Source organism: Diabrotica virgifera, chromosome 2, assembly GCF_917563875.1.
Source record: "Diabrotica virgifera virgifera chromosome 2, PGI_DIABVI_V3a".
Classification (NCBI taxonomy): domain Eukaryota; kingdom Metazoa; phylum Arthropoda; class Insecta; order Coleoptera; family Chrysomelidae; genus Diabrotica; species Diabrotica virgifera.
Window position 1 is genome coordinate 29,987,215 of NC_065444.1, and position 127,118 is coordinate 30,114,332.

General features: G+C 32.5%; 5 protein-coding genes and 2 long non-coding RNA genes across 8 annotated transcripts in view; 2 read left to right on the top strand and 5 right to left on the bottom strand.

The window, feature by feature from the left end:
* The window catches only part of LOC126880665 (zinc metalloproteinase nas-13-like), a 17,572-nt gene extending 8,080 nt beyond the window's left edge, over positions 1 to 9,492 (bottom strand). Inside the window, exons 1-2 of the mRNA XM_050644718.1 lie at positions 9,121 to 9,492; positions 3,118 to 3,359 (exon numbers count right to left, since the gene is read on the bottom strand). Of these exons, the coding sequence (XP_050500675.1) occupies positions 3,118 to 3,359; positions 9,121 to 9,413 (535 nt within the window). The 5' untranslated portion in view covers positions 9,414 to 9,492. The remainder of the gene's footprint in view (positions 1 to 3,117; positions 3,360 to 9,120) is intronic.
* An 11,270-nt stretch (positions 9,493 to 20,762) lies between these two features.
* LOC126880675 (uncharacterized) lies at positions 20,763 to 29,131 on the bottom strand. The gene is made up of 2 exons (XM_050644728.1): positions 28,853 to 29,131; positions 20,763 to 21,079 (listed from the first exon to the last, which is right to left on the bottom strand). Exons 1-2 carry the CDS (start codon positions 28,901 to 28,903, stop codon positions 20,783 to 20,785), a joined length of 348 nt encoding a protein of 115 aa, XP_050500685.1. The 5' UTR covers positions 28,904 to 29,131; the 3' UTR covers positions 20,763 to 20,782.
* A 5,692-nt stretch (positions 29,132 to 34,823) lies between these two features.
* Positions 34,824 to 59,988, bottom strand: LOC114335787 (ubiquitin-conjugating enzyme E2 L3). The gene is made up of 4 exons (XM_028286076.2): positions 59,742 to 59,988; positions 58,222 to 58,317; positions 47,266 to 47,452; positions 34,824 to 43,990 (listed from the first exon to the last, which is right to left on the bottom strand). The coding sequence occupies exons 1-4, from the start codon at positions 59,766 to 59,768 to the stop codon at positions 43,836 to 43,838; spliced, it is 465 nt and encodes a 154-aa protein (XP_028141877.1). The 5' UTR covers positions 59,769 to 59,988; the 3' UTR covers positions 34,824 to 43,835.
* Positions 59,989 to 67,823: 7,835 nt separating this feature from the next.
* LOC126880676 (uncharacterized) lies at positions 67,824 to 68,098 on the bottom strand. Its single transcript, XR_007696670.1, has 2 exons — positions 68,039 to 68,098; positions 67,824 to 67,962 (listed from the first exon to the last, which is right to left on the bottom strand). It is a non-coding gene; the product is annotated as an uncharacterized LOC126880676 (long non-coding RNA).
* Positions 68,099 to 68,323: 225 nt separating this feature from the next.
* Positions 68,324 to 68,816, top strand: LOC126880677 (uncharacterized). The gene is made up of 2 exons (XR_007696672.1): positions 68,324 to 68,601; positions 68,678 to 68,816. It is a non-coding gene; the product is annotated as an uncharacterized LOC126880677 (long non-coding RNA).
* A 1,105-nt stretch (positions 68,817 to 69,921) lies between these two features.
* Positions 69,922 to 108,814, top strand: LOC114335788 (centromere protein J). 2 transcript variants are annotated; one of them, XM_028286078.2, is made up of 10 exons: positions 69,922 to 70,687; positions 78,308 to 78,621; positions 88,855 to 89,072; positions 92,593 to 92,765; positions 92,840 to 93,124; positions 99,968 to 100,106; positions 103,020 to 103,176; positions 105,563 to 105,785; positions 106,221 to 106,413; positions 108,594 to 108,814. In XM_028286078.2, exons 1-10 carry the CDS (start codon positions 70,044 to 70,046, stop codon positions 108,732 to 108,734), a joined length of 2,487 nt encoding a protein of 828 aa, XP_028141879.2. In that variant the 5' UTR covers positions 69,922 to 70,043; the 3' UTR covers positions 108,735 to 108,814. The 2 variants fall into 2 exon arrangements, with proteins under 2 accessions (XP_028141879.2, XP_028141878.2); XM_028286077.2 differs by having other exon boundaries at positions 69,924 to 70,687; positions 99,968 to 100,112.
* A 1,969-nt stretch (positions 108,815 to 110,783) lies between these two features.
* Positions 110,784 to 117,457, bottom strand: LOC114335795 (39S ribosomal protein L44, mitochondrial). Its single transcript, XM_028286083.2, has 5 exons — positions 117,255 to 117,457; positions 116,913 to 117,149; positions 113,902 to 114,101; positions 112,248 to 112,551; positions 110,784 to 110,887 (listed from the first exon to the last, which is right to left on the bottom strand). The coding sequence occupies exons 1-5, from the start codon at positions 117,328 to 117,330 to the stop codon at positions 110,796 to 110,798; spliced, it is 909 nt and encodes a 302-aa protein (XP_028141884.1). The 5' UTR covers positions 117,331 to 117,457; the 3' UTR covers positions 110,784 to 110,795.
* Positions 117,458 to 127,118: the final 9,661 nt, after the last annotated feature.

The following is a 127,118-nucleotide window of genomic DNA, read 5'->3' on the forward strand; positions in this document are numbered from 1 at the left end:
AAATCAATCATTACCGCTTCACAAGTTACTTTACTTATGTTGTGTTTATAATATGATCTGTAAGTTTCATTGATTCAAAGTGTTTATTTTTAAAAAAATTTGGTTTTAAAGTAAAATTTTTAAAAATTTAAATTTTGAAAAAAATACTATTTTTTTCAAAACAACTTAAAAATTGTTAGAGATACCAAAAGTCTTAAACAATAAAAAAAGTCGGCTTTACTTTTCTGAATATTTTGTATTTTTTTGTTTTTCTGTAAGACAAAAATTGGTCAAGATTCGGTGTTTCTAAATTTGCATACACTCGTGATAAGTGACTCGTTCAAGCCCTTTTAACTACAGCTCTTTCAAAAATAAGGACTTTGAACCGATGAAACTTACAGATCGTATGATCAATGCGTACGCGAGTAAAAAACTTGTGAAGTGATAACAATTAAGTTCAAAAATGAATAACCATTTTCAATTTCGTTGCAAAACGAAAACACAGCCGAACCATATTCTAGTCCAATCAGAGAGCGCAGCAAACACCTCTACCGGTTTCGAAACTTATTAGTCTCTCATCAGGAGGCACAATATGCTGCTCTCCCCAATCCAACCAAAACAAACCCCAGCATGCAGTCCCGGATTGCAACGAACGAAATGGCATAGATGCCCTAGCGGCAACTGCTTGCAAAAAGACTAAGTTTTCACTCTAATGGCATATAAAACAACATTGTTTTCATTCTGGTGGGGAATAGCATTATGTTGTTTTATATGCCATTAGAGTGAAAACTTAGTCTTTTTACAATTAAGTTCATTTGAAATGCTAATTAGGGGGTGATTTTCCCGATTTCTTACCAAAAATAAGGGACCAACTTTATTTTGAGCGTAACTTGTTTACTTTTGATGCTAAAAGTTTTTTTTTAACAAAAATAAGCATTTTTTAAATACCTACTTAAAAAAAGTTAAAATGAGTTTTCCCCAAAAAAAGTGCTTCGTTTTTTGGTTATGGCACGTTAAAATATACGATTTGGAACTTGACGAATATGAACCTATTTTTCATTAGCTATAACTCTGCTTCTACTAGGTACAGTGACCTAATATATATAGTATTTTTACTACAAAAGCGATATTACGTAGGTCAAAATTTTTGACGTAAGAGAACTGTCAAAACATTAGAATGTGACTTTTCATGGCCTGTTGAGCCTTTATAATAAACATGGCAATAATGAAAAGTCACATTCTAATGTTTTGACAGTTCTCTTACGTCAAAAATTTTGACCTACGTAATATCGCTTTTGTAGTAAAAATACTATACACCAAGTTTTTCACTTTTTTACGTGCTATATTTTTGATAAGAATCTTTTTTCCACCAAATACATACTTACTTTTTGAGTTATTTGCGAAAAACCGTGGGAAAACGTGGTTATTTTGTAGAAAAATTAACATATTCACTCGCAAATAACTCGAAAAGTATTAATTTGGTGAAAAAACTTTATAGAACAAAAGTTGCTTAGAATTAGTCATTTTATCCATTTTCGGACTTATTTCGAACACATATTTTTCACCCCTAAAAGGTAGGGCAAAAGCACACATCGGCACAATAGGTATCACTTTTTTTCTTTGACTTTTTATCTATGTGTGTGCCAAATTTCATGTCAATCCAAGCAATTCTTTAAAATTTAGAGGTTTTGCAATATTTTACCGTTAAAGAACGTACTAACAGTTGCGATTTTAGAGTTCTTTTAACATATTCATAAAATATCTTGTAATAGGTAGGTTAAAACATGTATCATATGATAAGTCAAAGTATAAAGACAACAGAAAATTAACTAATGTAAAGACTGAAATAGTTTTGTACACACTTATGACTACAGATAAACAGGGAGAAGTGTACTTTTGAAGGGTGTAAAATAAATAATTCCTAGCTAAGCGCTTTCGGCTTATAAAGCCATCTTCAGAGCTATGGTCAAAAAGTTCAAAATACCACTATGGAGAGAGATGGATCCCATGTACATATACGATATAAAAATACTTCTATATTTCTTATGCAGTTTTTAATGATGGAAAAAAACCTTGTCTGTCTGTTGAAAAAAACTTGTTCAATGTTGCTGTTGGTTTTTGTAGCCGGAAAAGTTAAAAACATCAAATACGAGCACAAAGGACTTTCACACAAAAAATTACAAAATTACATTACAGACAACAAATATTTGATCATGGAAAGGTCATGAAACCCTACCATCAATAAAACATAAGTTTAGGTAATATCCAATTGATTCCATACTTTACGGACACATTGTATATTAAAAATACATATTTGTAGTTTGAATTACTTTTTCTCAAACAAAAATATCAGTCGAAACAGAAAAAAGAATTAAAAAAAGTATTATAGTATTCAACTATTTTCAATGGGAAATAAGCCACAATTTTACCAAAAAAATTATTTTATTAACGTTTCGACACCCAAGTCAGGTGTCGTCAAAATACAAAATAATACTGTATTACTATATTTTATTATTAGTATTATTTTGTATTTTGACAACGACACCCGACTTGGGCGTCGAAACGGTAATAAAATAATTTTTTTGGTAAAATCGTAGCTTATTTCCCATTGAAAATAGTTGATTATAAAAATGCCACAAGGAAATAGCTTCAGAACAATAGTAGAATATTAGCTAAAATATTGACAAGCTCGTTAAGGAAAGCTCGGCTCGCAAGAAACAAACCGGCTTGAGCTCGAAAGCTCGGCTTGTCAAACGAGCTGTGACCATCCCTACAAGAGATAAGAGCGCGCTTCGGAAAAGCTATAACCACCTTCAACCGGATGGGGGATTCTTAAAGAGCCACAACCTCTCTTTTAGAATTAAAGTAAGAAAGCAGCAATGCTACGTCTTCTCTCTCTTTTTTATGGTGTGAATCGTGGACCTTGAGAGAAGATATGTGCAGAAAATTAGAAGCATTTCAGTGTGGCTATATCGGAGAGTAGTAACCTCGTGGACTGACCGAGTCACAAATGAGGAGGTCATCAGAAGATTGAAGAAGGACCGAGAGGTAGTGACCATCATCAAATTTCGAAAGTTACAATACTTTATGCCAAATGAATCCAAATGTGCCCTGAATGTGGAATCATGTTGTATATACCTTTCTTAATATTATTCCAATTAATTGTCACAAAATCATCCCTTTCGTGCCGGTTTTGTTCATGCAAAAATCCAACAGCGTGCATAAGTTCGTGCAAAGACGTTCCAATTTTAGTAGTGCATTGAGGACTTTCCAGGTTAACTTCTTGGACACCTCCTTGTTTTCCGACACTAGACCAACAGCCTGACTGGTGATTCGTTATTGCAATGTAGTCTTTGTCAGCTTGAGTTTTGGGTCTAAAACTAAATAGAAAAATTAAATAACGATTACAAAACACAATGGATTGTAGTAATAAAAAATTAATTATGCTTATTATAATTTAGTTACAAGGAGGTCAGGTCTATCTCTCTCTCTTCAGTCCTGATCTCCCGCAGGGGGTGTAGTGGTCCTCGAGATGTCGTGTATTGTGTGTGTCCAAATGTTTGTGTCTGTGTCTACCTGTGACGATGGATTGATAGATTAGGTAGTATTAAATGGCCTCCTTGTTCACCCGATTTGAATCCTAAAGATATTTATTTGGGGATACTTGAAAAGTAGAATTTATGAATATGAAACTATATTAGCAAGTTTTGCAAAGATAAGGCAAAGAATTACCGATCAATCCATATTAATTTCTAAATAAAATGTAATACACATTCTACCATCGTTTAGAATACTGTCAAATTAACGACGGAGAACATTTTGAACACTTGATTAGGTAGGCATTAATTTAGTTACATGATTAAGGTACTTGATTAGGTAGATTAGGTAGACTTTTAATCATGTTTAAGTTTAGTTGTACATAGTTCGAATCAAAAAATTTATTGAGAAGATTAGGTGTTTCTAGGCGTTTATTTCAAAGACAAAGTGGATAGCAGTTGGAAATATTAGTATTTTTACTACAAAAACGTTATTACGTAGGTCAAAATTTTTGACGTAAGAGAACTGTCAAAACATTAGAATGTGACTTTTCATTATTACCATATATATAATAAACATGGCAATAATGAAAAGTCACATTCTAATGTTTTGACAGTTCTCTTACGTCAAAAATTTTGACCTACGTAATAACGTTTTTGTAGTAAAAATACTAGAATCATTCGAATTGTGGTGCTATCGACGAATCCTAAAGATATCGTCGGTTTCAATCGATTCCAATGATGATGTTCTCCAAATGATGAATTCAGAACGTCTGCTCATAAAGAAGAGAAAAACAGAGTACTTCGGCCATATAATTAGAGGACCTAAATACCATCTACTTCGCCTTACAATACAAGGAAAATTGGAGGGAAAGAGATGGATTGGTCGAAATAAACTTTCATGGTTGCGTAATATTAGACAGTGATGTGGTTCAACGGTAGAAGAATTATTTCGCGCAGCAGCCGATAGAGAAAGGTTTCAGCTTGTAAACATAATGACGGCCAACGTCTGAATACCTACGGACACGGCACCTAAAGAATGGGAAGGCGTTTATTTTATCTTTTTAAGATATTCCTGACTACACAAAATCGAAAGTACGGTTAAATACGGTTGAATTAGTATCGAAGTGAAAATTTCAATAAAGGTACAATATACAGGCAGAGCTGGGCTGGGCAATACCCGGGTACAAGTACCCGAATTGTGTACTCTAAGTACATTTTGGATACTCAGTACCCAGTACCCGAGTACATATTTTCAATAAAGTACTCGGTACTCGTACCCGTAGCGTATGGGTAAAATATCCTGTACCCGCGTTTATTATACGAGTACATTTTGCAAGTCTAAACTTGTCGCTGCATGTGGGACAGCAAATTAATAGCAACACGCAAAACGCCGTTTTCAGTATCAATCCATTCGCAAAGTCAAACAAACGCCTATTCTCTTATGCCATAATAATTAATAGCCCTTCAAGAAATGCCCTGAAGAACTGATGAAACTTTGAAAAATTAGTTATCTTAAAAGCCAATAAAATTAATCAGTGAGTGTGCGTGATTTATACTGATTACAGTGAAACCTGTGTTACCGGCCACCTGCTAAAATCGGCCACCTGTCCTTACGGCCGGTTTCAAAATTCCCAAAACTAATTATACATATGTATATTCCCTTATTTATGACCTGCTATTTACGGCCACCTTTATAATACGGACGCAGCCAAAAATTCACATATTTTTAAAGCCCATTTTATAGAAATTGAATGTGAATGTTGGCCAAAATAATTTTGTTAAAATAATTTTGTCTATTTGTTGATGGAAATTCCCAGTACTACTTAAGTATTAGGACCTATGTATCTACCTAAATAAACAGGAGATTAAATACCCCGCATCGGGCCGGTGGCCACAATAGGTTCTTAAAATCCTATAATAAAATGTCGTAAAAGTGTTGTAAAAGAGAAACGTTTGTCACTATTTATAAGTATGACTACAATTCACAAAAGTTGGCCGAAAAATATGGTGTAAAAACTCAAATTATCAAAGGATATAAAACAATAAAAGTGGATTGAAAAATTCTTTAAAAAAGCCTAACATCAATCTGTTTTTTCCGTAGTATAGTTTTGTTTTATATTAGGATATTAAAGTAGTTTTAGTAGTTTCCGTTTATGTAACTACCTATAGAATTATATTTGCTTTTATTAATAAAATAAACAAAGTTCCAATTATCTTTTATATATTTGTAAACTACAAAAACTGGAAATACCGGCCATCTTTCTATATCGGCCAATAGTTCCTTCATTTTTAGTGGCCGTTACTGACAGGTTTTACTGTATTAATCAATGATCAGTTTTTAAAATTCTTATTTTTTTTATTCAAGTTGGAGTTGTACGTTATTTTATGTTTTCATGACTCAAATAAATATGTTTATAGAGGCAGAGATAATTATTACCCTCTTACCTTTTTTCGGGTTCTATATTCAAATGTACTCGAAATAAGTACCCGAGAAATTCGGGTAATTGTACTTTGAGTATTGTACTCTGAGTACTTTTGTTGAGCAATGTACTCGGTACTCTGTACTCGTTCCTAAAATATGAAAAGTACCCGGTACTCTGTACCCGAGTACAATTTATCAGTACCCGGCCCAGCTCTGTATACAGGGCGTTGTATTTAAAAAACCAAAGTGACAAATGGTATCAGAAAAGTTGTAAAAATGTGGCAACGTTACTAAAATCAAATTTCAGGTCATCACATCCCAAAATATATTATGTATCCCTGTTTTTGTATAATTCGGAGTTTACCATCCATTTAAAAGATAATTAGGAGTTTACAGACTTTTGGTCTACTCTGTTTATATAGTTTGTGGATGCTAGTAGCGTATTCATGTGACGTACTTATTTTCCGAATGCCAAATTACTTTACAGGTGTCATAAAATAAAAAAAGAAAATGTGTGTGTACTTTGTACGCACGTAAGAAGTTATACTTCTATTATTATGATTTCAACGAAATTAATATACTTTAAACAGTTTATTTATATTTTATTTAAATATTAAACTAATTTTAATACTTACTACTGTGCAAAACTTTTTATTAAAACAATACCAAAAATTAAAAAAATAAAAGAATAAAACACACACGAACACATTGAAAAATGCTACAAAAATGATTTCTGAACAATAATTGTTGGAAAAATTTTAAATAAATACGTATTTTCTGAAAAAAAATTATATAATAATATACTTACAATCATAAAATGTATCAAAAAAATAAAAGTTTGTATTGGGGATTGAACCCGCGTACATTGGCGCGGTTAGTTTTGAAATTAAACATCTTTAGATTTTGGCTACGGAGACATATGCATCATGTTGGAAGATAGACCAACTGAACGTTTTAAACTTTTGACAGTTCTGAATTTAACCAAATTAAAGACTAAGTTTTTCAACCTAATAAAAATATTTATATTTGTAAAATAAAATATTTTTAAAAGATTTTTAATTGAAAAACTTATTAGTCCATTTCCCTGGTGACACCTCCAAGGCTTCTACAATATGCAAGCCAAGTGGATTCTGCAGTGAAGACAAAAGGGAAGGAATTCTACACTGCGCAATTCACAACCCCCGTCTGCAGCTTGGTAAAGTTCCAACGGAAAATGGACCTAGTTACTCTATAGGAGTAATACTAATATAAAAATAAAAATGTGTACCATTTTTATTCAGTTGCAATGCGAAGCCAAAACCGTCTTAATTTTTACTTAGATTAGAGAGTGCAGCCAGCACTCTTATCGACGATTTCACGTCTTGTTAGAGGCTCTTCAGAGAATGCATAGGCTGCTTTCTCTAATCCTTGTAAAAATTTTTCGACATATTAGTCTCCCATTGCAACTGATGTGAAGGTAGTAGGTGCGTAGCGGCATCTGCTAAATGAAAGACTATAAGTTTTTCAACCTAATAAAAATATTTATATTTGTAAAATAAAATATTTTTAAAAGATTTTTTTAATTGAAAAACTTATTAGTCCATTTCCCTGGTGACACCTCCAATTGTAGATTGACACCTCCAATGATTTCTCCATATTGTAGAAGCCTTGGAGGTGTCACCAGGGAAATGGACTAATAAGTTTTTCGTATATAATATCACAAGCGACAAAATTTTGCCGGCAATATTTTCGACTGGTATAAAAGTTTGTTACCTGGCAATTTTCGCGAATTAAATTTTGACTTAAATCACGAGACGTCAGTCGAGTGATTTTGTCAAAATTTCATAAGCGAAAATTACCAAAAGGCAACGAACTTGAATGAAACCAGGAGAAAATTTTGCCGGTAAATAATTTTCTCTCGAATGATATTCGACAAGACTATTTCACGAGACAATTAATGCACCATATCAACGAAATATATTCTTTATTTATTTGTTATTACCAGACACTTTCGTAACGGATCTGTCATAATTTTGTCGCTGAGAAATCACGTCGCTAAGGAGTTTTGTCAGTAGGAAACGATGAGTTGCTATGACGTTTTATCAGTTAAAAACAGTCTAGTGAAATAGTCAATTAAAAATCTTTTAAAAATATTTTATTTTACAAATATAAATATTTTTATTAGGTTGAAAAACTTAGTCTTTCATTTAGCAGATGCCGCTACGCACCTACTACCTTCACGTCAGTTGCAATGGGAAACTAATATGTCGAAAAAATTTTTACAAGGATTAGAGAAAGCAACCTATGCATTCTCTGAAGAGCCTCTAACAAGAGATGAAATCGTCGATAAGAGTGCTGGCTGCACTCTCTAATCTAAGTAAAAATTAAGACGGTTTTGTCTTCGCATTGCAACTGAATAAAAATGGTATACATTTTTATTTTTAACCAAATTAGTTTGATTTTTGTGGAATTGAAATATTAAAATGCAACAAAACATAGAGTAAGAAAACAATATTAGATGAATATTAGTAGAAATTTTGTTGGTAATCAAATTATGTAAATCAAAGCATTACATACTAGGTAGGTTTATTTTACATTTTCCAAATAGGTAGGTACTGTAGGTTGCTTTTAAAAACTTTTTAAAAAGTCACTACAATTATAATCTTGCTCTTTTCTCTGCCCTCACAACAATAAAAACTAATATACACAACATTTGTTTACCCATAACCGACATGCATGCATACTGAACAATTATTGACAGGTCATTGTAATTGATGATTAATTATTTATATGGGAAATAAGCCACAATTAAAATGAAAAAAATAATTTTATTAACGTTTCGACGCCCAAATCGGGTGCCGTTGTCAAAATACAAAATATTACTAAAATAAACTAAAGTGTTGTTGCTAAGGTATGTATATAAGTATAAATATTACTAAACTATATGCCCAAATCGGCACCCGATTTGGGCGTCGAAACGTTAATAAAATTATTTTTTTCATTTTAATTGTGGCTTATTTCCCATATAAATAATTAATCATAAAAATGCCACAAGGAAATAGCTTCAGAACAACATTGTAATTGATGAAGACTTTTGATCTCAGTCAACAAAGTCACAAAGACTTTTGATGAATTCGCGCACATATAAATATACTCCCAACGCGCGTAAAGAAGTATAACTTCAATAACAAAATTTCTTACCTTATACAAGTATATTTATGATAAATATCCATGGCTGTTTTTATGAGATTCAAATCCTTCGAATTATAGTATCCCGATATTTCAAAAGGAATGACTCCATCATTCCATCGTAAGGCTTCTCCAACTATTCCATTCCTTCCACCGTGTGGCATGAAGATATCACCTTCGTAGTACTCCCCGAACTCTTCAGGATTTTGTGAACTGGATTCATCCCACGAATCTAACGGAGCAGCATTTGATATGCTATATATGGTACACATCGTTATAACAAACGAGGCTTTATGTTGATACATTTTTACTTAAGTTTGTTAGGTACACTAAAGCAATATATCTAGTTGAGTGTAACTAAGTTGGGCTACTATTATTGTGCCATTGTTTTTGCGATTTTTAGCAATTTAAACACTATAGAAAGTAATTATGTATTCAGTACAGTTCTTGTATGATTGAATGGTTTGATATCAACTTGTTACGAATAAATCGCTTGCATATGTAAATTTAACTAGTTTAAATAATGTTATCGCTAAAAGTAGAAGACACTTTTAAGTTTTAGGTTAGCAAATATCTGAAAATTTGATAAACATAGATTAGGTTTTAATTTATGTTCTTCGTACGCGATCTAAGTACCTACGTGTTGTTTTATCTAATATTTGTATGTGAATATAATGTCGAACAAAAATAATAAATAAAGACGGCACAAATAAAAGTTCATACCTTCAAAATTTTGTTTTTGCCCAGTTTACAACATTAAAATGTGAAAACCTTGAATTATACATGTCTGTCTGTCCATAAACGCAACTCCTCCCTTATTAGAACAGATAAAATGACAAATGAGGTGTCCAATGAGAGCTATTATAACCCAAAGATGGTCTTAAAGTCGAGAAATTTGATCTCGGTCTTCCAGTTCCAGAGTTGCAACCGGAAGTACTGTTTTAAAGTCGCCGAAATAGTACAAACGATATATTATTCGACGCGCCTTAGCAAGACGAGAATAAATATACTTCCGGTTTTTATATCACTTCAGATTAAAAAGTTAAACGTAAAAAGTAAACGAGAATTTACTATATTATGTATTACTAGATTATAGTCGCACAAATAGTACATATGTGATACATCAATCGACGTCAATTTAGTTCCGGTTTTGCTGTCATTTCCGGTTAAAAATTTATGACCAGGAATCCAGGAATATGGCACAAAATTAGTGAAATCTATCAATCGACGCAAAGTTAGTTTTACAAAGAGTTCAAATATCGACCTCCGGTTCTACTTCTGGACAAAGTACAGTGGAACCCCGATAATTCGGCCCCCGATAACCCGGAAGTCCGGCTAATCCGGACCGATTTTCATCAGACAAAACAAACATTTTTTCACTTTGACTGAGTTTTTTTACCAAAGAATAAACAATACTCTATACAACTGTACGCTGTACGTAATTTAGATGTTCTGTGCATTGCATAGTTATGTATTTCCTGTTTTTGCAATTATAATGTGTATATTTGTTTATTATTTATAAATATGTATTTTATTAATTTTTACCATATTCTCCGGCTAACCCGGATCGGCCGCGGTCCCGATTAATCCGACTTATCGAGGTTCTACTGTAGATGAAACCTTAGGACTTACGAAATTCAATTGCTTATTTATTGTGATCTTCTGAGACGTATAATGAAAGAATTTTCGTTAATGATGACTTTTCGTCTTTTAAAGAAAGGTATAAAAATAAATTTAAGAAAGGGACAAACAGTTAAAAAGTGAAAGAATAGAAGTAAAACATGGTTACAAGAAACTGCCAAAGAAAGCCAAAAGAAAAAGCATTTACACAGTGCTGTATACAAAGTTACATGTGCTGACTGCCTAAAAACTTATATCGGTCAAACTGGTAGAGCCTTTAACAAACGTATAGCAGAACACAAAAGTGCTTTCAATAATACAAAAACAGGTCATATAAAAAATAAAGGTCTTAAGCTATCTTTATTAGCATCTACGGAAATTAATATTAATTATGCAAATTTATCAGTTAATGACTATAAAGTGTAGACGCATAGTAAGAATATGTCACTTAAGCAGTGGCGGCTGGTCAGAGGAGGCAAGGGAGGTTTAGCCTCCCCATAAATTTTTTACACATGCTACACTGTTTTACCAAATTTCATCACAAAATTCGCACTTTTAGTTTTTTCATTATTTGTAGTCAGGATCCTAAAACTGGGGCGGAGGCTGTTAAAATCTGTATTTATTTTGATATGCATATCTACTTTATAGACATAGAGTTGTTAACAAATAAACGACACAAACTTTGGTAATACACTTTTACAATTTGACTAACTACTTTTAAAATGGTATGATATTATGAAATTATGAATTATGATGATATTATAAAATGTAAATAAAAAATGGTCAAAAAAATGAGGCCTTAAATTAGATTTTTTACAAACCTAAATAGTTGTAGACAACAGAAACGAACCATAAAAGCTATGAGCATTAAAGCATAATAATTAAATGCAACGTTATTAAATAATGCATTATTGAATATATGATAACGAAACCTAATGATGCGTGAAATAAACAAATACAAAAGGAAATAAAACTGAATAGAAATAAAAGGAAATACCTACCTATACAGAAACAAAAAAATTGGCATAGTGGAGATATACGGAATGACATATAAGGAAGGAAGGAATAATCAGGAAAAATGTCCCGGATAATCTAACTAATGCAATTAAAAGTTTCTATGCCGAAAATGCGAAGGTACACGTAAGACAAGGAAATAAGATCTCGGAAGCTTTCAGGACAAGAGTTGGAGTACGTCAAGGAGGCATACTAAGCCCATTGTTGTTTATAGCTGTCATGGATGAAATAATGAAAGCATGCAAACAAATGACAAAAGCCTATCACATAGGATACAGACTCATGCAAACGGTATCAATACACGCAATGGCGTACGCGGATGACCTCGTTATTATGGCACCTACAGCAAAACAACTGCAAGAAAATTTGGCTATATGGAATAAAGCATTCAGAGACAGAGGACTAATAATAAATGCCAGGAAAACACAAGTAATGAGTAAGTATGTATACCGCATCAACAAGATTTCCAAATCACAATATAGACGATGAAAAATTGAACAAGTGTCATGGTTCAAATACTTAGGAGGGTTCATTAACGAAAATGGAAATATTGAAACAGAAGTAGACAGCAGAATAAGAAACACCGAAAGACTTTTTCATGCTTTAGGGAAGGCTCTGCTCAATAAGAAGAAAATCACGAGACAGACGAAGTTGAAGGTATTTAATTCCATCTACGTGCCGACACTAACTTATAGCAGCGAATCATGGATAATAAACCAACGTAATGCTTCGAGAATACAGGCTGTGGAGATGAAATACCTAAGGAGAGTACTTGGTGTCTCCAGGAGGGATCGTATCAAAAACGAGGATATCAGAAAGCGCTTGCAAACAAAAGCAGTTCTGGATAGAGTTGAAGAAAATCAGCTGCGATGGTTTGGCCACCTGAATCGAATGCCAAATGAGAGACTTCCCAAAATAGTCTGGGAGTGTAAGGCGCAAGGCAAAAGAAAAAGAGGCAGACCTCAGCTAACATGGAACAACGCCATTGATAAGGCTTTAACGAAAAGATATATAGACTTCAGGCAAGCAAAAACTTTGACAAACAACTAACAGAAGAGAATGGAGAAGAACTTATACTGCAGCTCCACGATAAAAGAGTCATAATTTATTTTTAGATTTTAATTAGGCTGTATGTAGTTATTATATAAGTTTATATTTATTTTTGAAATGTAAAATTTGATTTTCGACACTGGCGTCAGCCGGTAAAAGAAATAAAGATTATGTATGTATGAAATAAAAGGAAATACCTACCTATAAAGAAACAAAAAATTGACATAGTGGAGATATATAGCTAATGCCCTAATACAAGCAAGGAACCAACGAGACTTGCAGAATTTGACAATATACGACGCTAACATAGAAGTAATAAAACAGCTCACATACCTGGGTGTACAAATAACTGAGGATGGCAGCGTGGAGGAAATACGGAAACGGATAATGCTTGCTAACAAAGCATACTTCTCTCTGTCGCAGGTGTTTGGATCCAAAGACATCCATACGGAAGTAAAGTTTAATGTACATATATAAAACCATCATACGACCAATAGTAACAAATGGCGTAAGACATGGATCACGACTGAAAAGACATCATCATTCTCTTTGCCGTATCCCTATGCGGGGTCGGCTTCCATAATTGCATTTCTTCACACAATTCTATCTTGGATCATATCAATGTTAATCCCTTTTACCAACATGTCCTGCCTTATCGTCCCCCCCCCAGGTCTTATTTGGTCTTCCTCTCCTACTCCTTCCAGGAATCTGCACTTCAGCTATTCTTCGTATTGGGTGATTAACGTCTCGACGTTGAACATGACCAAACCATCTTAACCTATGCTCTCTCATTTTGGCATAAATTGGTGCACACCTAGACTTCCCCTAATTAGCCCGATCAAAGAACAATCTGACCCCAAAAAAATAAATGAAGGATGAAAATTTGGGAATAGGTAATTGAAATTGTCTATTATTATATAAGAAAAAGTTTACAATTCTACATCCCCTCTCGAAGGTGAAAAATATACATTCAAAATAAGTCCGGAATTGGATAAAATGACTAATTCTAAACAACTTTTCTTCTATAGAGTTTTTTCCCTAAGTCAATACTTTTCGAGTTATTTGCAAGTGAATATGTTAATTTTTAACAGAAAAAAATACGTGTTTTTGGACGGTTTTTCGGAGATAACTCAAAAAGTAAGTATTTAAGCGAAAAAAATATTCTTGGCAAAAATATAGCTTATAAAAAACTGAAAAAAATTATGTATGCCTGAGGTCTGTTGACCCAGTAGAAGCAGAGTTGTAGCTAATGCAAAGTAGGTTCTTCTTCATAAAATTCCAAATCGAATATTTTAATGTGAAATAACACAAAAACGGAGCACTTTTCGGGGAAAATTCATTTTAACTTTTTTAAAGTGTTTATTTTTAAAAAGGTTTATTTTTGTTTTTTATAGAAACTTGTAACATTAAAATTAAGTGAGTTACGCTCAAAATATTGTTGGTCCCTTTTATTTTTTGGTAAAAAAATCACGAAAATCACCCCCTAGTTAGCATATCACAAATAAATTTTATCATTACCACTTCACAAGTTACTTTGCTTATGTATTATTTATATGATCTGTAAGTTTCATCGGTTCAAAGTGCTTATTTTTGAAAAAGCTGTAGTGAAAAATGGCTTGAACGAGTAACTAATCACGAGTTTAGGCAAATTTTGAACAGCCATAGCATAACCAATTTTGTCTAACAAGAAAAAAAAAGCAAAAATATTCAGAAAAGCAAAACGTACATTTTATTACTCTTTAAGATTTTTGGTATTACTAATAATTTTTAAGTTTTAATGGCCTAGTTTGAACGTATATTTTTTCACTCCCGAGAAAATGTTTTTCACCCCGTATTTCCCAATTTTTGTAAAATGGAGGGGATGTAGAATTGTAAACTTTTTCTTATATAATAATAGACAATTTCAACTACCTATTCCCAAATTTTCATCCTTCCTTTATTTTTTTAGAGGTTTTCGTAAAATTTTGTGTTCCCTGATCGGGCTAAATATACTCATTTCTAATTGTATCCTTCTTTGTCACTCCACTCATCCATCTAAGTATTTTCATTTCCGCCACATGCATTCGTTGTTCCTTTCTTTTTCACTGCCCAACATTCAGTTCCGTACATCATAGCCGGTCTTATGGCTGTTTTATAGAATTTTCCCTTCAGCTTCATTGGAATTTTTCTGTCATACAACACACCACTCTCTTCTTTAAACTTTATCCATCCAGCCCTAATTCTACTGCATGCATCTCCATCTATTTCTCCATTACTCTGTAATACCGATCCTAGGTACTTAAAACTATTGCTTTTCACAATAATTTCACCATCCAAAGATACCTTTTTATTTGTAGTAACTCCATCTTTAAATGAACATTCCAAATACTCTGTTTTTGTTCTATACCCTATTCCACGAACATACGCACGCCTGTTTTGGATTAATTCGACAACGAATATTTTACTGTGCAACATAAGAAGAACGAAAGTAAATTTCAAATTACATTGTTGTTTATTGGAATAATTATTAGCCCCATTTACTTTTGTACTTCTTATTTTGCACAGTAAAATATTCGTTGTCGAATTAATCCAAAACAGGCGTGCGTATGTTCGTGGAATAGGGTATAGAACAAAAACAGAGTATTTGGAATGTTCATTTAAAGATGGAGTTACTACAAATAAAAAGGTATCTTTGGATGGTGAAATTATTGTGAAAAGCAATAGTTTTAAGTACCTAGGATCGGTATTACAGAGTAATGGAGAAATAGATGGAGATGCATGCAGTAGAATTAGGGCTGGATGGATAAAGTTTAAAGAAGAGAGTGGTGTGTTGTATGACAGAAAAATTCCAATGAAGCTGAAGGGAAAATTCTATAAAACAGCCATAAGACCGGCTATGATGTACAGAACTGAATGTTGGGCAGTGAAAAAGAAAGGAACAACGAATGCATGTGGCGGAAATGAAAATACTTAGATGGATGAGTGGAGTGACAAAGAAGGATACAATTAGAAATGAGTATATTTAGCCCGATCAGGGAACACAAAATTTTACGAAAACCTCTAAAAAAATAAAGGAAGGATGAAAATTTGGGAATAGGTAGTTGAAATTGTCTATTATTATATAAGAAAAAGTTTACAATTCTACATCCCTTCCATTTTACAAAAATTGGGAAATACGGGGTGAAAAACATTTTCTCGGGAGTGAAAAAATATACGTTCAAACTAGGCCATTAAAACTTAAAAATTATTAGTAATACCAAAAATCTTAAAGAGTAATAAAATGTACGTTTTGCTTTTCTGAATATTTTTGCTTTTTTTTTCTTGTTAGACAAAATTGGTTATGCTATGGCTGTTCAAAATTTGCCTAAACTCGTGATTAGTTACTCGTTCAAGCCATTTTTCACTACAGCTTTTTCAAAAATAAGCACTTTGAACCGATGAAACTTACAGATCATATAAATAATACATAAGCAAAGTAACTTGTGAAGTGGTAATGATAAAATTTATTTGTGATATGCTAACTAGGGGGTGATTTTCGTGATTTTTTTACCAAAAAATAAAAGGGACCAACAATATTTTGAGCGTAACTCACTTAATTTTAATGTTACAAGTTTCTATAAAAAACAAAAATAAACCTTTTTAAAAATAAACACTTTAAAAAAGTTAAAATGAATTTTCCCCGAAAAGTGCTCCGTTTTTGTGTTATTTCACATTAAAATATTCGATTTGGAATTTTATGAAGAAGAACCTACTTTGCATTAGCTACAACTCTGCTTCTACTGGGTCAACAGACCTCAGGCATACATAATTTTTTTCAGTTTTTTATAAGCTATATTTTTGCCAAGAATATTTTTTTCGCTTAAATACTTACTTTTTGAGTTATCTCCGAAAAACCGTCCAAAAACACGTATTTTTTTCTGTTAAAAATTAACATATTCACTTGCAAATAACTCGAAAAGTATTGACTTAGGGAAAAAACTCTATAGAAGAAAAGTTGTTTAGAATTAGTCATTTTATCCAATTCCGGACTTATTTTGAATGTATATTTTTCACCTTCGAGAGGGGATGTAGAATTGTAAACTTTTTCTTATATAATAATAGACAATTTCAATTACCTATTCCCAAATTTTCATCCTTCATTTATTTTTTTGGGGTCAGATTGTTCTTTGATCGGGCTAATTAGGGGAAGTCTAGGTGTGCACCAATTTATGCCAAAATGAGAGAGCATAGGTTAAGATGGTTTGGTCATGTTCAACGTCGAGACGTTAATCACCCAATACGAAGAATAGCTGAAGTGCAGATTCCTGGAAGGAGTAGGAGAGGAAGACCAAATAAGACCTGGGGGGGGGACGATAAGGCAGGACATGTTGGTAAAAGGGATTAACATTGATATGATCCAAGATAGAATTGTGTGAAGAAATGCAATTATGGAAGCCGACCCCGCATAGGGATACGGCAAAGAGAATGATGATGTCTTTTCAGTCGTGATCCATGTCTTACGCCATTTGTTACTATTGGTCGTATGATGGTTTTATATATGTACATTAAACTTTACTTCCGTATGGATGTCTTTGGATCCAAACACCTGCGACAGAGAGAAGTATGCTTTGTTAGCAAGCATTATCCGTTTCCGTATTTCCTCCACGCTGCCATCCTCAGTTATTTGTACACCCAGGTATGTGAGCTGTTTTATTACTTCTATGTTAGCGTCGTATATTGTCAAATTCTGCAAGTCTCGTTGGTTCCTTGCTTGTATTAGGGCATTAGCTATATATCTCCACTATGTCAATTTTTTGTTTCTTTATAGGTAGGTATTTCCTTTTATTTCATACATACATAATCTTTATTTCTTTTACCGGCTGACGCCAGTGTCGAAAATCAAATTTTACATTTCAAAAATAAATATAAACTTATATAATAACTACATACAGCCTAATTAAAATCTAAAAATAAATTATGACTCTTTTATCGTGGAGCTGCAGTATAAGTTCTTCTCCATTCTCTTCTGTTAGTTGTTTGTCAAAGTTTTTGCTTGCCTGAAGTCTATATATCTTTTCGTTAAAGCCTTATCAATGGCGTTGTTCCATGTTAGCTGAGGTCTGCCTCTTTTTCTTTTGCCTTGCGCCTTACACTCCCAGACTATTTTGGGAAGTCTCTCATTTGGCATTCGATTCAGGTGGCCAAACCATCGCAGCTGATTTTCTTCAACTCTATCCAGAACTGCTTTTGTTTGCAAGCGCTTTCTGATATCCTCGTTTTTGATACGATCCCTCCTGGAGACACCAAGTACTCTCCTTAGGTATTTCATCTCCACAGCCTGTATTCTCGAAGCATTACGTTGGTTTATTATCCATGATTCGCTGCTATAAGTTAGTGTCGGCACGTAGATGGAATTAAATACCTTCAACTTCGTCTGTCTCGTGATTTTCTTCTTATTGAGCAGAGCCTTCCCTAAAGCATGAAAAAGTCTTTCGGTGTTTCTTATTCTGCTGTCTACTTCTGTTTCAATATTTCCATTTTCGTTAATGAACCCTCCTAAGTATTTGAACCATGACACTTGTTCAATTTTTCATCGTCTATATTGTGATTTGGAAATCTTGTTGATGCGGTATACATACTTACTCATTACTTGTGTTTTCCTGGCATTTATTATTAGTCCTCTGTCTCTGAATGCTTTATTCCATATAGCCAAATTTTCTTGCAGTTGTTTTGCTGTAGGTGCCATAATAACGAGGTCATCCGCGTACGCCATTGCGTGTATTGATACCGTTTGCATGAGTCTGTATCCTATGTGATAGGCTTTTGTCATTTGTTTGCATGCTTTCATTATTTCATCCATGACAGCTATAAACAACAATGGGCTTAGTATGCCTCCTTGACGTACTCCAACTCTTGTCCTGAAAGCTTCCGAGATCTTATTTCCTTGTCTTACGTCATAAATTTTTAACCGGAAATGACAGCAAAACCGGAACTAAATTGACGTCGATTGATGTATCACATATGTACTATTTGTGCGACTATAATCTAGTAATACATAATATAGTAAATTCTCGTTTACTTTTTACGTTTAACTTTTTAATCTGAAGTGATATAAAAACCGGAAGTATATTTATTCTCGTCTTGCTAAGGCGCGTCGAATAATATATCGTTTGTACTATTTCGGCGACTTTAAAACAGTACTTCCGGTTGCAACTCTGGAACTGGAAGACCGAGATCAAATTTCTCGACTTTAAGACCATCTTTGGGTTATAATAGCTCTCATTGGACACCTCATTTGTCATTTTATCTGTTCTAATAAGGGAGGAGTTGCGTTTATGGACAGACAGACATGTATAATTCAAGGTTTTCACATTTTAATGTTGTAAACTGGGCAAAAACAAAATTTTGAAGGTATGAACTTTTATTTGTGCCGTCTTTATTTATTATTTTTGTTCGACATTATATTCACATACAAATATTAGATAAAACAACACGTAGGTACTTAGATCGCGTACGAAGAACATAAATTAAAACCTAATCTATGTTTATCAAATTTTCAGATATTTGCTAACCTAAAACTTAAAAGTGTCTTCTACTTTTAGCGATAACATTATTTAAACTAGTTAAATTTACATATGCAAGCGATTTATTCGTAACAAGTTGATATCAAACCATTCAATCATACAAGAACTGTACTGAATACATAATTACTTTCTATAGTGTTTAAATTGCTAAAAATCGCAAAAACAATGGCACAATAATAGTAGCCCAACTTAGTTACACTCAACTAGATATATTGCTTTAGTGTACCTAACAAACTTAAGTAAAAATGTATCAACATAAAGCCTCGTTTGTTATAACGATGTGTACCATATATAGCATATCAAATGCTGCTCCGTTAGATTCGTGGGATGAATCTAGTTCACAAAATCCTGAAGAGTGAAATTACATTGTTGTTTATTGGAATAATTATTAGCCCCATTTACTTTTGTACTTCTTATTTTGCACAGTAAAATATTCGTTGTCGAAGTAATCCAAAACAGGCGTATGTTCGTGGAATGGCCCATACTAACTTTTAAACCTTTTTCCTCCAGAGCTTGTCTCCACTGTTCCAGTTTTTGTTCTAAGTCTCTTTCACTATTTCCTATTAACACTACATCATCACCATACATTAGGCACCATGGAATGCTACCCTGTAGTATCGCTGTTATCTGGTCCAAAAGTAATGAGAATAAATAAGGACTAAGCACCGAGCCTTGGTGCAATCCTACTTTCACCTGAAATTTATCAGTCTCTCCCACACCTGTCCTAACACTAGTCGTTACTCCCTCATACATATCTCTCACAATCTTTACATATTCACCTTTCTTATTGAGTGCCCACCACAGAATCTCTCGAGGAACTCTATCATATGTTTTCTCAAGATCAATGAATACCATATGAGCGTTGGTCTCTTTGAGCTGAACGATTGAAAAGACAATAAACCTTATTAATACTTTTGAAAGAGAGATATTAAGGAAGATATTGGAACCCATTTGCGACAATGGTATATGGAGAATAAGATTCAACCACGAGTTATGCCAATATTACAAAGAACCCTCTATAGCAAATTATGCAAAAATACAAAGATTGCGCTGGGCAGGTCACCTCATAAGAATGGATAGCGACAGAACACCAAGTAGAACGCTTAGCGGAACTATGATGGGACGAAGGCCATTAGGAAGACCAAGGAAGAGGTGGATAGACGAAATGACAACCGATACTAAAGAGATATTGAGTATGGACAACTGAACAAGAGCAGCCAGTGACATAGATACTTGGAGGTGGATGGTGAGGGGGGCCAGGGTCCGACTTAATAGCGCCGGTAGCGCCATAATAGAGAGAAAGAGAAACGATATATTTATAACAAGCAACAACGTATGATGTGTAGGTTATGAGATTTAAGTTAAAAGATAGTCTTTGGGTTTATAAAAAAATTATTATCATATGCAAAAATAATTTATTAACTACACTCGTATTGAAAATATTTATTTTACATTTTTTCTGAATGACGTCTATTAAATTCGTTGCTAAACGTTCCATCATCAGCCTCTATGAGTATAGCGAGCTTTTTAATCATATCCTTTGTTCTGTCAGTCAAAAACAAATCGACTTGTCCTAATATGTTCAGCAGTTGAAGCATTTTTTCAAAACTTTTGTTAACTTCTTCGGCTTTTTTCAGTTCCTTTTCTTTTTGGAGGACTTCTTCCTTTAAACTTTCTATTAGCTGATGAGGACTTGAATTTCTTAATTCATTTGTAGATACATCACAGCTTACCGGCATACAGATCTGAAATGTTAAAATGAAAATTAGTTTTTAATTTAGTAAGGTAGCCAAAAAATGTTTACATAATAAATAGCACAATTACTTTAAAATAATAATAAAATAAAATGCTGTACAAAATCATGATAATTAAAATCAAAAAATATTTCTAAAGTTCTTAAACATATCAGAAGTAGGTATAAGAATATTTTAACTTTTTTAAAAAAATTTAGATTGCAAAATTATTATGCAAAATCTATTAACTCGATTTTAATGAAATTTGGTGGACGATTTAAGTATGTTGTAAGAATTTTCGAAGCGAATTACGAAGGTTCTAAGTGCAACCAGTGGTTGAAAAACATTGAATAAAAACAGGTTTTGCCCCCTTATTTTGTATTTATAAAGTCAATTATTATTATTGAAGCTGTCACCTTACTTTATTTGCAAAAATCCGAATGCCACCTCGCACATCCAAAAATAGACGTTTTTTTCACAGATCAGCCCTGGTCTAAGAAGCGTTTTCAATAATAGTCTGGGCTGATTATCGGAGAATAGGCCATTTTTGGGAAAAATTATTTACCAGCAATTTTATTGCTGGAATCGAATTATAAGATCCTATATATTAATAATATAGGTATGCAAAGTCCTCAGATAGTGTGCTACTTTTTTTATAAACAAAATGGCGCACGAAAATCGTGTTTTTTTCAATTATTGCTCTATAACTCCGAAGATTTTAACTTTACAACAAAAACACCCAAATAAAAATTCACCGTGATTAAATTCTGCATAGAGACGCGTTTTTTCCGATCTGCTTCGACGAAAATTTTCCTCGGAAAATGCGGGTTTTCCCAACAAAATCTTTAATTTTCAAATAAAGTTTTAGATAAGTAATTATCTACCAATAATTAAATAATTTGGTGACTTAAAAGCCTTTTTGGTTTAGATTATAGTTCCAGAAGCTGATGAAAATTAAACGAATATTTTAGCAACAATTCAATTGTAAATTAATAATTTACGGTCGCAATAATAACCAAAATAATTATGATACACTGATCAAGCTTTGAAATCTTATAAAGATGAGATGCCTATTTAATATTTTGTCGACAAAATATAAATTTTTTATTTTTTTGCATAATCTTTAAATGTTAAAAAAAAATAGTTATAAACAAAATAACCTTTCTCAAAAAGTTTTTATTATATTATAATTTAAAAAATAGCTAAAATGGGCATTTTAAATATCTTTAAAATGAATGCTTTAAAACTTTTTTGCAACCATTTGTAAAAAAGTTATGAAACAGCAAAGTAATCATACGATTACTACTGTGTTTATAATTTTTTTTAATTCTTTCAAAGCGTAGAAGTGAGTTTAAAGTACAAGCTAATTATTTACAAAAAAATATCGATTATCAGTTTAATAGTTATATTTTAATTAAAGATTAAAAATATATTTTTTTGTAATTTACACGCGCGAAAGTAGAGTAACACAGTACTGTAGCTAACATTTTCACTCGGAGCGACGACCGGCCGCGTGATGTACACTTTTAATAAATAATGCATGCTGCGTGTCAGTCGCTTCGAGTGAACATTTTAGCTCCGACTCTGTATCAGGCCTACGTTTGCGCTAAAAATTACAAAAAAAGTGTTTTTAATCTTTGATTGAAATATAACCATTGCAGTAATTTTTGACATTCTTTGTGAGTAATTAGGTTGTACCACAGACTCACTTTTAAGCTTTGAAACAATTAAAACTAATTATAAACAACGTATATTTACGTTGCTGTTTCATAACTTTTTTGCAAATGGTTGGAAATTTTTTTTAAAGCATTCATTTTCAAGACCTATGAAATACGCATTTTAAGTATTTTTTTAAATTAGAATATAATGAACAATTTCTGAGAAATGTTAATTTGTTTATAACAATTTTTTTTAACATTTAAAGATTATGGAAAAAAATGAAAAATTTATATTTTGTCGACAAAATATTAAATAGGCATCACACATTTATAATCTTTCTAAGTTTGATCAATGTCTCATGATTATTTTGGTTGTTATTGCGACTGTAAATTGTTAATTAACAATTGAATTGTTGCTAAAATATTCGTTTCACTTTCACCGGCTTCTGAATTTATAATCTATAACAAGAAAGCTTTTATTTCACCAAGCTATATAATTATTGATAAATAATTACTGGCCCGAAAAATTTATTTGAAAATTCGAGATTTTGTTGGGAAAACCCACATTTTCCGAGGAAAATTTTCGTCAGAGCAAATCGGGAAAAACATGTCTCTATGCAGAATTAAATTGGGGTGAATTTTTATTTGAGTGTTTTTGGTGTAAAGTTAAAATCTTCGGAGTTATAGAGCAATAATTGAAAAAAATAAGATTTGTCGGCGCCATTTTGTTTATAAAAAAAGTAGCACACTATATGCGGACTTTGCATACCTATATTAATAATATATAGGATCTTATAATTCGATTCCAGCAATAAAATTGCTGGTAAATAACCTTTCTTTGTACTTTACTAATTAGACCAGCATATTATAACTATTTTTTTTTTCAAAATTTAAAGATTATGCAAAAAAAAGAAAAATTTATATTTTGTCGATAAAATATTAAATAAGCATCTCATCTTTATAATCTTTATAAGTATGATCAATGTATCATGATTATTTTGTTTATTATTGCGATCGTAATTTGTTAATTAACAATTGAATTGTTGCTAAAATATTCGTTTAATTTTCACCGGCTTCTGGAATTACAATCTATACCAAAAAAGATTTGATGTCACTAAGTTATTTAATTATTGATTAATAATTACTTGCCTAAAACTTTATTTGAAAATTAGAGTTTTTGTTAGGAAAACCCGCATTTTCCGAGGAAAATTTTCGTCGGAGCAAATCGTGAAAAACATATCTCTATGCAGAATTTAATTGCGGTGAATTTTTATTAAGCTGTTTTGGTTGTAAAGTTAAAATCTTCGAAGTTATAGAGCAATAATTGAAAAAAATACGATTTGTCGGCGCCATTTTGTTTATAAAAAAAGTAGCACACTATCTGCGGACTTTGCATACCTATATTATTAATATATAGGATCTTATAATTCGATTCCAGCAATAAAATTGCTGGTAAATAACTTTTCCATGAATTTTGCTAATTAGCCCAGAGTATAAAATGACATCAGCATTATGCAATGGGAAATGGGAATAGAAATTAGAACTAGACTTTTTAGATGTTACGCATTCTCTGTCCTTTTATAGGGAGTTAAAGCCTGGACAATTACGGACGCAACTGAAAAAAGACTTGCAGTTTTGAGATGTGGTGTTATCGAAGAATGTGGAAAATATCATGGACACAACACACAACAATCAAGGAAACATTAAACAAGATGAAAAAGGTAAAATAAATACCTACTCAACACTATGAAGGAAAGAAAAATTAGTTACTTTGGTTATAAAAGGGAATGTGGAAGGAAAATAGGAACGGGAAGACGACGTACGTCCTGGTTGATAATTTTAAACCAATGGAATGGAAAAACCAGTGGCGGCTCGTGGCTTTAGGAACAGGGTCGGCAAGATTTTGTCTCCTCAGATAGGTATGTCATCTAATTAAAAAGCTTCAATTTCATAGAAGATTTTTGGTTTTTGTTTTTTTTTATTCTTTTTTTATTTTTCGTTTGTTTTTTTTTTCAATAAATTTAGAACCTAAACCTGTTTATAAATTAACTCTAATCTATGTTGTTTCGAAGTAGCAAAATGAGTTCTAACGTCATTTTAAAATTTATTATTGTTTTTGAGAGGTTTTAAAAGTTTTTTTCTATTGACATTCGAGACAAGTTTGACATTCTCTCTTGTTTCATGGTGTTTCGACAACACATTTTGACTCTTTTGAGACAAGAGAAATCCCGTTTATTTGAGGCAGAATTTACCCATATTTGAGCACAATAATTTATTAATTTCGGGAACAGTTTGTTATACCTAATGAATTGCAGTATATAAAATTAAACATATTTTGTAACTTATCCCACCTTCCGAAAATATTTAGATTAGCATATAAAACTGTTAATCCATTTTCTTATTTTATTTGATTAAAGAATGATGGATAATTTTTAATGAACTTGTCTAATAAATATTTTGAAAATTCTTTGGAAATAATAATTGAGTTATCCTTCCACTCAAAAAGGTCCGGAACATTGTTTAAATAATCAAAATGTCAAAAAATGAAGAAAAAATTCGATTTTTTTCTTGGTTTTTTGATTTTAACTTTTAAAGTATTCACTGCTGAGAAAAGTTACTCTGACATAAAAGTTGCATAATTAAATTTCCTACAATATAGGATTGGTTACAAATTTTAAAAAGTGTCATCCTTGTTGCAATACAGCAATAATTGCGAAAAAAACATAAAAACGAAGTATTCGCATTTTACGTTTTTCAACCATTTACATATGCTACACTTACGACCATCATATTTTAACCAGAAAACCTTTATGACATAATAAAACAATACTGTAAATTTCATTAAGATCGATTTAATAGATTTTGCAAAATAAATTTTGCAATCCAGCTTTTGCAAAAAAAAATTAATTTTTTCAAAATGTTGCAGTACTGACAATAAAGCAGATAACAAGTTGAATTTTTTTTACATATAGAAGAAAGGTACATTATTCTTCTATACGTAAAAATAAATTCAACTTGCTGTCTGCTTTATTTTCAGTTCTGCAACATTTTGAAAAAATGAATTTTTTGCGAAAGCTGGATTGCAAAATTTTTCTTGCAAAATTTATTAAACCAATCTTAATGAAATTCACAGTATTGTTTTATCGTATCATATAGTTTTTCTGGGTAAAATTATGAAGGTCCTAAGTGTAGCATAAATTGTTGAAAAACGTAAAATGCGAATACTTGTTTTTTTTATTATTTTTTCGCAATTATTGCTATTTTGCAACAAGGGTGACAATTTTTAAAATTTTTAGCTAATACTATATTGTAGGAAATTTAATTATGCAACTTCTTTGGCAGTACAACTTTTCTCGAAAATGAATATTTTTAAAGTTATAATCAAAAAATGAAGAAGAAAATCGAATTTTTCCTTCATTTTTTGATATTTTGATTATTTAAACAATGTTCCTGACCTTTTTGAGTGGTAGGATAACTCAAATATTATATTAGTTATTTTCAAGCTATTTCTGCAAACAAATATGAGTCACCTCTCAACGTCTAAATTAATGTACTAATATTTTTACAGATGCGCGCTGGTCTATAGGTACGTGTCTTATTGCCGTTTGAAGATCACCGCTCGGCAGATTGTTTATCTGCCGTACTTGCCATTCAAATAAATACGCGGAATGTATAATTGGTTGCCTATCGGCTAATATTCCATAGCTTCTTATTACAAGCAAATGGTCAATCTGGAGACGGCTTGCCGAAGCGGGCCTTATAAGAATTCATACAATCGCAATCGGGTGCATGGCTAGGATCATTAATTTGAAAAGTCTCTTACGCACAGCGCACAGGGATCACTTAACGTATCGGATCGATCGAATTCTTTTAAAAACAATGAATAAAATTCAGTCTGTATCATCTCACAGATATTTCACATTTATTTCACAGAAACGAGTATCATCAACTCTGATTAACTTAAATATTTAAAAAAATCTATAATGTGTCCATAAATGTGTGGGTCGGCACTGCCGACCCTGACCAGCCGCCACTGGGAAAAACAACAATAGAACTCTTCAGAACCGCTGCAGACAGAATAAAATGGCCCATCATGATCGCTAATACCCTTAAAGGATGAGCCATATGACACCAAATATAAAACAAATCAGTAAATAAAATCATAAAAATACATATGTTCAAAATATAAGGTACTAGTACACTTTAGAAGACCAAAAATAAGCATTTTTTCAAGATTTTTTTTCTCAGAACCTTTATTAAAAATTAAGATAAAAGTTTTTACATATTAATATCTAACTCTTATACAGGGTGTCCAGAAACTCTACCGACAAACGAAGACAGGAGATTCCTCGATAATTTTAAGACAACTTAACCCAATTCACCTAGTCCGAAAATGCTTCTTAAGGGAGCTAGAGCTCTTTGAAGATGGCGTCATGAAATTAGTTTTTCTTAAATACCTCCAGAACGCTTCTATTTAGAAAAACGAAAATTGGTATGTATATTTACTTTTCAGAGATGAATCGATTCCATTTATTGCAAATTTCTAGTACCGGTCATAGGGGTCCGTTTTGGGTAGAGCAACGGGTATTTTATCACATAACTTTTTTGTCCTTAACTTTTGTGCATTTTTGACACCGGATTATTAAATTGTGAGATATTCCAGTACTAAAAGGTACTCTTGTTTTAAATCGGTAGGGTACACCGTTTTCTAGAAAAATCGATTTGAAAGTTTTTCGTTTTTGGAATTTGAAAAAAAATTGAAAGAACTTTTCAACAAAAAAACGAAGTATTTTACCAACATAAAGTAAGAGTAACTTTTAGTACTCGAATACCTCATAATTTAATAATCTAGTGTCAAAAATGCTCAAAAATTCAAGACAAAAAAGTTATGCTATAAAATAACTGTTGACCTACCCAAAACGGACGGCTATGACCAGTACTAGAAATTCGCAATTAATGAAATCGATTTATCTCTGGAATAATAATAAATGTACCAGTTTTCGTCTTTCTAAACAGTTTTTTTTGAAATTTTTTTTTGATTCAACAAGCGAAAAATTTTCAAATCGATTTTTCTAGAAAACGGTGTGTCCTACCGATTTAAAACAAGAGTACCTTTTAGTACTAGAATACTTCACAACTTAATAATCCAGTGTCATAAATTCATAAACGTTAAAGATAAAAAAGTTATGCGATAAAATAACCGTTACCCTACCCAAAACGGACGCCTATGATCGGTACTAGAAATTTTCAATGGATGGATTAGATTTATATCTTGAATATAAATACGCGTACCAATTTTTGTTTTTCTAAATAGAAGCGTTCTGGCCGTATTTAAGAAAAACTAATTACAAGACGCCATCTTCAAAGAGCTCTAGCTCCCTTAGGAAGCATTTTTGGACTAAGTGAATTGGGTCAAATTATCTTAAAATTATCTGAAGAATCTCCTGTCTTCGTTTGTCGGTAGAGTTTCTGGACACCCTGTATAGAGAATACAAAAAATATATCTTTTTTTTATTTATAGACGTACACTATTATTGTAGAGGGTGCCAAAGTCGAGGCCTCGAAAAAAAGTAGTTCCGATGGCGGACAGTTAATCTCAGGATTGGGATATCTGAAACAAAAAAATCGTACGGCATTTGAAAAAGGAAGGTTTCTTACGTGACAATTTACCACATTTAGTGAAAAATTCCCCAAGAAAAAGATTTTACGAAAATTTGAAAAAATTTTGTGAAAAAATCGCCCGTTTTTATTCAGTTTTTCATGGTTAAAAAATATTTATTTTTTATTTTTTGGTCAAATTGTGGTAAATTGTCACGTAAGAAACCTTCCTCTCTCAAATGCAGTACGACTTTTTTATTTCAGATATCCCAATCCTGAGATTAACTGTCCGCCATCATTTTTCGAGGTCTCAACTTTTGTGCCCTCTACAACATTAGTGTATGTGCATAAATGAAAAAATATATTTTTTTGTATTCTTTAAGAGTTAGATATTAATATGCAAGAAGTTTTATGTTCATTTTTAATAAAGATTCTGAGAAAAAAATTCTTGAAAAAAAAATGATTATTTTTGATCTTCTAAAGTGTACTAGTTAGAAAGGGTAAAAATTATCGGTAGGTAAGTACTTACCATCACCAAGACAAAAATTTGCAGCAAAAATATTAAGTTTTTATTGAACATGCTGGCAACTTCACTACTTAATCTAAAAACTAATACAGGTAAAATTTAATGTCCCCGAAATTGTTTATAATCGTAACTAAATACTAAAATAACTCACCGTATTTATTTATTTGTATTGTCATTGTTTAGAATAACTTGATGTTTCAGCATTTTCATTGAATTATTTACTTAAACAGAGTATTCTTAGTAAACTGAATGATTGTTAAAAAAGAACGGTTCATTTTTCATATTAATTCAATATTCAATAATACACTCAACGGCACAAAATTCCGCATCCCGAAATTTTTGATTAAGTTGGACAATCTATAACTTTATAATTTGTACTCCGATTTTCAAGATTCTTGTTGTTTTTTCTCCTAACTCTAAAAAATTCTGTGGAAAAATTGGAGGGCTTATTTTGCTTCATACTCCGTACTCCATTTGTATAATTCTGGAGAGGTTTTGTTTTTCGAAGTATGCGAATATCTATTTTCTTGTAAGAGCTGTAAATAAAAACACTGCGTTGAAAGTTTATTTAATTACAAATATCAAACGCACTAAAATTAACAAAATACAACAAAATTAACAACAAAACAAAACAATTCAATAGCGGGTATGTCCACCTCTTGCAGCAACGACTGCTCGCAATCTGTTTAACATTTAACATCGAATAAATATGTGTTATCCTTGCCTGAGGAATAGCCCGATATTCTTCTACCATGGTCATAACTGTACCAAATTTTCTGGAGGCCTAGGATAACGGCGAATAGCTTTTTTTTAATTCATCCCAAAAATGCTTGAGATCTGGGCTACATGCGGGCCATTCTAATCTTATCAATACAACCTCTATTTTATGAGTCAATCAGTGTTTTTATTTACAAAAAATGGTACAGCTTTTACAATAAAGGAGATATTCGGATAATTCAAAAAACAAAATTTTAGTGATGTCTCCGGGATAATATGACAGGACTATGAAACAAAATCAGCTATTCCATTTTTCTACAGAATTTTTTAAAGTTAGGAGAAAATACAACGCTTCCATTCTTGAAAATCTTGAAAATCGGAGCACAAATAATAAAGTTATAAACTGTCAAAGTTGATCAAAAATTTTGGGTGGCGGAATTTTGTGCCGGTAAGTGTATTTTTACTGTTAATGACAAGGTCGAGAAAAGAGTAAAAAAATTACGCAAGCAAACCAAGTAATCAACTTCTTCTTCATCTTTCTCAATTATAGGCAAATCGCCTGGTTTATCTTTATCTGCTTTCCCATTGCTCAGATAATGGCTCCGTATCTTTCTATGCGACCCAATAAGGGAAAGTGGGGGAATGGTGTGCACTTAAGCAGAAATCGATTCTATTGTAAATTCTTTAAATCTATCAAAACGGCTAGTATGTTACAGTAAGCTCTACTTATTCTACTTTGAATATTTAAAATAGGTTTTAGAGAAATACAAAGTACTAAAGCAGAATATTAAAAAACGAAAAGAATTGCCTTTCCCCATCCATGAGGGTAATTATGCGCACGGATTGGTAAATGGTGCGCACTGAATAATGTTTTTATACAATTCTTTAAATATTGTTCTTTTCTGTTTTCCAGCAAATACATGTCCGTAAGTGCAGCTGGTTTTCTGGGGGTGGAATGAAACTTTATCGATAATATCTGACAAATCAATGTCTGTTACATCAGACTACTCAGGTGTTAGCTCCTTTTGCACTCTCTTCTTGTTTTGTTTACCTTCAAGTTTTTTTTCTGTCTGGTGAGATATCTAGCGATTTTTTAACAAATCATTTTTGAACAGTTGCCTTTCTTGCTGCTTTCTGTTCCTCCTTTCTCTTGATATTCATCACGCAATTTCATCTTCATTGGTGAGCTTGTAAGATTTTTCGATTGTTCGAGATTTTCTTTTAATTTCTGGTTTAACGCGTGATAGATCAACATGAGTGGAATATAATTTTCTCCAGCACTCATGCAATAAACGGCCATGATAGTTCTTCCACCATCAACAAACAGAGCCTACATTTGTAGCTCCTTTAGGTACATAAACCCGTTCGTTGTTTTCTTGAAGTCGATCTTGAATGTCGAAAGTTCTTATCGTTTCCCTTATTTTTTTGCCGACATTTCTGATTGCATACAGAGGATTTTTTAAATCTTCGTTAGTATATGTAAGAATCATAGATTTTCTAGTGTAGTTTTGAGGCCTCTGGAAAGGAAAATGGTAACTTTATTATTTACTACTTCATTGTTTGTGGGGAAATCATGCGCACTATTACCCCCTTTACGATTTAAATAGCAAACGTCGTCAAAAACAAAGCAAACTACTAAACCATATAAACCAACAGATGCATTAAAATGTACGGAAAACAACATGATTTAAATCAATAGTAAGCTCAAAGCAACTTAATAAAACCTACGAACTTAGCGTCTTAATTTTTGGAGCAGAAAAACTAAAAGAATTCTTGCGATTTTCAATAACAGGATATCACTTAGTCCACGTGCAACATTCGACTGAAGATAATGGCGACAACCGTTCACGAGATGATCCAAAAGGTATATGACTTGTTGAGTTCTTAAAATCATCCACAGAATTTGAAATACAATGCAGCGCACGATTACCCGCTGCGCACCATTCCCCCACTTCCCCTTATCCGATATTCTAATGGTGATTTATTTTAAACAATTCTCATTACCTACTCTACCTTCTTATATTCTGTTGTATTTCTTCCAGTCTTTTATTCTTATTAATTCTTCTTCTTATTGAGTCATCTTATTTCGAAGGTTGGTGATCTAAATGGCAATTATAGCTTTGGAAACTGCTGTACGAAATATTTCTGAAGATGAGCAGTCATACCGTCTCCTCAAGTCTTTCAGCTACGACACGAGTTCTGGCCTTTTACTGAGCTTTTGACCTTTCAATATGATTTGGAGTAGGTAATTTATATTTCACGCCTGTAATTTATATCTCAACGCCTGAATGTATTCTATCTTTGTTTCTATTGTGGATTTTTCAGTAGTCTTTTGATTTCATTTCTCTGGTGTAGTTTTTGAATTATACAGTCTGATTAATCTATCGTATAGACATACTGCCATTTTTGCTGCTTTTGCTTATTCTCGCATCGGCAAAACCTGATAGGTACACACCTAAATTCTTAAATTTGATAAATACTCCATTTAATTCAAGCTTCGGATAAAATAACAACGGAGATGACCAAATCTAGGGGGGTACAATGACAACCGATATTATGACAATAAACCAGAGATGGAAAGTTGAAAGAATACCAGAAGAATGGAAGATCGCGTTGATACTGCCCATATTTAAATCTGAAGATAAAAGGGAGTGCAGAAACTATAGAGGTATAACGCTCTTGTGCTTGGCGATGAAACTGTACGAACAATAAATATTACAAGAAAAGTTGACAAAAATAATTGATACAATATTAGCAGAATCTTAAAGTGGCCTTAGAAAAGGAAGAACTGGGCAAGACCATATCTTTACTATTAAACAGATCATTGATAAAACGAAACTCCAAAATAGGATAAACATATTTTGAGTTTATAGATTTAAAAAAGTATTTAATCTCATTCCTTGGCAAAATTATGGTCGCTCCTGAAACAAAGAGGAATAATAACAACCAAATTAGGGAAGAATATCGAATGTTTATATAAAAATACGACGAATTGTGTTATAACTAGAAACCTCAAGTCAGAAAATTTTATAACAAAAGATGGTCTGTCAGGAAGGGGGACTAAGTCCAACATTGTTTACGTTATTTATGGACGAAACAATTAAGAAATGTAGTCAGAGAACAAAACACCTATTTGTAGGACACTACAACCTGCTGAAATATCAGAATGTGCTCATCAATATTGTGCAGACCAGAGGATTTATTGTATTATATTCTTACCGCATTTCTTTCTTATAGGCTTGGTGGAGATATTTCTATTTCGACCGTTATACTCATTTTTTCCGTTGTTTCCATCATTTTCATCAGTGACATTCTGGACATACAGAAGTTCTTTAAAATACTCGGCCCATCTTTCTATTATTTTATTTTCGGCGGTGAGCATTTCTCCATTTTTATGTCACGAAATTGGGTATCCTTATATAGAACCCTCTCTTATGTTGTTTTACTTTGATTGTGTCTATGTTCTTCTACCTTTTCAATTTGTTTTTGTAGATATTATCTCTTTTTTGCCTTAGGGTTCTTCTAACTGCGGCTCTCTCTGTTGACTTATATACGTTTTTCATCTAATGGGTTCGACAGATAATACATTCTTCATTTGTTTGTTTCTTTTACGGCTCTTTCAGATTCTTCACCCAACCATTTTTTTCTTTTTTCTTCTGATACATTTCACTGTTGCTTTTGCAATAGTTCTTTCTATGGAGTGCCATTACTAGACTTGGCAAATATGCAAATAAAAAGGTATGAAATATGCGCATAAATATGCAGTATTTTACCCAAAAATATGCACGTTTATCTAGAAAATATACATGTAATTAAAAAAAAATATCTACAGTATTTTTTATTTACAATATCTCCACATGGCGTATTAATTAACATGTATATATTTTACTAAGCTAATTAATTAAATATTTAAGTATTTTATTAACAAATAAATAATTGATATTATTTCGAATTGTGGTAACAATAAATAATATTATCAAATGCTGTTCAAAATGTTCTAACAAATACTAATGGCTTCTATCTGATTACATAGAAAAACTTCTTTCAATATTAACTGATGTAATTGGGGCATTGTTCAAATTTACGATAATAGTTGGTTCTAAATTAAGTGCTTCAAAAAATGTCCCAGCTAGTACTTGAACCACTTGAGAAAGAATCTGGTAATAACCACTGTTTTTTTTCCATGGTTGCTTTAAATTTTTGAAAAATTTCCTATCCAATATGTATTACTTTTAACGTTTTGAAACAATGATTTAAATTCTTTTATTTAAAATGTACTATCTAACAATGATAATTATTATTTGGAGGATTCTAATTGAGTAATAGTTTTCTGAACAAAACTATAGCATAGTATAAAGAGGGACAGTAGAACCACTCTCCAAAAAATTGGAAGTAAAATCTGTAGTCGCGCATGGCGACCGCGCAATGTTCTTAGTCGCTTTTGCCCCACTCTCGCATTGTTAGTCGCATAAAAACGTACGGGTTTTAACAGGGAAAACCCGCATCCACCACTGGTGAATTATCAATTACTGCCGGTATTACTTGAGATCAAAGTGCCGACAGAGAAGTGGTTTTACTGTCCCTCTTTATACTGTGACTATAGTTTGACTTTATGAATGGCACCATGACACTGAACTGTCTATTTGCGGCATTTTCAAAGCACAATAATTATTCACAATTACGAAGACACGTGTTCACGGCTTATTTTACAACAAAAGCGAAATAGGCCGTCAAAATAAAAATTTTCACCTAGAGATATAAACTGGCTGTTTTTGGAACCTTTGTAACCAAAACGTGACAAAACTGTATACATATAAGCCGCTCTTTTATTAGTTATATCAGTTACTACATTCAGGTACCCAAAATTTGAATATGTACCAAGAGATTATAAAACAAAATTAAATATTGAGATTTCCAAGCAACTTGTTACAGTAATATAAAAATATATGTATAATTACAACCAAAATTTAAAATTATATGCACTTTATGCACACTTATATAAAAATATGCAAAATTGGAAATTTTTGCATTTTTTATGCATTATATGCAAAATATGCAATTTGCCTAAGTCTAGCCATTACTGATTTACATCTTCACTTTCATTTATTTCCAGTGAAATACTGTCTTCCAGGTACATCTTCTTCTTCCAGTTTCGCCACATTTCACCTTTCGATCTTCGTCTGTTTATCTATTGTTTGTGCTAAAATTCTTGATTTTATTGTGTTGATTTTATCAGGTATGTGTAATAAAACAAGTGTTTCGAATATTATATTAATATATTTAAATATTATGCAAAAGTTTTGTTTGATAGAAATAATTATCTCTAAACTTCTGTATGCTAAACCGCGCAAAACAAAATAATACAGAACATGAAAGATCAAATAAATAAACACCTAAATTTTGTAATCAACCGTTAAGTGTAAAAAAGAAAATGCGTAATCAAATCACTGAATGAGATTGTTCATTTAAATTTGTTTAAGTAAAAAGTCATGTGATAGATTTAAAAATCAACTCGAAAAACAAATTATCCATTTGAGCATATCGCACCCCGCTTCAGAAGTGACACAACTCTAAATTTTTTCATTTTTTGTATTTTTGCGTTACCGATTCCAAAAAAACGACTCTATATACAAGAGAAACCACACACGTTAACTTCACTTAGTTTTCCTTAGATGGCAGTAGTGTCACTTCTACAAAACTGGTGGCTACGCTAGATGCCAACACCTGAAGTGACACATCAAAAATTAAATCAGTTGATGCTCAACATTTAAGGCGATTGTATGCATGAAAGTGCATCATTTTGAATTGTGTCGTTTCTATTGATTAAGTCCGTTTTTTTAGTATTAAATACGTTGTATTTCTAAAAGAAGGTAAATTTTGGTTTATGTGCTTTAAAACATAAAATTTATTTTTATTATTAAATAAATTCAAACTAAACAGTTTTCCTAAGTTTCTTTTCATTAATTTGTTTAAAATTGTCCTTTGCGCTCTATGTAATTTTTTTGTGGATTATTTTATGTAGTTAGCGATGCTGAAACTATTTTGAGTTGTGACATTTCGAAAGCGTAAAAGGTTACCTACTACTTGTTTTATTAAGTTTTTACTACTAAAAATACTAAACTTTTAATACGACAATTTTTTAATACTAAAAATAAGTAAAAATTGAGTTTATATGAAATTCACTAAAAATAACTGAAGTTATATAAGTTTTAAAATTTGATCGCAGTAACCTAGGAATTCTTTATATAAAAACAAAGTATTCTGCAAGTGAATTTACTGAAATAAATTTGCTTTAAAGACCAATATAAAAATAAACTAAACATAAAGGAGAGCAAAAAGGAAGATCTTTATCGCTATTACGTAGATTTTTTGGAAAATTTAATTATCATTTTTCACAATTTTAAACTTTAAAATAATGTTAGTTGTTAGTCGCAATGTATACTTTTTAAGTTTAATTATAATAAAAAAATACTTTTTAAATATTATAGAGTTATAGAGTAGTATAGCGACACGCTTCATTTATTATTTTTTTAATTGCTAATTTTAAATATTAACTTTCTTTTTTAAACTAAAATAATATGGGTCATTTAAAATTCACAATTCTTTCTATACGAAACCTGATGGTAATGGCCTGTTCAGTCTCAGTTTAAAAATTCCCCATTAAATAGTAAACCTTATGTCCGTAAACCTTAAACTCAGACCTTATGTCAATGAATCACTTTTTGAATGCATTAGAGGACGCTTCTTGACAGAAATGTTTTCAGCTTTTAAAACATCAGATAAAGGGGCAGCCTCTTTATGTCGATAAATTAGTCTTCAACGTAAAACCACAGACATGTGTTTTTTTCAGTATAGTCACAGCAACCACCCGGCGCGGAGACACCCTCGCAAAACAATAACAACCCTCTTTCGAGAAATATTCACGCTATTTTACCGACACAAATAAATAAATATTACTGTTCGTTGTTTTTACACTTATTTTAATTTACGGAACAGTATTATCAGCTAATGTAACACCTATCTATATTAGCTGTTTTTATTTTTTCGTATAAAATATTAGACACTGATTAAAGTAAATTTATCACCAAATCGTTCAAATAAAGTTAACTGAAAAATGTCACAACTCTAAAGTATTAGGGGTGGGGGTCAAATAATTTGGAAAACCACTTTCATATTTTCTTAATGCCGCAACAAAGAGACAACAGAGTATACCATATATACATTATAAATTCAAAATACAACAGCATAATAAAAAAAGATTTTGAGCTCTTCTTACTTTGCAATAATAATATTCAGTTTTCAATTCTATTAAATTAGAATTTATTCAATATTGGTATATTTTGACTTAGGTCACTGCTACAGCGGGGGTGCGATATTTAATTTAATATATCAACAAATGGACCAGTAAATACACAAAAATATTCTCAGGTAATTCCACTTATTACACTATCTACAGCTTACATTTTAACAATGCGTTATTTTTTTGTACCATATAAACTCAAAAAGTTCAAATGAAGCATTTGTTCTTGGAGATGATAAATAAACCCGTAACAATAATCAATTATCGTGGACAGTAAGAGAAATCCAGTTTGGTCAATTGTTTGTGATGAATCAACATTTGTCCAAGAAGGAAAGACAATACTCTCTTAAAATTAAAAACAAAATTCAGTAAATAACTAAAATAAAGTGTAATTACCATGTTTATTAACAAACTGTGTCAACTGTATAAAAAGCTACTTTTGAAATGTTTTACCAACAAATGAGTAGGCGAGATACAAAGTGATGTAACGCACATTTTTCAATATTCATGAGAAATTTCTCAAAATTCAAAAATATGAAGAGTGTAGAATCAAAACTCGCTTTCTACATCCATGGTCGCAATTGAGTTGTTTATATTTTCTGAATTTGCAAAATGCATAAGGAAAAGAAAAAGTTTTTCCTGTAGCTGGCTGTATACCATCACAAAATTGGAAAAATCCTTTGTAAAAGGTATAAAAATTCTATTAAAATCCCTTCAAATGCTACATCACAACAAAACGTTTTCGATTTTTATAAAAAATCATCATCAGTGTTGATGATGGACTAAACTGGATGCTAGCTGAGGCACAAAAGAAAAATATTCGGGTAAAAACCCTTTAAATATAGCATAGATGCGTTAAAAGTGCATACTTTAATAAAATGCCTTATGGTGGTCACATGGCAATTGAGTTGTTTACATCCCAATGACTTAATGGCAACTGATTGTTGCCAGTTGCCATTAAGTCATTGGAATGTAAACAACTCAATTTGGATCCCACGTGTTGGGAAATTCTTTACATTACCTTAGGGCATTATCCTAGTTGCCATGTGACCATCATAAGGCATTTTATTGAAGAATGCACTTTTAACGCATCTATGCTATATTTAAAGGGTTTTTACCCGAATATTTTTCTTTTGTGGCTAAGCTAGCATCCAGTTTATCTAACTTTTTATAAAAATCGAAAACGTTTTGTTGTGATGTAGCCCTTTAAAGGGATTTTAATAAAAATTTTATACCTTTTACAAAGGATTTTTCCATTTTTTTTCTGAATTTACTTGTATTAAGTCTGTTTTAGACTATTACATAAAATGATATAAGAAAATGGTATACTAAATTTTGTCACAATGTAAGACAGAAAACAAAATCTGTTAACAAAAAATGTTATACAAATTAGAACATGTCCTATTTGATACCAATTATTAGTACACAGGCATGCGCAGTTTATTTTCGTTATATTGTCACATTGGTTTTTTAAGGTTACCTTTTCTTTTAAGAAATGTTGCAATGGAAGCAGCAGATAATAATAGAGTTTTCTTATCCATCATAAAATAATATCTTTGTAATATAAAATATCAAAGAAAAAACTAACTATACTAAATTAACAATGAAGATGCAGTAGAAATAAACAAACCAAAACACGTTAAACGCTACTACGAGCACTCCAGAATCATTATTTACAATGTACAGTGCCGGCAAAAAAAATCTTTACATTGCCAAATAAATCACCAAATGTGAAGACAATTTGCATGCGTTCTGTCTGCCCTTGGAGGGAAGGGTAGGGGAGATAGCGTACTTGCGACGGCAATTATCTGTAGTTTACGGACCACTTTGCTTATTTAGGGTATTCTGCGCGTTTGCATTGTAAACAGTTGACTTTGTTTGAGTAGTCAGTGTTAAACTTCGTCTCATTTACCTCATAAAGTTTGAGATCGTCAAATTCTAACTTGAATTGACAAATATGGGTCAAAAAAACTCGTCGAAAGAGGAGAAGGTTCATGCTTTAACATTACTGGAGAAAGGAGACTCTGTAATTACCGTAGCACGTGATATTGGTGCTTCAAAAGGGGCTATTTATCAACTGAAACGTTCGGCGGCAAGGTTTCAGTTGATAAATAGCCTCTCTTGAAGCACAATATCACGTGCTACGGTAATTACAGAGTCCCCTTTCTCCAGTAAAGTTAAAGCACGAACCTTCTCCTCTTTTATGAGTTTCTTTCGATCCATATGTCAGTTCAATTTAGGATTTGACGATCTCAAAGTTTACGCAGTAAATGAGACGAAGTTTAACGCTGACTACTCACACAAAGCCAACTGTTTACAGTGTAAATGCGCAAAATACCCTAAATAAGCCAAGGGGTCCGTAAACTACAGATAATTGCCGTCGGAAGTACGCTATCCCCCCTCCCCTACCCTCCCCTCCAAGCGCAGACAGAACGCATGCAAATTGTCTTCACATTCGGTGATTTATTTGGCAATGTAAAGATTTTTCTTGCCGGCACTATATACATTGTAAATCCCAAATCATGATTTCCAGAGTTTATACATTATAAATTATGATTCGGGAGTGCTCCTGGTATCATTTAACGTGTCTTGGTTTGTTTATTTCTACTGCATCTTGATTATAAATTTAGTATAGGTTAAATGTTGAGAAAAATGAGGTTAACGCATTATTAAAAGAAAAGGAAGAAGAAGAACATTAAGGTTAACAGTACATAAAAATATAAAAAAGTACTTTTTTAGCATGTAATACGCAAAATCACATTACATATTCTAATACGAAAATGTGACGATGTAATACACAAAACTTCTTGTATTGATATTGTATACAATCATTTCATATAAATTTTTGTTATACCATTTTCCGTTAACAAAAAAAGGTATAGTCTAAAACAGACTTTAGTTTGATTAAAAAATAGGTTTACCCAATATAAATTAAATGTTAAAACAAAAATTTTGAATAAAACCCGTCTTTCTCCAAAGATGAAACCTGTATTTCTCCAACCGACCAATAGGAGGCTTGTAAAGTGGGTGGAGAGGGCTCACTCAGATTTAATCACTCTATTCATCTGATGCAATGATAGTGTTTGTTTACTTTTATCAGCCATCAACTTCTAATAATAATTAGTTGCATAGCTCTTTTCTTTAAAAATGAGCAGTATTTTTTAGTTATTAATTTGTTTCTTTTAGAGATTTTTTTAAAGATGTAGGGACATACAACAACCGGTTTACATGTGTTTTATTGATTTCGAAAAGGCTTTTATTGATTTCGAAAAGACCTTTGACCGAGTTATCCATGACATATGTCTTGCAACAGGTGGGAATTGATGACCAAGACCTCCGTATTATCAAAAATTTGTATTGGCATCAATGTGCAAACATACTAATTGGTTAAAACACGATGAAAGCAGTGGAAATGCTACGCGGAGTGAGGCAAGGATGTATTTTATCGCCTCTACTTTTTAATATCTACTCCGAATTCATTTTCAAAGAAGCCTTAGATGAAGATGCAGGCATTAAAATCAACGGAATTAATGTCAACAATCTCAGATACGCAGATGACATGGTATTGATTGCTCCGATGAAGAAGACTTACAACGACTAATAAACAGGGTGACCGAAGCATGTGATGAATATGGGCTAAAACTTAATACTTCTAAGACAAAACTTATGGTTTTCAGCAAAACGAAGTTACAACCAATGAACACCAGAGCGTATATTAGCTATTTGGGCGCCAACGTTAACGATAACTGGGATATAAATAGAGAAATAAGAATACCCATTGAAAAAGCTGGAGCCGCCGTCTATAAACTAATACCGGATTTACACTCAGTCCTGTTGGACAGGGAAGTGGGCAGCGTGAGAGTGTAAATAAGTCACTCGCGCTGCCACTGCACGGCGCTCCCCCAAAAGTCGGTTTTTTGGGACGAAAGTCAAAGGAAAGGCAGCGCAAGCACGAGTATGTGTTCACATTCAGCCACTCTTTGAGTGGCTGAGCGGCGTTTGAGTGCGAAAGGACGTATTATTTCGTCGTTTCTAGGGTAACTACTTAGTGGTTTTTATATTATTTTGTAATAAAACGACCCTATTAAGCTTCGCCCATTTTTTTACTAATTAAGCAGATTGTATATAACTAATTGAACTTCGAAAATCATCCCAGAAACACGATATTATAGTCCAAGAGGCAGCGCTGAAAAATTTCTCTGAATTTGCTAAAGCTAGTTATTTCACAGTTGATTATTGTGTAGAAAAACATACTGCGGTCTGTCAAGCGAAACGTAGAACAGGTGGTACTGACAGCTTGTCAAAGTTGCTTACCTGCGGAGGTAATTAAATCCATTTACTAAGGCTGCAAACCGGTACACACATTCTAAATTGAATATAAATAAAAGTTATTATAGTCGGTCAGCTGTATGACGGGACAGGGCCGGTCGGTCGACCCCAATGAATGTACAGGGTTATTCACTATATTTTGACCCCCTCTAAACAGCTTTATTTACAGAATTAGAAAAAAATGTAAAATACAAAACTTATTCAATTTTTAAATTATGATTTTTTGACATATATATGGTACTGGGACGTCATGCATCTGGGCGTGATGACGTAATCGACTATTTTTTTTAATTAGAATAGGGGTCGTGTGTTAGCTCATTTGAAAGGTTATTTAATTCCCTATTCAGTAATATAAACATTAACATGATTGTTTATACAGGGTGTTTAAAAAAAATTTTAATTAAATTAATTGTTTAATTAATAATTAAATTTTTTTTGGACACCCTGTATAAATAATGATCTTAACGTTTATATTACTGCATATAGAATTAACCTTTCAAATGAGCTAGCACACGACCCCTATTCTCATTTAAAAAAAATAGTCGATTACGTCATCACGCCCAGATGGATGACGTCTCCAGTATGATATATATGTCAAAAAATCATAATTAAAAAATCGAATAACGTTTGTATTTTACATATTTTTCTAATTCTGTAAATAAAGCAGTTTACAAGGGGGTCAAAATATAGTGAATAACCCTGTATATTCATTGGGGCCGACCGACCGGCTCTGTCCCGTCATACAGCTGACCGACTATAATAACTTTTATTTATATTCAATTTAGAATGTGTGTAGTGATTTTCAGCCTTAGTAAATGGATTTAATTACCTCCTCAGGTAAGTAACTTTGACAAGCTGTCAGTACCACCTGTTCTACGTTTCGCTTGACTGACCGCAGTATGTTTCTCTACACAATCACGGTAATTAACTGTGGAAAAACTAGCTTTAGAAAATTCAGAAATGTTTCGGCGCTGCATATCCGTCTATTATTATCAATAATAATAAACGACAAATATTAATTTAGGGAACAAACAACAATAATTTCGTATTGTGTATTCCATTATTTAAATTCACTAAAATATAGAACAATTAATAAAAAAAGCGAAATAATAATAATTATTGCTCATACTCAATGAATACTTAGATCTAACAGCACAGTTTGTCACAATAAAAAAAATTGGTGAGCACTTAGATTTCCTCACCTGGAAAGCAGTAGCTGACCAAATTATCATCATCATGGCATTTTGGCCTTAAATCTTGTAAAAAAGTATACCCCGCAAAAATAAAACATCGGTGTTGCTACAAGGTGAAAACACCTACAGGGCTAAAAGTAAACTTGTGTAAAAAGTCCATTAATAAAAAGGCAAAAACTTTATAATTCTTTCAATTTCGAACTTATTATAATTCCTAAATCAAATTGAGTAAAGTACGAAAAACAAGACAATGTGGAAACACTACTAAAAACATTATGAAAATGTCTGGAGAGGTATTAGAGAACTGCAGTTTTATCTTCATATTATCGACAATGGAAATGAAGACAATGATAATAAGGAGGATAATGAAGTCTGTGATCCCTCAGAAGAAGTTGACCCATTTAGAGCTTAATATGCACTTTTTATAACTAAATTAAGGTTTTCGTGTTTGTAAAACGAAAATTGAAGAGAGCTAGTTTTGATTCTACACTCCTCATATACAGGGTGTCCCCGAAAATAGTGTGTTCCTTAAAGGTATAGGTAGAAGGCACCATGTAGAGCAAAAAAGTCTTATAACATTTTTTTCTAAATGCAACTGTTTGGCTAAAAAACCAAAATACATTTTGGTATGCAAATTGAAATCTAACAACTATGTATACAAAAATCTAAACATAGACAATCACAATTCAAAAATAGTTGCAGCATTTTAGCGATAAGTATTTACATTAAACCCTGTCTTCATCCTAAACAAACAAACAAATTCTTGTTTTGTTGGATTTTCAAACATGGGGTGGTACAATTATTTTGCAGGTGTACCTGTCTGACCTACATTTGTGGTGTCAATAAACTAAATCACAAACAGTTCTTATACAGTGACGCCAAATTAGTTAATTTTAATGAAAATAAAAGTTCGCTTACATGGTGAACAAATGTATTTTTTTTGGAAACGGTAAAACTTTAGAAAAAAATGTTATAGGACTTTTTTGTTCTACATTGTGTATTATATCCATACCTTATAGGAACGCACTATTTTCGGGGACACCCTGTATTAGGGAGACTTAATGCCAACTTATAATGATGATCTCTAGATTTTATCTAGTGATGATGTCTGTCCTTTTAACATCTAGATGGTCATGAAAAAATTGAATTTAGCTTATATAAATAATAAAAGCAACAAGCTTTATTTTCCAGAATGACAAGTGGCTTACATCCCTTTGGTATTGACTCTCTCAAATATATAGTAAAACTCATCAAAGCAGTGTATGCATTTTCTACCTCCTATGTAACGTGAAATTCCCGATAAACCTCACGTCAGAAAGTGACTAGATTTCTTTAAAAAAGCGATACCTGTACACGTTTAAATTTAACAAAACACCATTTGAATCCCTAAACTGTATACCACACGGCAATTTCATTCAGTGATATTCACTAATTATGTACAATTTTTTTAATCAGCGGGTCTTTTCTCACTGTGTTTTTTCGTATATTCTTCAGCGTTTTTCGTAAACTTTTTCTTATCCTTAATGTATTCTTCTGCTAAGTCTCCTCGGAGTGGATGTTCAGGTTCTGGTTCATTAACGAGGGCGACCAAAGCTTGAATAACTAAAAAAATATATTTTTTTTAAAGAAGAAATAAGTACTTTGTAAAATTATGTTTGATAGTATAATAATAATAGTCTCCCGTTTTATACCGCTATCGGGGCTTTTTGATTATAGCAAGGTAGTCTGCTATATCTAGGGCCTACGGCAGGGGTGGGCAATTACTTTTAAGCGCGGGCCAACAATTAATAGTGACTCACGCACTTTTTGGAAATATATAAACAGTCGCAGGAAAAATTATGATGTACCATGCCATTTATATTTAGGAAATGATCAAATTAGTTCTGGGGAGGAAGCTGTGAATTTATTCGCCAAATTTTTTTCTAAAGTGTTCACTGACCACAATACTATCCCCCCCCCCCCCACAATATCAATTTGAAAATGCTTTTAACATGAGTTCATGCTCTTTTAACATTAATACTATTTATGAGAGTATTCACAATTTGTCTTCTAACTAAATTTTGGACCTGATGGCATTCCTATCCTATATAACTATCTATTAAAACAATGTGTTTGTACTATGTACATCTAAGCCATTGTATATACTCTTCAATAAATCTTTACAAGAAGGGGTTTTCCCTGATTGCTGGAAACGTAGTTACGTAAAACCTATATTTAAATCTGGTTCAAAGTCAAATGTTCAAAACTACAGAGCAGTTTGTACTTTATCAGTAATTCCAAAATCATTAGATTATTTAGTTACTAAGCAGCTTACTTGTGAATTCAGTAGTATTCTGGTGAATGAACAACACGGTTTTGTACAGGGTAAATCTACAGTAACTAATTTACTTCTTTATCACAATGACATTGTTATTGCTTTGGAAAACAAGTTACAAGTAGATTCCATCTATACTGACTTTTCTAAAGCGTTCGATAATGTGAATCATAATATCTTACTTACGAAACTTACAGCATATGGTATTTCTGGAAGTCTCTTTGATTGGATGCAAAGTTACCTGACTAATCGAAGTCTAAGTGTAAAAATAGGATGTTTTCTTTCTAATGCTTTTACAGCTACATCTGGAGTACCGCAAGGCTCCCACTGTGGCCCCCTTCTATTTAATTTGTTGTTGAATGATGTTCACTCTATTTTTAAGGAAGTTAACTTTTTAATGTTTGCTGATGATGTTAAAATATATGACTGTCAATAACGAGGATAACATTTTTCAGCTTCAGTCACAAGTAAATGATTTTTATGAGTGGTGTGGTAGAAATGATATGGATCTTAATATTAATAAATGCTTTTTAATAACTTTTGCTAGATCCCATTCGCCTATTCACCATCAATATTTTATTAATAATACTCCTGTCACACGTGTGAACGAAATTCGGGATTTAGGTGTAATATTTGATTGTAAATTAACATTTTACTCTCACACTGACTATACTGTTTCGAAGGCATTTAAGATGTTGGGTTTTGTATTACGTTCATCAAAAGATTTATCAATTCACATAATACAAATCTTATATTGCAGTATTGTGAGATCAATTATTGAATATGGTTCTATTGTCTGGTCACCTAGTTATGCATATCAAATCCTAAATATTGAAAAGGTTCAAAACAAATTTTTACGTTTTGCAGCTTTTAAGATGAGTTTAACAGTTGGAAATTATACTTATGACAATATATTAATGAGATTAAATTTACAAACTCTTGAATGCAGAAGAGTCATGTTGGATATTTGTTATCTTTGCAAAATTATCTCTGGTGTTATTAACTCCGAAGAATTGTTAAGTCTTGTATACTTTAATATACCTGCTAGATTGACACGAAATCCACAAATATTCAAGAAACAACGGCATGCTACAAATTATGGTAAATATGCACCAATTAGTAGATTGACCCTGTATGGAAACAAGTTTAGTCATCTAATAGATCTGTTTGGTTCTTCAGTTTCCTCTATTAAACAAGAACTCGGGCGTCTTGAATTTTGAATTAAAAAAAATTAAATAGATTTAACTGTTATAATTGATTCAGTTGTTTTCATCATTTAAAAATATTTTATATTCTTTTTGAAGATATTCTTCTTTAGCGACGAATCGATTGAGGGTAAAATTGTACATCAACCACGCGCCTGCGCACACTGACAGTATGTAGTTCATTGCTAATCTTTCAAGATAGGTATGTATGTATCTGTAACCGTGCAAATAAGTCATTAAAAGAATATATTAGTGGTTTTAGGAAATGTATTATTTATTATAATTCTTGTGTTTTTGGATTTGTGTTTCCCTGTAGTAAAATAATAAAATATGTAGACATAACATTTTTACAGTTTGTCGCCGTGTTGTGTAATTATATCCGAAACTTACGCGTCAATTCAAGTGGCTCGATGGCGCAGTTGGCAGAGCGGTGGGACAGAGAACGGAAGCACACGGAAGGTCGCGGGCTCCAATCCCGGACGATTCACACTTTTTTCTATTTTTCGTTATTTTAATAAAAAAGTTTTGAAAGTGGTAGATAAGAAAGTTAGTTTAATTTTTAAATAAAATACAAATAACCTTTTAAGTATATTTACTTCGTTTAAATTACCTATATAATAGAAGAATATCTTCTTACGTGCGTACAAAGTACACACACATTCTTTTTTATTTTTTATGTTTGTGTTTTATACTTAGTTGTAGTTTTACGTGTATCTAAATTTTATATTTTCATTATTACGACAAAAGCTCTGCTTTATTGTATTTTGTATGTATTGGGTTTATCCCGTTAATAAATAAATAAAAAATAAAAAAATGACATTTTCAAAATGTCTCCCGGGCCGGAAGACTAAACTGTGAACATACACTGTGCACCCGCCAATCTTTTTGGTGGAGTTTTTTCCCTGCACTACCGAAGAAATTTTTTTTACACAAAAGCTATAAGTATCATTTTAAAGCATTTAAAGACAAAGAAATTTTATGAATAATTTTTCAACGGGCTGGCTTTTGCCCACCCCTGGCCTACGGTATACAAGAAAAGTAACAGGGTCAGTGCTACGCTTCAACCACCTATTATTACCCTTGGTTTTACCCAAGGTACTCATTTTATTCAGGCTGGGGCCTATAGACATTTAAAAATGTCTAGATGTTCTTCCTGGCGCTGGGTTTCGAACCTCTGCCTACCTGTGTGGAAGTCAGACATACTACAGCCTGAGCTATCCGGGCCCTCAATAGTATAATAAACAAATTCTAATTAATTATCTTTAAAATCAATTTCCCCGACATTTACATATAAAAGAATGGATATATGGATGGGGTGAATCTAGAGCACCATGTTAAGATATTCTTAAGTAACCTACCTTGATCTGTTTTAGTAGCAGGTTTCCAATGCTCAGCACTTATGATTGGTAAACATACTTGTCCTTTTTCATCTATGTTTGGATGGTAAATTTTTGTTTTAAAATTTATTTTAGGTGGCTTAAAAGGATATTCTGCAGGAAAATTTATTTCTATTTTAAAAGCTCCTTTATTGTAGGGTGGATTGTCCTAAAATAAATCAAAAACAGATGGTAATCAATTTGTCAAGAAAACTTATAGTTATAATACATGTGATCAAATGTTACAGTTTTTATAATCATAATCAAAACTATAATGTAAAAATTAGATTCATCTGTATAGAGAGCAACATTAATTTAATAAGTTCATTAACATTTGTAAATTCTCTAATTACAGTAGAACCCCGATTATCTATGTGCAGTTTATCCGGGCTGCGGATTATCCGTGCTATGATTATCTCTTCTACTGTACTTCTAAGTGATTAAGAAAATTAATTAAATATTCAATTGAATATATAAAATAAATTGCAAATGAAAAAATATTTTATACACATTTATTTATATCTAAATTCCAAATATTTATTTATTTATTTAAAATGACTGATGAAGTTGTCAAACAGTTGTAAAACGTAAAGGAAGTTAACTAGATTCAAGACTAACTAGACTAGGGTATGAATGAAAAAAGTGAATAATTAAATCTATATTTATATAAACAATTTATATATTTTCAACGAAAACTTTTCGTTTATAAATTCGCAAAAGTGTGTTATTGCGTTGCCGCTCCTGCAATACTCAGATCAGATTTATCGATGGATTCTTATGTAGTTTTTTCTTCTGAATCCAAATCTGAAAACGACATTTCGATATCTCTAACCGTCTTCATAATCGCCCTCAAAGTCTAAAATGTGTCGTCACAATCCATTTATTTTCTTCCAACACACTACACCTCAGCTCAAATCGTTGATAGTAAGTAGGCTAGTTTTTGAATCTCGATTTGTTAAGCAAAGCATAGGTTATTTACATTATTTGAGTTTGACACTTCGTGAATGTCAAACTAAATTTTAAATTAAGTATTAATAAAATATCAATGACATTTGATAGTGAATTTAATTAGGTATTATATAAAATAAATAAGATGTACAAAAATACAATTTGAGTATATTTTAAAAGCAATAATTTTATTAACCGCTTTAAAAAGGTTTATACGAGTATACGTATGGACTGTTCCATTCGTTATGAAATGAAAACTGTTATTATAGTCGGTTCGCTAAACTCGACACAACTGGCTAGTGATTTTAGTAGGTAATTTTTTGTTTTTTGCGAATTTTGCCAAGATTGGCAAAATTACTAATTATTTAGTACTTCTTAACTATTTAGTAATTATTTTTTTTGCCAAATTGGCAAAATTATTGACTAAAATCACTAGCCAGTTATGTCTGAGTTTAGCGAACCGACTACATGAAATAATATTGTTTGCAATAAAAAATTATGGTCTGATATGTGCAATTACGTCCTTCTAATGGAAAAAAATATTTGAAGATTTTTCTTAAATTATGGACACCAACAACATTTTCATTTATAACTCTTTTATTTTAAATTTGACGAAGAAAAGTTATTCTTCATAAAAAGCTCTTTGTGGTCTAAGATTTATGATGCAACCATCATATAACATTTTATTAATTTTATACGAGGTATATAAAAAATATGAATTTCGATCAAGAGTAAAGTGCCTTTATAGTTCATAAAATTTACAATAGAATGATATCGATACATCAGTATCAGAGTGCACCATCTCAAAAAACTTAGTTCTTCACAAATCAACTTTAACTTATTTTTTCTGAGGGCAAATATTTTTAATCTGTTGTAAATAGTCCATTTTTTTTTCAAATGGAACAATATTTTGGAAATAGATGTTTATTTTATGGTTCTTTTAGATGATAATTTTTAATTATTATTTTTTTAAAGAATTAAGATTTTTTTTGAGTTGGTGCGCTATGAAACTGTCAACACGTGATTTTTTTAATAGTTAGTGCGTTTGGTATAGGGTATTTGTATGGAAATCAAATAAAAAATTTTAAGTATTTATTTATAAAATAAAATTTATGGTACCAAAAATTATAATAAAATCAAAATTATTCCGAATTGTCACTTTCTTCAGCAGCGGCAGCTGTGGCAGAGGTTGGTAAGTTCTGGAAAAACTCGCAGTGAATTCTGGGTATTAGCAGAGCGACAATAAATCACGTTTTTTAAGTTCTGGCACACCAGGAGGTTTATTATAAATAGAGAGGACGAGAGATGGTTCTTCATAAGCCACTCTTGTTCTATTTTGTCGAATATTTATGACCTTATATTTTTTATCAAAATATGATTTCTTATACATTATTTTGTATGGCTGGTCTTTCTCAAATCTTAGAATTTGCATTTCGCTCCATTTTACATTTTACTACATTTTACTTTGTCTCCGGCTTCATTTACAAAATTTTTCCCCATTTTTTGTAAATTTTTTACTTCATACACTTCGGCTGTTTCTTCTGTAGTTTACGGCCGTCCAGTTTTCTTAGCCAAGCTAATTATCGGTACCAGTTGCGATGGAATATAGAGCGGGTTTCCCTTCAGGTATCTTTTTTTTCTTTTTTTATGAGGGCATGCATCGCATCAACCTCATTTTGAGTATGCCCAATTTGCCCAGCTACTAAGAATTTGTGGGTTATGCTTTTTATTGGTAGATTTTGACAGCAATACAAAAACAAGCTAGCAATGAACTTGTTTTTGTTTTGGCCCGGGCAATTATCAGAATAAAATATTCTGTGCTCATATTGAGCTGCGTGGTTCTTTAGATACTACCAAAGACACGTATCTATTTCATTCACACCTCTGTTTGCGATACCTTCGTGCCACAAAAAACTATAGCCATGTTTATGGGAAATATCAAAAATAGTGAAGTTGTAACATGATAGCCGCCACATATAAAAAAATCACTCCGATTTCCTGTTGGTAGTGACAATACAGCTTGGAGATCGAAGCAACAAACTACAGTATTTCCATCTTCCTTTGAATTATTGATATCTAACTCCTTCTTTAGCCGACTCTGATTTTCTTCTGTAATATGTGCATCATAATTAAGTTGTTCTAATACTTTTTCATCTGCTGTTAGATTTTGAAATGAGTTGCAGAAACAAAACTGGTCCTCTTTTGGCTGAAAAAAAGGAAATATTAAATTCCGTGTTAAAAATCATGGTGTAGTAATGGAGTTTTACGGGAATTTTCTGTTCTTCTCTACATTTTTCTTGATACATTCTGTACATAGTAGCTAAATTTAGAGATCAGTCTTAGGTACTGTTTGTTTGTCCTTGCTCTGCAATAATGAGAATCAATTAGTGGAAAAGATTTGATGTGGCACCTCACGAATTCTTTTTCATCATCTAGCACCCTTGGTCGCCCAGCATTTTCTTTTCCTCCGCGATTGTCATTCTGTACAAACCCTAACTCTGTTTTTTTTCATTGCGGTAATTATTATCCTATTTGAAATGTTTAAAGTGTTCATAAAGAAAACCTTACATACTTTTTAAAATTTTTCACCTCAAAGTAATAAGCTCTATTTTCACTTCTAAGACTCCCTTCTTTCTTAAATTGATATTTTGGCCTAACCGGCATTACACTTTTAACTATAAAATCTCGCTGCCTATTTACATCACCAAGTCCCCAGTAGTTTTTTAACAGTTCTTCTCTTTCTGTATCACTAATTTTTTCTGAACATTTTATTTTGCAACGGTCAGTGCAAGCAGCTTTCACGGACCGTGCAGCGTTTTCGTTGCCTTTTTTATTTTTATTAAAATCGCTCGAAAAAGTTGATCAACTAATATCACCTCGTGAGCACTGGTGTTATCTATCTATTGAAAACTTGTGTAACCACAAATATATATAGAAATAATTGCATGGTAGATACTTACAGCATCATCACTATGTCCACCACGTTCTTCCATACATCCATTTGCAACTTTTAACATATACATTGTTCTTTTGATCCCTATCTTTTTCCATGGCTGAATATTCATTATGACGTTACTATCTTAGTTTTCCACGCATATTATAAACTTAAATTTCAATTGTTTTTCACGTAAAGTATATTTATAATCATACACAATATAAAATAACTTCCAAAAGAGGCACCGAACACCTTAAATACAGAGAATACTCGCACGAATGACAATGAAGATTTGAAGATGCAGATTTTGTAGGTATTAACCGTTTCATACCGCACCATTATCAGTTGGTAGCTGACAACAGTTCTACCGATCAAGTTTCATTACGCACTATTTCACATGATCCGGTATGAAACTACGACAGTGTTAACAAAATATTCGATTCTGTAGGTATGTTAACAAGTAAAAAATTTTTTTTATGGTGTTGGAATTTTTAAATGGTGAAATTTGAAACTGATAAATAAACATCTTTTAACCATTTCCTCATACTTATCTCAATATTGAAAAATTTTGAGTTGGTGCACTCTGATACTGATGTATCGATATAATTGCACATTAAAACATAATTATTAATTCTAAACAACTTTTCATAATAGCAATTTTCCATATTATGAATTTAAATACGTAAATAAACAAAGTTTTCGTTATGATAATGCATTTTCAGCTTGTTTTAAATAATGGCAATAAATAAAAAGTAAGAAGAAAATTCTAGAAGCTGCTTTTAATAATCTTTCACTATATCTTGCAATACAAATTAAATTTATTTGGTAACATTTCCAACACTTTTTTAATAACTTTATTTAAGTAATTTAGTTACTGACTGTTCTAATTTTGTAGCAAATGACACATGTACAAGCTTGTATAGTGATTTAAAAATGAAAATGAATGGTAATATACTTAGGGGATGGGTACCTATTTTCGGCTGCAATTCTATTCAAATGGGGATTCATTTTTTTCTAATCCTGAGAAAGCTAATAAGTATTTTTGAAAAATTTAAACGCAGAATGAAAGATTACGTTCTTACCGAGGGCCGAAAGTTCCTGAAAACTTCTAATGATTATTCTAATAAATTACAGGGGTGAAAAACTAGAGAAAATGTAGTGTGATTTTTAATTTCAAATATCTCATTCAAAAGAAACTTTTTATTTATTCTTAGGGACTTTCGGCTCTCGATAATAATTTAGTCTTTCATTCTGAGTTTATATTTTTTTAAAATATTTATTAGTTCTTTCAGGATTCGAAAAAAATGGACACCATGTCCGTGGTGATATTTTCCAAATCGAACATTCACTATCTTCATACAATGCACTGAGCCAAATAGAAGCACAAGTCAGTGACAGTTTTAAATATTTGACATGGCATCGGGAATATTTTGAGTTGTTGATTAAATAATATTGATAGTGTATTTGATAAATAATTGATTTAAGACGTGAACTTAATAAAAAGTTATTTATTGTTTATTATGGAAGATCCAAGCAGGATATATTCATCAGGATATATTCTGAGATCCAAGTATTTTTTTGTTAAATATGTTTAAAATTGTAAGCCTTCCATAGTAACAATATATTATTAAAAAATCAGTTTAACACTCTTCCTCTTTTCTCGATTGAGTATTAGTTTTTGTTGTACATATAAATTATTACAATCACTGAATACATAGTTAGTGAAAAAATTAACAATAGTAATTGCACAAGAGCTCTAAAATTCTATATTAATTTTAGAGATCGAGTGCAATTTGTTGCGATTATTTCATGAATAAAACTGCTCAAAACCAAAATTTTATTGTAATTTATTTATGTAAGTACAAATTAGTACAGTAAAACACACAGTTGTTATAAATATTTTACGGTTGAAAGTCATAGCCAGGGAGGTAGTGTCAAATTTGACCGGAGCATTTTAGCATGGCTGGTTTCTTTTTATTTAGGTAGGTGTTTCAAAGCTTATTAACAAATGATGTGTCAGCTGGCCCAAAACCGGGGATTTTAGTCAAGAAAAGGTGAAACATGAAAGTTGATTGATCAATGCTACAGCTTAAATATCAAATATTTATATACGTTACTCAGAAAATTTAATGGATTTGCTTACTTGGCTCCTACGTTTCACTCAGGAGATCGGGGTTCAAATCCTGGCGCGGAAAATTCTTTTTGTTTTTTAAATTGACATTTTATTTTGAAAAATATTTATTTTTATAATACCACGTTTTTATTATTTATACGAGACAATATAAAAAAATCTGTATGTCTTTTATAAAATCGCAAACTAGGCATTTTTGGTCATAATATTATGATTGATCTTAATAAGCAAATTTGTTGTACATGAACCCCTGAAGGTTCCTGAGTGGGTAAGACCAACAATCTAAGTGAAAAGGGAGATATTATTTGTTATTTTTTGGACAAACTGTTTTTTTCTTAATTTTATATGTTGTGGAACCGAAAGATACAACCCTAAATTTTCACTTTTCTATCACCAACCCCCATGTTTTAATAGCAATCTAAATATTTCCCTATTCTCTATAGTAAATAAAAATGAATGTTTGTCTGTACCTATGTCCCTTATAGAATCGCAAACTATGCATTTGGTAGAAAAAAGTATAGGTACGCAATATTTTTTAGTATTTTTTGGCTTTCTGGTAATTTTAGGTATTAAACATTCAAACATTATTTAGTTTTAAGGCGGTACGAAGTTTGCCGGGTCAGCTAGTTATTAATAAAAAAGTATTAACTTTTTTAACTCTATTAATTATTAAGTATATTAAGTATACATTATTAAGTATTAACTCCTTCCTGGGTTCATGTAAGTACAAAAACTTTGCTTGAGGTCATCATATGATTAAATGCATAGTTTACGATTCTATAAGGGACATACCTACAGACAAAAATTCATTTTTATATGTTATAGAGAACAGGGAAATAATTAGATTGCTATTAAAAAAATGGGGGTTGGTGATAGAAAAGTGAAAAATTAGGGTTGTATGTATCTTTTGGTTTGACATCACATAAAATTATGCAAAAAACAGTTTGTCTAAAAAGATAAAAAAATGTCGGGAGGGAGGTGGGGAGACCAACCCCCTCTTTCACTTAGATTGGTCGTACTAACTCAGGAAGCTTCAGGGGTTCATGTACAACAATTTTGCTTATTAAAGTCAATCATAATATTTATGATCAAATGTATATATGCTATTTCATAAGTTCTATGCATAATTCTATAAAAGACATAAAGATTTTTTTATATTGTCTCGTATAAATAATAAAAACGTGGTATTATAAAAATAAATATTTTTCAAAATAAAATGTCAATTTAAAAAACAAAAAGAATTTTCCGCGCCAGGATTTGAACCCCGATCTCCTGAGTGAAAGGTAGGTGCTAAGTAAGCAAGTCCATTAAATCTTCCGACTAACGTATATAAATATTTGACATTTAAGCTGTAGCATTGGTCCATCAACTTTCATGTTTTACCTTTTCTTGACTAAAATCCCCGGTTTTGCGCCAGCTGACACATCATTTGTTAATAAGCTTTGGAACACCTACCTAAATAAAAAGAAACCAGCCATGCTAAAATGCTCCGGTCAAATTTGACACTACCTCCCTGGCTATCATCACTTTTATAATTTTTAAAACATTAATTGTCATTAATGTCACTGAATGTATTTTTTCATAGCAACGAAGGGCATCTGACGTAATATACTTGACGACGGGAAATTATCAAAAATTATCAGTTAAATTTAGATTTATGTAGCTTTCTATTGGTCAGAATCTCCTATGAATGAAATAATCACGTTTATTAACTGAATTAATAATTTGCAATTATACTTTATTTATTTATTTATTTATTCACGGGCAAGCCCTATTCCGATATAAATTTTACAGTGTTCTAAATTATATAACATAATTATACAATTATATAACATTAATGTTAACCAATTATATAACATAAACTATCGTAATATAACATATAACCAAGTGGTTTGAGAAAAAATAACTCTATGAGTAATACAGTTACAAAAAAGAAAAAAAAAGAATAGGATAACATTTGGTCAGTACAATTACAAACAAAAGATATCACCTAAATCAATTCGGAAATGTTGTAAGGTATAACGGTTTTAAGTTATCTAATACATACAGGTCATGTAACACTAATCACAATACAAAAGCTCTGGCCGAAAATATTAAAAAGTTAAAAAGTTAGGGAAGAAATTAGGTTTTTAAAGCGGGAAACTGATATATTAAAAATTTCGAGGTTATTTAATGAGTTAGCTAATCGAAGAGTTCTAGGAATAAATGTGTTGTAAGAATAATTGAATCTATGAAAAGAGACATAAAAGGTTTGCACCTGCCTAGTCGAACGACTGGGGACAAATAGAGATATTTTGGAGAGAAGTTCGGGGCAGCAGAAGTATACAAATAACAGTTATCCAAGAACATTCAAAAGCCATCTCTTTAAAGTTAATGATGACATTGGCAAGTAGAATGACATTCTAGTAATGTTTACTTACATATCCATACCAGTGTGAATTTTACTACACGTAATTTGCTGTGTAAAGACAGAAAAAGTAGGGGTAACAGTAAAATATTTGCGAATTATGTACCGATGGCCTTAAGCTACCAACATTCTTACATATGCCTGGATCATTCAGGCTATCAGGTTTTTAAGTATCTCTCTATAAGCTTTCCTTTGAAAAATTTGACCTTGGTAATTTTTGATACAAATTTTCATTTTTTGAGCATAATAAAACTTGCTCTCTACGAAGAAGGGGCACTAACCCATTCCAGAAAAGGTGATTAACTCTTTCAGGGGCAATGGTGCCCACAATGTACCACAAAAAAATTGACTGAAATGGGCAGTGGTACACATTTTGTACCACGTCTACGTTGATTTTAACTAATCCTGCCAACTTAAGGTAAAATTTGCTGTAGCATTTATGTCCCTGAAAGAGTTAACAAAACCTTGTAACCTAAGTTTATATACCTAAGAGACTGATAATTTCCGCTCTTTAGACAAACGTTTTCAAACTTCTATAAAATGGCTCGGGATTCAGTTTTATGAAAGGAGGCGGGTCAATTAAATGATGCTGGTCTAAGAAACTGAAGATTTTAGCTCTACAAACTAAAATGTTCAAAAATTGTTTATAAAGTTGGCCTTCTCAGCTTTACAGAAAAGGGGGCGGAGGCATTGAATTTCATTAGTATAAGAAGCGTTTCACTTAAGTACCCAATTTCTTAGCTAAAAATCTGATTCTCTAAGAAACTACTACATATACAGGGTGTAACAAAAATACAGGTCATAAATTTAATCGCATATTCTGGGACCAAAAATAGTTCGATTGAACCTAACTTACCTTAGTATAAATATGCACATAAAAAAAGTTACAGCCCTTTGAAGTTACAAAATGAAAATCGATTTTTTCCAATATATCGAAAATTCCTAGAGATTTTTTATTGAAACTAGACATGTGGTACTTTTATGGCAGGAGCATAACCCCCCCAAACTGTTGTGTATGTTCCAATTAATTTATTATTGTAGTACCATTAGTTAAACACAATGTTTTTAAAACTTTTTTGCCTCTTAGTACTTTTTCGAAAAGTCAGTTTTTATTGAGATATTTTGAATATTAGTCAAATCCACCACATATTTTTAAATGGATAAGTACGATTATGGAGACTTGGTAATCGAATGAAAATTTATTTATAATTTACATTTTTAGGCATATTTTGAACCATATTAAAAAAGAAGCCACATCTTGATAAAAGGTGCCTTATCGAAAAAATACTAAGAGACAAAAAAAGTTTTAGAAACATTGTGTTTAACTAATGGTACCGCAGTAATAGTTTAATTGGAACGTACACAAAAGTTTGGGGGGTGTAAACGAACAAAACCCCTATAAAATTTTTATGTAAACATATTAAAAAAGAAGTCGCAAGTCGATAAAAACTGCATTATCGAAAAAATACTAAGAGGCAAAACAGTTTTAAAAATGGTGAGTTTAACTAATAGTACCACAATAAAAATTTAATTGGTACGTACACAAAAGTTTGGGGGGTTTAAGGGAACAAAACCCCCATAAAATATTTATGGGGTGCACAAATTTCACTATAATTTTTCTTTTAGATGTTCTTGCCATAAGAATGCCACACGTCCATTTTCAATAAAAAATCTCTAATAGTTTTCGATATATTGGAAAAAATCGATTTTCATTTTATAACTTCAAAGGGCTATAACTTTTTTTATGTGCACATTTGCATTAAGGGCACCCAAAGTCCCATTTAACGACAATGTTAACATTATGTCACATAGCTCTGCAACCAAAGACCTAATTTTTGTTTTATTTTGAAACTACATGCATTGTTTAGTCCCGCGTAGATTTTTGTAAAGTTAGAGTGAAAGAAACATTTATTTTAAATTTTTTTAAAATACTCTTACAAAAAAAACCCAAAAAAGTTTGGATTTTATGTTTTATTTTACTTGTTTTTATACATTTTTCAATAAAACTTTACGCGGGACTAGACATTATCTATCTACAACCACTGTAAAAATTTGGACCTTATATCATCTAAGAATCCAGAGATATCTGACATCAAAAGTTAAAAACCTAGTATTCGGGAAATCGCACAAACATAAAACACTCTAATAGGTTATAAAGCTACTGGTACACGGTAAGTTGAGTGCAAACGTTCAGAAAATAAATAGTTTCGTAACCATGGATATTTTGTACTATAATGTGTTATATATCGTTGAAAAGAGAAGATTTCAGAGAATAATTTTCAATCATAACGCAAAAAACTTAAAAAAATAAATTTTCAGACTTTGGGTCCCCTTAAGGTAAGTTAGGTCCAATCGATCTATTTTTGGTCCCAGAATGTGATTTAATTTATGACCTGTATTTTTGTTACACCCTGTATATTACATATACATACACAAAGATTTTAAGTAGGTATTTGGTATACCTACTAGATATTTTTAATATTGTAATTAAATATAGTCATATTTTATCATACTTACAGGAACTATAAGTCCTTGCCATGTTAAAATGTTCGTTTCATCCACTTGAATGTCACGGAATGATTTTAATCCAGAATTCCTAATATCGCCTAGTTCCTACAAAAATATAAATGATACAACTTTGATCATGATTTTCTTCACCATTTTGAACAAAATCTGAACTAATAAAACAAATTAAACAATAGTAACAGTAGATAACTCCTAATGAGGGTGAAAAGTATCAATGTATGAAGGGGTTATGGTCCTCTATGAAAGAATTGAAATAATAGATGTGTCTCATTTTTATCTGAGTATAGGGACCAAGAATTCATACCTTGATGAATAGACAGGTAGTGAAATGCAAATTTAAGATTTACCCTAGTGGTATTTAGTTCGTTGTTTGTTTGTTTGGTTTGCAAGTATTAGAAACCAAGAATACAGGAGTAACCATAGTTAGTAATGAGTAGTCATGTAGTAGTCATTACTACATGATTAGTCATGTAGTAATTTAGTAATGGAATGGGAATCTCTCAATGACGAGACAACATTATACACTTTATGTTTCGCTGATGACCAAATTCTGATTGCTCAGGATCATGACAACTTGAGTTACATGAGGCGGAAGCTAATAGAAGAATATAATAAATAGGGTTAGAAGTCAACATCAGGAAAACCGAAGCCATGTGTATTGGAGGGACAAAGCAATTCATTACATTAGATGATGGAGTAGAAATTAAACACTGTGATGAATACAAGTGTCGGGGCATGAAGATAACTCAAAATGGAACACTCAAAGCTGCTGTAGAAAATAGAAACATACAGGGTAGAAAAGCCATATCCATGATGAACAGCATTCTGTGGCACCAAACAATATTTAAAGTGAACAAAAAGCTGAACAAAAAGTGAACAGCAGTGATGACATAAAAACAAAACAACTAATATGGTACAGCCATCTACAGAGAATGCCAGATGACAGGTTCCACAAACAGATTTTGGCGTGGAGACTACAAGGGAGAAGGAAAAGAGGAAGGCCGAAAAGAAGGTGGAGGGAGAGAATTGAAAAAGAACTAGAGGAAAGAGAAATCCTTCCAAGTCTATGGTCAAACCGAGAACGTCAGTTAGGAGTCGGAAGGCATCGGAGAACACTGTAAACCGATAATAGTAGTAGTAATTTAGTCATAACTTTTTTAGAAAACAAAATTTTGTGAGAAATGGGTATTTCCAATCAGCAAGCCTTTGTTAGTTCAGCCCTGATGTTTCTTTAAACATAAAAGGACTAATTATAGACATATATAAAACTAATCACTTCACTGATTTTGATATACAGGTTGAAATTGAGGATTAAGGGTAAATAGGAGTCAACATAAAGGATTAAAATAATGATGTCACAATCTATGCGGATATGTTAATGATATTATTGGAATATGACCTCACAAAAGGTTGTAAAATTACTTATAGATTTATAGTTAGCAAAAACATCATTTAATGACTGGCAAGATAATCAAATACCACATGCTTCAATTTATACAGAATTTACTTACTTTTTGTAATCGTCTGGTGGCTGCCATTTTGCTAACCTTCGGCAGTTCAAGTCTAAAATATATTTACAAACTTATGACAAATTAAATAAGAAAACGATTAAATTACAGTTAATTTAACCATTCATTAACAACAACACTTATAATATAGAGTTTCTTTCATCACTATAAATTTTTTGTTCTAGATCTCAGAAATTTGACACTTCTTGCTGACAAAACACCCAGAGCCATCTGACAAGAAGAGTGACAAGCGACAAGGAGGTGGTCGTAGTCGGTGGCTCTACTACCGCCAACGTGATTTTAACTTCTAACGGAATTATATTTCATTCAAAATTTAAAAAGTGCTACAAAATTAATTGAAATACACAAAATTAATTGAAATATAATCACAAAAAGTATCGCATAATTTTTGAAACAGAAAAACAGTTTAAAACATTTTTTAATTTTTAGCAGAATTATACTACTCGTCTATCGTCTCCTCTTACAAACCCATAATGGTAGGGGAGCAAAGTATGCTAAATGTGCAGTCACTCGAGCGCTTTGGGGACCTATTGGGTTGTGAAGAGTAGGTCCTAAAACCAAAAAAAGTTAAGTAAAGTTTTCTATTTTAGTGGAGGCTTGCCGTTTTTTAAATTTAATTTTCCATTTCCAACAATCGTTTTTTCCCATTATAACGCCATCTATCCATAATTCGAAAAAATGTTTCGAATAAAATTTACTTATTTTTATGTAAGAAATCCAAATCTGCAATAAAAAATGAGGGCTCCTATTTAATATTTTAAAGTAACCCCCCACTCCACCTCCGGGGGTCGTGTTTGATGCCATTCGATAGATTTTTCAAAAATATTGAATAAGTGTATTTTACAGTTTTTCGATCTGATGTTTTGAATTTACCCCCCACCCCTCTCCGTGGGTGGTCGTGTTTGGTATCATTCGATTTTTAAAAAATATTGAGCACATATTTTTTAGTTTTTCGATCTGTCATTCATTTCGTGAAATATTCGCTTTTTCTTGTGGAACTTTGGGACTTACTTACCCATTTCCTTAAGCCCGGCTCAAATCGTCAGATTTTTGAAATATACACTCTTTTGCATGTACTTAACTTACCTTATCTTAATCTGACAATTTCGAGTTTTTTAAGGATCGATTTTTTTTTCGGGCCCCCCTTAACGAACTGCCCATATGATAATCTGACGCGCTCGAGTAACTGCAAAAATCCCCGCTTGGGCTCCCCTACCATAACATTTCAAGTGGAAGCGTGTTTTTGCCGAAAAAAAAAACAGTAAACAAAACATTGTTAATAGACCGGGCAGTATCGTCGCCCCCGCTAGCATTCGATTTTTTTGCAAAAACTTACTCAAAAAGAGGTCAACATATCCACAGGGTGCCGGGTGGTGCCGTGGTCGAAAAATTGTTTAAACAATTTTTTTTAAACAAATTCACAAAAATAATTTTTTCATTTCGAACAATTTTTTTTAGATATTTTGGCTTATTCTGAGCAAAAAAGGTCTCCTGCCATTTTTTTCTAAAATTGATTGATGAAAAATGCAAAAATGGCCATTTTCATGGCTTAATAACTCTATTAAACATTATAATTATGAAATTCAAAAAATGACAAAATCAAGTTTCAAATCCCTTCTTCAAGGTCCTGAAGCGATTTTTGTCATTATTTTATTACAAAGCTGTTATTTTTAATTATTAACAATTAGCGCTATAGTCCAGGATGTATTGTCGCCCCCGTTAGTGAAATTATTCCGATTCCATTTTTTTGCAGAAAGTTACTCAAAACGAGGTCCTTATAACATATCCACAGGGTGCCGGGCGGTGACGTGGTCGAAAAATTGTTTAAACAATTTTTTATAAACAAATTCACATAAATAATTTTTTCACTTCGAACAATTTTTTTAGATAGTGTGGGACATTCTAAGCAAAAAAGGTCTCTTGTGATTTTTTTCTAAAATTGATTGTTGTCGAGTTATACGCGATTTAATATTTGAAAAATGCGAAAATGGCCATATAACTCGACAACAATCAATTTTAGAGAAAAATCACAAGAGATCTTTTTTGCTCAGAATAACCCAAATTATCTAAAAAAAATCTTTCACAATAAAAAAATATTTTTGTGAATTTGTTTAAAAAAATTGTTTAAACAATTTTTTGACCACGTCACCGCCCGGCACCCTGTGGATATGTTATAAGGACCTCGTTTTGAGTAAGTTTCTGCAAAAAAATGGAATCGGAATAATTTCACTAACGGGGGGCGACGATACATCCTGCGCTAATTGTTAATAAGCAAAAATAACAGCTCTGTAATAAAATAGTGACAAAAATCTCTTCAGGGCCTTGAAGGAGTTTGAAACTTGATTTTGTCATTTTTTGAATTTCATAATTATAATGTTTAATAGAGTTATTAAGCCATGAAAATGGCCATTTTCGCATTTTTCCAAATTTTAATCGCATATAACTCGACAACAATCAATTTTAGAAAAAAATGACAGATTTTTTTTGCTCAGAATAAGCCAAATTATCTAAAAAAAAATTGTTCGAAATGAAAAAATTATTTTTGTGAATTTGTTTAAAAAAATTGTTTAAACAATTTTTCGACCACGGCACCGCCCGGCACCCTATGGATATGTGATAAGGACTTCTTTCGGAATAATTTCGCTAGCGGGGGCGACGATACTGCCCGGTTTATAAAGGAGACTATTTATTTTGGACATTATTTGTGTTCGAAAATTTGATCTGTGCACTATGTCTGCTTGAGTTTTCAATGAGATGGTGCGTTCTTCAGCGTTTCAAGAGCTTTAAGAGAAAGTGGAGGATAGACCAGTTCCAGGATGTCCCAGGTGCACGAACCCCTCAGATGAACGTTATTTACATCTGCATACTTTGCGACCACATCATGTTACAGCCAGAAAACTGCAAAATGATCTTTCTACGCAGCCCGTAATGTTTGAATAAGTGCTAATTCGGTTAGAAACAGATTAAGGGAATTTGGAATCAGAGCCAGAATGCCTGTTACTGCTCCACTGTTACCGAGGGCACACCGTATGGCACGTTTAAGTTTTGCACCAGAACTCCACTTTTTATTGATGAGTCAAGATTTACACTTTGTGGATCCGACACTCCAAAGTGTCCTGCTGTGTTATTACAAACGAGGCTCTGACGACCGAGTATAAACTATATAACCCTATAACATCTTGCAGGAAGGAAATGTCGTTGCCATCTCCAGGACCTCTATCCCCTGAGGCTTGTCTGGAAGCTTCAGTCTGCAGCCTCGGCACCAGACTCGGGTGCGGAAGGCCAATAAGCAACCCATCTAAAATTAGATCTTATTACTGAAACTTTGGTAGAAACAAACCGGACGGACCAAATGTTGACGACTCTAGCATTACCGAAAACACGGACATGATTTGGTCGCTGAGCTGCTAAAACCCTGTATGAGATTTCTTAACTAGCCGAGGCAGTAAAAAAATTAAATATATATAAACTAAGCTTTGTTGGTCTATCGGAAGGAAGATATGATTATGCAAAGGTGAACACCATACACGAACAGGAGAACTCCTATTATGCAGTGGCAAAGACAATGGAAGTCACTAGAGTAGAGTGCGTCTTCTGTCTTCTACTCAGTAAACGAGTCAAAAGAAAGCCATTCTTCATGGAATCTGATTCATGATAGATAGAAAGTCAGATTCTATACCAGATACTGTAATATAAGAGTTACTCAGTGCCATGCTCCCAGGAACACATCTCTCCATGCAGATTAAGACATTTTCTACGAACAACAACTAGATCAAACGACCCAACAATTAAACCAAAGGCAATATGCTATAGTGTTGGAGGATTTGAACGCTATAAAGTTGGAGAAGACAACGAGAAACTGTAATGGGCTTGGGAACGATGAGTGAAAACGGAGAGCGCTTAACAAGTTTTTGTTTCAATCATATCTTAGATTATTGGTGAAAGCATCTTCCCACATAAAAATATTCACAACTTTACATGGACTGCACCTGGTCATGCAAGACAAAATCAATAAATAGACCACATATCGCCATATCAAAAAGATGGAGATCTACCCATCTTGCCCAGCAAACAGACCGACGTGTTAATTACGTGAATTTCTGGTACATTTGTCACCAATATACGTAAATTGCTTACGTGAATTTCACGTGAAAATTTGGTTGGAATGTCACATTGAAAATACGTCTTTAAATTACGTGAATAACTCGTCTTCAATAGACGTGTTATTCACCTTAAATACCAATAAAATGTTTCGGGAAATTCACGTTGCAAATACGTGTTGATCAACATATCTTTCGGTTCACGTAAATAATTCGACCTTAATTAACTTACTAATCATGTAATTATTATCCTCATATGACATAAATAAAACAAGCCTATAAAGTATTAACAATGTTTATTTTAAAAAGTAGAATTTAGAGACTTTAAAACATTTGTCTTGTATAATTATTATACAAGATAATGAACCAAAAATGCTACCGACCTAAAGACGCATTAAAAAATTTGCCAACACAAAACACAACACAGGTCACTTTTTATTTTGACGACACTTCAACCCTCGAGCAGTGAGGTAAACGTTAATACGAAAGGCATTATTATATAAATAAACCCGCCTAAAATAAAACGAGGGAAATAAAGCTCTTCACGTTTCACTTTCACTTTTTGTTGTGAGGAGAAATGTGAGAAGCTGATATTAGAGAATTAGAGGTTATGCTCATCGATTATAAAAATCGATTATTTTTAAATTACAGTTAAACTATTCTACTTACTTTAAATTAGTATTACATATTTTCTTTTTGTTTTTAAATTTCTTCTGCTATTACCTAATTGGTCTTACTAAAAATCTATTTCAATACCAGAATAATATAAAAAAATAATCCTATCGAAACGTATCTATTATTCGATAAATCGATTAATTTAGTTTTCGAACCAACTATGTTAATCACGTATCGTGGTCACGTGATAGTATTTAAAGGAGGAGAAAGGCTTGGTAGTACGTCATCACCGCGCGCGATTTGAAAATTAGACTCGACATCATTTTAGCTGTGATATTTTTAAAGAAAAAAAAAAATAGCAAAAATAGCTTCAAATCAAGGTTGGATTGAAATAGTTATGCTAAATGATTTTAAAAGCGAAATCATAAACTTTTTGTTTAAATATTGTATTATTTACATTACTTTACGTGGAATACATCTAATTTTTCGACGTCCATAAAATACAGGGAGTAAAATTCAAGCTATACGTATTTAACCAACACCGTTGTAAAATTTTGTTTTCAAAAATATTTCTCAAAATTTAACCAAAGGAAGTTATTTCTGTTTCGTGATTATTACGTGAAATAAACGTACCTTTGCGATGTAACCGACATTCACACCTATGATAAAAAACATGTACAATATTCGTCATTATGATTTTATATTATTCTAATGTCAAACATGTATAAAGGAATCAAAAATATATTGGTGAATGATTTGGCACTGAAATACGTTTTTTTCCCGTCATAAATCTCCGAGTTACGTATTCGTTGAAATTTGCCGTAAATTTAACGTAATTATCACGTAACTGGGCTCAAACCTGTTTGCTGGGTGATGTATGTAATAGAAGAGGAGCAGAGATCGCAGGTGACCATCATCACCTAATCGGTACCATTAAAATCAAGACGGCAAGAAACGAAATAGACCGATATACAATTCAGACCAACTAAAAACACCCCTAGGAAAACATATGTTTAGGGAGGAACTGGAACTCAAAACAAGGGAACGTAAGGGAAATAGCTAAAAGAAGATATCTTGCAAGCAAGAACTGTAGAAGAAAGAGCGATTAGACAACAATAATATAAAACAATAAATAAAGCAGCTAAAAGCAATGCAAGAAGAGACAAAAATAATGTGTGTGTACTTTATACGCACGTAAGAAGTTATACTTCTATCATAATATAATCTAACTTCATATTATGATTTCAACGAAATCAATATACCTATCTACTTTAAACAGTTTCTTGTATTGTATTTAAATATTAAACTAATTTTAGAAAGAACAAAAAGAATACAAAAATAAAAAAAAAGATATGACTTTGTCGGGTCCGAACAGGGGACCTCTCGATCCCTAGGTGAATGCTCTACCGATCACCTACCACCGTTTTTGTATTCAGTCGATCATTTCTCGGACATAATTAAAATCACGGTGACAGATACATTAATTGAAAATAAAAATTTTCAATAATAGGTACTTATTAGGAGGAAGCCAAATCCACAGATATAATAATTATAATAAATATATTTACTAAAAACACTAATAATATATTCTTTTCACGCACACCTTATTTTCGCTACATAAGGGAATGTGCGCATGCGCCAGGGAATGTAAAAATTCACCCTTGTGCCTAAAGAAGTATAACTTCAAAAAAGGTGGGCTGAAGAACTGGCAAAACAAGCAGAAACAGCTGCACTACACAATAACAGAACTAGAGAGCAATAGGTACCAAATTAATAGACAACTAACAAAAAACGGGCCCAACTGTTCGAACATTGTAAGATACAAGACAGGTAAATTACTTACTACAACAGATTACCTAGTCAAACCTAGTAGAGAGATGGAAAGAGTATCTATTTTCAGGAGATACTAGCAATTTGGTTTGTCCTGTTATAAAGCTGTTGATGACAATGATGTCGAAACGCTGTAACAAATATCAAGAAATATTGGTCGAAAGCAATGAAAAGTTATTTCAATTCAACAGAAAAATTCCAATGAAGCTGAAGGGAAAATTCTATAAAACAGCCATAAGACCGGCTATGATGTACGGAACTGAATGTTGGGCAGTGAAAAAGAAAGAGGAACAACGAATATGCATGTGGCGGAAATGAGAATGCTTAGATGGATGAGTGGAGTGACAAAGAAAGATAAAATTAGAAATGAGTATATTAGGGGAAGTCTAGGTGTGGCACCAATTGATGCCAAAATGAGAGAGCATATGTTAAGATGGTTTGGTCATGTTCAACGTCGAGACGTTAATCACCCAATAGGAAGAATAGCTGAAGTGCAGATTCCTGGAAGGAGTAGGAGAGGAAGACCAAAGAAGACCTGGGGGGAGACGATAAGGCAGGACATGTTGGTAAAGGGGATTAACATTGATATGACCCAAGATAGAATTGTGTGGAGAAATGCAATTAGGGAAGCCGATCCCGCATAGGGATAAGGCAAAGAGAATGATGATGATTGGTCGAAACCCAAAGAAAACTAAAATAATTAAACCTATTTCTGTACCGTGGAGGTAAACAGTCGTAACTCCACTTTTTGCCGAAATGGAGTTAATACCACGCTCTTGTTATCAGCTTTTCATAGCATATTGTGGCAAAAAATCGTACATCCAGCGTTATTAGTTGCCTAGATAAGGCGTTTAGAAACAATAGCAACTCCATTAGTCAGTTGAGGTAAACAGTAGTATATATCCCATAGAGGTATATATTAACATAGAGGGAGCCTACCTTCCGCGCTTCCTGACGACAAGATCTCATGGACTGGTTTGCTGCATCTCTTTCTAACACATTGTATCGCAAATCTATGATGACATTCAGTGTGAATATAGGCACGGAAGAAGAGGACAACTATAGCAGCTTTACTATGCGTAAGAGTGAAACAGCACTAATCCAAATAAAAAAGATGGTGCCGTCACTTCGCTCTGAATGACACTCTCTCTATGCTAATATATAACTCTATGATATATCCATAGCAACTCCATAAATACGTGCGTATATTAGATAATATGCTCATAGAAAAAAGTGTTGTGTGATTTGGTAGAATGCGATCTTACTCTTTAAAAAACATGTCACGTATTTCAGCGCCATCTCAGCACCTGGTTAAATGGAAGGATACTACAAATCTGGCCTCCACATAAGTGGTCTGTAGCTTCGACATGATAGGTGTGAAATTTTAAACGCTCTTGTTGTTGATTGGATAGGAAGGGTGCCACAATCTAGCCTCCATGCTAGGTAGGTAGCCTCCATACGGTACTTCCAATATTTAATATTTTATTCAATTGGACAATAAAGGTAAAACACAAACAACTTTTGTTTCTTACTTATTTATTTATAAAATAATGTGACATTTTACATAGAAATATGAGTATTTAATTTGGATTAAATAAATGTTTACTTGTTGAACTTTTCCACCGTCTGCACACAACAGCTGAACGGAGCCATTAGACCTAACAACAAAACGCGAAATAAAGTGTGTATTTTAAAACTGTTGGATAAACAGTACCTACAATCAGAAAAACTTACCTTTAAAAAGATACACGATTACAAAATAACAAAAATATCAAAAAACACGACTGAATATCACAAAAAACACATCACATAACCGACCATATAAAATAACTGAACGACAACGAATCAACGAACGAACGAACACGAACACAGATTCACAGATAGCGCAGGATTTGTCAAAAGTCATGTTCCACCAATCACAATGCCGACATCAGCGCCTCTGACTAAACGGAAGGAAAATAAATACGATTACATGTTTTTTATTAGAGTTAGCGGGGCATGAATATCATGAATATCATGCCCCGCTAACTCTAATAAAAAACATGTAATCGTATTTATTTTCCTTCCGTTTAGTCAGAGGCGCTGATGTCGGCATTGTGATTGGTGGAACATGACTTTTGACAAATCCTGCGCTATCTGTGAATCTGTAATCTGTGTTCGTGTTCGTTCGTTCGTTGTCGTTCAGTTATTTTATATGGTCGGTTATGTGATGTGTTTTTTGTGTCACCATAAAAAGCTGATATTCAGTCGTGTTTTTTGATATTTTTGTTATTTTGTAATCGTGTATCTTTTTAAAGGTAAGTTTTTCTGATTGTAGGTACTGTTTATCCAACAGTTTTAAAATACACACTTTATTTCGCGTTTTGTTGTTAGGTCTAATGGCTCCGTTCAGCTGTTGTGTGCAGACGGTGGAAAAGTTCAACAAGTAAACATTTATTTAATCCAAATTAAATACTCATATTTCTATGTAAAATGTCACATTATTTTATAAATAAATAAGTAAGAAACAAAAGTTGTTTGTGTTTTACCTTTATTGTCCAATTGAATAAAATATTAAATATTGGAAGTACCGTATGGAGGCTACGTACCTAGCATGGAGGCTAGATTGTGGCACCCTTCCTATCCAATCAACAACAAGAGCGTTTAAAATTTCACACCTATCATGTCGAAGCTACAGACCACTTATGTGGAGGCCAGATTTGTAGTATCCTTCCATTTAACCAGGTGCTGAGATGGCGCTGAAATACGTGACATGTTTTTTAAAGAGTAAGATCGCATTCTACCAAATCACACAACACTTTTTTCTATGATGAATATGCTTTCGTATGCGGTAGTGGTAAACAATCGTAGCTCCATTTTTATATTAAATGGTATTTTGAGGGTTTTAAAACGGGATAATGAAAAACAAGAGTTCTTTTTTGTTCCATTGTGATTTGGTTTTTGCATTTTTAAATACGGAATATACTATTTTTGTAATCACTTACGATTTTTATTTTGCATATTATAACCTGTTTAAAGACATAGAGGTAAAAAGTCGTAACTCCCACTATTATACATCAGGTAAATAATTTCTTAACAATACTAATACCCAGTAATAGATTTGCATTTACATAAATATTATAATATACCAATAATGTTGAATTGACGTAATGGAAATAATTTTTTTTTATAGTTTATTGACTAGTCTGTATGTTTTGCGCTTTCTTGCAAATGTATACATTGTGGATATACGACTGTTTACCTCCACGGTACAGATTTGTAGAAAGAACTTTTTTTATTAAATTTGAGACTTGAGATAATTCTACTGGACTACGGGCTTGAAATGTATTTTGCCTAAATACGTGATTGATAGCTGCTATGTTGCAATGTTGCCGCAATTAAAGTACCTACCTACATAAAAATAACGTTTTATTAGTCTCGATTCGTAATACTTTATTTTTCATTAAGTTTTTCCCCTTTTCGAAGTAATTCCACTTGAATGCCGTCTAGTCCAGGAGCTTTATGATTTTTTTAGAGACAAAATATTGCTGCCCAAGTTTTAAGTAATTTGTCATGCTTAGCATACATCTGGCAACATCTACTTGTAAAAGTTTCAAATTTGACATTTAACGATATTTGTTTATAAAATACAAACGGAAATCATTTTTTTTTCAAAGTTTTCAAAACATTTTTTTATAAATATAATATACAATTTTCAATTTCAATACTGTATTATGGATAATTGACTTAGTTATACAGAATGTCTTTAATGTCATCTCCATATTTAATAAGATTGCAAGAGTTAAAATTATGGCAAGGAAATTATGACAATTTATTGCAAAAACAACAAGAAAATTCGCAAGAATGTATAGATTTATCAGATATTGATTCCCTGGATGGTGTAACACCAATAAACGAATCAAAATCTCCAAGAGTTTCGAAAGATATGAATTGTGTTGATTTGGACAGACAAGTTATATTGCCCACTACAAAACCCTTTAATGAATTGCTTGAAGATAAACTTGCAGATGACCAGCCATATTTACCACCAGCCAAACGAAAACAACCGTTTTTAAAGAAAGGAGCAGGACTAGCAAGATACAAGTTAACTCCTAATCTTAAACCATACATGTCCAAAACTAAAAGTAAAATAACAACTCTTAATAAAAACCAAGACAAAGATAATTTGACTAGTGAAAACCTAAATCAAGAAGAACAGCCTATAACACCTTTAAAAGTACCCGAAGTTAGTATTAGATGCAAAGCTAAGTGGACTAAAGTTGATAACGGGAACGAGGGTTTTGTAAAACAACAGGATGAGACTAAATTTAGTTCAAACTATATTATTGAAAAAGTAAATGAATTATTCTATAGGTCCAATCATTGTAGTGGTGACAGTCAAATGTAAGTAAACATTTCAAATAATTTCTTCTTTTGGTATCATTGCCATCTTCTTTTGGCAATTCTAGTATGCTATGCCTACGTAGATGATGCCATACTTATTGCAGAGAGTGAAGTTGACCTTTTAGAGACTTTTATATGAATTTAATGTAATGGATAGAAAGTTCATCATGATAATACAGTCGACCCGCTTATTGGAATAGCCTTCGTGACAAGCAAAAGTATTCCTATAACCGGGATATTCTAATAACCGATCATTCATGGCTAGTAGAAATGTTTCTGGACCTCAAATTTGTATACCTTAAACCGGGATATTCCTATAACACTGGTATTCTAATAAGCTGGTTCGACTGTATCACCTAATAAAACAAAAAGTGTGGTAATCTCTAAAGATCCAATAAGGTGGAAGCTGGAAATCAACAGCAAAATAATCCAGCAAGAAAGAAGTATCAGCTACCTGAGAGTACTAATGCACAGAAGTTATGGAGATACAGAAGGGGAAGTTGCCCAATAAATAAACAAAGCAAACAGAATAGCAGGATGTTTTAAACACACTATCTGGTACAACACACATCTACGGACAGAAACAAAGGCCAAGATTTATAGGACAGTAGTTAGGCCAATTATGACAAATGAAAATAGTCCGAGATATCACAGGCAAATCATTATGGCATTGGCAGCTCGTGGCTTTAGAGACAGAGTCGGCAAGGTTTTTTGTCTCCTCAAATAGGCATACCATCTAATTAAAATGCTTCAATCCATATATGAGATTTTTATTTTTTACAATTTGATAAACTTTAAAAAACAACTTAAAAAAAATAACAGATGCATTCATTGAAACCAGGAATTATACCGATTTACACAACAGTAAATTATTACCAATTTATAAATTTCCGTATAAAACTTTGATAAAAGCCAAGAATCATAATTCCTAAATATACAGAATCAAATCATTTAAATAATATTTTAGTAAAATCTATACTGAGCGACTTTGTGGATTACACAGTAATTTACACAGACGGTTCTAAAAATCAAACAGGAGTAGGATGTGCTATGTATGTGCAAAATACCCATCAACATAATAATTACAAATTATCTAGTATTAGTAGTATTTTTACAGCTGAGATTATAGCCATCGAAACAGTTCTAGAATGGATCAATGAGAATAATATTGAAAAAGCTGTGATAATAACAGACTCCAGATCTGCAATATATGCAATTGAAAACACTGATTTTAGTTCATACAAATCAAAAATTTTATGTAATATAAAAAATAATTTGTCTAAAGTGGAAGTAGTATTTATATGGTCAAAAGGGCATGCCGGTATACTGGGTAATGAGAAAGTGGATGAGTTGGACAAAGATGCAATAAAAAAAGGTGAGATCTTAACTCAGATCTTATCAACAGATGCAATAATGACGTCAAAGCTAGATTAATAGACTAAGAGCCGCTATAGGTGAAAATTCTTAATCATTTTAGGCACGACGGGACCCTATAACTTAAATAGTAGAATATAAAAGAAAACGTTTGAACACTGTGCCGTCACTTTTCAGTGGCACATGCGTCTACAGTGGCGCATCAAACTTTCCACTTATGGACGGGATACATAAATTAAAAAATACCCTCCCTAATTACCAGAATTTAATTTTTTTCATTTTTTTAAGTTTTATGTGATTAAGACATAAGATTCATCGTAATTTTAACCCACCACCCCCTTCTCCCTGCCCCCACCATCAAAAACTTTATTTTTCGATTTTATTTTTTTTGGTGGGATGCAATCAATTTTAAAATGTCAAAAAATTTACACGCATAGTTAAGGGTTTTATAAAACACGTCTATTTTTTATAGACCTGTAGGTTGAGTGTACATAACATCAAAAAAATTAAAAATTTTTTTTTTTTGAAAAAAAGTATATAACTTTTTTTTGGGGATATCTGCAGATCTAATTTTTTCTTAGTTTTGTGTATTTTATCAAACACTATATTTCTAATTTTTTTCAGATTTTTCTGTAACGTTGGTCACCTTCAAAAATCCAAAAAACTGTTTTTTAAGGGGGTTTTGGGGGGTTTGAATGTGTTTTTCTGATTTTTAAATATTTTAAAGAACTCAGTTACTTCAAGTTACATATAACCTATAAAAACAAAATTGATTTGATATATTATGAAGTCTATAAAATAGGGAAAATCCCCCAAAACCCCCCAAAAAACAGTTTTTCGGATTTTTGAAGGTGGGGAGACTTACGGAAAAATCTGAAAAAAATTTAAAATATAGTGTTTGATAAAACACACAAGATTAAGAAAAAATTAGACCGGCAGCTATTCCTCAAAAAAAGTTATACGATTTTTTGAAAAAAAAAATTCTTTTAATTTTTTGAGGTTATATACACTCTACCTATGGGTCTATAAAAAATAGGCATGTTTTATAAAAGCATCAACTATGCGTGTGAATTTTTTGAAATTTTAAAATTGATTGCATCCCACCAAAAAAAATAAAAACGAAAAATGAAGTTTTTGATGGTGGGGGCAGGGGGAAGGGGGTGGTGGGTTAAAATCATGATGAATCCTATGTGTTAATCACATAGAACTTAAAAAAATAAAAAAAATTTAATTCTGTTAGTAAGTTCTGTTAACTTTTAATTTATTTATCCCGTCCATAAGTGGAAAGTTTGATGCGCCACTGTCGACGCATGTGCCACTGAAAAGTGACGGCACAGTGTTCAAACGTTTTCTTTTAGGTTCTACTATTTAAGTTATAGGGTCCCATCGTGCCTAAAATGATTAAGAAATTTCACCTATAGCGGCTCTTAGTCTATAAATAAAATATGGAAAAAACAATGGAAAAATATTTCAAGCATATCAAAAAATTTATATTTTTCTTTACATCAAGAACTTCCTCCACCACTAGAATACATATTTAAGTATAACCTGCTAAAGCAAGATATTTCTACTATCGTCAGATTAAAAACTCGACATGGAAAATATGAGGCACATCTGCACAAATTAGGAATAGTTAATTCATCAGTCTGTTTTTGTGATAATGTTTCGATTAGGATTTGAACCATATTTTTTTTGAATGTAAAATTAACGAGAGATATATAAATCAATTATATTACAATTTACGACAAATACAAGTTCATTTTCCAATTAGTATAGAATATCTACTAAGTTGTCATAAAATGGAAATATTTAAAGTACTCATAAACTACTTGAAAGAAACAAATATAGTCATTTAAGTGAAATACATAGGTATAAATATAACAAAACTAATAAAATGAGGTAAAAATAAAATAAAAATCTGTGGCTAACGGACCCGCATCCGCATCCAAGCCATTTTTTCACTCACACACACACACACACAACTTAAAAAAATTACAATATCAAAAACGACGTAAAACTACTAATTTCATCCCGCATGCACTGGCAGGGTACCTGTCCTACATACCTATTTTACGTGCCTTGCTACTCTGCTGTCGTCTGCCGATCATCACCGATCGGCAGATTGAAATTTGCCGGACTTGCCATTCAAGTGAATACAGTGAAATGTATAATTGGTTGCCTATCGACTAATATTCCGTAGATTCTTATCATGTAAATCGTCATATGTCGTTATAATCGTCTTAATAGATAGAGTGACAACCTGGATATCTGATGAGGAGGCATCTGAAGACTGAACAGGCGCGAGTTCATTAAGGAAGCAAGTAATAATAAGAAGAAGGCATCGTAATCCTGGATGGCCCTTTGCATATCCATTCAGACCTCTCTTATGCGCTTCTCCTCCTTTGTCTTATATTCATAGTTTTTAGGTCGTCTTCCACATCATCTAACCATCTCGTTCTGGCCCTTCCTCCTTTTCATCTTCCTATCCTTGTATTCCTTGTCGTTTTTGTATCTTATCTTTGAACATCCCAGCTGTGCGGGCCTCTAAAAATCTACCCGATCTTAAGACAAACCCCCAAGATTCTAAATTAAATAAAAGCCTTTGTACTTTCATCTTCTATAATTAGCTTTAAGTCAAAAGAGTTAACAGCTTGCAAAATATTAAAGCGAAAAATAAACAGTATATCTCTAAAATGGATAATTATAACACACCGCGTATAATTAAAGTGTTTGTACCGTAATCCGGAATTTCGACGTGCATTACAGTATCTTCGGAACTTACGTATATTTTACCGGCCGACGCGGAAATATTTCCGATGCTCTTCGTTCGGTATCTTGAAAAGTTCTCTTACAAATATGTGTTTTTATTTACGCGGCTCGGAAAATCCGATCACCCGTATCTTGTATTGTCTGTTCACATACTCATACAACACTCTGATTCTCGTTACACATTTAGGTAAATTCTTCCCATCATATAAGCGATTCTGCTGATTCAACAAAACAATATGATATGTATCTGACGTAATTATTATCAAAACAAACCGATAAGTGGAAGAAGGTTGCTGTGCCCATATTACGAAAATATTCACTACCCAGCGCTTTTAACAATTCTCAATAACTAACGGTTTTGTATACAGGGTGCACACAAAACAAGCAACACTTAATATGATATTAAAAATGGCTCGAACACCAGCCATGACAGTCTTTGACTTTTCACAAATCTTACGATATCGTACCCTTTATTTAATTCATTAATTTCATTGTTTCTCCTGATTCTCCATGCGCTGTGTTCCTTTTGCACCAGACCATATGAAGGGTCAGGGGGAAGAACAATGAATATCTATCTGGAAGCATTTTAGGTAAAGTGAAAAAAAGTTACATATTCATCGTTTTCTTCCCTTGCATCCAATCTTCTGATATGTTTTTAAGGCAATTATCATCGTTATTTCCCCTTGCCCATTCACAGGCTAATTCACTTTCTAAGCTAACAAATTGCACAAGAATCTCAAAATGACCAAAAATTAACATTCATTGTTTTTTTCCTCTTACCCTTCATATACTTTTCTCAGTATCTTTCTCTCGAATGTCTTGAGTTGGACTCCATATTCAAATAATTTAGGCCTCAGTTATGTATCCTCTATTACACTGAGTATTACAATAGGTATCTTACTATTTTGATTGGAAATAAGCCATAATTTTACATTAAAATAAGTTTATTTGACATTTCGATTTTCCTTCGGAAACCTTTCTTTCTTTCATAGTAGATAGCTATATTGCTTGCACATACCTTATACAGTGTGTTTGCTAACGAATGGATCATATCTTAACCTTAAAATAGGTTAAAATAGGTCGATTTAAGCTAACTTATTTTATTACGAAAGTTGATAACAACCGAAATATAGGGTGTCAAAGTTAAACTTTTATTTTGTTTATTCTTGAATATTTCCTGACAGGCATGGTATAACAACACGAAATTTGGTAAGCAGGGTTTTTTGGGACGAGAAATCTAAATTCGCCACCAAAAATTATGTATTGTATTATCCAGAGGGCGCCACATACGTCTTTCATGCCTTCATTTAATATGTTCAATATTTTTATTACCCACTCTACATAGTTTACATTTATGTACAAGATATACTAAATTCATCTCGCTAAACTCAACCGTTTTTGAAATATTCGCATTTTAAATCTGCGATGCAACATAATTTTTTGCATATCATTGTAGTTATTTATTTATTAAGCGCAACAGGCCTTGTAGGCCTAGGGCTAAAATGTTTACATTTCTGATTACATAAATAATATAATAAATAACTTAGTATAACTTACATAACTTATAAAACTTGTAAATTTTATTTAAATACACTTCAGTCTTTTTATACACTCCTTCACCACCTCTCTCCATCTCCTTCTGTCCAATGCTAGTTCTTTCCATCTCTAAATGTTACTTTTCTTCAAGTCTTCATATACACTGTCCTTGCATCTTTTCCTTGGCCTGCCTTTCCTCCTCTTTTGTATTGGTCTTCGTGAGAGTACCATTTTTGGCATTCGTTTACTTCCCATTCTCTCTATGTGCCCCAAGTATCGTATTCTCTGTGCTTTGATCGTCGTCGTAATGGTTGGCTCTTGATATAGTTCTTCCAATTCTTTATTGGTTCTTCTTCTCCACTGACCTTCTATTTTCACACCTCCATATATTGCTCTTTGCATTTTTCTGTCCCATCTTTCTAATAGGTCTGTTTCTGACTTTTTGAGCACCCATGTTTCACTTGCGTATGTTACTGTAGGTCTGATAACAGTCTTATAAATTCTTATTTTTGTTTTTCTTGATACGTATTTGAATTTCAATAATGTGCGTAATGCTCCATATTTTTTATTTCCTTTAGCTATTCTTGCCTTTATCTCCCCTTTTTCATGACCACTTTCATCTATTTTGGCTCCCAGGTAAATAATTTCTTTGGCTCTTTTGAACGAGTATGTTTTTTCTCCATCTATTTGTACTATGATGTTATTCTCTTTTTCTTTTTGGATCTCTCCCATTATCATATACTTTGTCTTTTCTTCATTTATTTTAAGTCCGAATTTTTTGGCTTCCGTTATTATGTTTTTCATTAACTTTTGTAGTTCTTTTTTGCTTGTTGCTAATAGCGTCAGATCATCTGCAAATGCTATGCATTGGTGGCCGTTTTTAAATATCGTTTCTTGCATGTTTATTCTGCTTTTCCTGATTATTCCTTCCAATGTTAGATTGAATGCCATTGTTGATAGTGGGTCTCCTTGTCGTAATCCTTCCTTGGTTTCAAACTTTTTGGATGTATACCCTTTATTATCCAGAGGGCGCCACATACGTCTTTCATGCCTTCATTTAATATGTTCAATATTTTTATTGCCCACTCTACACATATTACCACTACATAGTTTACATTTATGTACAAGATATACTAAATTCATCTCGCTAAACTCAACCGTTTTTGAAATATTCGCATTTTAAATCTGCGATGAACCATAATTTTTTGCATATCATTGTAGTTACACCTGAAAAATAAACTTAAAACCATAATAAATTCCAAAAAATTTATCACAAATTCTTTCAAATAGAATTTGCGATGCAATGACATAAATATGACAACTTTCACAATCATTATGGTTTTAAGTTTATTTTTCATTAATTATATCTATTGTATGTAACGACAATGATATGCAAAAAATTATGTTGTATCTCAGATCTAAAATGCGTTTATTTAAAAAACGGTTGACTTTAGCGAGATAAATGTAGTATATCTTTTTTAAATAAAAATAATAAGAAAATATAAAATTTTGATTAAAAAAGTATGTAGAGTGAGAGATAAAAAAATTGAATGTATTAAATGAGCGCTGAAAGACGTATGTGGCGCCCTCTGGGTAATACGTCATCTTTGGTGGCGAATTTAGATTTCTCATGTCGGGAAATATTCAAGAATAAATAAAACACCTAAAAGTTTAACTTGGACGTATTCAGGTTTAACTTTGAAGTATTTCGGTTATTATCAACTTTCATACTAAAGTAAGTTAGCTTAAATCAACCTATTTTAAGCTCAGGAATCTAAGTTTAAACTATGGCCCATTAGTTACCAAACACCCTGTATATTTAATTTAACCGTAAACTATTTAAATGTTGATAATTTTGAGTTCAATCTTCTTTGTTATGTCCATGGTTGAAGTAGTATCTTCATGCTTATTAAAATTATATTTAAAAATCTTAAATTTTAGGCACAATTCTTCTAAATATGATAAAATTGAAAAAGAAGATTTACCAGAAAACTTATGTAGTGATAGATCAGCTAATGAATTAAAACTATTTGAAATGTTAGAAGAAAAAGCCAATCACAGCAGCTTCTTATCAACGAATACCAGTATAGTAAAGTTACTAACTAGTACACCAAGTAATAATAATTCTCCTAAAAAGGTGCCAGTCAGTGAAGATTCGAATTTATACCAAGCACTCAAAAGTAATACTTCAAAACTTAATAAAGTTTTAACCAGCCTGAAATTTTCATCACAGAATAAAAATGGATATTGCACAGGTAAATAACAATACACTTTTTAATTTCATTAGTATAAACTGTTCCTATAGTCTAAGATCCGAATATAGGTCGACCTGCACCCATCTGCTTTCCAGATGAAACTTTTTTTTTTATTAAATTTTATACATATACCCCATTCCACGAACATACGCCTGTTTTGGATTACTTCGACAACGAATATTTTACTGTGCAAAATAAGAAGAACGAAAGTAAATTGCAAATTACATTGTTGTTTATTGGAATAATTATTAGCGCCATTTACTTTCGTACTTCTTATGTTGCACAGTAAAATATTCGTTGTCGAAGTAATCCAAAACAGGTGTATGTTCGTGGAATGGCCCATAGACAAATACGACTTGCATGGGTTGCCTGTCAAAATCGTATCCAGAGGCGGCTCTAGCCCATGTAGCGCCCGTGTGCAGTCGATGCCCTGGCGCCCTTTGGTAGACGGGCAGTCAAAATGGAATAGTCTAATAGGTACCTACCTAGTTCTTGTACATAGGGTATTAGGTACTGTCAAGTCCTTTGTACTTAAAGGACGTAAGTATTTGTAATGAAATAATACTCGATGTAAAATACTTTATTTTAAAGAATTATGCACATGGTTTCCATTTTCTATCGCCGTATTAAGTATCTGACAGCTGTCGTTCAGATGATAGTAGTACCAACCTACATTCATGGTTAAGGGAGTTTTACACGAACATAACACCTCCTCCCTTGACCATGAATTACAAAAGTTAACTAGAAGTAAAAGTACTTACAAATTCAGTCTGGTAACAGGTTTCCTTACTCTAGTGGAACGCCTTAAAATGGGTTCCTCAGTTTCAGTTTGAGCCCCAGGTACACTATTCGAACTTTCCATATTGTTTGAAATTTCGGATTCATCAGTAATCACTTCGGTAGGTGGTGGTGAGACACTGTGCTCTGGAATTGATGCCTCCCTCGGAATCAAATTGTGAGTAATGGTATCCGGAATGTAACATGTTGGATTATTTTGAGATGGAGTATATTCCCCAATTTGCCGTATTTGGTCTACATGACGTTTCCATGTTCTACCATCATCTAACTGAACTAAATAATGCAATAACCCTAATCTGAGTACAATAATGCCAAATTGCCATTTAGAATGAAAATAATCCCTCACGGAAACCCTAGTTCCTATATCAAAGTTTCTTAGACTCATATCAGTATAGGTAACTCTATCACTACATGAAGGTTTAAGTAAATCTAATCTATTCCTTATTTGTCTTCCTAACATAAGTTCTGAGGGACTTTTACCTGTAACTGTATGTGGGCTTCTGCGGTATTGCATAAGTAGCTTACATAATTCAAACTCCCTGTCATTTCCCTCACTTCGCATAGCCCTTAAACATTTTTTCAGTATTTGGACATATCTCTCTCCCTGTCCATTAGTTGCAGGATGGTAGGGTGCAGTAAATTTTTGTGTAATTCCATTATCTTTCATAAAAGTTCTAAACTCATGAGAGTCAAATTGTCTACCATTGTCTGTAACAAAAACTTTAGGAATACCAAAAGTTGTAAAAATTTTTCGGCAAATTTCAATAGTAGTTTTTGTAGTAGTATTTTTTGTAAAATGAATTTCAGGCCATTTACTGAAGGAATCTACCAATATAAAATAATAACCTCCATTGAAAGGTCCAGCGTAATCAGCATGCACTCGTTCAAAACAAAATTTTGGTGGTTCCCATATATGAGAATTATCTTTAATTGGGTTGTTCTTGTGCTTATTGCACTCTAAACAATTTTTACAAAGTGACTCAATATCCTGGTCTATGTGAGGCCACCAGCAATAACTACGAGCTAAAGATTTCATTCTAACTATTCCAAAATGTGCAGTATGTAATTCTGTCAAAATTTTATTTCTCAATTTAGTAGGTATAACTACTCTTTGTCCTCTCATAATAACATCAGATTGTAATGAAAATTCAGCTTGATTTATATTGAAGCTAAATCGTTTATCAACAGGTTTTCCTGTTTTTAACCCAACAAGTAATTTTTTTAAGGTATGATCATTTTTTGTATGAAAAGCTAGATCTCTAATATTTGTAGGCAAAGTTTCAATTTGATTTATTTCAAAAATATCTGGCTCATCATGTGTGAAATTTTGTTCTGATTTTATAGGTAGACGTGAAAGTGCGTCAGCATTGAGATGAGAATCTGTATTTTTGTAACGAATGTCATAATTCAAACCTTGTAAGAAAATTGCATAATGTTGCATTCTTGTTGCACTTAAAACTGGTAGGCTTTTATCAGGTGCAAAAATTTGAACTAACGGTTTATGATCAGTGAGCAAAGTAAATTTCCTAGCACATAAATAATTGTAAAATTTTTTTACTCCAAAAATTATGCTGTAAGCTTCTTTGTCTATTTGTGAGTACCTTTGCTGTGTAGTAGTAAGAGTTTGAGAAGCAAACTGTAAGGGTCTCTCTGTACCATCTGGAAAGATATGTGAAAGTACTGCACCTACCCCATAGGGTGATGCATCAGTTGCTAGGACTAATGGTAAATTTGGGTCATAGTGACATAAAACATTTCTAGAACAAATGAGTTTTTTTGCTTTGTCAAACGCAGTTTGACAAGTATTCGACCATTTAAAATTGACATTCTTTTTAAGTAAATTATTTAATGGTTGTAAAATTGTAGAAGTATCTTTTAAAAAACGTCTGTAATAATTAATTAGGCCACAGAAACTCCGAACTTGAGTTCTGTTTGTAGGTATTGGAGCATTTGCAATTGCAGTTACCTTATCTGCACTAGTAGACACACCCGTTTTACTCATCTTATATCCACAGTAGTTAATCTCGTCTTTGAAAAATTCGCTTTTATCCAAATTTATATGTAAATTATGTTCAGATAATTTCTTTAAAACTTGTTCAAGTCTTTGTAAATGTAAGGTATTATTTGGAGCTGTAATTCTTATATCATCCTGAAATATTGAAATACCATCTATTCCTTGTAGCATTTGCTCCATTAAACGTTGCCATTTGGCAGGAGCACTAGCAATTCCAAACATTAATCGATTTGGTTGAAATAAACCTTTATGGGTGTTTAATGTAAGTAAATGTTTCATTTCATCTTTTATTGGCAAGTGTAAGTAAGCTTTCGTAATATCTATTTTTGTATATTTGTCCCCACCTGCTAATTGGGAAAGTAGGTCATCTGGTGTAGGTAAAGGGTATTCATCCACTTCAATGCAAGGGTTTAATGTGATTTTAAAATCACCACAAATGCGTATGTCCCCATTTTGTTTAACTACAGGAACAATAGGAGTTGCCCAGTCCGAAAATGCTACTTTCTTTAAGACTCCCTGATTTACTAAGGACTCTAATTCTGCCTCAACTTTAGGGCGTAATGCAAAAGCTATAGGACGGGCCTTACAAAATTTTGCTTTAGTACCAGGTTTTAGATAAATTTCAGCCTCTAACCCTTTTATTTCACCAACTGACTTTTCAAATAAATGTTTATATTTATCTAACAAAGTTGCAATTTCAAAATTTTCATGAAGAATTGTATTTACCTGATGTAAATTGATTTCCAGAGCATGTATCCACTCTCGACCAACCAGTGAGTAGCCATCACCATCCACCACATACAACTTTAGAGTGTGCTTTAATTCCTGGTGCTCAACCTCCACTGAAACTAAACCTAAAACATTCAAATTATTTTTGCAGTATGTAGTTAATTTAACATCCGATTTTTGTAATTGTAATGCAGGAAAATATTTTTCAAATATATTTTTATTTATGATTGTAACAGCAGCGCCAGAATCAATTTCAAAATTTAAAATATTACCATTCACTTTTAAATTTATAAAAAATTTATCTTTGCAATTTCCAGCATTTACTTCTAAGACCTCTTGAGCAGAGTTTACTGAATTTACTTGCCTGTGTGAATTTTGTTGTGCCTTTAAACAAACTTTTTGAATGTGTCCGACGTTTTTACAAAAGTTACAGATTAAATGCTTTTTATTACATTTATCGGCTAAATGCGAGGTGTCTCCGCATCTATAACAAGCCCTATTAGGGTTATTTGACATTGTAGAAGTATTATTAGGAGAGCTACTATGATTATTTACTGTATTATTATCATTAAATTTACTAGTGTTTGTATTTTTATGAGAACTTTTTGCTTTCGCATTTAAAACATTTATACTAGCCTGATTGTAATTATTGTTGTGAGAAAATTGATTACTATCCTTTTCTGAAGTTTCCATGCTTGCTGCAATTTCTACGGCTCGGTCCAAGTCCAATCCCTTTGTTTCTAATAGTCTGGCTTGAATCCTCTTTGACTGTAAACCAAAAACAAACTGATTTCGTATAGCACTTTTTAAATATGTGGAAAAGTTGCAGTTTATGGCAAGTTTCTGTAGAGAATGTAGGTATTCTTGTATACTTTCGCCTTCTGCTTGTCTTTTTGATTGAAACCTAAATATTTCAGCAATTTCAAGTGGTGCAGGGTTGTAAAAATTATCCATTAACTTAACTGTATCCTCATATGACTTGTCTTCAGGGACCTCTGGAGCTAGTTTATCACACAGTGTATCGTATGCTTCCGACCCCATGTAATGTAGTAAATAGGGCAATTTCATTTCCTCTGGAATTTTAAAAACTTTGTATGCTCCTTCCAGCCGTTTTACCCACCTGGACCATTTTGTAGCTGTCTGGTTAAAAGGTTCAACGGAAAACTGGAATGTAGAAACTTGTGTAGACATTACTGGAGCTGTAGCAGGTGCAACTATCGCAGTTGTAGTCGAGGAACTCGTGTTTGTACCGGCTGTAGTTGGAAGCGTTGTAGTTGATGTAGTGTCTGTAATATTTGTATCCATTATCCTCGTCGCCAAATGTCAAGTCCTTTGTACTTAAAGGACGTAAGTATTTGTAATGAAATAATACTCGATGTAAAATACTTTATTTTAAAGAATTATGCACATGGTTTCCATTTTCTATCGCCGTATTAAGTATCTGACAGCTGTCGTTCAGATGATAGTAGTACCAACCTACATTCATGGTTAAGGGAGTTTTACACGAACATAACAGGTACTCTTATAATGTGAACAAAAATCCAGATGCAAATAGTGCAATATTAAATGATGTCGGAAGCCAATAGATATTCACGGCGTCAGAACAACCTACCCAAATCTGTTAAAAATATTTAATTAAAAATGAACTTTTTATTTATGCGGTAAGGTTGAAAATTGGTTGAGGTTACTACATACACATTACATGAGGCTGAAATACATACTATGTATTTTCAGTATTACTTAAGAAACCAACAACAAATTGTTAATATGGATAATTTTTGAGGAGGTCTGACTCCGCTGAAAGTCGCAATAATTGTGGTAGTCTTCTTCGTATGGTGCCTGTCCGTTCCGAATGTTGGTGATCATTCTGGCTATGATGAATTTGTTGGTTGCTATACGAAATAGTTGTGTTGAGGTCTTTCTATACCATGCTCTCACGTTAGCAAGCCAGGATATTCTTCTTCATCCTGGGGCCCTTTCTCCTTCAAATTTTTTTTTTGTAAAATGCATTGGAGTAGCTCGTATCTGCCTCGATTTCTCATTATATGTCCCAATTACTGCAGCTTACGGGCCTTCACGATGTTGACTAAATCTGCGGTTGTGTTCATCCTCCGTAGTACTTCTTCATTGGTGACTTTGTCTGTCCATGGTATCTTCAGGATCCTTCTGTACAACCATACCTCGCAAGCCTGAAGTTTCGATAGAGTTTCTGCCTTCAATGTCCACGTTTCTACTTCGTATAGACGCACTGAGTACACTTAACATTTAACGAGCCTTATTTTTGTTTTTAGGGTGAGGTCATGGCTCTTAAACACAGAGCTAATAGTCAAGAATGCACTTTTTGCCTTTCCGATGCGACATCTAATCTCTTGAGTATTGTCCCATGACTCATTGATTATAGTTCCCAAGTAGTTGTATTGCGAGACACGTTCAATTCTCATTTGGTTCACATACAGATTTGCTCCAGTTATGTTTTGCTTGCTGATGATCATTAGCTTGGATTTATTGGTGTTTATATCTAGTCCATATTTTCTACTTGTTTCCGTTATTTTGTTCATTTGAAGCCCTTATATGGTATTGGAAAACACTATTGTATCATCTGCATACCGCAGGTTACTGAGCTTGATTCCATTTTTATTGAGATGCCTTTATCAATATCTTTTAGAGTTTAGAGCCTCTTCAAAAATGTGCTTTGAGTACAGATTGAACATCAGCGGTGAAATTATGCATTCCTGTCTCACTCTCCTTAAGATTTTGACCTGTATATTCTCCATCTATTCAGAGTACTGCTGATTTATTCCAATACAGGTTAGCTATTATGTTCAGGTCTCTTCCGTCAATCCCTGTCCTCTTCAGCACTTCCATCAGTTGTTCATGCCTGACTCTATCGAAAGCCTTCTTTTAGTCAATCAGGCATGCAAAAACATCACAGCTGACATCTTTACATTTCTTAAACAACACCTGCACGCTAAATAAAGCCCCCCTCGTACCAACAGCGTTCACAAATCCAAACTGATTGGGCGCAATTTGTTCTTCGCATTTTCGGTAAATTGTGGTAGTAATAAAAAAAAATCTTCCTTTTAAATAATTTTAATCAAATGAAAAGCCGCTTTACTTTATATTTACATGTTAACTTAAATAAAATACTTAATCCATTCCGTCAAAGCTTATTTCGCAAAATTATCCCGCGACACCTATACAAACGCCTTTGAAAATGCCCGACAAGTCCCAAGCAATTTGAACTTTATAGGTTCCACAACAGATTTCGAAACCATTGTCGGTATGTCTTCAAACGAATCAAAAGATCGCCGTCCGTCCGTTGGACGGACAGCCGGGCGAGCGGCAATCTATAAATCGCGCTTAAATGCCAATGTAATTTTTCATTAATCGTTTTAAAGCATATTTTATGTTGAAACAAAGTAAAAGACCCGCTCTTTGGTGATCGGCTCCCCCAACATCCCGTCGCCCGTGTGCACCGCACACCCTTCACAATAGGTAAAGCCGTCTCTGATCGTATCATAGCTATCCTTAAAGGGGGGGCCGTAGGGGTTGAAATCAATATTTCAAACACATTTTTTTTTAAATATGGTAGAATTATTTTATTTTTAAATTAAATAAGCATATTCAGTACAACTCATAGATTTCAATTTGTTTGTTTCAAGGAAAAATATTGAAAAATAAGCCAACAGTGGTGGATTTTTAAAGACACCTAAAAAAACAATGAATTTTGCGGTGGACATCAGAACACATCATTGGATCATGGTAAACAAAAAATTCAAAAATATTTTATTAGCTTCTGAGTTTTTTGAGGTAACGCTGTCGATTTTTGTTTAGTTTTATCGACTTTTGACTTTTTGATATCACTCAGAAGTCAAAACAACGATTTTTTGCTAAAAAGAGTGAAAATAAACATATTTATTATTGTTAAACAAAAAATAAGCGTAAAACAAAAATATATCGACAGCGTTACTTCAAGGCATGTCTAAAGAAAAAATATACAAAATTCTAGGTGGGCCGGTCAAGTAGTTTTTAAGTTACAATGTCTACAGTCTTTGAAAAAAGCAGTTTTGAGGAAAAAGCGTTTAAAGTATTGTCAACTTTTATTTTCAATTTTTTTGTCTGTCAAATCGTACAATGATGCACACCAGAATATCTTTTTGAAATCGCGGAGTAATTTACAAAAGAAAATGAGAACAGCTGTTGACTGTTGTTCACTACGTTCAAGCGTGCTGGCGCGAACCTGGATATTCAACACTATCTCCCTACCTCCCTACTTTCGACTCGCTTTGCAGCAAGTTCGTGCCAGCGCGGTTTAGTGTACTGAGAAACGGTCAACAGCTGTTCTCATTTTCTTTTGTACATTACTCCGCGATTCAAAAACATATTCCGCTGTGTATCACTTTACGATTTGACAGACAAAAAAGAAATTGAATTGAAACGAAAAAAAGTTGACAATACTTTAAATGCGTTTTTCTCAAAACTGCTTTTTTCAAAGGCTGTGGACATTGCAACTCAAAAACTACTTGACCAACCCACCTGGAATTTTGTATATATATTTTTTTAGAAATTCGTTGAGGTAACGCTGTCGAGATATTTTTTTATTTATACTTAGTTTTTGTTTAACAATAAAAAATATGTTGATTTTTGCCCTCTTTTGCAAAAAATATTCGTTTTGACTTCTGAGTGATATCAAAAAGTCAAAATTCGATAAAACTAAAAAAAGTCGACAGCGTTACCTCGACAAACTCATAAGCTAATAAAATCTTTTTGAATTTTTTGTTTACCGTGATCCAATGATGAGTTCTGATGTCCATCACAAAATTCATTGTTTTTTGAGGTATCTTTAAAAATTTGCCACCGTGATTATTTTTCAATATTTTTCCTTGAATTTTTTTTGAAGAATCTATGAATTGTGCTGAATATGCCTATTTAATTTAAAAATAAAATAATTCTACCATACTTTAAAAAAAATGTGCTTGAAATATTGATTTCAACCCTTACGGCTCCCCTTAAGGATAGCTATGACACGATTTTGATAGGCAACCCATGCTAGAAATATTTGTCTATGTATGAAATTTAATAAAAAAAATGTTTCATCCGGAAAGCAGATGGGTACAACAGGTCGACCTATATTCGCATCCTGTACTATTAGTATCAGCTGTTCCTGGTAATCAAAAAAATATGTTTTCTTCTGTTTCTTACTTAAAATTTATCAATCTATTCATTGTTGTAATCTTACTCAGGATGCAAATTATCCTTTCACCACTTTGCCAGCCTTCTTTATTTGTGGGTTCCAATTGAATTTCCCTCTAGCACATGTTTGAGTAGTAGGTATATATCCATTATTCTCATGTGACCATACCATTGAAACTGTTTTTGTCTTTCCTCAATCTTGCTACAAATTGCACAAGTTTTTTTTCTTTCTATTCCATATACTATAATAGATGCTTATGTAAAGAAACCGAAATATCCTTTCGACTTTATTCGCTGTATATAAGTGTGTCACCTGCGTATCACAGGTTACTGATTTTTCTGCCTCATATAGTGATTTATCCATCTTGTAAAATCTAGTATCTAGTACTTGTCTCATTAGCCAAATATACAGGGTGTTTGGTAAAGAATGGGCCATAGCTTAACCTTAGATTCCTGAGCTTAAAATAGGTCGATTTAAGCTCTTAGTACGAAAGTTGATAATAACTGAAATACAGGGTGTCGAAGTTAAACTTTTATTTTATTTATTCTTGAATATTTCCTGGCAGGCATGAGCTAACAACACGAAATTTTGTAAGCGGGGTTATTTTGGGACGAGAAATCTAAATTTGCCACCAAAAATGATGTATTACCCAGAGTCTTTCAGCGCTCGTTTAATATGTTCAATTTTTTTATCCCCCACTCTACATACTTTTTGAATTAAAATTTTCATTCTCTTAATATTTTTACTTAAAAAGATGTACTACATTCATCTCGCTAAACTTAACCGTTTTCGAAATAAACGCATTTTAAATATGCGATGCAATATAATTTTTTGCATAATATCATTGTAGTTACACTCGAAAAATAAACTTAAAACCATAATAATTGTACAAGTTCTCATATTTATGTTATTGCATCGCAAATTCCATTAGAAGAAATTTGCGATGCATTTTTGGAAATCATTATGGCTTTAAGTTTATTTTTTGGGTGTAACTACAATATTATGAAAACAATTATGTTGCATCGCAGATTTAAAATGCGTTTATTTCGAAAACGGTTAAGTTTAGCGAGATGCATGTAGTACATCTTTTTTAAGTAAAAATATTAAGAGAATAAAAATTTTGATTCAAAAAGTATGTAGAGTGGGGGATAAAAAAATTGAACGTATTAAATGAGCGCTGAAAGACGTATGTGGCGCCCTCTGGGTAATACATCATTTTTGGTAGCGAATTTATATTTCTCGTCCCAAAAAATCTCCGCTTACCAAATATCGTGTTGTTAGCTCATGCCTGTCAGGAAATATTAAAGAATAAATAAAATAAAAGTTGTTTGACACCCTGTATTTCAGTTATTATCAACTTTGGTACTAAGGTAAGTTAGCATAAATCGACCTATTTTAAGCTCAGGAATTTAAGGTTAAGCTATGGCCCATTATTTACCAATCACCCTGTATACATACTATTAATCCTAATCTGATATATATTTTTTAATTTGCTTAGATAATCAATCAAGAAAGTCATCAGAATCTGATTCCTCATGTAATGAAAAAACAAGCATTTTGTCTTCAAGTTTTTATAGTGAATTTGAAACCACTTTAAGAAGAAATGATGTAGATAAAGCTGTTAACACTGATTTTAAAAGTGACGTTGGTTGCTCAAATTGCATTGAACTGGAGAGTCAGATTGACAAATTGCAACAAAAATCCTCTAATTTGGTCGTAAGTAATATTACACATTCTTTATTTCTAAAACTAGATCATTTCTTTATAAAAATCGGGATACGCTTATTCTGAAATATCGAGGTTTCAAATTTTATGCTTGCAATGTTGCCAGATTTACCATTTTTTTGATATCATTAGTCACTTTGGTTTTAAAACTTCACAGTGCCAAATATAGTTTTGAGGTAATATAGTAAATATAGAATGCTGTAATTTTGAGATTAATAATTAATAAAGCTAATACTATAAATAGCTAAAGTTGACAGATAACTAAAGATGGTTTTTAATGAAAAATAGCGGATTACTGTTTTAATGAAGAGGGACTATGGCGATATAAAAAGATCTTATCAAAGAATTATTGAAGAATCCATATTAATTTCTAGAGATACATGGAGAAATCTAATGGACGCATTCTACCATCGTCTAGGATACTGTCAAATTAACAACGTAGGACCATTTTTAGTTAGTATAGTTGTTATCTATTTTATTTCTTGTCCATTCATACATTTAAAGATTTCTGCACAAAATTACTTCAATCATATTGGTACTTTTACATATTCAATCTTCATCCAGCCTCAAAAGTCCACTGCTGAACATAGGCCTCCTCCCCTCGTTTCCAACCCCATCTATCCTGCGCCGCTCTCATCCAGTTTTTATTTAGCTTTCTTAAGTCGTCAGTCCTTCTTGTAGGCGGTCGACCGACGCTTCTCTTGTCTCCTCTTTGTCCAGCGCCCATCTGTCATTTTGGCTATGTGTCCTGCCCATCTCCACTTCAACCTGGCTATCCTTTCGATGACGTCAGTCACCTTTGTTCTTCTCCTGATTTCTTCGTTTCTGATTTTGTCTCGCAGAGTTATTCCTAACATTGACCGCTCCATTCTTCCCTGCGCGACTCTTAGTTTGGTAGCCGAGGCTTTAGTTAAGGTAAGTGTTTCTGATCCGTACGTCAAGACTGGGAGGACGCACTGATCAAATACCTTTCTCTTTAGGCATGTGGGCAACTCACTTTTAAAAGTTTCTCTCAGTTTTCCAAATGCTGCCCACCCAAGGCCGATTCTTCTCTTCAGTTCATGAGTCTGGTTAACCCTGCCAATCATAATTTCATGTCCCAGGTATTTATATCTATCTACGAGTTCTATTTCTTTCCCACCAATACTGATGTTCTGGTTGGGTACCAAATTTGTCATTATTTTTGTTTTCGAGATGTTTATATTTAAACGTACATTTTCTGTAGCCATAACGAGTTCCGGTACCATCTCTCTTGCCATACCTAGATCCTCAGCTACTATGACTATATCATCGGCGAAACGTAAGTTGTTTAGATATTCTCCATCTATTTTTATTCCCTTTGTCATCCAATCCAAACTCTTGAAAGCATGTTCTAAGACTGTATTAAAAAGTTTAGGTGACATTGGGTCTCCTTGTCTAACCCCCCGTTCTTTTTTTATGCGATTACTGTTAGTATGTAATTTGACGGTGGTTGTTGCCTGTAAGTATATTTTGTAGAATAATTTTGTATACCTATAATCTAGCCTGCATTCTTTAAGCGCCTGTAATATGTTGCTAAGCTCAACTGTGTCAAAGGCTTTGTAAAAATCGATAAAAACCAGAACTAGAGGTTTATTGTATTCCACTACTTTCGTACTTTCTCTATTAGGGTTTTTATACTTTGTAGATGGTCATTTGTTTTTTTTCATAACTTTTTCGGAATCCTGCCTGTTCTCTTGGTTGATAAGTCTCTAACTTTCTTTCCATTCTCTTAACTATTATTCGCGTAAATAACTTATACAGTATGTCCCTGTAAGTTGTATCCATATGGAAAACTTTTTTATTATTAATTTTACGAAAAAAAGTTATTCTTCATAAAAAGCTCTGCTTGGTCCAAAACCTAAAATTTAACCATCAAATATCAAATTTTATGAATATTATACGAGGTATGTCAAAAAGTTTGAATTTCACTCAAGAGTAAAGTAGCATTATTTTTCACAATATTGAAAATTGCTATTATGAAAAGTTGTTTGGAATTAAAAACTATATTCTAGTATGCAATTACATACTTATAATTGAAAATAAAATTTTTTTGAAAATTTTTGGATAACTAACATTATTTTCAGTTATTTTAATTCAGATAACTCTTTTATTATTAATTTTACGAAAAAAAGTGATTCTTAATAAAAAGTTCTGCCCGGTCTAAAACCTTAAACACAACCATCTTATGTTAAATTTTATCAATTTTATACGAGGTATGTCAAAAAATATGAATTTCGCTCAAGAGTAAAATACGTTTATTATTCACAATAGCGAAAATTGTTATTACGAAAAGTTATTTAGAATTAAAAACTATGTTTCATTATGTAATTACATCCTTTTAATTGAAATATTCTGAACTATAAAGGTACTTTACTTTTGATCTAAATTTATCTTTTTTGACATACCTCGTATAAAATTGATAAAATTTCATATAAGCTAGTTGTATTTTAGGTTTTAGACTATCCAAAACTTTTTATTAAGAATAACTTTTTTTCGTAAAATTAATAATAAAAGAGTTATCAGAATTGAAATAACTGAAAATAATGTTAGTTATCCATAATTTTTCAAAAATTTTTTTTTTCAATTAGAAGGATGTAATTGCATATTAGGATATAGTTTTTAATTCCAAACAACTTTTCATAATGGCAATTTTCAATATTGTGAAAAATAGAGCTAACTCTTGAGTGAAATTCAAACTTTTTGACACCTCGTATAATATTCAAAAAAAATTGATATTTGATGGTTAAATCTTAGGTTTTGGACCATGCAGAGCTTTTTATAAAGAATAACTTTTTTCTGTAAAATTAATAATAAAAAAGTTTTCCATATGGATACAACTTACAGGGACATACTGTATAAATGGCTGAGGAGGCTAATCGGTCTGTAATTCTCTAAATTGTCTTTGTCTCCTGCTTTGTGTAATAGAATCATAGTAGCGTTGTTCCAGTCTGTTGAAATATTGGCGTTGTGAAGGCAGATGTTGAAAAGTAGTTTAGTTTTTTCAAGTAGTATATTTCCTCTAATTTTTAGTGCTTCTGATACTATTCCATTTTCGCCTGGGGTTCGATTATTTTTCATTTTCTTCAGAGCCTCTTTGATTTCTGATTTTGTTATATCGGGCATTAAATCTGATCCTTGATTTAATACCCCAGTTTTTACTGTAATTGGAAGTTGCGTATTGTCATCTTCTTTTCTTGATTTGTATAACTCTGTTTAGAACTCTTCGACTATTGTTAATATTTCATCTCTGTTTGTAGTTTCTTCTCCAGTTCTGTTTCTTAGTTTGTTGATTTCTATTTTTCCTTTTTGTACGCTTCTCTTCAAAACTTTCATGTTCTTATTTAGCTCTATTGCTTGTTTTGTTTTTTCTACATTGTAGTTTCTTATGTCTTTTCTTATTGCCTTTGTTATCGTCTTATTTATTTGATTTAGCGCACATATTGTATTCAATATTAGGTAATAATTGATTTTAATAAAGGTTTTGTTTTAGTCGGCGAACTCAAAACTTGATCAACATGTGAAGGAGTTAGAAAGACAATGTGATTTACTGAACAGCGAAATGAAACGATCAAGAAATGATTACGAAAAAGACGTGGAAGATATACAAAAGGAACTAGAAGACGAAAGAAAAAAGCTTGCGCGAGAAAAAGCCCTTGTTGATATGTACGAATTCTATTGTTTACCGATAACACGTTGTGAATAGAGTATCCCAATACATTTTGTGAATATTCTTTTAGGTACATAAAGGATCTTCGACCTAAGAAGAAAGAAAGTATGGAAATAGAGAATTTGAAAAAGGAATTATTGGAAGTAAAGGAGTTGCTTAAGTTAAAAGAAACAAAAAATGGGACTACGCAGGCACGTTTGAGAAATCAGATAAAGCAGCTTGAGAAAGATAACAGCGAGCTCAAATCTTCAGTTGAATATTGGCAAAAGGAAAACGCTAAGCTGAATGCTGCTCAATTGGTGAATAGAAAAGCTGAAACGAGGATGTTGCAGCAAATCAGTAGAAATTTAAACAGGTCAGTTTTTATAGCCTTTCGTGGCAACTTTATACAGTACGTAAATCGTTCAGCTGGACATAGGGAACATACGTTGTATATATTTAGATACATAAATACATACATTGTATTATATTGAGATACTTGTGGCAACTGAGCTCTCTCGATGACAATATGGTTATAGCATTAAGGGCACAAACCATACATACTCTAGACGGTCCACGGCCATGTTAATCTTTCGGATCGAATTAACGCCATCTCTTGATTGGAATGAGAACTAAATTGACAAATTATAGCACAAACCATACATACTCATAGACGTTTCACTTAAATTATCAAGGTCAAGACAGCAAATTAGTTACCATTCCAATCCAGAGATGTCGCTGTCAGTCAATCCTCTTGTCATATTTAACAACTGACAGTTGACAATTAAACTAATTTGTTATTTACTTTTTATTTTACAGTTTGTGGCTTAATTATTTTATTATAGTGGTGTTACGTTTTTAATTAGATTTAATCACAATTTTATTCAATTGTATTAACCTCCTTTCCGTTTTATGAGTAGAATTTTTAGTTTACATTGATCATCCCGTGTTGTGTTTCTCCACATTTAAAAAAACATTATAATCGATCCTGAAACAGTTTATTCCAATAGACAAGTGCGTCATCAACATTTCCGGCCTATATATTTTTGGAAGTTTGTAAAAGATTATAAGGTAATATTTATCTAAACAATCATCCTACAAGATTCTTTCAAAAATTTCCATTCAACTCAATATCAGTGCTTTCACGTGACACATGGCAGTAGTGTTTAGCATTTTGAAAACAAATTGGAATATTTGAAGTTTTCAGTAAAATATTGAATAAAACATTTAATTGTCTTTCTGTTGTTTTAATTTCCTGCGAAATTTCATCAAAAATCCCGCAAAATTTATAATTTGAAATTCCCACCTAACTAAAATTTGTCAATTTAGTTCCAATTCCAATCAAGAGATGGCGTTAATTCGATCCGAAAGATTAACATGGTCGTGAAACGTCTATGAGTATGTATGGTTTGTGAATTATAGTTATTAAACAAAAACTACTATTACGTGGGTATTTCAAACTATAAGTTTTGCGGGATTTTTGATGAAATTTCGCAGGAAATTATAACAACAGAAAGACAATTCAATGTTTTATTCAATAATCATACTGTAACTGAAAATTACCTTAAAAGTTCCATCTACATAAAAAATACGTCTTGTCTAAAAGTTTCGGCTAAAGTTATGGTAGTAGATAATCGGGGCTGAAATACCAATATAAACAAAAATCATAGTTTTACTGAAAACTTCAAAAATATTCCAATTTGTTTGGATTCCATTTGTTCCAAATGCTAAACATGTGTCATGTGAAAGCACTGTTTTTGTAATCAATCATGTTTAATATTTAGTTGAATGAAAATCTTTGAAGGAATATGCTTGTTTATATAAATACCTTTCTCCAGAGTCTCCCATTCTCAAGAAAATGAATTTATTCCAACTCAAACGTCCTCACTGTATTTGTTTATAAGCCAAAATATTGTTTATAACTTAAAACAGTGCTGAGGCCGCTTAAATAATCCGATTTTAATTCTGTAAAGTGTATTAGGTAGGTAGAGAACTTCTTTATATGTAAAAAAAATTAGCAGACTTCTAAATTGTCTACTTTTTCTTCAGAAAGTTTTTAAAAAAATTGAAATTAAAAAAAATTAGATTACAAAATTATTCTGCAAAATCTATCAGGTCGATTTTAATGAAATTTGGTGAACGATTTAAGTATTTTGTAAGAATTTTCTAAGCGAATTACGAAAGTTCTAAGTACAACCAAAGTGGTTGAAAAACATTGAATAAAAATAGTCTTTTTTTGCCCCTATTTTCTATTTATTGCTATTTTGCAGAAAGGGTAATCATTTAAGACATTTTAAACCAGTCGCATATTATACAAAATTCAATTATCTTTATTTTCTTTCCCTACGACTTTGTTCCAAAATGAATCGTTTTAAAGTTATATGCAATGAAAGTAGAAAAAAATCGATATTTTTCGAAAGTTTTAAATATTTAAATTTTTTTATTAATGTTCCGGGCATATTTGAGAAGGAGCATAAGTCAATTATAATTATTGAAGTTGTCACCTAACTTTATCTGCAAAAATCCGAATGCCACCTCGCACATCTACCTCAAAACAGATCCGTCCTGGTCTAATAATCGCAGTATTAAAAACAAATGTTATATTTGTTATATGTATTGTTATGATCTGCTTTTTATTAATTTTATATTAATTATTATTTATCTGATTAATTATTTAATTGTCGCAAATCATACATAAAAATGAATAAAAAATCTCAGGGTGCCTTTTTATACTATCAAAAAAAAATCTAAATTATCTCACGTTATACTTATCTTCTCTCGTGGGTTCAGTATCTCTTAGTTGATCCTAATCGGGATAAAATAGGGAAAAGAAATAAAGCAAAATATTAAAATAGACATACAGAATTGTCTTTTATTTGTCAAAATCAATACTCTAAAATCTATCAAATCTAAAAACCTGTGGACACTGATGTACGAATGAAATCTTTACCACTTAAATTTATTATAGTTAAAAAAAAAACAATTTATCGGTTTGTTCCCGATGACTTTGGTAAAACAAACTAAACAAAACAAATTTATGTATTCGCAAGATTAGCTATACTTCCTATTTACTTTTAGAAATATTGGAATTTTAATTCATATGCCTTTTACTCAAAATTTTAGTTTCCGAACATAAAAATATCTTTCACATAAGTTGACTGACCTTTTGCTTCACTCACTCTGATGTCTTCTCGTGACCCAAAACAGCTCTCCCTCGTTGACTATGTTAAAGGCTACTCATCAAAGCCCTCTCCGTTCTCCAGCTTCAAAACTATCAGCATACCAACACCAATTCTCCAACAAGCCGGGCCTCTTTTGACACGTACTCGATTCAAACAAAACTCCAAAAATTCTCTGCTCTCCTTCTCACAATAATACAGAATCAAAGAGGTATTTCGTCTCAATTTGATCTGTCTCTCGTTCCACTTTTCAACACTATTCTCCACTATCAAACAACCATTGGTATTTGCTAACTACTTATCCACGTTATAAACGTCGACCGCTCCTCAGCGCTGCCAAATAACATACTGACTTCTTTTTCAAACTCTCTCAATCATTCAAACTACCTTTCCCCTTCCAACTTGCCAAGAATCAGAAACAATCTTTTCCATTCGACAAACAAAAAGTCATTTTCAAAATTATTCCGACCACCCTAATTACTTTCGGGGAAACTCTACAATATTTACTCGGGTTGAAACAAAGATATTAACATTCCAAACTTTCTTTTAAATCACCTTTTCTAGAAAGTGATAATTACATCTACCAGTGGATTCTATAGTTCTCGTAATAAACAATCTATTTCCATTTTAAATCTAAATACATCGTCCTTTTCACTTTAATTATTCACAAAAGTCTTTAGTGGTTCATCGGAAAGCTCATTAAAAGAGAAATCCACTTACGTCCAAACTAAATTCTAATAAATATTTACAGCTCAATATACAGGGTGTATCAAATTTATGTGCCCGCGTTATTTAAAAAAAATTTAATTTAATTTTCATTTTGCTTTTGATTGATAAATTGAAAACACAATAGTATATACTGGGGTATAATGTACCTACAAGAATAAGATTGTATAAGAACGTTTAATATATAAAGATAGACTTTTAGTCTGAACAAATTATAAAAAAGGCCATTTTTGAGAAAAGTTGTTTAGCAGTTATTTTAAGTGTAATCGAATCTTAAGATTGCATAGGTATGTTAGTAATATCGATTTGCAAAGTCCACAGAAAGCATGCTATTTTGTTTAATATTATTTTTGTATCCAGTATTTACACAGATATTTTACTATTTACTTTTCAAAACTTTACTTCAAAGCGATTTTTTAAATCCACCTTTATGTAATGTGATAGTATGAAAGAATTGAGGATATTATGGCAACGGTGTCATATGTCAAGCTTGGAACTTAGATCCAATGCTAAAATGCGTGCATAAAGTTAGGTTAGGTTATATTTTCAAGGCATAATCGTGCAACATGTCCTTTCTTTCTATTAAAAAATTATTTAAACCAGCCATTGAAAATAAATTTAAATGTAAAAATATTTTAGACTAGACAACAACACAATTACCACTATCAGCTAAAACTATCATGACAGCTGAAATGACCTTGAAATGACAACAATAATTCGTATACGAGCATCACGATTCGAATGGTTCATACCCATTCGAGTCGTCGTATACGAAAAAATTCGTACACGAAGTATTCGAAAATAGAAGACACCGGATTTCAAGCGAAATTCTTCTAATTTCGTATGCGAAATATGCTCGAATGAATTCGAAAATAGGACCCCTGAGTTGAAACGAGTCTTCTTGTTTGTCATAGGAATGTGACGATCACGCCATACCCTGTTTAGTCCAGTCATTGCTGCTCTTAGTAATTGTATGCGGCTGAGAGTTTCTTATTAGTATGTATTTGCCTTTGAGTGGCTCCCCATTTCTTTTAATGCTTCCTTATTAGCCACTTCTGATCCTTGTTTCTTGCAGCATCTTTGGTGATGCCACACAATGGTTCTGAGCCTACAAAGTTTTCTTTCGAGTCTTGTTTTGCCAAAAAATCTGCTTGTTCATTCCCATGTACCCTCTCCATGACATCCGTATTAAAGACAATTTATTGTCTTTTGCCAGGTTGTTGAGGAGATCTTTTTGCAGTACGTCATTATTGAGTGGGTTCTTTAAGACCAGACTAGCTGATTGGCTATCTGAACAAATATGTATTCTCTTTGCTTTGGGGTTTCCATTCAGGATTTCATCAATGCAGGCCATCAAAGCAAACATTAGCCTGACACACAGTTGCATGCTTACCCAAAGACTTCTGACCCTAGTACCATCGGCAGTTTTAGATCCATTAGTAAACCATATTAACTCCCCATTAGTTAGTATTTTTGTTTTCTAGATCATATCTGAGTTCATCTGAAAGATGGATTGATTCCTTAAGTATTAGTCCAGGAACTGAACTTTTTCACCTCGCAAGTAGTGGATAGTCCAAGGACCAAAATCTATATGATGCCGAAAAACGCTTTAACCATGGAGATGGTTGCCACCTCATCTCGGAGGTGGAAATTTTTTATTATATTTTGACCGCAAAAGTTGATAAAAACGTTCATTCTAAGCAAAACATGTTCTATACATTTTTTTATATCGAAAAATTCAATGTTTTTCGATTACTTACTCATTTACGATTCACTCAATTTTTACCATAGAAAAATTTTTTTCAAACCAAGTTCTTGGGAATTAAGTAACCTACAATTTAATATTTAAACATTTTTTCGCATCTTTGATGCTAATCTTTCTATTCTGAAGAAAACGGCATTTTTTACCAAACTACAAAAATTCGTTATTCGATTTTAACTACAGTTTTTTTAAAAACTATTCATTCTAAGCCAGTCAAACTTCTAGGATCTATTAATAATACATAAATAAAGAAGAATGAATACGGCCAACGACTAAAAACACCGCTAACTTACATTATTATGCTTCCAATTGGATTTCTCCTTTTTTTGTTCAAAAAATATATTGATTTTTTAAATATAACTTTTTATTTTTTGTCAAAGAAAGTGGTAAAAAAGAATTTTGTAGGTTTTTACAAGATCTATAAGGCTATTACTATTAAATTCTTTTAATATTCTCAGTCGCAAAAAGAGGTGACTTTGAAAGGGTTGGTAAAGGTGGTTTTTGCATGTTATTACAAGTTTTAATTATCAATAGCTCACTCAGTTTTTGCCGTAGAAAAAATTGTTGCAAACAATGTTCTTGAGAATTAAATAAGCTACAATTTGATATTGAAACATTTTTTCGTGTCTCTGATGCTAATCTTTCTATTCGGAAGAAAATGGCATTTTTTACCAAACTACAAAAATTCGATATTCGCTTTTAACTTCATTGTTTTTTAACGGTCAAACTTCTAGAACCTGTTAATAATACATAAATAAAGAAAATAAGGTCAATGACTAATTTTAATTAGAGTGGTGATTATGGGGTTGATTCCGATCACTTTTTCGCTGAAAAAAAAATAGGGACTGACATTCTTTTCATTATCATTTTTCACTTAAGTCACTTAATTTTTGAGCTAGAGACTTTTTTTATTTCTGTAGATAGATATGTTTAAATACTTTAAATTAGTTTCAACAAGTTATCCTCGAAAAATGCATAGTTTTCCCGTCTTTTGACTTTGAAACTACAATATTTAGCATTTGAGGAAGAAGAGCTAACATATAATAAAGTATAGTTCGATTACTATTGGTCTTAAAGAAAATAAAAAAAAAGGTTTTGTTAATTTTTTCAAAAGGTACATTTTTTAAGCAAAGTTGTTTTGATAAAACGAAAACTTTTTGAGTTATTAGCAGAAAACTGATTAAAAACATTAATATTTTCGATATAAAACCAACACTTTCGATAGCGAATAAATCGAAAACTAATAATTTTATAAAAAAAATACATAGAACGTTTTTTGCTTAGAATAAACGTTGTTATTCTACCAACTTTTGCGGTCAAAATATAATTAAAAATTTCCACCGCAACATATAGATTTTGATCCTTGGACTATCCACTACTTATTCTCAAATTTTCAAGTAAATCGATCCATTCTGTAAAAATTGCGAGGTTTTGTCCTATTTTAAGCTTCATTACTTGGACTATAAATATAGTCCCAGTAGAATGTGTGTGACTATTCAATGCATAATTCGGTTTTCGAATATTGCTTTGCTTTAAAATAATAATATTTTAGATTAACTGAAGAAACGATTAAAGACGTTGATAATTCCAATTCACCTACTAGCGGGAAAAAGGAAAACAGCAAACTTCGAAACAGAGAAAAGGGAAAGAATGTGGCAGAGCTAAAAGAAAAAGTAGTAAAAGGAATACAGGTTCAGGTAAATGTATACACAGTTTAAAAAATTAGTATTCACATTATGATATCTAGATTGATAGCCGAGTATAATTAGTAACTAACTAACCTTTTCGACGTAAAATTGATATTATTATTGTAATAACAATAATTAGGCTACCTTACTCGATATTTCTTTTTATTCCGTTAGTGCATCTTTTCCGTTTAGTTAGTGCAGAGTTTTCTTAATTGTGAAATATTTCTTCCATAGATTTTCTAAGAATTTCCATAAGAATTCGTTTATAGTATGTTTTCACGGATGTCTGTTTTACTCTATGGATGTGAAACCTGGAAAGTGACAAAAACCCTTACAGACAAACTGCAGGACTTGGATAACAAATGCCTACGAAGAATTATTGATATTTTCTGGCCTAACATCATCTGAAACGAAGATCTATTACACCTGACCAAACAAAAGGGGGTAGAAACACACTCCAAAAAAATAGTTCCAGTATTGCAGAGACTGCCCTAGAGTGAAATTCCCAAGGAAAAAGAAAAAGAAGTCGCCCAGCACAAACTTGGAGAAGATCAATCATGGACGACATAAGAGGTCAAGGAAAGTCTTGGAATGAGATGAATGCTTTTCGATGGCGCGTTTTCACTGAAGCTCTATGCTTCACTTAAGAGTTCAAGAACATTATATTATACACTGGGGTGCAAAATTAACCGTACACCTTAAAAATCGGTTATTTTTGATGTCTCAAATTTTCTAAAGCGGTTGTCCGATTTAAGTGATTTTTAATTGTGTTATAGCCTTATTCTTTAACAATATCGCTCTAATAACATTGATGCTAAACAGGTAAATTTTCATTGTATACCGGGTGTACCAATGAAACTGTGTTTTTTTCTCAAACTTCGCATCACCCTGTAAAATATTTAGCATTTATAAAATACTCCAATTAAAACCCAACTATAGCCTCATGTTTTCTCAACATTCTGTTTTTTGATTCATTCTCTTATGTTGGACCGTAAAAAAGTTAGGTACTTTAACAATTAGCCATGTTTTTCATCAATACAGGATGTTTTTCAATAAGTATATCAAACTTCAAGGGGTAATTCTACATGAAAAAATAATGACAGTTTGCTTTATAAACCTATGTCCGCAAATGCTTCGTTTCTGAGATAGAGGGTGTTGAAATTTCTCTTACAAAGTGAAGATTTATGTATTGCTTTAAAACCGGTTGAGATATGCAAATGAAATTTTGTGGGTTTTAAGATTTTTTTATTGTACATTTTTTGACATACAAGCAGGAATTTAATATTCACCATTGGCGCGCATACGGGTAATATGACGGCTCATATTACCCGTATGGGCGTCAATGGTTAATATTAATTTCTTACTTGTATGTCAAAAAATGTACAATAAAAAAATCTTAAAACCCACAAAATTTCATTTGCATATCTCAACCCGTTTTAAAGCAATAAATAAATCTTCAGTTTGTAAGAAAAATTTCAACACCCTCTATCTAAGAAACGAAAGATTTGCGGACATACCGTTTATAAAGCAAACTGTCATTATTTTTTCATGTAGAATTACCCCTTAAAGTTTGCCATACTTATTTAAAAAAACACCCTGTATTGATGAAAAACATGGCTAGTTGTTAAAGTACCTAACTTTTTTATGGTCTAATGTAAGCGAATGAACCAAAAAAGAATGTGTGTGTACCTTGTACGCACGTAAGAAGTGATACTTCTATTATATGATTTCAGCGAAATAAAATATTTTTAACAGTTTATTTTTATTTTATTAAATATTAAACTGAGTTTAATAGCTACTTACCACTTTCCAAAAATCCAAAAGTTAAAAAAAAAGACAGCAATTGTCCGCATTTGAACTCGGGATCTCTCGATTCGTAGTCGAATGCTGTATTACCAACGAGGCTACGAAAGCATTGTTATGACGGTTTCTCGGACATTATGACAAACCACGGTAACAAATTGACGAAGTGAAGTAATAAATAAAAATGTTTTAATAATACGTATTACCTTACTCCAGAGGAAGACAAATCCAAAGACACAAAAATTATAATAAATATATTTACTAAAAACACTAATATATTTTTTCCACACCTTTTTTGGACTGATACATATAACTTAAAAGATTTAGGAATGAACAACGTACTGTCTCTATGCGCATGCGCGCAGTATAATAAAAATTCACTCTCTATCGCGTCTAAAGAAGTATAACTTCAAAAACAAAATGTTGAGAAAACATGAGGCTATAGTTGTATTTTAATTTCAGTATTTTACAAATGCTAGAATATTCCACAGGGTGATGCGAACTTTGAGAAAAAAAAACACCGTTTGATTGGTACACCCGGTATACAATGAAAATTTAACTGTTTAGCAACAATACTCTTACAGCGATATTGTTAATGAATAAGGCTATAATATATTAAAAAAATTACTTAAATCGGACAACAGGTCCAAGAAATTCGAGACATCAAAAATGACCCATTTTTAAGATGTCCGGTTAATTTTGCACCCCATTGTATGTTTTCACGAGAGTTGCTTCTCATCATATGGCCAATATGCCAGCTTCCCGTTTCGTTTAGGTCGTATTAAGTAGCATTTTTGTGATTCTCTCATTGTCCATTCTCATCACATGTCTAATGCATCTTATTTTTGTCCTTACAGAAGGGGAGGGGGGTCTCGAAATCTCGAAAAGACATCTCAGTTCAGGACGACACTTGGTTGACCTTAGTGCAGGATTCTTAGTCTTCATAGTCTCAGAGTTTTTTTCCGATGTGCTTTAGAAGACCTCTCGTCGCCGAGTATATTTTCCCATACACTCAAAAGAACACATGGTTAATTTATTTCTTTTATATTCACCAAAATATATTTGTGGGTAAACATTCATCAGACAGCATAAATATAATAAACTTTTTTTCAGGAGGATTTACCTGAACAGAATAATTACGACAAAAGAACAAATCCTCCGCTAGAGATTATATATAATAATGATGATTTAGATAAACAATGCGAATCATCTTTAGGATTAGTTGACAAAGACGTAACCCAGAGGGATAATCTAAATTTATCTAGGAAAGGTAACTTTATTAATTTCGAAATTTTGATAACTATACACTTGTTCAATTGAAATACATCTTTGGTCAGGTTAACCTTGGAAAAAATAATCACTCAATTGACGTGCTGAAATGCTAGTTACAGTAGGAAAAATGAAAGATCACCCATATAAAACACGCTATATTTTCCTGTGACCGTGTCACAAAAAAAATTGGCCAGCGCAAGAACATGTAATAATTATTATAAACTATTCTTATAATAATGGTACTGGTTCATTACTTTCTGGAACATAGAAAAGATGAGTTTAATAAGATCGTTCATGGGTTGTCTTTCATTTTTCCGACTGTATGTTTATAAAAGTCACACTGATCAGTTTCTGCCATTTGTATTTAACTGTGATTTTATGTATTGTGACTTAGAAATGACGTTTGTTGTTAACTATTCGTCCAAATAGCGTGCGGCCAAGTAGAGTTCAATCTTTTGCGGTCAAGGTCATGTTAACATTTTTTTTTCGACTATGAAGGACCCTTGCTCATAGAGTTCGCAGAACCTAGAGTACATATCAACGAAAACCTGTATAATGAACTTTCAAGCTTCATTAAGAAATATGACGAAAACGTTCAGAGAAGCTCTCACATGATGTCATTCTTCTGCACGACAATGCTCGGCGTTATGTCGTCAAAGTAGTGAAACAAAGTCAACAATTAAAGAAATGGGGAATATTAGAGCGTCCACCCTATAGTTACGATTTATCGCTCTCCGATTGTCACATCTTTGAGCCACTAAAAATGGTGTTAACAGGTAATGGCAGCAATGGAATATGTGCATTAAATATACTGGTAATTGTTTGTAGATATCTAACAAAAAAAACACTGAAAATGTTTGTTTTCTATACTTCCACAATATTTATTATAACTATGTGACTACAGCTGTTTCGGCAGAGTGCCTTTCTAAAGTGATTTAGTATACTATGGGTTTGCCTTTTTAAAGTCTTTAACTGAAGAGGTTGAGGAGTGGGGAGCTGTTTGTCTCGAGTTGGTCATTCAGAATTATATCTGTATTTTTGAATTTATTAATTTCCATAGATTCTAATAAAGAGAGCTTAAGGCCTTTATTTTGCATATGCAGAATTTGAAACTCTTCATTAAAAGAATGATTATGATCTAGAAGGTGAAGTGCGTATGTAGAAGTGTCTGTTTTTCTATTGTTGAAAACCCTTTTGTGTTCTGCTATCCGTTTGTCAAAAGTTCTGCCAGTTTGACCGATGTAAATTTTCGGACTGTCACCACAAGTTAGTTTGTAGACACCACTCTGTAGTTGTTTTGTCTTTCGGCTCTTATTGTTCTTAATATATTTGCTTAAGTTGTTGTTAGTTCTGAAAGCTGTGTTATTACTTTCTTTTTTATGTATCTGACTATTTTTGTTGTTATCTTGCCAGTATATGTGATAGAGCAGAAGGTACTGGGTTATTTCTGTGGTGGTGGATAGACTAATTTCAGGGCTTTCTTATGGAGTTTTTGGTTTAAAATTTTATTAATTGTTTGTTCGTTATAGCCATTGTTTACTGCTATTTGTTTAATGATGTTCAGTTCTATTTCGAAGTTATTTTTTGACATGGGAATTTCTGTCAGTCTATGTATCATGCTATGGTAGGCTGCTAATTTGCTCTATCACATATACTGGCACGATAACAACAAAAATAGCCAGATACATAAAAAAGAAAGGAATAACACCAGCTTTCAGAACTAACAACAACTTAAGCAAATATATTAAGAACAATAAGAGCCGAAAGAGAAAACAACTACAGAGTGGTGTCTACATACTAACTTGTGGTGACTGTCCGAAAACTTACATCGGTCAAACTGGCAGAACCTTTGACAAACGGATAGCAGAACACTAAAGGGCTTTCAACAATAGAAAAACAGACATTTCTACATACGCACTTCACCTTCTAGATCATAATCATTCTTTTAATGAAGAGTTTCAAATTCTGCATATTCAAAATAAAGGCCTTAAGCTATCTTTATTAGAATCTTTGGAAATTAATAAATTAAAAAATACAGATATAATTGTGAATGACCAACTCGAGACAAACAGCTCACCCCTCCTCAACCTCTTCAGTTAAAGACTTTAAAAAGACAAACCCATAGTAAACTAAATCCTAAATCACTTGAGAAAGGCACTCTACCGAAACAGCTGTAGTCACATAGTTATAATAAATTTTGTGGAAGTATAGAAAACAAACGTTTTCAGTGTTTTATTGTTAGATAAAATGAACTTCCATCAAGAAACGGTCGAATCCATCAATTATTGTTTGTAGATATGTTTGCCCAAAATTTTTTTCTGAATCAAAGATTCGTTTCAATTGAACAAGCATCGTATTTACTAAAACAAGCTTTTTTGATGTAGTTTTAACAGAACAAGTGTTTCCCGATGGATCGAAGGAAATAAAATTCGCAAACGGTACAAACAAAACGATTTCACCTGATGGTAATCTAATTTATTTCCAATATGCGAATGGAGACTTTAGGGAAACAAATCATAGAAACCAAACTCAGAAGTACTACTTTGCCAGTAAAAGTGTATGGTTAACAAAACACGCTGATGGCACACAAATTACCGAATTTCCCAAGTAAGTCATTTTCTTATATTTAATTTATACAGGGTGCGGCATCCGTACGAGGAAGTCCAATTATTACTCTTTTCTCCGAGATACGAAAAAAATTATTTAGCTAAAAGTTGTGACATAGAGGACCATAATTTACAAATATTTTCAAATAAGTATACAGGGCCTTGACAGGGTGAAACAAACTTATCTTTTTTTAATGGAGCACCCTGTATATTTTTACATTTTTGGATTCTCCTTAATATTTTATTTCTTGAAATATACTCACGGACAAAAATATTGCATATGCATGTGGAATGAAATTATTTGTGCTGCTATCCTTAGCCCTCCTGCACATATCATAGGAATAGGATGTATTTTCCGAATGCGTTGTTTTAAAGTGTAAAGTATCATATAAATGCTATTCTCGGATGCTTATTTCATAAATCTTTGAACTTTTAGTGGTCAAAAAGAAGAAAAGTTTCCGGATGGTAAAGTTCACGTGAACACCATAGACGGCAGAATTTTAATTAAATACCCTGATGGATCTGAAGAAATAAATAACCCAGATGGCTCTAGAGTGGTAATTCGAAAGGAAGAAAAAATAATATATCTGCCTAACGGTCAACGAGAAATTGAAACTCCACAATTTAAGGTAATTTATTTATTTTATAAAATAAATATAACATAAATAAACAATAAAGTTTCAAATTTTGAACGCTCTATATTTTTTTATATAAAAATCGGCGCTTATTCGTGTCAAATTTCAATACGATACGAAACAAAACTTCAACCAAAACTCGAATTAAAAAAATTCGTGTTTTTATCGTAGTCTTAGAATAACCACCGGTAGAGACGTTTTGTACTACAATAGGGAACTTGCATAAAATTTTCTTTTATATTCTAAGGGTCGATTTCTCATACCTGCGTTAATCTATGGTTCAGTTGAACCGGGTTCACGGGTGATCTCCGGTTCTGTTTGGAATGCATTTCTCATTACGCGTTCATGTCAGTGCTCGTTCTACTGCTTTCGAGAAATGCCAATAGATGGCAAAAGGCAAAAAACTGTCGCCATTTTGAACTACCTTTTTTATGCTGTTTTTGAATAAAGTTAAATTTAAGTATTTATAGTCAAATAGTCATTTTAATAATTATAACAAAATATTATAAAAACACAAATAATGTTATCGTTTATCGTTAGGCTTAATTTAATAAAATAGGATATATTTATATTATGACAGCGTTTCGTGTTAATACAACGCATGCGTAGTCCATGAAATCATCTGAACTGAGTTCTGAAATCTTTGAACGGCCGAATTCGACCGTTCAAGCATCGTTCAAGTTTAAACTGCCATCGGTTGAACGGGAATTGAGAAAGATGATTTTGACTTTAAACTGACGTTTACTTAAAGTTCAGGTTAAACTGGAGTTGAACTCGATATGAGAAATTGGCCCTAAGGGTCGATTTCTCATACCTGCGTTAATCTATGGTTCAGTTGAACCGGGTTCACGGGTGATCTCCGGTTCTGTTTGGAATGCATTTCTCATTGCGCGTTCATGTCAGTGCTCGTTGTACAGCTTTCGAGAAATGCCAATAGATGGCAAAAGGCAAAAAACTGTCGCCATTTTGAACTACCTTTTTTATGCTGTTTTTGAATAAAGTTAAATTTAAGTATTTATAGTCAAATAGTCATTTTAATAATTATAAATAAATATTATAAAAACACAAATAATGTTATCGTTTATCGTTAGGCTTAATATAATAAAATAGGATATATTTATATTATGACAGCGTTTCGTGTTAATACAACGCATGCGTAGTCCATGAAATCATCTGAACTGAGTTCTGAAATCTTTGAACGGCCGAATTCCACCGTTCAAGCATCGTTTAAGTTTAAACTGCCGTCGGTTGAACGAGAATTGAGAAAGACGATTTTGACTTTAAACTGACGTTTACTAGAAGTTCAGGTTAAACTGGAGTTGAACTCGATATGAGAAATTGGCCCTAAGGGTCGATTTCTCATACCGATCATAGTTAAACTCTGTGACGTCACGGGTCGTTTGGACAATTTTTAAATAAAGAAGACTTTAAATTTGTACTTTTAAGTTATTATGAGTTTTTGAAGCGTGAAATTTTGTAAATCTCATTTTTATACAAAATTTAACATTATTATGTAATAAAAAAATGTGCAAGTTTCCTATTAACATTAGAATTCGTTTTGGCATATTAATTAATTAAACGCTTTTCTTTAGTTCAATCGTTTGTGTCAAATCTTTGGACGTTAATTTGACTGCCTTTTCTTCAATGCAAATTACTAAAACTTTGCAGACATATGCATTCGCCGGAAAAATACACGAATAGTCAATAAAATATTTTTTTATGTTTATTAATAATTGTTTAAATAAAAACGATTTTAACGGAAAATGCTTAAATTCTCTAATTTTTTACAATGAAGAAACTTAAAACTTTTACAGATTGTAGCTAATTATATGAACTATACATAATTTCACTTTTTAAGTTATGCTTCATAAATAAACAATAAAGTTTCAAATTTTTTGCAGATTCCCACTACTTTTCATGTTTGTACATAATATGTTTTATACACATTTTAATAAACATGACTGTATATTTTATTGTTTGAAAAGTGTTTGAAGAGAATGAATATTTTTTTATTTTTTGCTTTTTAGTTGATTTTTTATATTTTTAATTTTAGTCACTCGTAACTAAAGAAAATCGTTTCTTAAATTTTTTTTTATTTTTAATGTTATTTTAATTTTATAAAAAGAACAACGTTCGCTTATTAACATTTAATTTTACCATCACATTGTTTACAGAAAAGGGAATATCCCGATGGCTCCTTTAAAATAATTTTTCCCGATGGCACCCAACAGTCTAGGTACGCTAATGGAAGAGTTCGTATTAAAGATATGACAGGAACATTGATAATGGATACCAACGTTGAAGAAATGAATTAGTGCAAGCAATATTATTATTTATTATACCATAAGTGATTTTTATTTATTGATTCTAAAAAATAAAATTTATTTTGATATGATTTAGATACTTTTTTTTACAAGACACAAGATTTTAAAAAGCTTGGTCTCTGGGGATACTTACCAACACTATGGGATATACGCTTTACAGACGATCAAGTAATAATGGCTCAAAATTATGACTATATGGCACGAAAATTAATTGAAGAGTATAATATATGGGTCTAGAAGTAAATAAAAAGGAAACCGAATACTTGTGCATTGGAGGAGAACAAAAAGATCTATCTCATAGTAGACGATAACACCACGATAAAGCAATGCTGTGACTACAAGTATCTAGGTATCACTATTTCGCACGATGGAACATTAGGCAAAGCCATAAGAGAGAGAAATACGTCAGGGAGAAAAGCCATCACAATGTTAAACAGCATTTTATGGGACCAATCCATTAGCAAAGAAAATAAAAAAAGAGGATATATGAGACTATAGTAAAAAGTATCACTTTATACAGCTGTGAGGTATGACCACTGAAAGAAAGAACACTGGCAACGCTGAGAGCCACGTAAATGGATTTTTGGGAGAAGAGCCGCAGGAAGATCAAGAAGAGAAAGGATTACCAACGAACGCATTAGAGAAATAATGGGAATCAAACGAACAATCACGGATGACCTAACAGCAAAACAACTTATCTGGTTCGGACATACACAAAGAATGGATGAACACCGAATACCAAAAGAAATATTAAAATGGCAACCAGAAGGAAAAAGAAAACGAGGTAGACCGAGAAAAAGTTGGAGCGAAGGAATAGACAAGGAGCTGAGAGAACGAAACAGAAGAGAACCTATGGAACAACCGGACGAAGTGGCTATTTGAAGCCGGAAAATGGCGGAGAACGTTATAAACCGATATGTAGTAGTAGTAGTACATATTTACTAAAATATAGTTTGGTACTCCTCCTTTGGCGCATTGTAATTGTTCTGACCTTTTACTTATGATAGACTTATCGATAAGCTGTTATCCGCTCCGAGCATCGCTGGTATCGCCACCTACCCAGGATTACTAGTATAACTTTTACCGGAAATTTTCTGGAAAGAAAAAAGTGTTGCCTATACTTTGTGAGTTTCGCTGGTATGGCTGCTATCGCCATCTAACGGTTGACTAGTGTTCCTATTTCGGCCGGAATTTTAAAGAGGACAGTAGAAAAGCAAATAATAAATGTTTCAAACTTATTATTTAATTCTTATCGTGTAATATTTACAACGTAAAGAAGTAATTGGTTTGTAATCGATCATTAATAGCAGTAAGTACAGAATTTATTATTCATTATGATTATTTTTAAGATTTTGCTTATCGTTTTGACGTTTAAGTTGACAACTAATATTAGAAAAAATTTATTCTGCAAAAAAGTATAATAATTTAATATAATTATAGTTTAATACTTCTTAAATATTAACTTATGAATGACAGTTAACGGCATCCTACGTTTGCTGTGATTGGTCGTTATCTTCACGCATTCAAATTTTGTTTCAGGATAGGATTATAAAATTGAAACCGTCAAAATTCGAGAGTGTGCTAACTGATCCTTTAGCTCAAATTTTTCTACCGTTTTAAAATTAAAATTGTGTTTACTTACTTTTTTCTAATTGCATCAATCCATTTTTGTCGTTGAATCACATTATGCTTAGCGACAGGAAAGTTGTAGAATACACAGTTACTATTGTAACCAGTATTTCGACACTCTTTAATACAACAACTTTCGTGAGACATTTAAAAGCTATAATTATGCAACTCTTAATGCAGAACGTCAAAAAGCAAATTTCCAGTCAAGGGTTTACAAACTTGTCACTACTGGCGCTCGCGAATTTTTAATTATCCCCTCTACCTACGAGCTCACAGCGTATAGTGAATTTATAAGACTTATACTAAATTTCAAAAGACATGCAGTGCATGCAAACGACAATTTTAGTTGTTAAAAGTCATGGTTTATTTGAATAACCAAAAGTGGTTATTAAAATAAATCAAATAAAATACTATATTTTACTTCTAATTTTTATTTGCATTATTTTGACTATACAATCTTTGTATTGCATTTAAAGCTGCAGTTTCTTTTGCCGTCTTTATATTTTCACCCCAACCTAGAACATAGTAAATTTGTTGTATTTGGCGAAAATTCATTTCATATATAAAAACTAATGTTTAAATTCCAACAAAATGTATTAAGCAATCAAGAACATTTTGGGAATACCTTGGAACAAGCTGGAGAATTGTAAAGAAATATAAATATACGGTTTATTAACTTTTATAAGGCCTTCAATAGTATTAACGAAAGCGTGGAATATTCTGAAACTATATGGACTACCACTGAAATACATAAATCTGATCAGATTATTTTACAAGAGATACAGAGCCAGACTGAAACATGCAGAAGAAATGGTAGAAGATATAGGCATACAAAGCGGAGTTAACCTTCCGATGACTAACCTTTTTTTGTTACACGGATGACCAACGGGGGTAAAAAATGACTCCAGGTCAAAAATGACCTGAAATGAATGTTTTCAGCATTTACCTCTTCATCTAACAATACATCCTCGTTTTCTGATACTATTTCATCTTCTATATCATCATAAAAATCGCTAGCATTAACAATTTCCTGTAACTCAGCCCCAGTAAGATATTTGCAGGCCATATCTTATATGTACACAAAATACTAAGAAACTATAATAATATACGCCAGGAAATAATAATAATGACTAACTCTAGCAGACAGGAATGTCATGATTCGTACATAACAGGCACCACAGTCTAAAAATAGATTTTGATAACGCGCAGTGTAAAACTACTTGGAATTCCACATAATAGACGGTATTTTACTAAACATCAACTTCAGAATATATTTTTTATTCGTAAAATATAGGGAATTTTTTTTATTTCGAAATATGAGGATATCTAGAATGATATTAAAGTCAAATAAAAAAATAATGAGTTAAAAATTGAAAATACTTTTGAATTAATACGCTGAAAACATACGCTGGGGTCCAAATTTACCCCCTTGGTCATCCGAAGGTTAAACAAGGATGTATGCTGTCCATAATACTATTCCTAATCATAATAAATAGTTGTAGAGGAACTGTAACAAGAGCTCAAGAAAGAATTGGCATAAGTTGCAGAGGTGGTAACAGAGATCGAGAAATAAAAAATACTTGTAGAGATTTTAAAGAAATAAGACAGAAGAGGATGTGCCAATCAGCCATCTTTCACTTTTGGCTAAGAATCGCAAGAGTGCCCAATTCTCTATACGGAAGGAAGGCAGTAGAGAGAATCATATCTTTAGAATAAATGAGTTCTTGCTTGTTATAAGTAATAATTTACCAGAAGATGCATCTTTAAGAATGTGGATGTTATATTTGTATATCGTTTTTACTAAAACATTAGAATGAATAAAGGGAGTGTTTTTTGAGTAGCATATAAATCATTTAATATTAAAAAACTATTTACCTAGTCCCAATAATTTTTTGTTACTATACAATCCAACTTGGAAACAAGCAAGTATAGTATTAGAAGCAGATTCATTGCATAATCTTGGTTCAATGGCAGTAATTCCCCTTTCTTTTAACAGTTTTGTTAGATATTCGTATGGTTCTTTAGGATCCCATATTTCATATACATCTTTTCCATTGAGCTGGGTCAAAACTAAATCTTTTACAAAATTTTCTGCACGAGCCACATCTTGGGACCTCTTCAAGGCTGCTACTACTGCTTTAAATGTATTACTGAGAGTATTTTTTGAAACAGGAAATTCCTAAAATATTATATACATGAAAGTAGTTCATGTTTTGTGCTAAAATTATTACAAAACAATAGTTATAAACAAAGTGTAGGTTCGCATACGCTCTTTATTGATTTTAAATAGGCCGATGACTCCATCCCACGAAATGGACTATAAAAAGCAATAAAAATCACTAGGAATACCAGAGACAAAATTAGTTAAAACGATGCTAATTAATACAGCCAATAAAGTCATGATAGAAGGAAAATTCTCAAATCAATTAAAAGTCAATAGAGGATTAAAACAGAGGGATCACCTGTCAACAGACTTATGTAACCTAGTACTAGAAAAGATAATTAGGGGAGTCAAGATAAAGTGCATATATGTTTTGCAGATGCCTTGGTGTTTCTGATATGTTCAAGAACAGAACTTCGAAAAATGTTCACAAAATTTGAAGTACCTAGAAAATATACATGCTGACTATAAATCAAGAAAAAAAAAACAAGTACATGTATGGAAATGAGAGGGGAAAATGCAGAAGAAAATAAATGGATCACTCTCTGTCTGAATGAGTGATAGCATAAATTTGAGAAGGTAACATCATTTCAATACATTGGAGTAACAACAGTTACAAACAGAGGATGTGAAGACACACAAATAGATAAATGATTAATTCATAGTGACATTAAATACGTTGTTGAAGGCAAAAAACATGTCCAGGGCATCCAAGATTCGAACTTAAAATCAATAGTGAGTCTAAAGGTGTTGTATGGGCCATTCCATGGATATACGTCTGTTTCAGACCATCACAACAATGAATATTTTAGTGTGCAACATAAGAAGTACGAAACTAAATTGCAAATTACATTCTTGTTTATTGGATTAGAGCCATTTCCTTTCGTACTTCTTATGTTGCACACTAAAATATTCGTGGTCGCGATGGTCTGGAGCAGACGTATATTCGTGGAATGGCCCATATGCATGTGATACTACTTGGACAATGAACCAGAAAGAAGAAAAACGCTAGAGATTTGGAAGAGGAAAATCTTGAGAAAAGTTTTTGGTTGTTTAAAGGAGACTAATATAGGGAAAGGCTCAGAAGAAAAAACCAGGAGCTAATGGATAAGAGAACCAATATAACACAGAAAATCAGGACACAGAGAGTTATATGGTTGGGACATGTTTCACTAATGCCACAAGAAAGAAATACCCTAAGAGTTTGCAAGCAGGAGAATAAGGGAAGAAAAGAAGAGGAAGACTACAATGGTTCCAAGTTCTAGAGTTTTTAAGTCTAGATAGTATTATTAGCCTACAAAAATTAGTAATGTTAAATTGTTAAATGAGTTTTCATGTATATCTTTATGCCTCATGCATATATCTTACTTCTGATAAAATGATGTCTTTTAAACCAATATGAACACCAATATGTGATAACATCTCTTCTGTTGTTAGATATACAATCAATGCTTTAGTTATATCATCTGGATAAGTTTTACTCAATTCTTTCTTTAAATAATTATTTATAATTTTTTCTCCCTCTTGAATCAATTCATCATTGTGCTCTAGTTTTTCCACAGCTACACCTAAAAATTTATAATTGTTTTGACATTTTTTGAATTCAAAATACTCTATACTAAATTTACAATCAAGATGCAGTAGAAATAAACAAACCAAGACACGTTAAATGCTACTAGGAGCACTCCCAAATCATAATTTACAATGTATATACATTGTAAATCCCAAATAATGATTTCCAAAGTTTATACATTGTAAATTATGATTCGGGAGTGCTCCTAGTAGCATTTAACTAGTAAATTTAGTATAGGTACTATGTTTTTTAAATTAAAGAATTAAACAGTCATTTCTTAGGAGAAAGTTTGGTAGTATGCTGCCAGATTTCCATAACTTTAGTTATTGATAGAAAAAAAATGACAAAATAGTGCAGTAGAGCATCGATTATCTGAATGTCGATCAACTGAACAACGGCTGATCTGAATTCCCAACAAAAGACAAAAGGGAAAACTATTTCTGGCCCGATTCTTTCTGAAAAATCAGTTCAATTCAATGAAAAACTCGGAGGACCATTAAATTTTCAAGCAATTATATTTATGCTGATTAAAACAATTTAAATCAAGACAGGGCATTTGTGAGCTTCCAATGTAAGGAGAAAAACTGTTGATTTATCAGCAGAAGAAGCAGAAATCAAACTAAGGGAGTTATTAAAGGAAGAAAATTATGTCCTCCAAAACATTTAAAATGCAGATGAAACTGTGCTTAATTGGAAAGCATTACTTTGAAAAATTCTTGCGTCACATGGTGAATTAGCAGCACTTGGCCCAAAATAAGCAAGAATTGTACCACTGCCTCAGCTTATGCTAATGCAACTGACAGTGACTGCCATACCTACTGTTTACACTTTGCAGAAGAGTGCTTAGAAGAATATTACAATTTTCATGGAATGGTTTATAGGAACTTTTATGCCCTCTGTTAAAGCCCATCAATTAAAACATGGAAAAAGAGAAAAAACATGCTTCTCGATACAGTAAAACCTCCGTTATCAAAATAATTGGGGGAAAGGCAGTTTTGGATAACAAGAATTTTGGTTAAAAATAACATTCTTTTGTATTCTTCTTGTATCAAATTACATAGTATTGGAGAGATATAGCTGCAAAACATCGTTGTCAAAGGAAAACACAAAAGAAAAGAAATTACTAAACATGTTAATTTTCCTTAATTTTATTGCTTTGTTTAAATTTACTTTTTATTGACGAAATTATTGAAACTGTCAGCCATGTCGGTTAAACGATGTTTCAGTTGAAAAGGTTTTGGTTAACAGAGGTTTTACTGTACTTGATACTGCTCCAACTTATCCATCACATCAACCCATGCAACGAAGACTATCGTAACTCAAAAAACGTTATACTTGACTTACTATTATGGTATTATTATTCTTTTTATGCTTTATTTGGTGGAAAAGTATGGTACATCAGGTATGAATTTTAAGGCAACCAGTAAAGCATTTGCATGTGTATAGTAAGTTTACTGACCCTCACTCCTGCAATCGAAAACTATAGTAAGTTGAGTTACTGTAGTCTTCGTTACAAGAAACAGCGGAAGGTATTCCAAGTTTGAGTTAAACCGTTTGACTTAGGTACTATAGTTTTCTCTAGTTAGACTCTAATTTTAGTTATTCCAATTAACTATAGAAATATTTTTTATTATAATTTTTTAAATATAGTACTGTTTTGCTTCAAACAAAATTTAGCAAAAAATCTGTTTTTTGTTATGTTTGATCCGTGAAATCCCTTAAAACCTTTTATACATAATATAACAGAAATTTAAATTTGTAAGACGCATTTCTTCCAAAGATAACGTCATTTACTGTCACTAAGTCTAGAGTAAGTATTATTTTTTCCTTAATTGGTTCGACAAAAACTATAGTAAGTCTACAAGATTTAGCGAAAAAAATGTGTTTTTTGTTGTTTGATTTGTGAAATCCCTTAAAACCCTTTAAATATAATATATCAGAAATTTCAGTGTGTAAGGATTATGTGTTCTAAAGATATCGTCATTTCTTACAGCGAACTCTTTGCGAAAAATTTTCAAACGCGATTATCTCAATTCAACCAAAATTGAGCTAAATAGTCTTTGTTGCATGGGTCGACATGACAGCTTAGGGGCTGTTCAAGTATTACGTAACACAGGTTGGGGGGAGGGGGTCAAAAATATTCAAAAATTGCGTTACGTATTAGTTGAACGCCCCATTATGGTGCGTTACCTAGGGGGAGGGGGTCAAAAATCTTCAAAAATCGCGTTACGTAATACTTGAACGCCCCTTAAATGAAAAAGATGATTTTATAAAAGTCATGTTTCTTCCACCTAATATGTCATCATTATTACAGCCCATGGATCAAGACTTTATTGAGACTTTAAAACAGTATTATAGCAAAGAATTGTTACATAAATAACTTTTGGAAAAAGAAGGGGAGAGAGAAGGAAGCCTAATAAGAAATCATAAAAAGATCGATTTGAAAGATGCGTCCTACATCATTGGATCAGCACAGAACATTTTAAAAGAGCAGAACTTGTGCCTGAAATGATAGATACCTATGCTAAAAAACTCAATTGCAACGAATGTGATGATGAAGAAGTTCAACAATAGATGGATTTCAAAGATGATAATAATTGGTATTAAACTGTGCATAAATCTTTAACAATTTCGAAGCCCATGATGCATAAGTAGCGTCACGAAACTTTTATCAAAGGTATTTATGACACCTAAGTGGCATCAGTCTTACTGTGTTACTAGATGAACAATTTAAGTGCGTGGTACCAGCCAAATGGCGCTTGTTCAAGATGGACACTGAACGTGTTAAACAAAACAGTCTTGTTACCTTCATTTTGTGCCTTAAATTCTGCTAAATTTGCGTATTCCTTTTGTACTAGTGCTCGTTTTAAAATGCTTCTGTCCAACTCTTCCCCTAAACGTTTACCAAATGCAAAGAGTTCAGCATTGTAGTTCCATTCCAAGTAACTGGATCTAGGTCGTTCTGGCTCTGGTCCTACTTTATCCCTTCGCCTTTGAAGTTCTCTTAGAGTCGGTGCTACCCATCTACTTATATTACGACAACCTGGAAAGTAAATGTTTTCAAAAGACAAAACAGACAGTAGACTCATAACACAGAATGCTATATTAGGTATATTGTAAAGTTAAACTCAGATTTCCAGATTTTTACCTGTTGGCCGAATGTAATTTACATACAGAAATAAGCACTGATTCTTTAAAAGGCTAGAATGTTTATAAAAAGACATTTTTTCTTAATTTTTATTTTTATTTAGGTTATTTAAAATTTATAGGTTAGATAGAAAAAATTATGACAGATCATAAAGAAGAAGAATCTACATTGCGAATTGTGTAGGCAGTCAGTCATATAATGTCGCACCTGCAATTTAGGCAACACAACTTATCATGTTCCTTAAATACAGTCCATTAAAGGTGCGCTTACACGGGCAACAATAATTGCTCAATATTACTATTGCTCAACATAATTATTATGAGCAATAGTGGTCGATTGTGACGTGATAAAATATAACGCAATTTACACCAACGGCAACACATATCGATTTGGAAAAATGTTTTTAGATAGAATAGAAATAAGCGTATGTGGGTGCGACGCATTTAGCAAAGACGGAAGCAAACTTCACTGTAAAAATAGATAGTTTATTCAAAAACTTTACTAGAATGACCCCAAGTGATTTTGAATTTCTTTTGAATAAAACCCATTAATTATTAAACAGACGCGCCCAATATGAGAGAATCAATTCCAGCGGCAAAAGAAACAGACCATAACCCTTCGATTCCTTATTGTCACTTGAGATTTACACAAAATAGTAATAATTTTCAAACTCCAATCCGAAAGAAGTCCATTCATCTTTTTTTCAGCAAGCGATCTTTAAAATCGGAACTTTTTTTATCCCACAAACAAGGATGCAAGTGAACTGCAACAATAAAGTGAACAATATTTTCATTGTTCGACGAAAATACGACGTAATATTAAATGAACCAGGTGCAGCCACAATTCACGACAAATCAAAGCAGACGACACTCGCCCCACCGGTTTGGCGCCGCGGTACTTCCACTCGTCCCCTATACAAAATATAAACAAATTGCCTTGGATTTCTGTACACAGTGGTTATTCGGAAATTCGTCTCGGAGATATTGAGCAATATGGAATATGTATATCGAACAATTAAAAGCAATACCCTAGCTAGGAAACTAATCATTCTAAGCCGATCAAACTTCTAGAAACTATTAATAATACATAAATAAAGAAGACCAAATCAGGTCAATATGACTAATTTTAATTAGAGTGGTGATTAGGGAGTTGTTTCCGATCACTTTTTGCTGAAAAAAATAAGGACATTCTTTTCATTGTAAGTCACTTAATTTTTGAGCTAGAGACTTTTTTTATTTCTGGAGATAGATATTTTTAAATACTTTAAATAATTTCAACAAGTTATCCTCGAAAAATGCATAGTTTTCCCGTCTTTTGACTTTGAAACTACAATATTTAGCATTTGACGAAGAACAGCTACCATATAATAAAGTATAGCTCGACTACTACTGGTGCTAAAGAAAATTAAAAAAAAAACAGTTTTGTTTATTTTTTCAAAAGGTACATCCTTTTTAAGTAAAGTTGGTTTGATAAAACGAAAACATTTTGAGTTATTAGCAGAAAACTGATTAAAAACATTGATATTTTCGATAAAAAACTAACACTTTCGATAGCGAATAAATCGAAAACTATTAATTTTATCAAAAAAATGTGTAGAACGTTTTTTGCTTATAATGAATGTTTTTACAAACTTTTGCAGTCAAAATATAATAAAAAATTTCCACCCCCGAGATGGTGTGGCAACCACCCCCATGGTAAAACCGCCTTTTGGCATCATATAGATTTTGATCCTTGGAATATCCACTACTTATTCTCAAATTTTCAAACAAATCGATCTATTCTGTAAAAATTGCGAGGTTTTGTCCTATTTTAAGCTTACTTGGACTATCATGGTTTAAAAATATTAGAGACTGGACCAGCCTTGATTTAACATCTTTGTTTAGAGCTGCATTGGATAGAGACAGATTTGATAATGTAGTCACTATCCTCCACTAAAGGAGACGACACCATAAGAAGAATGATGTAGGTACATTAGGAACAACTTTGACTCTATTGACTAGGTACGTATAAACTGAAATTTTCTGTAATTTTTTTATTTATTATATGTGTCGCTTCAGCTACTAATGGTTATATAGTAATATAGTGACATATCGTTTTACATTGTATTAATTTACATTTATTACAGCGCTACATTATTAGATATTGCGCCAATACAGCCAATCGGCCACCTTCCATATTGTTCAAAAAACGTAAAAATGCGCCAATAGAAGGGGCACCACCAACATGCGGGGGAGAGTTTAATATGTGTGCGTGATTTATCAATTCTAACCTGATTGGCACCACTTATATTTTGCTTCATCCACGTTGTTATATGTTTGATTTCTTTTAATTTCGATAAAAAAATTCCTTAAAATTTTGTAATTACATTATTCATGAGAATTAACTTGATGGAAAAGAGTTAGATGGGCTGTATCGTCGCCCCCGCTAGCGAAATTATTCCGATTCGATTTTTTTGCACAAACGTACTCAAAAAGAGGTCCTTATAACATATCCTCAGGGTGCCGGGCGGTGCCGTGGTCGAAAAATTGTTTAAACAATTTTTTGTAAACAAATTCACAAAAATAATTTTTTCATTTCGAACAATTTTTTAGATAATATGGGTCATTATGAGCAAAAAAGGTCTCTTGTCATTTTTCTGTAGAATTGATTGTTGTCGAATTATATGCGATTAAAAATTTGAAAAATGCGAAAACGGCCATTTTCAAGGCTTAGTAACTCGATTAAAAATTATTATTATGAAATTCAAAAAGTGACTAAATCAAGCTTCAAATCCCTTCTTCAAGGCCCTGAAGAGATTTTTGTCATTATTTTATTACAAACCTGTTATTTTTAATGATTAACAATTAGCGCTATAGTTAGGGTTACCATACTTTCGGATTTCGTCCGGACAGTCCGGATTTAAAAGACATGTCTGGATTGGCGTCCGGATATGAGAAATGTCCGGATTTTTGCTTTACTAAAAAAAAAAAAAAAATGGAAAACACTTGGCCCAACGCACGGTAGGAAATTTCATTTCAGGTCTAAAGTATGTTAAAACATAGATGATATGTATTTTAAACTGGCAGAGATTTTCGATGTTAGTTGCATATTGTAGCGAAACACCTGTACTTTTAATTATGCCAGATACATTTCGCATATATGTACTATCGAACAAGCGAGATCTGGCGCGTGACCTTGTCGTATTGTGCATTTATCGCTGTGTATTTTCGGGCAAGGTCAGCCGCCAGGACTCGTTTGTCAGATAGTACAATGTAGAGGTAACAACACAGTAAAATTCACATTTTACATTTTCTACAACCCCTTGGACTACCCCTGTCCGGATTTGGCCTTAAGAAATTATGGTAACCCTAACTATAGTCCAACTGTATCGTTGCCCCCGTTAGCGAAACTATTTCGATTAGATTTTTTTGTACAAACTTACTCAAAAAGTGGTCCTTATAACATATCCACAGGGTGCCGAGCGGTGATGTGGTTCAAAAATTGTTTAAAATTTTTTTTTAAACAAATTCACAAAAATAATTTTTTCACTTCAAACAATTTTTTTTTAGATAATTTGGGTCGTTATGAGCAAAAAAGGTTTCTTATCATTTTTCTGTAGAATTGATTGTTGTCGAGTTATATATAAAATTATTATTATGAAATTCAGAAAGTGACCAAATCAAGCTTCAAATCCCTTCTTCAAGGCCCTGAAGAGATTTTTGTCATTATTTTATTGTAAACCTGTTATTTTTAATTATTAACAATTAGCGCTATAGTCCAACTGTATCGTCGCCCCCGTTAGCGAAACTATCTCGATTAGATTTTTTTTGCACAAATTTACTCAAAAAGAGGCAAGGGCGGATCCAGGACCGATTTTCGGGAGGGGCCATAAACTTTTTTTTATTGGGGAGGAGTACCAGAAGTACGGGGGTAATTTTTAAAAATTAGGGTTACAATGGTGAATTTCAAGTCACTTTTCACACACTTTGAGAAGTGCCTTAAAACTCACCATTCCTGCCATAGTACCGATTCCTACACATTTCTTCGGATCCAAGTGCAGTTCTTTCAACAAGTTTAATACTATTGTTTCCAATGCTTCTCCTGCCAGGCCTTGTTCTTTCCCTCTTTCTTGATTTTCACTAATTATTTTTAGGTTCTCATAATCGTCAATGAATTTGACAAAGTCTTTACGAATGTTGTTATTGCGTATGTATCCCAAATTTAGAGAAAACTGTTCCACGTGGTATACGTCAGTCGTTTCGTCAAATATTATTTGTTCAATTATTTCTTCACCACATGTTATTAATTGATTTTGACTGCTGCTACTAATGCATGTTGCTCAGGAAGATGCTATGGATAGGTGTTATTTAAGAGTCTTATCTCCTGATGCGATTTTAAACCTTAACACTGTGGTGCTAAGGCAAAACCCGATATGTCAAAAAACGTGATTTTGCAGCAGATGAGTTTAAAAGTTCGCGGTGTTGTTGTAATAGTGGACATATCGGAAACAGTTTTATTATCTACTGGTTACATGGATGCGTTTACCCATGTAGGGTTTTGTCATCACATTCTTCATCGCTCAATGTACATATTCGTATTAAAAACGAAAAATACATAATTTTTGACATATCGGGATTTGCCTTAGTGCCACAGTAATTCCCCTCATTCCTAGGTCCAGCATCTTCGTCCAGAAGCATAAGGCCATCATCACGATGGTCTCTTAGAGGAATATTTTGTCGACCTAAGAACACTATAGACCCTACTATTGGTCGTAGTCTTTCTTTATTTTTTGTTTCTGTTTAGACCTCTGAGAGTATATCTGGTTAATGACTGACATTTGAGGGTTGCGATAACTTTTTAGAAAATCCAGCTCAACCTGAACGCACTCCTTATGACTCCGTATTTGCTCATGAGTTTGGCGAAAGATGTTAAAGGTTTCGTGACAAGGCTTTGGGTGGTCATACCGTTATTGTGACCATATTTGAAGAGTACAGGAGAAAAACAACGAATGTCACTTTTTCACGAATTTTGGCTTTTCTCGCCAAGTGGTAGCAAAAACTGAGTACTATCGACTAGACTATCGATTCAGAATAATAACCAGAAAGATCAGTCTATATAAATTTTTTAAGAATTTGTATCCAGTCGAAGGAACAAGATTGTCCGCACGCCACTGGACAAAAATAAGGATTGTTAGCAGTTTATTTGTGCATTATTAAATTAATAAGTTAATATAGATTAATACTATATTAAGATTATAGACTAACAATTGCTAGAATTCCGCTAAGAATCTCTTAAGTAGTTTTTAGATATCATAAGAATTAAACCTTTATTGGTGTTTTGTTTATCTCAATATGTATAAAATGTGACATTCCCTGTTTTTCCCCTGTACTCTTCATTTTTTATTAGAAAAATGAAACGCAATATTTGTAAAACAACAATTCCTTTTGACTGTGCGAAAATACCAACCAACTCCTTTGTTCTAAGTGCTAGTTAGCGACCCAAGTAACGCTTCACTTCTTTTTTATTCTTTGTGTGTATAGAATATGGAAATTTAAACGATTTTGATGGCTGTCAAGATCGTTCTAACAATTGGCACTCTGTAAAATTATCAACATTTTGATTTATAAAAAACCCAAAAGTCATTCTTAAAGCTTCTCCGTTACTTCAGTTCTAGTCCAGAAAACGTATTTATCCCCTGTTTAGTACATATATATGTGTTTGAAATTAAAAACATTTGAACTGCAAAAATTTAAATTTATAATATTCTAAATTCTCGGAGGGGGCCATGGCCCCCATGGCCCCCTCCCTGGATCCGCCCTTGAAAAGAGGTCCTTATAACATATCCACAGGGTGCCGGGAGGTGCCGTGGACGAAAAATTGTATAAACAATTTTTTTTAAACAAATTCACAAAAATAATTTTTTTACTTCAAACAATTTTTTTTAGATAATTTGGGTCAATCTGAGCAAAATAGGTCTCTTGTGATTTTTCTCTAAAATTGATTGTTGTCGAGTTACACGCGATTTAAAATTTGAAAAATGCGAAAATGGCCATATAACTCAACAACAATCAATTTTAGAGAAAAATGAGACCTTTTTTGCTCAGAATGACCCAAATTATCTAAAAAAAATTGTTCGAAATGAAAAAATTATTTTTGTGAATTTGTTTAAAAATAGTTATTTATGAAACAGTTCGTGAAGTATGCTTTTTGCGAACGCACACGATATTTAGAGCACGAGCGACAACAGAGCGAGTGCTATACATAGTATACATCGCGTAAGTTCGCAAAAAGTACTTCACGCACAGTTTCATACAATATTTTATCTACGATAAACAAATAAAAACACTGTAACTCTTCGTCATTGTGATTCATTTCTATTCTACAATTTTTAGAACTTTGACATTTAAAAATCCTAACTACTTTCAAACCACAAAACTGTCAAAAATTTTGTTGTAAGTCATTGCTCATATTGTCATCACCATAACAACGCAAAAGTTAAGGATATTCGATTATATGAAAGTGTGCCAAAAAACCCATTGAAAGTGTGCGAAAAAGTAAATCCCATTTAAAATACATTGTTACTTCACGCACATTTTAAACCCTTCACACACTGCTATCTATAATGACAGTTTTCACAAACTAAAAACTTATGCATAATATGACATAGAGTAGATAAAATTGTTTAAACAATTTTTCGACCACGGCACCGCCTGACACCCTGTGGATTTTTTATAAGGACCTCTTTTTGAGTAAGTTTGTGCAAAAAAATCGAATCGGAATAATTTCGCTAGCGACCATACAGCCCGGTCTAAGTACCTTTGACAAAGTTTTGCAGTTTGAGGCTCTCTTGTGGTGCGGTTTACTTCACTTCAAATTTAGCAAATATTATGGAAAAATCCTAAAAACTAGAATTTTATTTTTCATCAAAATGAAAATACATTTTTGCGCCACGTAATCTTCATATCAGCTCTTTTGTATCTGGAATATTGTGTGTATCACTTATTTTTATCGGGTTTAGCCATTTAATACCTAATACGCGTATTCAATAGCTTATTAAGTTTTCGTACCTCGGCATATAAATTTCCGGATGTTATGACATTTAACAAGAAGAAATATGTACATCAAATCATTAAGGCGACAATGTAAAGTATACGCAATAATAAATGCCATCTACCTACCCATATTATGTGGTAAGACTGTAATTAAGCTACTCAACTGAAACCAGACCGGAGACTGTCAAAAAATATTGGAAATAACAGTGATGAAAATAGTACTTTGAATTACTGGTACATCATAGCATTATTGATGAAACGCACACAATAATTTCGCATATACAATGGCAGAGCATATATCTTTTTTAATTATGTCCATACATAAGGGCTTTTATTAGCTCAGAGAATTAGAGATTTCACGCAGTAGAAACGTAGCTTAAATTTTACAATGGATTTAAAATGTTTTTAAAATTAAAAATTTTGACTTATTTCACTTTAACGCGACCGGGATGAAATACATGACAAGAATAACTGGAGTTACGAAGTTTGAAAGATTTAGAAATGCAGATAGAAGAAGAGAGTTGGAGCAAGAACCGATAATGAAGAAGATCGAAAATAAACAATTGAACTGGTTTGGCCACATAGAGCTAATGGAGCAAAACAGACTAACAAAGAAGGTACATGAATCAAAAGACGGAAACAAAAGAAAAAGGGAAGGCCGAGGAAGACATGGATAGACCAAATCCATGATATAGGTGAAAAGAGGGACATGAATATAAGAGATAGGAAGAACCTGGCCAACAATAGAAATGCATGGAAGAAATAGATACGTGGAGGGACCGTACATCCCTATATCCGACGCCCTAAAGGACACTAAGAACTATGAGAAAGAAGAAGAAAACTTATTTATGATCACTCGGAGAACGTCATTTTAAAGCTTTTTTACATACGACAGTTACGTACCTTGAATTTTGTTCTACCTAAATAGGTAGGTATCTTACGATACATTGAAGACGATGCATTGCAAAAATGACCTCTCACTGCATTGTCATTCGATTCAGCAAAAAGTTCCTTGCATACGACGTCGTAAAAGATTATTTCAGTTTTCATTCATCATTCATAAGTTCATCACGTGTCCTACGTATTCCAGCGTTAAGACACACCACGAAAAAATTAAAATACTGGATGCATCCATTTATAACTATTATGAATAGCAATGTAAATCACTTCAAGAGAAAATATGAGATTCATATTTTGTGTTTTTTGGGACGTCTCAGCTCTGTGGCTTTGATCTTTGCGTTGCTACAACGTGTCTTTCTTCTTCGTCTTATAATAGGGCATAGACATGTTCTTGTTCAATCTCACGGTATTTCCTTGTTATTATGATTAAGCCTATATGGTTTCTCACAATTTTTTCAGGTATAAGCTGTGAAGAGGTCCGTGTAGGTATATAGTCTACGCCAGGGGTGGGCAAATACTTTTAAGCGCGGGCCAAAATGAAATTTTCGAAATGTCTCCCGGGCCGGAGCACTATACCCAGTATGTACCTTCGTTAATGTTTTTGGTGGAGGTTTTTCTCTGCCCAAGAAATTTTTTTGACAAAGATACTATAAGTATCATTTTAAAGCATTTGGAGAAAGACATTTGACTGTTAATAATAATTAATTGTCTTTCTGGTGTGTACATGCGAACAATTTGTTCCCAGTAAAATTACGAAGTTTTTAATATGGTCCATTATATTAAGCGATAACAAGGATCCAGATAAAAAATGAACTTCAGAAATTCGATTAAGAATAGAGTAATCAAGAGCAGCCTTTTTGAAGATGAGAAAATTTCTGAGTAACCAAAGATTCATTCTGCAAATCTAATATCGGATGGAAAATGTTATGTCAAGTCAACCATAAGTTGGCACAGGCTGCCAAAACAAATTTTAAAATAGACGCCAAGGGAAAGAAGGAAGAGAGGAACGCCGAAACAATTCTGGCTAGGCGGCATTCAGAAGGCAATGTCGGAAAGTAACCTTCACCCTAACGAATGCAACGACGGACGAAGCTGGAAACTGACAACCGGAAGACGGAGAACGCTATAAAAAACAGGGATAATAATAAAAATGTTATGTCCACTCTATTCTTCTTTATTGGATTGTTAATGCTGACTTAATGAAAAAGCTGCAAGCTTTTGAGATGTGGCTTTTTAGGGGAATTATGAAAATACCATGGACCGATCATATTACGAACGAAATGGTGTTGCACAGAATGGAAGAGGAACAGAGAACTTTTGACCAGCATTAAAAGGAGAAACACATAATTTGAAATTAAAAATCACACTAAATTTTCTCCGTTTTTTTTTTCACCTCTGTGCTAAACATTATAGAAGTTTTCAGGGACTTTCGGCCCTCGGTAATAATCTAATATTTCATTCTGTGTTTAAATTTTTAAAAACTACTTATTAGTTTTCGCAGGATTAAAAAAAATGAATGCATTACACTCTTAAAAAAATTGCTTGCGTGATTTCTCAATGGGCCGGATAAAGTAAGCAAAAGGGCCGCATCCGGCCCGCGGGCCGGCTTTTGCCCACCCCTGGTCTACGCGAATGCAACGGCAAGAGAGTAATATTATAACCATAGATAAGGTATATATAAGTAGAAATTATAACTAAATCTTCGCTCTGAAAAAATTAAACTATCCGATCACCCCTCTTGTTTCTGTCACCGAGGCCATAGTTTCTAATATGCTCTCCAGCGCTATTATGACCGTGATATGTCGAGTCTCTGTTGCTCTCATCACCTATTGTAAGACATTCAGTGCCGGATTTAGGATACTTGCGGCCCTAGGCCAAATTACCTCGAGCGGCCCCCGATAACTTCACGATAGCATAACATAAATGAAAAGAA

Coding starts and splice junctions, on each gene's coding strand:
- LOC126880675 (XM_050644728.1), bottom strand. CDS start 28,903: ATGTTCAATAAAAACTTAATATTTTTGCTGCAAATTTTTGTCTTGGTG. Junction 21,080..28,852: donor AAATTTTTGTCTTGGTGATG/GTAAGTACTTAC, acceptor TTAACATTTCAG/ATCTGTATGCCGGTAAGCTG.
- LOC114335787 (XM_028286076.2), bottom strand. CDS start 59,768: ATGGCAGCCACCAGACGATTACAAAAA. Junction 58,318..59,741: donor CCACCAGACGATTACAAAAA/GTAAGTAAATTC, acceptor ATATTTTTGTAG/GAACTAGGCGATATTAGGAA. Junction 43,991..47,265: donor TGCTACTAAAACAGATCAAG/GTAGGTTACTTA, acceptor ATATTTTTTTAG/TTATTCAAGCTTTGGTCGCC.
- LOC114335788 (XM_028286077.2), top strand. CDS start 70,044: ATGTCTTTAATGTCATCTCCATATTTAATAAGATTGCAAGAGTTAAAA. Junction 93,125..99,967: donor ATCAGTAGAAATTTAAACAG/GTCAGTTTTTAT, acceptor ATAATATTTTAG/ATTAACTGAAGAAACGATTA. Junction 105,786..106,220: donor CAAATTACCGAATTTCCCAA/GTAAGTCATTTT, acceptor TTGAACTTTTAG/TGGTCAAAAAGAAGAAAAGT.
- LOC114335795 (XM_028286083.2), bottom strand. CDS start 117,330: ATGTCTTTTTATAAACATTCTAGCCTTTTAAAGAATCAGTGCTTATTT. Junction 114,102..116,912: donor ATTTAAGGCACAAAATGAAG/GTAACAAGACTG, acceptor ATAAATTTTTAG/GTGTAGCTGTGGAAAAACTA. Junction 110,888..112,247: donor CAAAAAATTATTGGGACTAG/GTAAATAGTTTT, acceptor ACTATGTTCTAG/GTTGGGGTGAAAATATAAAG.